At 37.8% G+C, this 143,517-nt stretch overlaps 2 protein-coding genes and 1 long non-coding RNA gene across 5 annotated transcripts; 2 read left to right on the top strand and 1 right to left on the bottom strand.

Moving 5' to 3' along the window:
* Nucleotides 1-48,337: 48,337 nt before the first annotated feature.
* Nucleotides 48,338-51,424, top strand: LOC122842527. Its single transcript, XR_006372575.1, has 2 exons — nucleotides 48,338-48,634; nucleotides 51,169-51,424. It is a non-coding gene; the product is annotated as an uncharacterized LOC122842527 (long non-coding RNA).
* Nucleotides 51,425-58,490: 7,066 nt separating this feature from the next.
* On the bottom strand, nucleotides 58,491-125,632 carry fam204a (family with sequence similarity 204 member A). 2 transcript variants are annotated; one of them, XM_044136004.1, is made up of 9 exons: nucleotides 125,440-125,632; nucleotides 96,775-96,880; nucleotides 77,040-77,137; nucleotides 76,881-76,962; nucleotides 76,781-76,811; nucleotides 75,405-75,507; nucleotides 73,316-73,405; nucleotides 58,708-58,817; nucleotides 58,491-58,573 (listed from the first exon to the last, which is right to left on the bottom strand). In XM_044136004.1, the coding sequence occupies exons 1-9, from the start codon at nucleotides 125,464-125,466 to the stop codon at nucleotides 58,522-58,524; spliced, it is 699 nt and encodes a 232-aa protein (XP_043991939.1). In that variant the 5' UTR covers nucleotides 125,467-125,632; the 3' UTR covers nucleotides 58,491-58,521. The 2 variants fall into 2 exon arrangements, with proteins under 2 accessions (XP_043991939.1, XP_043991938.1); XM_044136003.1 differs by lacking the exons at nucleotides 96,775-96,880; nucleotides 125,440-125,632 and having other exon boundaries at nucleotides 77,040-77,418.
* Nucleotides 114,544-135,470, top strand: pik3ap1 (phosphoinositide-3-kinase adaptor protein 1). 2 transcript variants are annotated; one of them, XM_044136001.1, is made up of 18 exons: nucleotides 114,547-114,824; nucleotides 117,958-118,189; nucleotides 119,429-119,854; nucleotides 120,746-121,002; nucleotides 121,537-121,681; nucleotides 121,771-121,913; nucleotides 122,008-122,140; nucleotides 124,994-125,190; nucleotides 125,889-126,066; nucleotides 126,142-126,204; nucleotides 126,927-127,181; nucleotides 127,919-127,969; nucleotides 129,286-129,479; nucleotides 129,552-129,624; nucleotides 129,746-129,913; nucleotides 131,390-131,460; nucleotides 133,061-133,161; nucleotides 134,709-135,470. In XM_044136001.1, the coding sequence occupies exons 2-18, from the start codon at nucleotides 118,159-118,161 to the stop codon at nucleotides 134,818-134,820; spliced, it is 2,598 nt and encodes an 865-aa protein (XP_043991936.1). In that variant the 5' UTR covers nucleotides 114,547-114,824; nucleotides 117,958-118,158; the 3' UTR covers nucleotides 134,821-135,470. The 2 variants fall into 2 exon arrangements, with proteins under 2 accessions (XP_043991937.1, XP_043991936.1); XM_044136002.1 differs by lacking the exon at nucleotides 127,919-127,969 and having other exon boundaries at nucleotides 114,544-114,824.
* The last annotated feature ends 8,047 nt before the right edge of the window (nucleotides 135,471-143,517 follow it).

The following is a 143,517-nucleotide window of genomic DNA, read 5'->3' as shown; positions in this document are numbered from 1 at the left end:
TTCAATGACAAAGAAAATCAGACAAAATCAATTTCCAGATCAGTTTCTTTCAATGTGAAACTTATGAAACTTTAACAAAAACTGCAGGTGTGTGTCTGTGTCTGGTGAACTTTTGGTTAAAACATGTTTGTTTTTCATTCACTGGGTAGAAAATCCAGAAATTTTACTCAAGTAAAAGTCGAGATACTTCATTATAAAATTACTCAAATTACAGCGTAGTAAAGATACTGCTAACAGTACATTTTTTCAAAAGAAGTTACTCAAGTAATTGTAATTGAGCAAATGTAACTGGTTACTACCCAGCTCTGCCCTGAGGGTCATAAACCGCCCTTCCTGCTTGGCCCCCGCTCCACATGTTGAACCACATTAGCGCTGGCCCCTAACGGCTGCTAGCCACATGGTTCAGGTTTAGATTCTAGTTTCTTTTTCACCCCCAACACTCTTCAGGTTGTTTTACATTTATTAAACACTTAAAACTGCGCAGGCCACAAGGTTGACCATCTGTTGAGGACAGGACAGCGCGTAGGAGAAGGCGAGAGGCGCAGCGGGGCGGATGGAAACAGTTGTGATGTCACTGCGGGTCTTAATGCGCTGCAGGTCTGAGATGACTGATTTAAAAGGTACAGCTTTTAGCTGAGAGAACAGTCAGATCACAGATGAATTTTAATCAAAAAAGGAGGAGAACGGCACACAAATCACCGCTGCTTGGCTCTCAGGAATGTTTTTGTGCGTGGCGCTGATATATGGGTGCAGATGTGCGACTGCAGCATGACGAGCGGAGCTGAAAAGGGCCGCGGAGCCGGGGCAGCATGTCAGTCCGGAGACTCCCTAAAGTTCCTTAATTTCTGCATCATAACCTTAAAAAGGATCAAACACGCACACACACACAACCCTGCAGCAGTTTTCTGCGTGTGTGTTTTGTTTTCTGATTAAAAATATACATATTTTTGGAAATATGAGGATAAGGACTGAAATAGTTGCTTCAGTAAAGTGCACAAGACAAAGTGACAACTGCATTTTTTGACAGGATTGTGAACTCTGCAAAAACACAATCTCACCCAGTATTCCTTTTTTTAATCTAGTTCCTACTGCAAATGTCCTGAAAATAGACAAAACCAATTAACAAGTAACCTTTCTGAAAAAACAGAACATTTTATTGAAATTAGAGAGAAACAGTAAACATTCTATCAGGAGTTAAATGTTTTTAAAAAAAATTATCATGAAATTAATTGATTTATTGGTTATTGAGTCCCGGCCTATATGGAAATGTGTCATGAATTTGGATTTTAAAAGGCACCACGTAATATTTTAAAGCTGACCTTGAATTTGTTATGCTTCCTTGAAGATGTTAGGATAGGTCTATGGCCTATCCAAAACATGTTCATTACATTTTTCTGCACAAAATCGTTCTGCTCAGTTTCAGCATGAGCTGCTTTAGGGCGTCTTGCCACTTTAAATCCAAATAAATGTTGATGGCCACACCCTCAAAACTCAACGTTTACACTGGCACGGAAAAATGGCTGCAAACAGATGCGCAATTATACAACTGCACATCTTTGAAAAGCAGAAGTGGAGCCTCCTGCAAAACCAACAAAATATTTGCAAATAATACTCCTTCCAATTAATCACATCATTAATTAAAAGAAGCTCAATAATTTCCTCTTGCATGATTTATTGTTTCTCTCTTTCAACCAAAATCTGGACGACTAAAGTCTGGTGCTTTGGTCTCAACAAGCCCTTTTTTGTTTACCGAGTCTTCATAATTAATTTCATTTGTTGTTTCTGTTGTTTTGTTTGTTTATTTGGGGTATTTAAAATGTCTTTCAGGTGTCCACCATAACCAGTGTGCATTATGCCTCCCCCAGACCAGAGGAAGCCCCTCCATGTGAATGCCCTGCAGTCATCTCCTTACAGGATGAAATAATTCACCCGAGACGTTCAGGACAGTCATTGTGAGGCAAAGTTCAGAGGCATGCTAATGACAAGAGCATGCTCACAGAGAGGAACAGAAACCTCTCAGGTCTGAATGAAACAGAGGTTAGGCCGCTGCAGGCAAACAGGTTGTTGGATGCGTTAAAACGCTGCAGGAATGTGCTGCATTTGCATTTTCTTAGCTGAAAACATAAAAATATGGGCAAATTGATTTACCAAACCAAGCTGCTATACTGACAAAATAATGAAAAAAATGCAACTGCATTTTACACTTTAGTGTGCAATAAAGTAATGACGAAAAGGTCTTTTGTCTTTTCCTGTGAAGACAGGATATATAACGCGCTCCCATTTGCACAACATCATAAGTGTCACACTGATAAATTTACAGCATCGTAAGGAACACATATTGAACATCGAGGGCATAAAAAAAAGCAGAAAACAGAGGAGTTTTTCCTTAGATATGGAGGAAAAAGAAAGTGTGTGGGTTGCATCGTTGTGTTCAACATTCCTCACTCCTCCCAGCAGAATGCAGTCGTCTTATTACCAGATTCTACAAGCATGATCATCCTACACAGCCGCGCAGTCTGCATATTTTTAAAGGAATCTCCTCTTAAATGGAGATATTTTCCACACATATTTATGTGCCACATTTGTTTTCCATAAATATGGATAAATCTGTGACAAATGTGCTGTCCCGTGTTAAATGGGATCTTAACTGGGCAGAGAGGACGATGCATAAAGAAGAAAACCTACAAAAATGTATTTATTTAGAGAACTTTTCCTGTTTTTGTCATAGAAACTCATTAACTATTGTTTTTTATTACTTCTGTTGTCTAAATCGTTTTACAAAATTAAAATGCTATCAGTTTCATGTGTTATAATAAATAAAAATGTGCTGGATTTCTGTGTGAATTTGCTCTTATTTACAAAGCGATTATGTTGACCACTATGATAATATTTTCTAAATATCTTTGTAGGTTTATATTACTATTCTTCAAACAAAAATGCATAAAAAATGACTTTATTACTTTTCCAATTCATTTAAACATACCAGGTTCAGTTTCAGCATTATTTACTGAAAATATGAGTAAAATGCACAAATATTGTTTAAAAATGAGAGATAAAAACTGCAGCTTCTATTGACTAAATTTAGAATAGATAAAGAAAATATATTTGCAAAAATAAGTTAACAGATGTTTATTTTTGCGATAATAATCCAGATGATGGACAACATCACCAAAAGATGCAAAATTATGCTTAAAATCAAAACGTTTGAACCGTTATGTCAAGAAGGTCGAGAAAGAAAAGATCACATCTCACCATCTTTGGGAAGTAAATGCCTAAATAGATGACCTTTGTGCTCTGCGAGGGAAAGGTCAGGGCGATGGGAGGAGCTGCGACGCGTTTTGCAGATTACACCGCTGATGATTTGTCAGGCGAGGCGACGGCAGCCGTGATCTGCCGTCAAAAGCAGAACATTTTAGTGGAACAGAAAAGGAATCTGCTCCAGAAATAAACTGGTTTCTGCTTCTGCGTTCTGCCTCCCAGCAGGAAACGGGAGTTTGAATCGTCTTCTTCATGGTCTTCCTCAGCACACACCACTGACCCCCTGCGGTCTCCACTCCATTTATCGTACAGATGTTTACATCCACTTGCAAAAACACTTAGGCTTTTATTTTTGTCTATTTCATTCATTTAGAGTTTAAAATGAACATGCCACATGTAGACATTAAAAGTTTGAGTGAAAATGAGAAGCTTGAGTAAAAGAAAATCTTGGTTAAATTTTGCTGGACGATAAATTGTAACAGAAGTTTTTGTGATAAATGATAATATTGTTTTAAGACCATTTTCACCTTTAGAAGTGTGGTGTGCGGTAAGTTTTGGTTAAAGTTATGGTTAGGAATAAACTAGTATTGGTTAAGGTTAGAGGAAATATCTGGTCTAATCAATACAAATCTTAGTATGGGTATAACTTGCTTGTGTGTGTATTTGTTTAGCTTTCCTATTTCAGATCATTTCTGCCATATTGGATCCCCTTGTTTATGGTTAGGAGTCATGGTTAGAGGTAAGGTGTGACTTATATTTTGATTTATTCAGGTTAGAAATAGTCTAATATTGGCCCAAGCTGGGAAAATGTCTGGGTTAGTCAATAGAAGTCCTAATATTGGTAGAAATATTAATTTGAGTGTGTGTACTTGTTTAATTTTCCTATTTTGGATTATTTCTGTCATATTTACTAACATCCTGAAGACGGATCTTGGACTAACTGGGACCAAAGTCCAGTCCTAATACAGAGGACCCTCTTGTTTAGGGTCAGAGGTCAGGTTTAGAGGTAAGGTGTGAGTTATGCTTTGGTTTGTTAAGGTTAGAAATAGACTAGGACTGGTTAGGATTGGCATAAATGTAATTAGTAAATACAGCAATAAACATATTTTTAATAAGAGAAAAGTGGGCTTATAGAAAAGTATGTTTAATACCTGTTTAAAGATATTTCCAAAATGTACTTTAAATCTGAGCGTTCTAATTTATTGACTGTGACTCTATATATTTGGTCGTATTCTTCATCCTTTGGGTGATGGGGTTGTAATGATTGTCACATTGTTACATCAAAGGTCAAGGTCTCTGACAGAGAAATGCTGAAGAGTTCTCATTTTTGTGTCTTTTCAACCACAAAAGGTTACTTTGATGACATTAAGCGCAGCTGGCATTTTTGATTGGCAGTTTGAGGCCCCTGACCTTTCCTGGTACCTTTCCTGGTACATTTACTGTACCGACGCGTTCATGAAGGTGAACAGCACCGGCTGAGAGGTGGGGTTGATTTTAAAGCTCTCTCTTTCAATTCACAAGCTAGCGTCTTAACCCAATGACAGAAATGAAAGAGAAACATCAATGATGCTGTCCGAAACACTGCTACACTCGCACCACAGAGGAAAACTCTTAAACTAACAAGGATTCACTTAAATTTAATCCATTTTTATTGAAGGTACTTTCATCTTATAAACAGAAAGCTGATGTTTTGGACCAACAAACAACTGGTTCTGTCTCATGAGTTTGAAGTAAGAATATGCCGCTCTGCTTGGCGTTCTCATTTGAACTTCACCAAGGTTCAGTGTTTGACTTGGGCTACATTCACACTGCAGCCTGAAGTGACCCAATTTAACTTTTATTTCCTTAATAAAAACTTTCCTTAATGATATCTTTATGACAGTCTGAACAACAAAGATCAGATTTTTTCCAATGCGAACCAGGCCATATCCGATACGCATCAAATCTTTTCAGATGTGACCTGAGTCGCATTCATTCGACCTGAAAGTCATTGATACTCAACAAACGTCACTGAGCTGGAAGAAAAACAGCCACCATGGTGGACGATAACGAGGATTAAGTTGTAAATGTGCTGGCTCCAGTAGGATAGCAACTTAAAAATCGTAAATATGCTCCACCGTTAGCCTCCATGTTTACTGCCACAAACATTAAGCACTTCTTCTTTTATTTGGTGTTGCCAAAACACTGAGCATGCTCTTTATGTGTGACATTATTGTGTCTTCCACCTGCAGGACACTTTCAGGAGATACAAATCTATGTGACTTTCAAGTCACATACATTTGGAAGTGAGAACAACCACAAAAGAAAAATAATAATAATAAAGAAAAATCTGATTTGGGTCACTTCAGCCTGCAGTGTGAACATTAACTCAGTCTTAGGGTGTTTTCACACCTGAAAGTCCGGTAGACTCGGTTCGATTGAGGATCAAAATTGCAACATTTGTTACATTTCTAGGGCTGTAGTTTGCATTCACATTACACTTTGTCAAACGACTCTCAGTGAAAAACCTGTTTCCCCGTCGCCTGTGGTGGCGCTGCTCCAAGAACTACTGAAGGAATCAACACAAAAACCTCTGAAGAAGACATAGAGCGGAGGCTCGTTTTGGTAGGGCTCCACAACGTGTTGCAGCCATGTTGCCAAGAATAGCATCTAGTTCATCATACCAAGGAAATTTGTCCTTCGCGTCGCCTGAACTTTCACTTGTCCTTAGCATGTCACATATTTTGATGTACTGATGGCGAAGTCTTCTTACCTTAGCCTTACCTAACCTCACCTTACCTTGCAACTGTACGAGGTAATCCCAGTGCCTCCATTTTCACGCTAATTAGCTTGAAAACCTCGTTTTTGTGAGTGGTTTCACGTACCTGTGATATATTTTCTTCTGACCATATTTGTATGAAGGCCTTTACCTCCTCTTCACTCCACGAGCCAGTTTTTCCACTAATGGTGGAAACATGCGTTTGTTATGGTTGTATTGACCCAGAATGCCCTGCGCTGTAGTCCACTTCCTGCTTTTGGAATGGTTTCCAGTCAGGTTGCATTCAGATATGTTTTCAACCATGCAAGAGTTCACTTCAACCAGATCAATGCCTACGTTTTTAGGCAAATCAGAGTTCACTTTATTAGTCCGTTTTGGAATTCAAACAAATCGGTCTTTCTAGACAAACAAATTCTGGGCTGGTATGAATCCACCCTTGGACTATGTCCTTGAAAAAATGTAACTTATCTGGTTTTTTCTTCTCCAAGTCACGAGACTTGGACAAGCCCCTCAAAAACAAAAACTTGTGCCTGTTTTGAATTTGACCCACAAAGACTAGAACCTGCTTTCCACTGAAAAATGTGTAATGAGACTTGTGCTTGCTCAAAGATTTCTGACTTGGATTTGACAAGCTCCTTGAGGTTTTAACTTGAAGTGACATGTTAGCATCTTTGTCAAGTGTATTGAGAGCCACCAGTCTTCCATTGAGCTTTGCCTGGAAGCAGCTGAATGCTCCGAAATTAATTGATTTGGATGCGGATGCTGTACATTCTAAGCCTTTCCATCTATTTGCAAATAGTTCCCCATTTTCAATTACAAATGTGTTTAAAACTGCTCTAATGCTTGTGAAAAAGGTCACATTCAAACTCGGCTTTTGCCACAAATATGCCATTTTCCAGCAGAAAGGCCAATTTGCTGCTTGTGTGCTCTGCTGTACCTAAGCGTTGTTTAAAGCACATCAATGCAAAGCAGGATTAAATATTCCTGTATTTTGCTAATCATTTATGAAATGCATAATTATCTGAGCCTGTAGTTGAGTGGATTAGGAGTCATTGATTCTCTCTCTTCCTCTCTGTGTATATATAGTGCCTACCTAACCCTTTCAAACTCCCCAATAGAAATATTCTGGATAATATGTATGCATATAGTTGGCAGAGCTGCACTCCGGTTCATGTTTCATGCAATGTGAATGACTAATCCATGAAATGTGTGGGTGGGATGATTAACACAGACACCAGCACAGAAAATATGTTTGCTTTGAAACTTGAATGTGATACAAACACGAAACTATGAATAATTACGCACAGAAAAGGGAGCCTGTGTAGATTTAGAAACTCAGGAAATTTATGACTAATTGTGTTAAGTGAAAGGAAAAAAGAGAAAAAGCAGAAGTGCAGTTTTGTTCCTGGGATAATTAGCTTTTTTAAATGTTTAGAGGTTGATTGTAGAGGCTCTGTTTTGGAGTGTGCCCTCTAGCTGTCCTTTGGGGAACTACCAGCGCTCATTACATGCAGCCTGCAGGCCAGAGGAGAACAGCGAAGGCCGCCAACCCAGGAAGCAACACTTTCTGTTTGGAAAAAAAAAACAAAAAACGTGTCGCTGAGCCAAAAGGAACAAGGTTACAGAGCCATTTAAAACTAAAGTAAAAGAGGAAATCCTTTTAAATTTATCCTTTAAGCGAATTCCCTTAATGAATGCATGGTTTCCGCTCAACATCATAATGATCATTTGTTTACTACCCAGAAAGTATGTGTAGTTTTATAATTACAGTGGCTGGACGGAGTAATAACCTCACAAAAAGTGGCTTCCTTAAACAAAAACTGTCAAACTCCTTTCTGTCCGTCAGGCTTCGTTTTTTTCATATTTACTCCTCGCATTTTAATAACAGCCATATATAATTTGAGCACATATTTTGATGTTCTGCTTACCAGATGTGTGTAAAAAGCTGAAAGAGACTCATGTACAATCAGTTTTTTTCATGTTCGCTTTTATGAATATCTGAATTTGCTCGTCTTTTAAAAAAAACTCAGACTTGAACTGAGCTTATCTATGATGTTGGATTTTTTTCTTTATTTTTACAGCCACTTACTGGAAGTTAAACATGTGGCGATTATGGCTCTTTGACCTTTTTGGCTCAAACATCCTATCCAACTTTAGCTGAAGCAATGATGTTGAATTTTAGCTTTAGTTTACCACAACCGCCATTAAAGTGCATCAGCAGACATTTTCACCTGGACGTCTTTTCGACTTTTATGTCTTTCCAGCTAATATTAGCTCAGCAGTACAGTTTTTAGATCCTCGTCATATTGATGTGAAGAAGAAAACAAGAAAAGAAAACAAGTCGACTGTTTGGAAATATTTCTCTCTTAGACGTAGATTTAAAAATACAGGTATGAGGTGCCATTTGGAAAGAAGCACAATCAAAAATTAGTCAATGGTTTGGGTTATCTAGGTTATTTTTCAAAGTTATATCTCCATTACATTATTTGTTTATAAGTATTGCAGTTTCAAGCTCAATATTTAGTAAGATATATACTTAACTTACTAATTTAGCTTGAAAATAAATACCAGGTTATCAAGCTAAATATTTAGCTTCCAAATTTAGCTCCAAACTAAATATTTAGTAAGCAAGCTAAATATTCAGCTTGTTCTTTAGTCGCAATCTAAATATTTTGCTCCAAACTAAAACTTAGTAAGCAAGCTAAATGTTTATCTAGCAAACATTTTGCCTCACGCTAAATATTTAACTAATATGCAGATTCTTTAGCTCATTATAGGAAGTGGACTACCAAACGCAACTGACTCACTTTGAAATTTCTATCATTGACTCGACAACATTTCAGATTAAAATGGATTATAATCTACTTCAACGGCAATTTAGATATTTCCCATTGAATCTACACCAAATCACAAGCAGGAGTTTATGAAGGGAGACCTGGCTTTTATTTTGATAGTCTACTTCCGGTTCCTGGCAAGTGAACGTACATTTAGTTCAATTAATAAAATGGTGAAAACATGACTTTGAAAAATGAACCCCTACTTTCTTCTCTTATGATGGGCTAAATTATTGATTGTGTAACTTTATAAACGACTCCTGATATGCAGCTGGTACCTGGAGCCGAAACGACTAATTACACAGTGACATTAATAATAAATAAATAGACAAGCAAATTAAGAATAACATCCTTTCAATCTTGAAAACTACAACTAAATTCAGCATGTGCTTATTGAATAGTTTTGAGTTACACATTTTTGTGTTTCTGTTTAAAATAACCAGATTCTCTTTTATTAATTTTTGTGCTTTTACTCAAAGTCGCCATCGCTGTGAGAATCTTATGTCGGCTGGAAACTTCTTTAAAAGTAACCAAAAAAACTTCTAATCGCTTAGAAGTTCAGAAAGAAGAAAGAGGAGTTTTTGGGGTTTTTTTAGAAAAAGGACGGGACAGAATAGGTGGCGTTGGGGGGAGACGGGGAATGCGGAGGCCACAAATAGATCCCCCGCTGTCGCTGAAAAATCAAATCTGTCAGCAATTAGACGGAGGCCAAGCAGCACTTGTCTGCGGACAATGGGCCGAAAGGAGAGGGGGTTAGCAATTATTAGAGCTGATAGAGTACCTTTATTTATCTAAACAGCAGGTTAGTTGCCCAATCTCCCCCTTTGTCACTTGTTGCTTGCATGAAAGGGGCACCACTTAATCCAAATAGCGTTCCTTGTGGCAAGCAATGGGTATTATAGCCAGGCGAGGGCTGGAGAGCGCTGCTTTTCAGACGGGGGAAGAATAATCCAGGGGTTGATCTCATGCTCTCGCAATGCTTCCTTTTCGCTCAAAGAGCTGATTTGGGATCTCTTATGTTTGAAGCTATTTATTAGGAGTTTAGGAAGGAGCTGGAGGAGGATGGGGGGATGGGGGGCCACTCTTCTAAAACATGTCGTCGTTATCAAAGACTTGTGCTCCTTCAAGGGGCAAAAGCCGGCGGGTCTGGGAGAGGGGATTATTTTCATCTGAAGCGAACTGCAGATACAATCCACAGCGTCAACGCTGCAGCTCCCACTGCAACACAACAGGACCGGTTATCTTTGGTTGGGTCTATTTCGGAAAATTCACTGCAAAAACACAAAATCTTAACAAGTACTTTTGTCTAGTTTCTCCTGCAAATATATTAGTTTTATCGTGTTTTAAGTGAACTAACATACAAATATATTTTTATCAAGACATTGGAGCTTAAGTCAAAACTTTATTAATATTAATGAAACCATTCTAGTTGCATTGGTGAATTATTTTACTTAAAATATGGGGAAACTGTCTGGTTACAAGTAACATAATCTGCCAGTGGAGCTAGTTGTTTTTATCAATATTAAGGAACTAATTAACTAATTAAATAACAAGCTCATATCTTCCTAAAGATATAGCAAGACATATCTTCCTATATCTTGTACTACCAATAATTAGATTGTTTAGTTGTTTTTTTTTAAGTGTAATAAAAGTATTTGCACAAGAAACTAGACAAAAAACACAAAATCTTACCAAGTATTTCAGTTTTGTTTCTAAGGCAAATATCTTAGTTCACTTAAAATATGACAAAACAAACTTATAAGTAACTTTTCAGTAATATATAGGGGCCTGTTTAATGTCAATAATCCCTTAATATTGATCAAAAATAGTTTCACTGGCAGATTATTTAACTTATAGGGAAAAAGTCTTGTTATAAGTTATAACTAATATATTTTCATCAATATTAATGGATTACTGACTTAAAACCAGCGCCTATATCTTGCTGAAAAGTAACTTGTAAGTAAATTTTGTCTTATTTCAACTGTACTATAAAACTTGGTAATATTTTGTGTTTTTGCAGTGTAGACTTGTCATTTGTTGTCAGACAAAGATAAAAGTAAATGATCTAAGGTCACAAATTATTTCCATCAACTCGACTTTCTGTCAGTAAAGGCAAACCTGGGGAAAACACACCTAATGTTTCCTCCTCACGTCTGTTTAAAGGTAACATTTGTTCATGCAGTTAATTGCTTCGGTATCTCTCAGGTGCAGAACGCAGAAGCGGCGTGAACTGTTAGACAAAGTCAGCATCCGCTCGCAGAAGACGCAGGGTTAGCAGGGAATATGAATTATTAGATAAGTTGCTAAGTTCACGGTTCCCTAAAAAGGAATCGCGCTGAAGAACTAAACTGTATAATTTGCTGATGATGTGAATCCATTTCATTAATGAAGTGTGTGTACATTTGTAACGTTTCTGCACAGAGCTGCGCAGCCGAAACGTTCACTGAAACGCACTGTATCTTATAATGTGCTTGATAACTCTTGTGCTGACAAAGACTCATTTTCTCAAACCGCATTGAAAATTAATATCAGCTTCAAAACGCAAATGTTCTGTTGTTCAATTAAAATTTAAATTGGAAATTTTATTACCGTAGTCTCAACAAACTTTTAAAATACGAATTGGCACAGTTATGCGCAGGATAATTTTGATTAAGGATGTTATACAGTCTGGATAAAAGTTTAAATGATTCTAATTTTGAAAAGAAATTAATATAAATATTTTATCCACTTGCCTGTGTTGAGCATCTAAAACTGCCTCAGGAGCTGAGAGTCGTTTCAAGTGTGTTTGGGTAAAGTTAGTGTGAAGTTACTGATTGCAGCCCTCCTGTCTTCTTCTTAGCTTTGCTGGTACAGATGTGTAAAATAAAATCAAAATAAACGCAGCAGCATAATCCTACTGTGAAATATCTAGAAAAATTAAACGTTATTTTAATGGCAGGGAAAATAAACTTGTGTAAAGATTTTAATGGTTTAAACAAAATATTTACCGTAACCTTTCCTTTAAGATAACCCTAATTGAAAATTTTTTTAAATGTATTGTTTACTTTTATTTCACCATCTAGGATTTTTTTCCCGGGGTTTAAACATGGCCAATTTTTCAACGCCATTCTTCAGAATAGGAAAAACAAGAGAACATGTCAACAAAGTAAGGCAGATTTTTGTTGATCTACTTTAATCTGAAAATCGCAACACAAAAATCATGACAGGCTATTTTAGTAATTGAGTAAATTATTGATTATTATCTTAATTAAGTAAGTAATTTAATAAAAATATTCTGTGTTAGCTACCTAAGCTAGTAAAAGGAATATATAAAAGAGGAAATTCAAATAAAAAAACAGAAAACAAAATGCAAAACAATTCTTACTTTTAGTCTGAAATCTAAAGTGTGAAAAACGTTTCTAAAGCACAAAAACTGAGACAAAACATTTCACATTACGTTTTTAAAAATTACAACGCAAACTTGAATTAAAACATTAATTAGCACTGCCTTATATGACACTTCACGTTTAGTCACAAGATAAAAATAGTTAAGTATAGTTTAATTTTTTAATTCTTAAATCGGCAAGTACATGTAATTTTAGCCTAAATATTCTGTGTTAACAATCACAAAAACATTTAATAAGAAAACGTGACCTGTTAGCAGCCATTAAAGAGCTGGAAGCACGCAGTGGGTGTTTCCTGTTGAGGTGTGGCAGCTTCGAGGACGTGTCAACGCGATTTCAGTTTCATAGTCCACACATTGAGCTGTGTTATTTTTCTTTTTAGTTTAAAATATTCCAAAATGTTGACGCTTTTTTGCCTATTTCCTGTCGGCGCTTCTTTCTGTCGATCCACGTCTCGCTCCTTAGCTGCTAACAGCACTGAGCATGCGTCAACGGCTCGTTGGCGGAAATGAGAGCACTGAGCAACATGAAAAGTCGTCCGGGTGCAACATAGCGCGGTACCTTGAGCCTGATGATTTGACTGCGTGAATTTTCGAAAAAAAAATTTAAATTGAGGTCCTTGAGTCATTCAGTAAATCGATTCAGCCCTAAACTTGTCCACATCCACAGTTTGAGCGATTATTAGAACTTTAAAATAACTCAAACTGAATCAAAAGAATAAGAATCCAGGTTTATCTGTTAAATTTAAAAAAGTAAAAAACACTCACTTTTAGAAAACTTCAGTAGAGTTAGCACCTTAAGGTAGCCAAGTCTTAATAACAACTATAAGATACTGTGTACACTGCAAAAACAAAAATCTTACCAAGCATTTTGGTCCAGTTTCTAGTGTAAATATGTTAGTACACTTGCAATAAGACAAAAGTAACTTTTCAGCACAAAATAGGAGTTTGTTTTAAGTAAATCATTTAACATTAATAAAAAACATTACTTATTCCATTAGCAGATTATTTCACTCATAACAAGGCATTTTTCCGACATTATAAGAAATTTTTCAATAGATATTACAAAATTGACTAAAAACATGCTCTTATATCTTGATGAAAAGTTGCTTTTGAGTTAGTTTTGTCTTACTTTAAGTGTAACATATTTATAATAGGAACTAGACAAAAATGCTTAATATAATTTCCTGACTTTGCAGTGTTCCTATAAAATCTGTCCTACCATCACAAATGTAAACATGTGGTGTTTGCTAACTGCTACCTGGACTTCACCTGGAACCATTTGCTTTTGTTAGTTCAATTGTGTTGAAACTTTTTATCACATTAGCCGAAATTAACAGCTTGAAAGTAGACATGGGCCACAAATATGTAATTTATTTTTTTAAATTCATTAGTATTTTTTTTATCCTTCAAGCCAATCATATTTTTATATCCATTAGTAATAAGAGCTACATTTTTCAGGCTTTTTAAATCTTCACCAGAGGTGCCATTAAGCATGGAGAGAATTGATTCTTGGTTCTTGCAGCGGATGCTCTCTGCGGTGAGACGGTCCGATTGTCAGTGAAGTATGTGGAGAGCAGTAAAGTGCTCCTTTAAATATTCCTGTTTATATGGACTCCAGATGTGAAAAATATGAAATGCCGTAAATCACCGCAGGCTGATTAACTCTCTGTGTTTAGCCGTTGAAAAATGCATAAGTGCATCACTCATGGCTTGAAGCAGATTTCTAAAGATTACAGACATGCATATTTTCTAAATAGTGGCAGGTTTTAATGTGGTTTTCTGAGCTCTCAAAGCAAGGCTGTCGATTCTTTAAGTCGACACGTCGGTATTTGCCTATTTCTCACACATACAAACATGTGCTGCTAAGATACATAACTGACAGAGCATATGAAGAACCCATTTATAGCGGGCTAGAACGTCCAGTAATATCAGCCAATTCAAGCTTAGACCTCCTCCAACTGGAAAAACAACCAAACGGTTCATGCGGACTTTGGCTGTGATGGAAAGCTATAAACAGTTTTTATAATAATTTGTAGTAAAAAATGTTTGTGATTATTGTTCAGGACAACCAGTGGTCACAAGAACCTCGTGAAGTCATTACTTCTTGTGTTTATTTTAATACGTTTGCAGTTCAGACAAATTTGCCTGACAGGAAAGCATTTCCCCACAATGTCTTCTTTTTACTCCAGCGTTCCTCGTAAGCAACTGTGTGCCGTTTTCGATGAGGCTACACACACACACACACACGCACACACACACCCACACACACACACACACGCATATCCTATCAAACCAGAACAAGTGAGACTTTGATGCGAGTCTCTGCATGCCTCAATGTGTTACTTATGACACATTTCAGAAGCTGTTTTGCGTTGCTGAGAGTTTAATTCGTTTGGTTAGTGTACTTAAGGAACTATATTACACCACTCGTAATTACTGTTTGGGTTTTTGTACCAAAAACATTGCAGATCTTTAACTCATTCAGACAGTTTTATTTAAATTCACTTGACTTGGCCAGATGCTCTGATATTTAGCAATGCCTTTTTCTATTTTTAGTGATGCTATTTTCAGGCTGCTGGCCAGACTTTTAGTAAAATCCAACACAGATCCATAGAATCAGATTTTCTTCTTGTTTTGCTATTTTGTGATTTAAAATATAAACTGTCTTATCACAACAAGATAAGCTAACAAACATATTTCTGGTCTTGGTGGTTCAGCCAATCAGCAGCAAGGAAAACAAAGAGTGATTCAGGATTGGCTGCTTTGCAAACGTCAGCCAATAGTAAGTGGCATTACTGTGGTATTTCAGCTTCCCAAAATGCTTTTTTTTTTTTTTTTTTTTGAACATTTGAGATATTGTTGGTGAATAAATAAATTCAGGTGAATTTTATGCAAACAATTTGGAGTTACATTCCACTGAGAAATCCACGAATACTGAACTACTCTACATCCATTTTTAATTTTCCTGAATTTTTTCCTCTTTACTTTTATGTTTTTGCTCAAATTTTCTTCAAAACTGTTAATCTGTAATTGTAAATGTTTGTACCAAAAATACAACGACGTGTCAAAGCAGACCTGAAGAACCTGAAGAACATTTCCAGGGTTAAAGGACTAATGTCTCAGTGAGATCTAGAAAAGCTCATGCATGCGTTCATCATTGATTATTGCAACAGCGTCTGCAGGTCAGCCTAACAAATCAATCCTCCAGCTGCAGCTGATCCAGAAAGCTGCTGATTCAGCTTCTGTGCACCACAAATCAGGAACAAACATCCTGAAAACTGAAAAACAGTCAAAACACCGAGCTCCTTTACATCAAGCCTAAACCACTCTTTAGAGATGCTTTAAACAGAAATAAAACATTTAACACTTTATTTGATGCATACATTATGACATGTAATGTTTCGAGCTTGTTTTATAGTTGATAACTGTATAATGTTTTGTGATGTAAAACACCTCAAAATGCTGAAATGTGCTAAACATATAAACTTGACTTATTCCCCTTTCTGTTCTTGGTGCATTTTTTTAAAACTCCACAGGAAATTCTGTGGTTTGCATTTATCATTAAGAAATAAAACAAAAAAATCACCTAGAAAGAATCTTTACGTTTTCCTTCAGGTGCAGCACATTTATTTTCAGTACATTCAGTAAACAGTGAAGCATCATGAGGCAGGAAGAGGAAAGGAAATGTAAGTTCCTGGTTCCTCGTTATGTTTGTTGATCAAATATTCAAAACATCAAAAGGAAAAGCAACATGAAGAGAAGAGTGGTCACTCAGAAAACACAAATGAATAAACAGGTGAGCAAAGTTTAGTATCGAGTAAAAGTCACAGGATATTTGTGTTCCTACTTTCTGTGATGTTAGAATGAAAGAAAAATTACGTGGTTATTAAAATACAGATGTTTTATGTTGTACATAACATTTTGAATTTGTCAAAATCCTGCAATAAGAATAAAAAAATGACAGGAAATTTCAGTTCCAACTTACAAAAAATTAAGTTAATTTGGTGCATGTAATCAAATTTAATTTGTCAAACTTACTTTATGTTTGTCTAACATGACAACTTAATAAATTTAAACTGATGACTTGTTTCAAATTAACTCAGTTTTTTTTAAGTTGAATCATCTGTTCTCCTTTTTCAGTGTTCTTCGATTTGGATCGCAAAAAGTAATTTCAAGGGCCGCAAACGGCCCCTGGGCCACACTTTGGACTCCCCTGGGTCAGACCAAACTAAGACTGAACTTTTAGTATTAAACTTCAACAGCTAAAAAACATTTTTAATCTACACTGCAAAAACACAAAATCTTACCAAGTATTTATGTCTAGTTTCTGGTGGAAATATCTCAGTTAACTTGAAATGAGACAAAAGTAACTTACAAGTAACTTTTCAGCAAGATATAAAAGCTTTTTTTAGGAGAACGATTCCTTAGTGTAGATGAAAAAGTTCTATTGACAGATTTTTTTCCTTATAACATGGGAAAAATGTTTTTTATAAGTTAAATAATTTGCCAATAGAACTAGTTCTTTCATTTTATCAACATTAATGAATCATTGATTAAATATTTTACTTTACTGAAAAGTTACTTGTAAATTAGTTTTGTCTTATTTCAAGTGAACTAAAATATTGGCACTAGAACTAGACCAAAAATATTTGCTAAAAGTTTGTGTTTTTGCACTATTATGCTGCTATTAATAGTCAGATTAAAACCTTATATTTTTCTAAACTGCTCAGCAATAAAGGTCATATTTCTCCAGGTTTTTAAATCTGCAGCCAGGCGGAGGTGAGGATTTGTAACTTTCTGGTTTCTTCGCCTGGTTGCTCATTATGTTTGTCAGGTTTTCCTGACTGAGTCAGAGGCACAGTGGAGGTCTGTGCAGGTGGCACGGCTGTCGAGCCCTGCAGGGGTTTTCCTCCTTCTTCCTCCTCCTCCTCCTCCTCCCTCTCCACAGGTGCTTATTAGCACATATGAGCTGCCACATGTTCCCAGCCTGGCCAGCGCCTGAGGGGGCAAAATCAGTCTTCGCCCGTAATCTCCACAGCCTGACCGGGCCCTCACTCTCACTAACAGGAGCACATGGCGGAGCGTTTATGAAGTATTTACTCTGACGTCCCCCTCCTCCCTCCCTCTGCTGCAAACTCCTGGATAACCTCTAAAAGCATCTCCTCCTTTATTTCCATACTCGGAGTTTGAGGTCAGGCTGGGAAGGGATTTGATGCAGATAATGCATACGTGTGGGAGATATCTGCTTTCAAAGAGCCGTTCGGACTCAAGGTTCGCAGCGTTCTCTCTGCAGATATCAAACAGCCCCACCATCGCTCGAAATGTGTTGCACCTGGTCAGCTTGACAGAAACTCATTGTCATCTTAACGGCCCCCCCACTACGTGAGACCCTTGGATAGTTTGGGTGCATGCGTGCGTGTGTGTGTGTGTGTGTGTGTGTGTGTGTGTGTGTGTGGAGGGGAGCGATGGAAGCTATCGCTTTTGAAGTGGGCATATGGCCGTCGCATTTGCATTTAATGCCCTTCAGATTACTTGTTTTAACTCGTGCTAAACACCTCACTCGGTTGGGGCTAATTTGATGAGGTCATGGTATGACCCCGTGACCCGCTCTCTCCATGTTCTCTAAGTGAAACCAGCTGAGTCACAGAGTGGGAGAAAGGCAGAGGGGGAGTGGGAAACGGACTGAGATTTACGGAGTTGGGGATCCAAGCAAGTGTTTTCCCAAGTCAAACCTCTAGTCGCAATTAAAGCTGTTTTTCCACCTGATGATTCGGCAGATTTGATTTGATTTGAGACTAAAACTGCAACATTTGTTACATTAGTTGAAAAACCTGTTCCCCTCCTCACCTGTGGAGGCGCTGCACCAAGAACTACTGAAGGAAAACACATGAAAACTTCTGAAGAAGACACTGCAAAATTTAAACAAAAATGAAGAAGGGTCAGATTTTAGTGATTGTATAATTTCTCTTTTGTCTTTGGTTATAAAACCACAAGTCATTTCTCTTGCTAGCGCTAGCTTAGCACATTTGTTTTGGTTGTATTTGTCCACTTTCTGTTTTTGGAGCGGTCTCCGGTCCGCTTGGTGTTCACATATGGAATCAAACCCCACCAGAATTCACTTCGACCGAGCCCAGACCGAGGTTTGTATGCGGACAAAGTTCACTTTTTTTTCCTGCGTAAGAGTTCAATTACGCATTCATTCCCCCCAAACAAACCCGACTTATTTGTAGGCAGATTAACCAGAATTTGACTAAACTGGACTAAAGAGCTGGTGGGAAAAACCTTATTTGAAACTCAAAAGCACCAGACCTGATCGTTTTATGCCTTCCAGACCTCTCAGGTCCATACACTTAACATTTCACTCATAACAAGACATTTTTCTCATGCTATAAGTGAAATGATCTGACAGTTGAACTTTTCATACATATTAAGAAACTTTTGACCTAAAACAAGCTTCTGTTTCTTGCTGAACATTTACTTTTAATTTAGTTTTGTCTTATTTCAGGTGTATTACGATATTTGCAGAAACTTGACCAAAACATTTGGTAAAATTTTATGTTTTTGCATATTTTCATTTAAAATAAAACAGCAATATTGATAACCGTGTAATATTTGCACAAGATAACCACAATACAACATTCTTATACATTTAAAATCCCTTTTAACCAGTAATATTAGCATATGAAAACCAGCCTCGTTTGCGTGTTTAGCTGCTGCACATCCACTTTTCAAAGGCCGTCTGTGGGACGAGGAAAAGCCTCTTCTGGAATGTGAGTGGGGCTTGATCCGCAGCGGCAAACCGTCTCTTTTCTCCTCAAGTGCTGTCCGGACTCCAGAGAATAGCCCGTTTGGTGTGGGGGGCGACATTTTGCTAACCTCCAAGGCCACCGCCGCGAAGGCGCCTCAAGAGAGCCTCTTTCGTGTCAAAGGGGGGAAGCCATTCAGCTCCAGAACGGCCTCTTGCTTTTGATCAGTTCACAAGTTACAGTTTTACACAGACCCAGGTTTTTTTTTTTTCTCATGCAAATGGGAAGTCTTCAAACAGCGTGCGGAAATACATCTCTCTCAGATGTACCTTAATAGGTAGTGCTTTTAACATGGGAACGTTCACAGCCAAGGACTTTCCTGAAAGCGTCCTCGGCGCAGTGAAAGGCGGCCTCGTCGCCCAGGTGTAGGCGCTTCCCTCTAAGAGATCCTCTCCGGCTCCGGCTTTGTGCGCTCGCAGGAGACTACATTGACTCCCAATTAAGGGATTAGGGGAGAGATTATCGGAACCATTTTCAAAACACATAACATTTACAGGCTTTCCCACAGCACTCTGGATCGCCCGTCTCATTTTGGCACACTTAAAGTTTGTTGTTGTAGCTGGAGCAGCTGTTTCTGCGAGGAAGGCTGCTACTCCACGGCTGCGTTCACACAGCAGGAAAAATCAAATCAGCTTTTTTTCTGCCCGTATGAGACAAATATCCGACTTCTTTCCTGCAGACTGAACGTCGCAAATCTGATCCTTTCACCCTAAAAAAATCCAACTTGTGCTTCTGAACTAATTTGGATAAAAATCCAATTGTTTTTGATCATCATGTTGCTTTTAATCTGGTTTTAAAGCTGCAAACTTTTATTAACAATGTTTTTTATATATATATTTGTCAAAACTGTTCTTCTGCCATCTGAAGCACTGCAAGAACACAAAATATAACCAAGTATTTTTGTATAGTTTCTAGCACAAATATCTTAGTTCACTTGAATTAAAACAAAACTGAGATAGAAGCTTGTTTTGAGTAAATAATTTCTTAATCTTGATAAAGAAGTTCTGGTTCCACTGGCAGATTAATTAATTTATAACATTGGGAAAATAAATTGTTCTCGGTAAATTTATCTGACAATAGAACTAGAATCTTTTCATTAATTTTAAGGATTTATTCACTTAAAACAAGAACCTATATCTGCCTGGAAAGTTACTTTTAGATTTGTCTTATTCAAGTGTAATAAGATATATGAATTCGAAACTAGACCAAAATTTCTTGGTAGGATTTTGGGTTTTTTCAAAACCAAAAACCAATCAGAGCCAGGAGGGTCTTACTGCTGTCAATCACGCTCATGTGTGAGCTGCTCAGACACTCGTAACAACTTGTTCCCCACAACAGAAGCTGTTCTGAATGCTAATGCTAGTTAGCATAGCCACCAATGGCTGTGGATGACAAACGGTTTTCCTGTGATGATAAGTTGTTTCTCTGCCATCAGCACATTTATCAACAATAACTCTGACGAATTTCCCTTTGGGATCAATAAGGTAATTTTGAATAGGAATTTAGCAGCGTACATGAGGCTGATTGACAGCGCTAAGACCCGCCTCCTGGCTCTGATTGGTTGTGCATTTCTTCAGACGACAATGGCAGAAAATGGATGTTTCTTCACAGATTTTCAGTTTTAATATTAACAGAAATATTTTTATAAAAGTTACTAATGATAGTTGCTGCGCTTCCTTTACAAATATGTGCAAAACTTTGTTGATATTCTGCTAATGTAGAAAAACACAATTTGGGAATGAAATAAGAAACCTGATTAAAATCAGATTAAAAAAGTTTGTTCATGTCACTCCGTCATCCAGCCGCACTTCAGCCAAACAATAACATCACCAACAATTTTCATTCCATTTTGAGACATTTGTGGTTTAACTTGTTTTTAATAAAACGTTGTTTCCTCTTGTTTCAGCTGCATATGCTATCTGGAGTTGGGATGTGTAAATACAGTAGGTGAGGGTCTTTCCCCAAAACGCGGTGAAGGTGTTGGAGGTTTGACTCTCCATGTTTGGCGTGTTTCTCTTGGCCTTGTTGAATCTCCCCATTATGCTGCTATTAAAGTTCAATCTGCTGGAACATATGGAGGAAGAAAGAAGAGAGAGGAACCAAACTCTCGTCAAGGTCATGTTCCAGTGGAAAGAGCCAACAATGCCAGAGCTAATCCCTCCTCCTCTTCCTCCTCCTCCTCTTCCTCCTCCTCTGACCCCGTCCCGCGGCTCGTAGGACTCCGCGGCGGCAGAACCCGGCCCGCCGCTCCTGGATTATCTCCCAATTACCACCAATTGTGCCGGACGGCATTAATGTAATGTTCTATACTTTTTAATACCGTTTTAATTTTTTTTTTCTAGATTAACCAGTGGCTCTCTTTCGCCTTTTTCCCTCATTTAAAATAAAAGAGGCTGGGGTTTAATTTGGCATTAAGGGGCGTAGAATATGCCAGCAGAGCGTCTGTTGGAGGCAGAAAAGGGAGAAAATCATTTTAGGGGAGATACTGTGAAGGACTTGTTTGAACCTCACTGTCCTGCTACATTAGCGGGGAAGTCAGCTTTGTGTTGGAATAACATGTTGCCTCACTATTGTGCCCCCTACGGTGTGAGGGTTTGCTGGGTTTGGATTAGGAGACTCCATTACATTACCCTAATAACTGGATAAAGCCGCCTCATCCAGTGCAACTGATCCCCAAGTATTAGCGCTCACGGCTCGTTACTGCAGCTGATCTGCACTGCAAAAACACAAAATATACCCAACTACTCCTGACCTGGTGCACGTGAAATAAAACAAAACAAAAGTTTCCAGAAACATATAGGAGCTTCTTTAAGTCAATGATTCTGGAATGTTGGTAAAGTACACGAGTTTTTCCACTGATAACGTTTTCCCCTCTTTTTTAATCAGAATTACAAAATAAAACAAGCCAAAACTAACTAAAATGTTACTTGTAAGCTAGTTTTGTCTTATTTTAAATGTACTAAGAGGACAAGTTGCAGAATTTCATCTTTACATCTCACACTGCAAAAACAGAAAATCTAACCAAATATTTTTGGTCCAGTTTGTAGAAGAAATATCTTAGTACACTTAAAATACAACAAAACTAACTTATAAGTAACTTTTCAGGATGATACAGGAGTTTGATTTAAATCAACAATTTCTTAATATTAATGAAAACATTCTAGTTCCACTGGCAGATTATTTCACCTGTAACAAAACATTTTTTCCACTTTTAAATAAAGGCCATATTTTTCCAGGATTTTAAATCTGCAGCCAGGCGGAGGTGAGGATTTGTAACTTTTATATTAAAACGTTTTATTAATACTAAAGAATTGTTGACTTGAAACAAGCTTCTACACCTTGCTAAAAAGTTACTTGTTAGTGTTTTATTAAGTCAAGTTAACTTAGACATTTGCATTACAAACTAGTAAAAATACTTGGTAAGAGTTTGTGTTTTTGCAGTGTAAATTCAAATTGCAGCAACACTTTTTGCATATTTTCATCTTTAAAAAACTGATATTTGCACAAGATAATTACAGCATCCTTAAAATCCCTTCTAACAAATGATATTTTAAAAACATATCTTATTCAAAAGTTATGTTTAAGTTACTTTTGTCTTATTTCAAGTCTACTAAGATATTTGCAACATAAATTAAAGTTAAAAACGTGGTAAGATTTTGTGTTTTTGCAGTGTAGGAAAGGAAGTAAAAAATCTTAACTGAGTGTTAAAATGTGGATTCTGTGTAAACTTTACATATTTTCTTTGGAGCCACTGTAGATAAAATTGTATAGATTTTGTGTTTTTGCAGTGCAGCTGATTTCTCATTAAATCGTGCCGATAGGAGCTGCAAGGCGGCGGCGGTTTCGCACGCCTCGCTGTGCAAAACGTGTTATTTGTTCAGGAATTTCAGCTGAATTTCACTGACTTAGCAATAAAAGTCGCCCAGCCTTCCTTCAATTTAACGGGCTGAATTATAATCTTTAGTCTGCTATGTGGGGATTTCCACGGCGATGCATTTTATTTTACATTACACATAATCGTCTCTATAAAAGTAGCTCCTCATTATAAAGCATCACAGCTTAATTATACATCTGTTGCAGGTGTTGGGGCACGTCAGCAGTAAAAAAAAAGCTTTTAAGTTTTTTTTTTTTGTTCAGGCAAGTTGAGCTGCTGCCACACACTGCGAGGGAAAACTAAAGGAACGAAGGTGAAAAGTGTGCAAGCAAATCGACTGCAGGTAGAGATGAGGAAATTTTATTAAAAATTACAGATCAAAGTGAGTTTATGAAGAATGACCTTCATTACATTATTTTCAGAGAGAGAAAGAGAGCGGAGCCATGAGAATGTTTCAGAACAGATTACATGTGAAGCTTTGATGTTAACTGTCCGGCCCAATTAGGCCCGGGGAAACGCTGACGCTTTCATGTCGACCCACTCAAACTTTAAACCTGAATTTATTCGCAGCTCCCAACATTTCTGGTTATTAAAACACTAATCAGCACGTTTTCCTGCGCGGAACGGAGAGAAAGCAGGTTTTGGTCGGGATCAGGAGCTGAAAACGAGCGACTCACGCCGGGTCCGGGGTTCTGCGGAGCCGCTCAGCCGGGGTCAGAGGTCGGCGCTTATTAGCAGTCCGGCTTCCCTTCGTAGTGCTAATGTGAGGTCAGGAATCCACAGCCGCAGCTGGCACGCATTCGGCGCGTCCGAAAACAATCCGCCCGCTGTTCCCGACCTGACCGGCCGGGCCGGGCCGGGCCGGGCCGACCTTGCCCTTGGGCCACGGCGTCGAACACCGACCCCAGCTGCTGTCAGGACCGGCCGGCCGGCCGGCCCGCCTCTTCCTGCCCCCTTCCTGCAGGTGTGCCGAGCTCCTCCGAGGCCCGAATGCCTTTTGGGTCCCTAATCCTGAACACTTAAGCCTTTCCTGACGGGTTCAGCGCCGGGTCCCAGCGGATCAGCCAATCCAAACACGGCGAGCAGCGAGGGGTCGACCGACCGCTGCCCTCTGCTTCCCTCCGAAACAAAACGCTCCCACAGACCAGCAGCTCTGAGCACCGATCCGATAACCTGCATCGGTACCGATATCTAAAACCAATCCAGATCGGGTAACGATTCAGCGCATCATGGTTTATTATCAACTTCATATCATACTTAGAATGAAAGACGGTTTGATGATGTTGATCGTTTTTACATGTTTGACCAACCAGCTCAGTTTACTACGGTGCAAAAAAAGGAAAAAAATATATTTCCATTAATTAAAAAAAAAAAAAAATTCAAAATAAGGAATTTTTTTTCATTTGAAAAGTAAAAAATTTTCTAGAAAAACTTCTACTTTGAGATTAATTTAAGAAATTTTTTAGAAAAATTTCACATTTCTGAGTTTGAAAAGTATAAAATGTGGCGAGAAAATACTCAGAAATGTTGAGATTAATCTAGATTTTTCTAGAAAAGTTTTGTGATTAATCTGAAAATGTCTCACTTTTTTGGCAGAAATTTACTCCTTGGGTTTATTTTACATTTTTATTTTTTATTGACAATTGTATTTGTTTGTCTTTTCTGATTGAGCTGTGTTGTTGCCTTTGGTTTTTAGAGCCCTAAAACTGAAATTAGTAATTTATAAATTAATAATTAATTTATGAGTAAATTAATTTACAGACTGGCGACCTGTCCAGGGTGACCCCGCCTCTCGCCCGGACCGTTAGCTGGAGATTTGCACCAGCAACCCTCCGGACCCCAGTAGGGACAAGGATGAACAGAAAATGCATGGATGTATAAATTAATTGGTAAAATTTAACATGTTAAGACTGCAGAATTAAAACAAAAATTTACGTTTTTCTGTGTTCATTGTGCAAAACAAAGTGAAGGTATGCATAAAACTCCACATCTACTGTGACTTTTACCCAAAAACAAACTTTGTTGCATCTAAATCTGCTTCCCATTACTTAAAAAAACAACTGGTTGAATATAGGAAGAGTTTCTAACAAAAATTTACCTAAATTTTGTTTTTATCTCTCAAAATTTACCAAATCTTTTTCCTTTTTTTCCAATCGACACTCTAAAACTAGATGCCTTCACTGAGGAAAACCTGCAAAGCCTTTTTCCAAATAAAGGAAAAATGAATTTTTTGATAAGAAGTTAGTACACCCTGCTCCGCCTGGTGTAAACGACGTGGCAGCTGCGTCTTGTTTCCCATTCCTCTCTTGCTGTTTCAGTAAACACAGCGGCTCCGGCCTCCACCTGTTTCGAGGAGCTTGAGAAATGGACTTTTCCTGAAAAGTCTCTGACCTTTGACCTCTTCAGAGTGGAAAGGAGGGTCTGCCAGCAGGCAAATGCCCTCCTGTGTGGCCGACTGCCATTTAACCCCATAATTGTTACAAGGCAGCTCCCGGCCCGTCCAAAAAACTCGGTTTTCCGGAAATCGCTCTTAAACAATCAAATAAACGCACATGCGGGGAATTCGCCGCGCCCCGAGGCATCGTGGGTAGTGGAGCTTCAGAGGCGGTTATTACAAATTCAAACCTCTGAATTCGCAAAGAGGCGTAACTATTAGTTTAGAGGAGAGAAATGCTTTCACACGCAACAGTTTTCTATGTAAAGCTTTTCCTTCCCCCAAACTTTCCCCATTTAATTTCTAAATATATTTTTTAAATATTTATATGTGCTCAAAAAAAGTTGGGGAATTTTCCTTCCAATATTAAATTTTTTTTAACTTTTTTGTACTGGTTTTGGCTTGAATGAAACATTTTGATGGGCTTTTTGATTTAGTTAAAATCAGCAAAGATTAAAGATGCTTTGGAGCATAAATGGGATTATTTTAATCTTTTTTTATGATTTATTGTATTTCAACGGATTAAACCAGGAATGTTGGTTGCCACTCACTGGCAACAATATCATTAATACATGCAAAGATTTGAGATACATATACAAAATACTCACAGCTTTGCAAACATAAAACATTTGACATATACACTTAAAAACAACCAAATATGAGTTGTTGTTTTTTAATTAATAGAAATTGGTCAACTGAAAATCTCCAGTTGTTACAAAGTGATTTGCCCCTGCAGCCAAATACCGATAAGCTTGATACAGTACATCTGTATTTCTAAAATATAACTCTAAAATTGATAAAATGGTGGATAAAATACTAATAACAGTAATAACCAATGAATAAATGAGTGAAATATAAAAACATATTCAGTTCAAACTTAAATAAAAACTCAGCATCGGTTAATGTTTTTCATAAAGTAATCAAAATGTACTTTAGGGTCAAAACTCTCTGGATGAGAGCCTTCTAAACACTCACCTGCCAGGTTAGAAGTCACTGAAAACTGATTTAGCTCATTAGCCTAGCCAAAGCACTTTGAAAAAGGTCAATCAAACTGAAAGAAATCTGTTACTTCTTCTAAAAATGACACTTATGTATAAATACATGCATCATCTGCATAAAGTTAAATAATCTGAAGATTATTTGTGTAGAAAAAGAACAGGGGCGAGGGCCGGGCCCTGAGGAACGCCTGTGTTCACCTCTAACGCAGCAGTTACTTCATGACACGCTTGGTTCTCTCATAGTTTGAAAAATAAAGTCGATATTTCAAACTTTGCAGGTGACAAAGTATTACTTCTGCTGAGAAATATCCAGAAAACTGCAAAACAGCAGAAAAAGTGCAAGTTCCACTGGCAGATTATTTTACTTATCTGCCAAGTGTTACCTAGCAATGCCAGCCAAGTCCGTCGCCTAGCAACCAAGTTCTAGTTCCTCTGGCAGTTCATTTCACTTATAACAGGAAATCTTTCCTATCTTATAAGTCAAATAATCTGCCAGTGGAACTACAAATTTTTCATCATTGTTAGGGAATTGTTTACTTAAAACAAGTAAATAATGAAAAGCTACTCATTTCAAGCATAATAACATATTTACACTAAATTTACAAAAATATTTGGTAAGATTTTGTGTTTTGCAGTGTAGTTAGACTAAACTTTTCCAGGTTTTAGATCAGGTAGAATTCCCAAATCCAACAATTATTAATACAGAGTTTATAAATACATTTTCTTAGTATTTGGTAGAATTACGTATAAAACTGCGTCACTGGCGCTGCTTCCATTAGCTTGTGTGTTTTTAGATTTAATTCCTCAAGTTTTTATCGAGTTCTTTATGATTTTCTATGTATGTTAGCAGGAAATATTAGCTACATTGCAAAAAAAGTATTTATGGTCTAGTTTCTAGTGGAAACATCTTAGTACACTTTAAATAAGACAAAACTAACTTACAAATAACTTTTCAGTGAGATATAAAACCTTGTTTCATGTCAATAATGCCATAATTATTTCACTACTTTTCCATCATATAAGTGAAATAATCTGCCAGTGAAAGTAAAACTTTTTCACCAATATTAATGAATTATTAACTGAAAACAAGCTCCAATATTTTCCTGAGAAGTTACTCGTGTTATTTCAAGTGTACTAAGATATTTGCAAAAACTAGACCAAAAATACTTGGTAAGATTTAGTTTTTGCAGTGCATGATCTGTAATTAGACCTGAAAATAAGTTTTTATTGAAATAAAATGGGTTGGTTTCTGTGTTACTGGGTGATTTGGGGTGAATTTGTGTTGTATAAATAATCAGAATCAGTTAATAAAGCAAATGAGTGAAATTAAAGTGAAATGTTCTGCGTTGGCTCGCTCAGATTGTCCCCATGTTGTTTTTCCTGGGCTCCCTGTCGGCTCCAGGCTGTGTTGTAGATACAGTATCCACTTTACCTTTATCACGCTCCGCTCTGGCCCATCAGCTTTCTGCCTGGTTGGCTGCACTTGGTTATTTTTTCCATCCCTGCACATTTGCTTTTCGCTCGGCGCTCACCTCCACACTCGGGCTTATAGAGTGTTTCTCCTTTTCCTCTGATAGCGGCGCGCTTGGTGATTGCTTCCCAGGATCAGAGCGGAGCGCGGGCGGCTCAGCATACCACACATGCTGCGGGATCAAAGGTCACTCTTGGAAGCCTGGGATTATGGGGAGAGAGGGGAGTTAAAATTATATTTTTATCAGTTTTTTGCTTTGTTTTTGATCCCACGGCACTTCTCAGCACGGCAACCTTCGCGCTCAGGTGTTAGCTTTCACTGAGTGTTGAGGTTTGTTGACGTTTTAGGAACAACAGATTGGCTGCGGCCTTGAGCGGCGGCGCTCTAAAGAGACTCCAAGGTCAGTGGATGTGGGAACAGCCGCCGTCTCCCGGGTCCGACGGAAAAAGCCACCGAATTAAAGCTGGCTCATGAGTGATGCGTTTGCTGAGGTCACGGCTATTTATTACCGTCACATGAGCAGCGGCTGCAGAATACTGTTGACACCTGATGTGTGTCATCAGCAGGTGTGAATGAGTTTTCTCTAAGTGGAAACAGTGTTATAAAGCTGACTGAAACCCTGTGTTTACCTGCTGCATTACTCTATCTGTGTGTTTTAGCATTTCTCACTCTGTACACTGCAAAAACACAAAATCTTACCAAGTAATTTGGTCTAGTTTCTAGTGCAAATATCTTAGTACACTGGAAATAAAACAAAATTAACTTTTAGGCAGGAAATAGTAGCTTGTTTTAGGTAAATAATTCCTTAATTTTGTTGAAACAGTTCTTGTTATAAATGAAATAATCTGTCAGTGGAACTAGGAATTTTTTATCACTGCTGAGGAATGTCTTACTTGGTAAAACGTTGTATTTTTGCAGTGTACACAAGTACTTCTGTAAATATCTTAGAACATTTAAAATGAGACAAAATTAACTTACAATTAAGTGTTCAGAAAGACACAGAAGCTGGATTTAAGTCAATAGCTCCTTAACAAAATGAGAGAAAAACATTCTTACAAATGAAATAATTTGCCAGTGAAACTTTTACATTTTATTAATATTCAAGAATTATTCACTTTAATCACGCTCTTGCTGAAAGTGACGTTAGTGTTGTGTTCTTCCAAGTGTACCAAGATTTTCATAAAAACACTTGGTAAGATGCTGTGTTTTTACAGTGCATACTGTAAAAACACAGCATCTAACATCTTATTAGGTAAAATGTAGGAGCTTGTTTTCAGTCAATAACTAGTTAATTTTGATGAAAACGTTCTTGTTCCATTGGCCGATGATTTAATTTAAAAAACATTTTCCCTTCTTTTCATCAAGATTAAGATATTAAGCTCTTGTATCTTGCTAAAAAGTTACTTATGAATTAGCTTTACCTTTTTTCAAGTTAACTAAGTTTCATTTATGTGTCATAAGATAAGAATGAAGTTGAAGAATCTCATCTCTCACTGCAAAAACACCTGGTTTAGTTTCTGGTGCAAATATCTCAGTACACTTGAAATAAAACAAAATTAACCTAAATGTAACTTTTCACTAAGAAACAAAAGGTTGTTTTAAGTCAATAATTCCTTAATATTGATTAAATCATTTCTTATTTCACTTATAACTAGCACTTTTTCTTCAACATAAAGGAATTATTTCCTTAAAGACGCTTTTATTTAATTTAGTTTATTTTGAACAATTAAAATACGGATCAAAGGTATAAAAAATTTATAGTAGAAAAATATTTAATCCAAGAATAGAATCCACCAGTTCGTCATAAAGTCATGAAATACAATAACAAAATAAAACATAAAAACACATCTACAAAGTATTACATTCAACATTTGTAATATCTCTGGTTAAATATGTTGTAACCAGAGATATTGTTACAACATATGTAACAATATCTTATCTTGCTAAAAGTTACTTCTCAGTTAGTTTTGTCTTATTTACAGTTGATAAGATATTTGCACTAAAAACTAGACTAAAAATACTTGGTAAGATTTTCTGTTTTTGCAGTGCAAAGCCCAGTTTGTTCAATAAGTGTTACATTGTGAGGACCGAATGCTCCTTATGGGGCCCCAAAGAGGAAGAAGAAGAAGAAGAAGAGGAGGAAGAAGAAGAGGAGGAAGAAGAAGAAGTCCTTGTGAAGGTAAAAAAAAACACTCACTGTGTGTGTGTGTGCGTGCGTGCGTGCGTGCGTGTGTGTGTGTGTGTGTGTGTGTGTGTGAGAGAGAGAGAAGATGGTCCTCAAATTTAAACTACAGAGAGCTTCGACTCGCAGTGTGACATCGGAGCAGAAAGGAGTTTATTGTATTAATGTGAAAAATGTTCACATTTAAAAACAAATAAAGAACTCAGAGTGTCGTTCACTCAGTGTTTTAATTTCAAGGTTGTTGTTACAAACATTCACTCTGCTCTCAACATCAAACACACACACACACACACGCACACACCCGCACACACACTGTCAGCTGTGTTAATTATTACATCACTAAAAGTATTAGCCTGAGTGCTTTATTATGACTGCAGGGAATATTTGGTTTTAAACCTGAAAATGTTTTTATTCAAATTCATTTAAAGGTTTCTAAACATGCAGACATTAAATATATTTAGTATTTTATACAAAATGATAGATAGATAGATAGATAGATAGATAGATAGATAGATAGATAGATAGATAGATAGATAGATAGATAGATAGATAGATAGATAGATAGATAGATAGATAGATAGATAGATAGATAGATAGATAGATAGATAGATAGATAGATAGATAGATGAGTTTTTGCATTTAAATATTTTAATCAACAGAAATAAACATGTTCAAACATCAATCTGTGTAATTAATCTGTTTATTGGTGACAAAGTTCCTGAAATAAATTAAATTTTCAAAAATCCTCTAAATGATGGACGTGTTCTGTATAGAAATATGTAAGAATGAACATGTACACAGTGAGAGAGAAACTGTATAAATAAAGGTCAAATAAAAAACAATATTAAAGTATAAATCACTATAAAGAATAGAAATAACCTTTAGTCCAGTCAAAACCTGAATAAAGTTTCACAGAGTTTCTTCAAATAAAACAAAATTAGTGTCAAACGTTTGTGCTGCAAAAATGTACCGTTTGTGCCGCTATCAATCTAAAAATATTAATAAATGTTTCCAGAGGTCATCAAAGGTCAACCAGCTTCCCTACGTTATGTGCTACAACAAATCTTAGCTGTAAAATTGCTAATTTTTTTTTCTTTTATCTTAAAAAGTGTAACGGTACAAACAAAGTTTTTGTGCACAAATATTTGATACCAATTGCATTTAATTTGAAGAAGGTGGAGGAGGAAACTTTCCTCAGAGGCAGTCAAAGCATGTGGATGCAAACTCAGATAAATATGGTGGAGTATTAAGGCCATCCTGAGGAAAATAAAAAATAAAATGAGAACATAATGAGAATACAGTCAGAAAATTACAACAATAAAATCGTACGAGACTAAAGTCATAATAATCCAAGAATAAAGTCACAGTTTCTCAAGAATAAAGTCGTATCAGAATAAAGTCAAAATAGTGCAAGAATGAAGTTGTAATATGAGAATTCAGTAAGTATTTCAAGAATAAAGTCATAATGTTAAATTGTGTTAGAATGATATTTTGGGAATAAGGTCATAGTATCACAAGAATAACAATGTAATCTGAGAATAAAATCCTAAAATGGACTCAGTCTGGTAATACTACCATCTATTCACAACTTTCTTCTTAATTAATTTTTTTATTTTCTTAGTGTGTCCCTAATAAAAGGTGAAATACATTTCTGTTTCCTTCATTTGGCATTACTATGGTAAAAGCTGATATATTTTATCTTATAATCTACTAATTCAGCTGTTTCATCTGTAGTAAAGGGATAAAAGTGCTTAAAGTAGAAAGAATTAAGAGTAAATGATTACATTTCCTGATTTCCCAGCCGCTCCGCTCCGCTCCTGCTGCCTGAGTGAAGCTGGTGGCTGTGATTTCGGCGGCTCTCACAGAGCCGGAGCGCACCATTAAGTGCTGTGTTATTTACACATCATAAGCCAGTCTATTATATTGACATCCAGACGACCCGGTCCGGCTCCGCTCCGCGCGCCGCCCCGCTCTGTTTGCGCTCAACGCCAGCATGCTGATTGGGTGATTTCCACCGATATGACATTCCAATGCTGCGGACCGCGTGCCGCGTCGTTTCAGTCCGAAAGCATTCATTACCCGGCGAGAAATGAGACAAAAGGTCAAGGAAGGGTGGAGCCATGTGAAGTGGAGGTGGGGTTTACAATCCAATTGGGGATTAAGTTATCTCTTATATCTCTTACTTACAATAAATCCACACGTCTCCATCTGAAATGGCTTGTTTAAACTGTAGAGGAGCATGAAGCAAATGTTTGACTTTATTTAAAATTCATTGTTCGGTATTACATTGCCGGCCGGGGTGAGCCCTGGGACTGCAAAAGGTGAGCATGCAGGCAGAATGGGCTTTTTCTTTTTACATTATTATTATTCTGATCCTGGAATTGCAGAATTGCCATCCGGTTGTTGTCCTCCACTCTGTGCTGCCATTTACCAACAGCATCAAAATATTTGACATCCTATAATGGGATTGCATCCAGAGTAATGCCTGTAACTGCTCTTGACATAAGTGCCCCAAGTAAAATAAATCTCTGTGAACCATTTAAAAGCATTAATGCAGATAAAGGAGAATACATTTCCTCTGCCTCAGATTATTAGAATATGAGAGAGTTATCGTCTCTGTAGGCTCTGCTGCACGGCAGCATCACTGAAAATGGACTTTTAAACTGAAAAGAAATAAATAAGATCGCTGTTTGGATTTTTGGCGATCTTTCTTTGTAGAACAAAATTTACATTGTTTATTTAATGCAATCATTTTATCCACAAATTCAAGAACCAAACAAACAAGTTTACACTGAAAATTTGTAATTATAGCAAATATTTCCAATATTTAGCAGCTTAAAACTTTATTACTTATAGTATTTTGTATAAACTATTGTTTTTTTTGTTACTTTATTAAACTGGTAAGTTGTGCAAGTGAAAAACAGGAATGCTGGGGAGTAATTCCCAACATATAAAGTGAAAATATTGGATTTTGTCTCTGGACTGAGACTCCCGTCGGTCCCGTCTGACCTCACCGTAAACTCCAGAGAGTAAATTAAGGGGTTCAGGTGAAACCCTCTGGACTTTATTAGCAGCATTTTGGGGCTTCGCTTACGGAGAACAGAAAGTTTTTTCCATAAACGTCCAGCAGCATTGCAGTAAATTTATAAAATTTAAAAACATTTAACATTATATGCATGTTTTTGAAATGACTTACGAGCAAATTTTGGTCCAGTTATTTAAATACATCACACTTTATTTTTTTAATAATAGGTAAATTGAGTAAAAACTAAATAATTTGAGTTCTTTGTTTTTAATTTTGTTGGTCAAGAAGCAACAATTTATTCCTAAAGATAAATTAACTAAAATACTTTATTGATCCCAAAGGGAAATTTAATGTTGTTGTGACTCATATATTAATTCATATTCTTCAAGCTTAATTTATTGTTTCCACCAAAAAGTCTTTAAGATTTTAATTTGTGTCCTAAATAGGCTAAATTTAAATTACTTGATGTTTTTTATGCATAATTTTGATGTAGAAAGCAAATTAAAGGACAAAATGATAAAAACAGAAGTCTTCATGTTGATAAAAGTCTGTTTACTTTAACTTTTCTGACCTCTTACTCCCAGTGACCTGCACAGAGAAACGACTGGATGTAAAAGAAACAATAAAAACAAACGGGAAGTCGATGGGAATCCATGATAAACCTGGCAGACAATTTCCCGTTCTCACCTCCGCCGGGAGCCGCAGCACACACCGGATCCAGGGCAGGGTCTGGGGTCGGGGTCCCACCGGGAGATCCTCTCTGTGGTTATCATGCTCCATCTAGTGGCTGCACAGGGTTAGACGAGGAAGAGGAGGAAGAGGAAGGCAGCATCAATTAGCTGCTCCTGAAAGAAAACGGCAACACGGTGTAAAGATTTATTTTCTCTGTTTGATTAAAAGTCAACTTTCGCTGCTTATGGCTATAAAATGAAAAGAAAACACACATAATTGGGTTAAATTTGATGATATGTTTGAACATCATCTTTAATATGCTCCATAAAGGAGTGCAAGTCTTGCATGTGTAAATTAAATCCTGTTTAGGGGAACAGTGTTGAGACTGAAGCAATGCGCGGCTCACGTTACACAGATACGAGGCTGCGGGACGTGCGAACGCGTCGCCGCCTCGCTCCTCCGCTCATCACATCCAACAGGAAAGTGATCTTCAGCGAACTCCCATTGTGAGCCTCTCTGGACTAAACGCAACAAAATTGATCTCAGGTCTCTCCCGAGTTTGCAGATGGAACCGTTTTAGTCGCTCTTGGTGGCAATTTCCAAACATGGAAAGCTGGGAGGTCACCACGGCAACCTGTGAGCCAAACGCAGGACTTCCACCTGCCTGCTAACTTTCTCAGGGGCGCCGCTTTCCCTCTTGAAAGAGGAGAAATGAGAGGGTGATGGTCAGACAACGTGTTAACAATTCATCCAGATTCGGTGGTGTGTGTGCGTGTGTGTGTGTGTGTGCGTGTGTGCGTTTGTTTGTAATACCTTGTGAGGACCATTTTCCTGACACAGACTACGTTGTGGGGACCCACTGCTCCCTGTGGGGACTGAAGCCTGGTCCCCACAGCCTTCGGTCAGGGGTTAGACTGAAGTTCTGTTTTTGAGTCAGGGGTTGGATTTAGGACTAAGGTGTGAATTGAGATTTGGTTGAGTTTGGGTTAGGGTAATGGGTAGGGTTAGGATAAGGGTAAGCCAGGCTGTAGAAATGAATGGAAGTCAATGGAAGGTTCCCACAAATATAGCTACGCCAACGTGTGTGTGTGAACCTGGTTTTTATATCTTTGTGGGAACTTATTGCTGTCTAACTGTGAGGTGGTGGGGACACTGCGTCTTCTGGGGACATTTCTTGGTCCACATGAGGGAAAACACCATTTTGGGAGTTGGGGGTAAGTTTAGGATTAAGGTGTGAATTGAGTTTTGACAAGAGTTAGGGGTGAATCATGTGATGGTTAGGGTAAGTGTTAGCCTCTAGAAAATGAATAGAAGTCAATGTAAAGTCCCTGCAAGATACAAAAACATGACTGCGTGCCTGCGTGTGTGTGTGTGTGTGTGTGTGTGTGCCTGTTGGAGGTTCTGCTAATCTATTGTGACTCTTGCTGTCAGCGGTTCGTCTCCGCTCTGTCTTGCTGTAATTTCAGGCCATCGCCACTGCAGAGTGGCCCGCAACAGTTCGCTCTACACCTCCGTGTTTTGAGAGAGTAAAGCACCATGTGGCCCAGCTGGGCTAAACATGCTCCTGCTGAAAAGGACAATCAAACTGTTTTGTGGTGCATTTATGTTCTGGTTGTACTTTACGACTTCCAGACTCTGGATAGCCCTGGATCTTTTTACTCAATAAACCTCAAGAGAATATTTGGTTTATTTTACATCAACGGCACTGAGCTGCTTGATGTGGAGTAACAGTTACAATATGAAAACCAAAATTACTAAGTTTCTATTAAAAACATAATACAACATAATTTCTATTCACAAGCAAAATTTAGTTTAACTTCACTTAAAAAAAAATGTGCAGCAGTAATGATAATCTTTACTATGACAAAAAAAAATCTACCTTTTTCAGAATTTTGACTTTAATTTCAAAATTCTGACTTTAAAGAAGGCAGCACAAGTAAATGAGGCGCATTAACAGAGCTTGGTGTCTCTCCTACCTGCATATTGAGCTGTTAGCATGTTGGGACTGTCATCAGACCGTCTGTAGCTACCTGTCATGCTCAGGCTCATTGCATAGCCACCAATGACGGCAAATAAACAATTTTCCTGTAATAAGTTGTTTCTCCACCATTTGTACATTTAGCAACATGTTCACAGGCTTGATTGACAGCACTAAGGCCATCCTCCTGGCTCCGATTGTTTTTGTGGGGAGAAGATGGAGGAAATCGATCTTTTCACTGATAATTTGTCTCATATTCTGCTGTCACAACATAATAACAATAATAATATGTAATATGTAAAAAACATATTTTTTATAGAAGTTAAAAACCTCAGATTTAAATGTAAGAAAAACTGACCTGAGAGTAAAGTTGCTCTGAAAGGTTAAAGGACATCTTGTTGTTGGTTTCAATCAATTTCTTCTGCATTCTTCTAATCAGCACTAATCACTTCAGTTTCATTTGTCCAAGCGGTGGATGAAGAAATCCCTGAAGCCAAATCTGCTCATTCATTAGATTGTTTTAATGTGCCTGAAAGCAGTTGTGCAAATAAACAAGCCGTTACAGCAAAACGAGAGGAATCCCTTTAACCCAGCAGGGACCGCAGCTCCAACTTGTGCCTTTTATCATATTAATCCCACGCAACGTCATTTCTCAGGTCCAGGAGAAGGACTTATAAATTGCCTCTAATAGGCTTCAAATCAAGCACTAATTAAAACTGCATTAACCTTAATGAATCTGAAAAACTGAGACCCCAATTTACTGGAGTTGTGTTTATACAAGAGCTGCCTTCAATAATACATGACGCAATAAGCGGCTGAGTGGGATGAGCTGCTCTTCCTAATGCGAACCTCCTGTGTGTGTGTGCGTGTGTGTGTGTGTGTGTGTGTGTGTGTGTTTGGCCCCTCGTCATCATTACAGGCCTTGTTAAAGGTTAACTTTAGCAACATTCGGTGCGTCTTTAGCGCCGCGGAAGGAGACGCGGCCGCGCCGTGCCAATCAGCGTCACAGGTGTTCATAATTGTCTGTCTAATTGGTTCATTACCGGCCAGGGCAGCCGGAAAACCACATCTGGATTTTGGGGAAGCCTCTCCCGAGTTTTAACATGTATCTGCTTGTTGCCGTGATTTCCCAGGAGTACGCCATTTATTTGTACGCCGATTCGGCCTCAAACGCCTTTAATGGGAATTCCCCAGGCTGCTGCTGGTGCTGCTGGTGGCGCTGGTGGAGCGCCTATGGTACTTTGTTGACAGGGAGAGCTCATTTGTTTTTAATGAAAGAGGGAAGGAAAAAAAGGAAGTGTTGTCTTTCTTCAGGTTTTTCCTTGCAGAGTGTTTTTCAGTCACTCACACCATTAGAAGACCCCTTGAGATTTCCCTCCAGAGACCCGTTGTCCTAATGAATCAAGCCTCTCCAATGTGGGAAAGACCTGAGGGGGGAAAAACTGGGATTATTTATTACAGAGACTCCAACAAACCTGCCAAACTCACCAAATATCAAAATTTCTTCCAAAATATTATCATGGGCATCAGCAGACGTTAATACTTACAGCGAATCATTCACACCAGCCCCGTTTAGTTCGCTTTAATCGAACTCCAGTCCAACTGCCAAGAAAGTCCAGTTCGTTTGTTTTCACACCTGATAGTCCGTTTGATTCGGGACCAAAATGACCACGTTTGTTTCATTTTCTGCTGCTGTGGTTCGCTTTCACACTGAACTGAATCAAATCAACCAAACTCTTTGAGCAACCTGTTCCCCTCCTTGCCTGTGGGGGCAAGGAGTGGTTGTCCACTGAAGGAAACAACACGAAAACCGCTGAAGAAGACACTGAGCACCACTTCCTGTTGCACAAAATGTGAACTAAAATGGAATGGCATCAATTATTAGGGGTAATAGGATTTCTCTTTTGTCTTTGGCAAAAGAAAATGAGCCATTTCTTCTGGTAGCGCTAAACTAACATGCTTGTTTTGGTTGTATTTACCCAGAATACCTTGCACTCCAGTCCACTTCCTACTTTTGGAGCGGTCTCTGGTCCATATGCAATCAGCTGGTACCAGAGTTCACGTCAACCAGAGACCGAGGTTTGTAGGCGAACCAGAGTTCACTCTTTTGGTCCATTACACATTCACACCTCCCCAAGCGAACCAGAGTTCCTATACAAACGGACTGTAGTTTGATTAAAGTGGATTTGAAAAGCTGCGTTGACTTGGCAGAACAATTACAACTTGGTCAGTGGCAACATATTCCTGAAAACATCTCACCATTTTCCTGAGATGCTAGCTTGATTCATGCTAGTTTTTACCCTCTACTTAATTCTTGCTTCATTCCAAATGGACATACGCCTTTTATTTTTATTTTTTCCAATATTTTAAAACTTCACATAAGAATTTAATGAAACCTTGGGAACAGGTCTCTGGTTCAGGAATTGCTTAATACAAGTGCCACAGTCTACGTCTTATGAATTCACAATCTTCTCACATCCGTCACAATCTTTTCAGAATCTTGCACTTCTTTTTGATTGTGCAAGATTCTATTATAGCTTGTCCTTCCACTCAACTTTCCTTTTACCTGTTTAGTGAGTAAAGCCAGAGTGTTTTTCTGTGTCGTCCCAGTCACTCTCACTATCAGACCCTTTGAGATTTCCCCCCAGAGACGCGCTGTCGTAATGAATCGAGCCTCTCCGATGTGGGAAAAACCTGAGGGGGGAAAAAACTGTGATTGTTTATTACAGAGACTCAAACAAACCTGCCAAACTCACCAAACATCAGCCTTTACTTCTGCTACATCTAATTACATTAGAACCTTAAATTATTCAATATCATTGCCCAAATATACAACCAGCTTCAGGATGAACAAGTCAACTGGAAGCATTTTACATTACAATTCAAATTAAACATAAACCTCAGCTATTAATGACTACTGTTGTACCAAAGTGATTCAACCCCTTCACAACAAACATATTTATTACTTTTAAACGTCACTCACCAGCTTCTGGCAGGAATGTTATCTCCCTTTTGAACAAATTGAAGTCGACTTTCCTTGGGTTGGTCATGAAACATCTTGGACTTCAGACATTTTACTTTCTTACTGTGGAAACTGAAAGTCCTACTGCAGGTGTTTAATGGCAACACATTAAATACCTGTTAATTAAACAATTAAGCTTAGTTAATAAACTTAATTGTGGTCAGTTGAGGTTTTGCAACATATAGTCTCTTCAGGAGTCCAGTAGCAGCCATCAAAACCTTAAATGTATGAGTGATATATAAAAGAAAAACAACACTATGACAACTAAATGAAGTCAGGAATTTCATAAAAGTAAAATTAACAAGTGAGAAGGAAGTCGGTCAGTTATAGTAGCTTGACTTTGCAGAATTTTGTGTGTCAGTTCAGTAAAAAACAAACAAAGTCGACATCACACCAACTCTGACAGATCAGAGCTGATTTCATACGATCATTTATCAATAATCACAAAATAAACATTGATAACTGCAATAGACTGAATGTTCCGTTCTTTGTGTGGGAAATGTTTGGGTGTTTTTTGGTGTAGTGCAGTCAGTCAGTTGCTATGGCGATGGGTCTGTGTGTAGCGTAGCATATGAATGGTTTTAAGCTCAACAGTGTTTCTGCATTATTTTTTCCCTTTGCTATGACACACTGCACTAGATTAGATACTGAAAAGCTGAATTTGCTGCACAAAACAGCTCCTATTTTATTTATAAACTTGGCTAAATATAGAAAACATTTTGAAAGAAATGATGAAAACACATTTGAGCTCAAAATAATTAGAAAACTAAATGTTCTTTTAATATGGAAAACAGAAAAAAATAATTTTTTAAGTTTTGAATGTATGATGAATAACATCATTTTCCTACAAGAGATAAAAAAACTGGACGTTTTTTTGTTTTTAATTTTTTCTATTTTCTTGACCTGCGAATACGTTTGACTCGATGATTTTGGCCCAAAAGGTTTGGACATCGCTGGATTTGGTCACCGGCTTCAATAAGAAGTTTATCTAGTGACACACAAGAAGTGCAGCAGAATAATAAAGTCCTCCCAATGAACTCCTGAACAGCGGTGACCGGTGCGCGACCCCTACCCTCCATCATGGCCGCCACCCACAGGCTGTTATGGATCTGCTCACGTCAAGCCCGGGCCTGCGCGTGCCAATTATCTCCCAGCCATATGGATTTCAACTGTGACTTCTGGCAGATGTTTGTCCAACCCAATGCTCAATTATCGGCACATTAGGGACTCGATGTCACCTTCTGGGCCTTTCGAGGATTCCCGTCAGATTTTGATTATCAGGCCTAATCAGTGAATTTCCCCCCCCCAAAGCTCGCTGATTTGACATTTTTCCTTTACCGATAAAACACAAGCTTTAAATGTGATTAAATGATCTTGTTGTTTGTGAAATGGAAATGCTGAAACCTTTTAGCTGTCAGATGTCGACGGGCATGTCAGAACTTGATTCTCCCTGACAACCGAGCTACAGCGGCGGGATCTCCACTCAGGCGAACGGAAATCCACTGAGAGCGACACACAACGTCAGAACAAAACACAGCATGCAGGCTCTGATTTCTACCTGCTGCTCTGTATTTACTCAGGAATCCCATTACACTGTAATTAGACATGATGTTAGTGAAGTTTAATCATTTTAACTCAAATCAAAACAAAAGTCAATAGGAATTACGCAGAGTGATTTATTTTCAGTGTTTTTTCCTGATAGTTTTAATGATTATGGTGTTTTTATACATTAATATCCACTGTACAGTTATTTTTATTTTTGATATGAGTTTTTTTGTTGTTCTCTTCTTAATTATTTTATTTTTTCTCTGACATTTACTTGCCGGAATAAATAATTTTTTCACTTCATTTCAGTCTATGCTCTCACTCCTTCTGCATGAATCTCCAAGTTTTGCTTCCCTTTCTGCACCTCTTTCAAACGCACTGTAAAAAAAACACACAACAAAAACACCTCATCCAGTGTCAAAACTTTTCACAAAAAAAATAAGTGTTTTTTTCGAAATTGGTGTGTTTCCATTAATCAAATTTATTTTTATAATTTCAAATTGCGTATTTTTCATGGGTAATGAAAACACAGTTATTGAGATGCTTTTGCTAATTTAGAGTTTTTGATTTGCTTTGGAGAGTTTTTTTCTAAAATTGCTTTTCTTGGATCACAGTTTCTTCTTGTTTTGGATGATGTGTAATTGGACAGATTTTTAAGAATATTTTTCATACTTTGCTATGAGGCGTAACCGTAGCAACAGTGTGAACTACATTTTATTTAATTTCCCTTTGGGATCAAGAAAATATTTCTGAGTTGAGTTTGAATTGAAGTTTTGGACTTACATGGTCAACGGAAACGCAGCTAGCGACAAAAAGTCTTTCCCATGATTTTTTAGATCAGAATATTAAATCCATGAATTAAAAATATAGTGTTTATTGGTGTTACAACAAACAAATGTTTTCTTCCTAATATGAGTTATTAAAATAAACTGTCAATGATATTCTGACTTACTGGAATAATCTGTATATTCTGCCTTTCTGTTGGATTTTCTTCTAAAGTTTCAGTCAGAAATACGTCTCCGTTTATTTATTTTTTGCTACATAAACTTCAACCTGAAGTCCCAAGACAGTGGGTGAGTTTTTCCTTTTTCTCTTACAGCTTATGTGCAGCAAACGTGGCAGCAGCAAAGGGAAGTGATTCATTTTCTTAAAGTAATTAAATGCCTACTTGATCTTTTTTTTTTCTGAGAACACGTACAAAATGTGGCAAACAAATTAAAGGAGCGCTCCATGACTAAACCTTTCCCTTGGATTGGTGGAAACCTCAGAAGGGAAGCAAGGAGCCAAACCTCTTCTAATCTACGTTTTGGGAGTTTGTGAGGAAACAATTGGGAAACGCTCATTCTATTTCTGTTTAGGTCCGATTATTAATTTAAATTAATGTAACCCCACTTACTCCCACGGTTTAATTAATGATGCCTGTTATCAGCTGTGTTTAAGAGGTAATGGACAATGCTGAATTTTGAGTGTTTGCAGTGCTGCAGAAGAAAAAAACTGCTTTACTCCTTTGTAATGGACTGCCAACAAACAAGAGATTAACACTGTTTGTCTCTCTCCCCTTCTGCTGCGGTGAAATGTAAAGCAAGGCGGAGAGACGGCCAGCGAGGTATTAAACACATAACTTTGAAAATGATGAGTAGAAACAGAGACGGCGGTCAGAACTGCAAAGGCCCTTCATCACATAATCCATAGCATAACTCCTGATCTGATTAGAGAAAACGGGAAGGACGAACCGGAAAAGAACGGCAGAAAAAGAAAATACTGATGATAAACAAACATGAGAAGAGTGAAAATGTTTTCAGCTTTGGCGAATTTGTTTGAATTTTGCTAACCTTTCCACAGCTGTTGCAGAATACTACATTAAACGTGAACTTACTATTATTATACCTTAAAGGTGTTAGAACGTTTAGTGAACCTCTGACTCGCTACTGTCTACGTCCAGAAATGTTGCACATGTGCACAACGCTGGTCTGTTACGTGCACAACAATCCTGTTACCTAAATGAAACCTGGAGATGTAGAAATTATTAATTTAAATGAATCATCACTAAGGAGTGTCTTAGTGATGTCACTGCTAAATGTGCTAATGGCGGAGCAACAACTTACCGTTACGGGATGCCAAAGCTAACTAGCTTTAGCCTTACAGACTATGTAGTGGTGAACTAGCTGTTGCGTAGCAGAGAGTGAAGAATGAGAGTGATTGACAGCGCTAAGACCCTCCTCTTGGCTCTGATTGGCTGTTTCTGACTGTGTTGTTTTTCTGCACTTTGTATTTAATTTTTTCACATTTTATCTGTGTTATGTTATACTGTCATGACATGAAAATGATTTTAACAAACATGTAAAACAAATATATATTTTTAATAAAAGTTACATACTGCAGCTTTAATGACAAATAGAGTAAAATAAATGAGATTATTGCCTTTTAAAACATGAAGAAGTTACCATGGGTTCCTTTTGTTTACGTTATTGCCAATAACGTCTCAGGAACATTTGTGGAAAACATTACACATCTTCTAATTTGTGTTGTTGGATTTGGGACTCCTTCAGGCTCCGGGCCCCATTACTCACACAGCAAGAAGTGAAAATAAAACCCAAAGTGTTGCGAAGAGCCCCGAAGACGTCACGCACGTTCCTGATCTGTGTTTGTGAAAACCTGACGCTCTCCCCGCTTTCATCTGGACAAGATGGAGTCAGTTCAAGCGCCGGTTCCCGCTCAGCTTCAAAGCGGCCGTTTGAGGTCTCGGACCGGACGCTTGCTGCAGGTGCAGTGTGGGAAACTCTGATGCAACAGCAGAAACGTTCAGCTGCAGAGGGAGGGGCGGCAGAGCGAAGCCGCTTCGTGTTTCAACGTGGAGCGGCGAGGCCTGGCGCAATTAATCTATTAATCAAATAATATTATGATTAGAAACAAACAGTTAGATCTCAGGAGCTTTATTATCCTTTATTTAGTTAGTTAGTTGTTCTTCATTCTGACATATACTTTATTTATTTTTGCTCTCTTCCTCTCTTTGCCACTTCTACCCAAAATATCTGACTCTATGTGTTAGTCAAACAATATTAGAGAAAAGCAAAAATAATAAAGCAAATCAGAAAATAGCTGCCAAGATTGAAGGAAAAAACCGAATATCTTCACCCACATATGTTAAACAATTTCATTATTTTTGTTTTGACGCTGTTTGGTTACATGTTTTGTCCTGAATGTGTTTATTTAATGCATGCCTCCTTGTTTGGTCTTTATTTGATTGTTTATTTCATTTTTGTTGCTGTTATTCGTTCTCTTATGGTGTTATTTATTTTATAGATCAAGATCTCTTTTTGTTAGTCTGTAATGTTTGATTTATATGCACTAAATGGTGAATAAAAAACAAAAATAAAAAATAAACAAACAACAATAATACCAAATAATTATAATAATTGCATGAGAAATTAAAAAGACATCAATAATCTCTATTTGCATAATTTATTGTTTATCTTTCTACTGAAAACTGGATAATAAAAGTTTTCATTCTGGTCTCTTTTTGTTTACAGAGATTTTATAATTTATTTTATGTGTTGTTTCTGTTGTTTTGTTTAAATGAGACTTATTTTTTCTATTTAACATGTCAAATGTTCACTAGAACTTAAAATTTGTTGATTTTTGAGAATCCATTACCATTATATTGCTCAAAAATTGAGACAATATCATCATTTATCGTTATAACTTCAGGGATGATTTATCGACCTGCAAAATTTGTTTTTGTTAAATTCCCAAGATTTGAATTTCTTTTTTTTTTTTTTTATTAATCAGTGAGATAAGATTCCCCCTTTGAGTCGCCATACAAAGTCATAAAATATACAAACGCAGTGGAACTACAATAAGTGAGTGGAGGATTACGTCTTTCATAGCTGCACTGTTGCATGCTGCACAGTCATGCATTCCCAGTAAAGCAGCGAGTTACTCAAAGGGAAGGCGGGTAAACCCCCTGCGATGGATCTCTGTAGGTTAAGAAACGGCGTTCGCTGATCCAGCAGTGAGATAGACGCTTACCAAGGTCAAGGAGGCTCCCCGGCGTAATTACCGCCTCGCAAACACAAAGGGCATTGTTATTGGACAAGTATAATGCGGCACATTAGCAGAGCAACACTAGCTGGGGAAGACACTGGGCGGGCATCAATTCAGCCGACTTATCTAAAGTCTCTAATTACTTGGTTTATTTGATAAACAGAACAAGGAGAATCCTTAAATGATTCTGTGAGATCCAAAGGGGATTAATTTCTGACTCCTTGGAAAGAAAGAGGAAAAAAAAAAACAAATCGCTGGTAGAATCCCATATTTCACTCTTTAATCACGCAGTAATTAGGAGCAATAGGGCAGCAGTTACATTTGGCATCTGGTGAGATTGGAGAGGGAGGGAAAAAAAGACGCCTGTATTAGAGAGGCTAAAACAAAAGACGCAACAATCAGACAGAACAGCAGGAAGCTGAGCTACAACTCCAAATCCACCAGTCTGGATTCAATATTTCACCAGGAACGTCCAAATACGACTGAATCAAAACATAATACATTTTGAATTTAAATTAAAGAAACTGAAATCTTCAAGTGACACAACTTTAGCATCAACTGATTCAAATTCTGTAACAAAAAACAAAAAAACTTAACTTACAATCGCAGTGTTTCTATTAAATAAAACGCACAATTAAAATCACACATAAATAGATTTGTACACATGGTAAGTTAAAAAAATCCTCATTCTCCAACTTCTACCTGTTGTCTTCTTTGTCATTTTTGCCTGTAGTAACGTTCGGTTGTTGATCATGTGATTCGTGTGAGGAGAAAAAAAAAGTGTTTCCATTTGCAATTTTGTCAGGCAAACCAATTTCAATATGGCCAAAAAACAATTCATCTAAAACTTTTTAACAAAAACAAGTTTTTCCTAAATGGGCGTGTTGTCATTGAGCAAATTTACTGTCAAAATGGTAAATTGTGAAATTGTATAGTCAATAGAAATGCAACTAGTGTAAAAAATGCACGTGATGTTTTATATAGTATCTTAAAACTAGTGGACAGAAGCAAAGATCAGAACAATTACAAGCTTCATGCAGCTCTACTCAGTTAGTAAATGTAATAAAATAAGCAGCAATGGGAAAAAACTAACAGACAATCCTGCAAAATGTGTTGAGCAGCAGACTGAGGAAGAAGCTAACTGGAGGCGCCGTTTAGCACTCAGGGAGAAAGGCTTAGAGTGGAGCAGGAACTAAACACCTTGGCTCTCTACATGCATGGACTGACTTAATGAATGTCTAATTAAGGTCTGTTTGAGGCTCTGTGTTTACTACCAGCTAACAAAACAAAGCCAGTATGTACCGTTTTACCAGTGACGGTCCTCAAACAGAACAAAGGTTTTCTCTGATTGAGCCTCTCCTGACAGTAACACGATGCGGCTCCTTCGTATTTTGGCGTAACAGATACAAATGGGAGGGTTTGGGTCAGGGTTGCCAGATCTGACTGAGTTTGAAGGCAAAAAAAAAACAACATAAAAAAACTCCAGTCCAAATTTCAACCTCATACATCATTGACTGTATTTATAGACTTGTGGAAATTCACAATATTTTTGGTCGACTTTAGTTGTTGCAACGTGACGTCACACGTTAGATTCCCCCATCTCCCTGCTGCTCGTTGACAATAACTAGCATTGGTTTTAGCTGTCAAGTTGTCAACATAACTCGCTAAATCTTAGCTGTATGCCTGATTTCAAAGAAAAGGGGATGCAATGATTTGCCATGAATTGTCAACACTACAACTATAACATGGTCAGAAAAACGTTTTTATTAGAAAATAAATAGAGGTAGGTAGGTCAGCTATGCTAGCTTGACTTTGACAATCTTAACATGCAGATGAGCTGCAGAATTTGTTGCTTTGGTTAAAAAATACAAAAAGTTACAAAAAGTCGAGTTTTTCTGCGTTGTTTTTCTGTTTGCTGTGGCGCACAGCACTAAATTGATAATACCTTCATCTCCAGGTTTGCTAACGTAGTTGTTCTACCACGTCAACAAGAATCGGATTTTTGCCATCCAGTGTTGTGCACATGCTCAACCCTTCCAAATGTAACACATGACATCTCTGCAGAGGGTCAATACTGCATCAGCTTATATTAAACAAAAATTGGTTTGTAAATACAATTTTGTAATTTCAATTACCAGTATTAGGTTAGCTTAGCTTTTTCTTAAATAGACTTACAACTTTAACCATTTTTATAGAAATTTTTGAGCATTTTGAACTGATTCCCAGGATTAGGAATTGCGATTCTGTCTGTAATTGATTATTTTCTGAATTATTATCCTGGATATTTAGTCTTTCTCTGGTTTCCCTCATCCTTGTTGAACTTCGTGACGTTTGCGAACCAAACAGGCGGTTTTGAAACCGTTTTGCTCTCAACCTGCTTTCTGATTCCTGCAGCTTAAATAAAGAGGTAGCTTCTCAAGCAATCTTGGTTTTGTTTGTTTAACGTAATTACTACTTGTCCTCCCATCCTGCCGGCCCAGATGATGCATGAAAATTACCAATTCCCCTACTTCAATCAAAGCAGGAAAAAGCAAAAGGGAGGAAGAGGAGGGGAGCAGATGGGAGCGCAGCGCTCCCTCCCCACATAACAAGAAAGGGCGCTGTCTCTGATTAATTAGCTGGAGTTGGTAATCAGTTTAATAAGACTGAAGTTGATGGTGAGCGGTCCCTTTGGCAGGGCCGCACTAAGCTCCGCTCTCTGCTCAGGGCCTTTGCTTTCTCCCATCAAGTAAACATGCACGCTCTTATTTACATAAACACTTGTTTCTTTTTCTTTTTTTTTTCGCCCAACAGAAGCGGCGGACATTAGAGAAAAATGTATGATTAAATTGAGGGTTTTTTTAATTAATATGTCGTGAGGTATCCACTGGCACAAAGAGGGTCTAATTCAAAGATTTAATTCTGCCTTGATAGCATTCAGCCCTTTTACCATGGTGAGCCGTACAGAAGGCTGGGCTCTTTTTCATTCTTTTCTTCCTTAATGGCAAAATCTCATTATGGTGGTTATCACTGAACGGAGAGCAACGCGGGAGCGACAGGCCGCTCAGCGCCGGATCTGGAGCAGGACGCTTACTGTGGGTTCAGGTACATCTGCGTAGGTCTTTTATTAATCACCTGAAAACGTTTTATTCCTCAAAGGAAACATATTTTTATTCTTCAGTTTTGTTATTCTATAGTTTCTTTACTTTGGAAGGATTGTATTAGATGTTAATGGTTTTAAACTGGACTTATTGAACATGCAGATTTCACTGGTATGGGGTTCTGTTTGTAAAGTTACACAGTAAATAATTAGCATCAATATTTTGGGTTTTTATTTAGCCTGTTATAAGAGAAAATAAATGGGTGTTAAGTTTTCATCATCATATTTTCTTCAGGTTGTCCATACATTTATAAATAAAGATTCAAAACTAAATATTGAATTCACAAATTAGATATTTAGCTTAAAAACAAAGTATTTAGCTCCAAATTAAATATTTAGTGTGTAATCTAAATACTTAGTTCCAAAGTAGATATTTAGCTCAGATCTTAATATTTAGCTCGGTATTAAATATTTACTTAGCAAGCTACCCTAACTAGTCATAATCTTTAGGCTAGCAAGATCCTGCTGCTGGAGGGCAAAAAGCTACTAACTTTTAGCTATTGTCAACATAACGCACTAAATCTTAAATGTACATCTGATATCTAAAACAAAAAGTGACGCAGTGCTTCGCTACTAATTGTCATCACTACTACAACAAGAAAAAAAGGTAAGGAAAAAGTTTGATTAAGGAAAAAAATAATAGGAGTAGTTTAGCTATGCTAGCTTGACTTTGACAACCTTAACCTTAACCTTCTGCAGACGTGCTGCAGAATTTGGCGTATTTCGGTTCAGTTAAAAAATAAGAAAAGGCGACCTAAACACCAACTCTTAACAGATCATCAACAAAGCAGGTGTTTAAATTAGCGAATCAGCCGCCGCTGTGCTAGCTTAGCTAATAGCAATGGTAGCTAATCTACTACAGCGATCACATATTAATAACCACAAAATAAACAGCAAGCCTGAAAACTTAAAACTGTAAATGACTGAATGTTCTGTTCTCTGTGTGGGAAATGCTTCCGTGTCTTTCGGCGTTGAATCCTGACACATAAAGTGGCGTTGTTGTCGGTTGCTATGGCAACGTGTTTGGGGAAAAAAGAAGAATAGGATTGGTTTTGAGTTGTTCTTCAACAGTTTTTCTGCGGTATTTTTCGCTTTGCTGCAGCTCACTGCACTACATCAGTAATAGCTTCATCTCCACGTTTTACTTATTTAACTGGATTTTTGTACCGAGGTAGCGCGGCTGTAAGAATCGCCTTTTTTCTGCTCCAGGTTTGTGCGCATGCGTAACATTTCCAGATGTAAACAATAACATGGAACACTTCTGTAGGCTTTAACTTTAATTGGGGCCTGCCCCATAGCAATGCATAAGGAGAGCAGTGACTGACTTGCGAAGCAAGTCAGTCACTGCCTCCATGCATTGCATGGCAGGCACCTATTGTTCTACACCCAATAGAATGCCTCTTTATTCTTAACTTCTTCTTCCGCGGACATTAATGCGGCTCGTACCGCTGCGAGCCCAGCCACAAAAGTGGTATCAAATCGTGCGGCTCGTGCCCGGGAGGGGTGCTATTACTTTTATAAGGAATCGGACTTACGATGGCGAAGTAAAAAGCGAAAAACGAGCAAAATTTCCAACTGCCGAAACGCAGAGCATAACTGACACCAACTGCCGCTTTTTTAGAGTGAGAATTTAAGCAGATTTTTGACCCCAAAGCGATTTTGAAATCGCCGTCACGCCCAAAAATATCGCCCTATCGATATCAAACTCGGTCATGACATTGATACGCATGCCTGCTCCGGTAAAATGTGTTCGGTTTTTCTCTGGCATTTACGGTTTTCTGTCAAGATGCTTCAGAGTGAAATCATGGGACAGGGTAACTGACGCTCTCCCAGATTGACTTCCATGTATTTCTGAAAAGTTTCTGCACAATTTTTTGTCTCATCACTGCAATTACTGTGAATGAGGTAAAAATATGAATTGCGGTACTATCGGAGAAGACAAATAGCCCTCTCATACGCTTCAAACGGTTTTCAAATATGTATTACGGTTCCTGAACGGCAAAGGTTTGTTCGGAGTGCTTTTTCCATATTAATTGGCTGGGTGTCTCACAAAGATAGAATTTTTTTCCCCCCTTTCTGTCTCACACAGACATGACAGTTAGCAGCTGATCCATTACCATAGCAACGGAACACATGAGGCCAGAGCAGCTGATTCATGGGAGGACACTCTGGAATGAGCTGGCCTTTAGAACTACTTGTGTTTTGGGCATTTTATAACTGATTTTAACAAACCATTGTTACACACAGGATTAATGTGTAATTTTTAAATAAAGCTTAATGGAAATTTCCCAATAAAAGCCCCAATATCTCTGTCAGGTGAGTGACAAAAATCTCTGCCTATATTATCTTTTCCTCTCAGGTTATGGCACTGGCTTGCGCAGCAAGCCAGTGCAATGGCATTAACCTTTGACCTAATGATAATAAATAGGACTATCAGAACACCATATCTGTAGTTCTAACTAACACTCAGTTAAAACAGAGCTTCCATTTAGAACTACTGGCTGTTTAGGCCAGTAAATAAGAGATTTAACCCAAACACTGTTAGGCATTGGATTAGTGTGAGCATTTAATATGAAGCTTATGTTTATTTTTCAAAATAAAAGCCTTCATATTGCCCTCAGGTTAATGCATCGCCGTAAGGCGATGCAATAATATTAGAATGCTTTATATTCTTAAGATCATTAAGATAAGACTTTTATCTTAAATAAACTATTAGCTATTTTACTTACTTATTAGTCATTTTAAATATACTGAATGGAGTAAATCAATTACAGAAAACATTCTAATGATACCCCACATGCTATTGGCAACACTTAGGTAAAGATATGTTTGGCCTGCTTTGATCAGAAAAACTAACTGCTTCAAACTATTAGGATTCCATCTCTCCCTGTGTGTTTCATTCTCATGACAGTTGAGCTGCTCTTTAGAACTACAAAGACTGAAGGTTAGAACTACAACATGGTGGAACTGTCAGTTACTACAGAGGAGGACTGAGCTGGCCTTTAGAACTACTTGTGTTTTGAGCATTATAGAAACGATTTAACACATTCACTGTTACACATGGGATTAGTTTGACCATTTCTTATGATGCTTACTGAAAATTTCAAAATAAAAGCCTTGGCAATTTTTACATCATATATTTGCTCATTTTTGCTTGACGTGATTGGTTTATCCAAAGCACTCTTAGACACTGGATTAGTGTGGGCATTTAATATGAAGCTTACTGCAAATTTCAAAATAAAAGCCTCTATATGCCCCTCTGAATAGTGCACCGCCTTGGCGGTGCAATGATATCATTCTGCATTATCTGGTTCTCTCAGGTTAGGGAGCTGCCTTGCGTAGCAAGGCAGTTCATTAGCATTAGCCATTTAGCTTAAATAAGCTATTACCTATTTTTCTTACTTATCTGCCATGTTTAGTATTCTGAAGGAATTAAGTAAATTACAGAGAACATTCTAATAATATCCCACATGCTACAGAGAGCATTCACGCTAACATTAGCATTTTTGCTCATTTTAGCTAATACACTTACTTTATCATACTGAATGGTGCATGTCCAGTTTACTTAACATTCTTGTGATTCTATTGATTCTATTGATTACATTGCAACTTTCTTTAGCATTGATGCAAATTCTTAGCATCAGAACGCTGGGTCCAAACCGACGGGCACACTTTGGCAGGCCCCAGTTAAATTTCTTCAGGAATTTTCTAGTTTTCTTTGTGCTGTACCTAAATCTTACCAGACACGACTCGGATTCATTCGAGAACAGGAGGGGAAGAGAAGTGTCTGCCGCGGCCGTGCAGTTCGTGCCTAAAGTTAACTCTGAGGGCCGAGCCGGAGATAAGGGCGCTCCACATCACCTCGTGGCGTTAATGATCGTCCGCAGTTACATCACAAAGGCAGTCAAGTAGCAGATAGAGCACAGAAATAATTTAAGCTCCGCTAAGTGGTCTATTGTCATTCAAATGCTAAATGAATGAATTATGCTTGGCAGAGATGTTAAAGTCTTTCTATTTTTTTTAACAAAGTGTCACTATTGTTTGTGTGGAGCTGAGGTCTGGAGGAGCTGGAATGGTGGGAATTAGCTGGGAGAGTTCGGAGTTCCTTGGGGTTTGGATACAAATTGGCTCCCTGCTCATCAGGCCTGCCTGAACTTTCAGACAAAACCTCCAACATGGCAGCGTTAACGTTCACAAACATTAACGTTCACAAACATTAACGTTCACAAACATAAACGTTCACAAACATTAACGTTCACAAACATTAACATTCACAAACATTAACATTCACAAACATTAACGTTCACAAACCCAAAAGTCAGAACTCTTTTTTTTTTTCCGGTGGCCCTAATCCTCTTCTGTACAAAGACCAACCAGAGGAATGGGTAAAAGGTTAAAGGTCATGGCAGCAGGGTTATGACGTTTGAAGAACTTTTTGTGTGTTCTCTAGTTTTTATTGAGTTAAATCTTATTTAGGTTGAGTTCAGTTTTTGTTAGTTATTGTAGTAAGTTTAGTTTTTTTCATTTTTTTTCGTTCATTTTTAGGTGCATAACTCAAAAAAGTCAAAGTATTGTTATTATGTTTACAGTGATTGGGCAACAAATACTAAGATACAATTTTCACAAATTTTGTTAGGTTTTTGTTGAACTATAATTTCTTCTGAAAATTTAAATTTTTTCCCTCAAAATTCTGACTTTTTTTTCTCAAAATTATAAATTTAATCCCAAATTCTAAGTTTAATTAAATGAGATCAAAAGTTATAATTCTTATATTTGTTCCACTGGCTCTTCTGCAGCTCATCAAAAATTTAATATGCAATATTTTTGTCTTATTAAAAGGCAATTTTCTAACTTTTTGGAAACATTTTTTCAGTTTATTTGTTCTGAATTTTTTTAATCTGTTCCCAGTGACAACAAACCTTTTATTAACCAAGTTTGATAAAAGAATTGAGTCAGTTTAATTTTATACTTAGCATACAATTAAAATCAAAAGGAAACACTGTTATGAATTTATAAATTAAATTTGTAATTTAAATTCTCAGTGGAGGGCCAAATTTGTACCAATCTTGAATTGCAGTTGAGGGGCCACGGAAAATTGTTCCAAGGGCCAGAAATGGCCCCCAGGCCACACTTTGGACACCTGTGCTGTAGATTATTCTCTGTCTGTTGTTTCAGACAGAAAAATTAATTTGTAGAGATGAAGTTTGATGAAGTCATTGTTTTATCTTTGCACAACCCGATGATTGGTCAACTAAACGACGTTTTCTTCCGATTCTCTCCGTTCTCCTCAGGTTCTCTTAAAGCGCCATTACCTCAGCAGGGACTGTTAAACGGCTCCATAAAGAAAACTGAAATATTCATTAACTCTGTTAATAATTCATCCGGATAAAATGGCCATGTGTGCTTTGTAGAATGAAGATGAATATGAAATGAGTGCATGCTCAGCATATTTATGTGTGGGAATGTTTTCATTCCCTGATAGCAAAGGAAGCCAAAATTAATTGAAAGTTCATTTAAATTATTTTGTTCTTTCGCGTTATTCTGCGTGATAACATTGATGCTTTCCAAGCAGTTTTGAAAACCTACATTAAGTAGTGCGTTATAAAAGTTTTTATTAATTTATAACTGACCTAATTCCCTCTCCTGCGAGTCTCTTGTCCCGAAACGGAGCGACGAGTTTCCTGGTGGTTTTCTGCTCTCGTAAACAACACTGAGCATTCGCTCATCCAAACACTGTCAAACTAATTTCCTCACACCACAGAGGTTCAATTTAGCTTTCAGATGAATCAATTCTTCCTCTAATTATCAATTGTGACACCCATAATGACTGGAAGACTGTAGCGCTGAATAAATGGCATGTCTTTTGTGTTATAATTCTGTGCATCTTGACAAACATGACCCATTAAACAACCCTGTGGCCTTTTTCAAGAGCGACGATTAGGCTAATTAAAACTGCTAAACATCTGAGGGGGCTGCAGACGTGCCAGAATTAAACAGGTCATTAAATCAGCCGAGGAATATGTCAACATCCACTCTGCCTGTCGCTCCCGCAGCGAGATACTCGCAGAGCAAGGAGGCGATAATACGCAGCAGATTGTCTCATATGCGGGAAGAAAGTGGCCTCGAGTTGACAAACAGAACACATAAAGAAAACACATTAAAGCAACTGGAGACGTGACAAGAATTGATGACAAAACACCTCAGATGGATCTGCTCGCTGAAAAGCCCTCTGAACTACGTACGTTTTGCCTCTCAGCCTCTTCAAATCAACGCTTTAAGTATAATCTTCAAATAAAAAGCATAAAACATTCTTTCTTCACATCAAATTTTCTATGTTTGAACTGTCCAGCAATAGTCTTGATGTCTAGAAAAAGGTGAAAAACCTCAATCATATATTCACAGTGTTGTTACCTTACAGTGTTCTTCACAACTATTTACATTCTTGTTAAAAACTTTTAAAAATCCACTTACTTCTGCTTCAGAACATTTAGAGACACATAAAGACAATTACAAAGTCAGCCTTCTGTCACCTGAACAACGTTTTTATACCTTAAAGCGCTTTGAGCCACCTTAGTACTGAAATGTTAAACACAAATAAACTTAACAAAACGGATAGCGACACGTTTCTGCAAACTGCTTCTGTAGACGAGATCGGCACCAGCGCACCTCCAGACCCCCGTAGGGACAAGGCTGTTAGAAAATGGATCGATGGATGAATGAACCTCCTACATCTTGCTACAAAGTTGTTTTAGAGATATTTTCTCCAGACACTAGACCAGGTGTGGGCAATCCTGGTCCCCAAGGGCCAGTGTCCTGCAACTCTTAGATGTCTCCCCGGTCCAACATACTTGAATCCAACAGCTGAATCACCTCCGAAGTGCAGTCAGGTTCTCCAGAGTCCTTCTAATGACCTCATTGTTTGACTCAGGTGTGTTGAAGTAGATACATCTAAAAGTTGCAGGACACCGACCCTCGAGGCCTGGAGTTGCCCACTCCTGCACTAGACCAAAACTACTTGGTAAAATTTTGTGTTCTTGCAGTGCAGTGATTTAATTTTTTATTCTCTCCCCAAGTTGCAAACTGATCTGCGTTTTGTGGGTGAATGTGTCTCCAGAGTGAAGGGCTACGCAAGTTCAGTTCATTTACTATTTTTGTAGGTATTTTGTGAATAATATTTTACATTTATGTAAATCACAAATCAGCAGGCACTGTCCGTTACCTAGCAACGCCAGCAGAGTTCTGCCCGTTACCTAGCAACGTCAGCAGAGTTCCAGCACATTTGGTCAGTTGGTTTTATATCTATAAAATGGCTGCTGGAAAAGACAAGCGTTTTGTAGTTTCTTACCATTCAGAAACTGTTTGCTGCTTTCTTGTTGGTTGTGCAGGAGGCTCCACTTCTGCTTTTCAAAGATGTGCGTTTGTATAATTGCGCATTTGTTTGCAGCCACTTTCACCAAAGTTATGATAGTTAACTAAAACTAACAACATAAAGAAAACTGAAACAGAGAAAACATTTTCATTAACTGAAATAAATATTTTGGGCTTATAAAAGTAACTAAAACGTACTAAAATTAAAGGTATGATATTCTTCGGTTTTGCTTTTTCTGAATCTACTTTTTGGCCTTTTGAACTGATGTGAAATTGATCTTTTTTTTCTACACAAGCAGTTTGTTAGAAAGTTACAACACTCTGCAAACCCCCCAAAGGCAAAAGTTGGGAGAAAACAGCAGTCAGACGGTTGTTCAAGAATAAATGAATACATTTTAAAAATATATATTTTTAAAAAACTAACTATTTTAACCATTTAAAACTGAACGATATTTAACTAATAATAACTACCAAACCCCCAGTAAAATCTAATTAAAAATAAATAAATTAGACAAAAAGTCAAAACAAAATTAAACTATAACCCAGAATTATAATATTGACAGTAACATCCTCACCTCAACATCTCTATTTTATTACATTTACATGACCTGCTGATGCAGTTTTTTCAATAAATCTCGGAGTTGCATGTTTTTAATGTACTGAAGCATTTATTAGTGAGCTTAAAGCCTTCAGCCGCGTATCAATAGCATCTTATTATTAATCTCTTTGAACGCAGCGTAAAGCCGAGGGCAGAGATGATTCTGCTTTCAAGCTGGAAAATCCACTTTTCTCTCCCGTCATGTGAAGGAGCTGCAGTCCGTTCCTGGAGGCCAGTCTTAACCTTTGACCCCAGACGATTTGTTGTGAAATCCTGCGACAAATTCCTTGGGCACAAGTCGAACCACTTCTAGCAAAAGTGTTTGTTGTGTTTGGGAGGTTTATAAGAACAACAGTAACGATCCCATTAGGTGGTTGTGGAAGCTGGAAGGGGAACACATGTTGGCGGTAAGGAGACATCCGGCGTATCGCTCGCTGCCATCGCCGTCCAGCACTGGATTAGCGCAGATGCTGCTGATAGCGCCCAGAGAAACGCCGATGAATGTCGGCTCGTTTAACAAAACGAGACAATAAGCGAAGAAGTCAGGACTGGTGAGTTTTACTCCAGTTTGAGGAAATGTTGAAACGGGAAACAAACGACTAGCATGAAGCAAAACTGTCCAGGTGACCTTTAACAGGTTGGGACAGGATATAGAAAAACATGTTTAGCACAAAATCATTCATAGATAATGACGTTGGTCTGATCAGTTCTGCGTATTTTGAGTTGTTTTACGGTCCTGTCACTTTAAATCCAGATGAGTTGCTGCTGGCCACGCCCCCAAACGTTTAAACTCGCACAAAAATCTGGGTTGAAATAGTTCTGGGTTTTTCATATAATTTAGTTTTATTTCGTTTACTTTTTGTTTGTCTAATTCAGATAACTTTCATTACAGTGTCTGCTCGTTTTTATTAGTTGTTTTCATTTCATTCTCCTATTATTTTGACAATTTTTTTCTCAACAACTTTACTCGTATCATTTTGAAGCTATTCTCGAGAATAGCACTCTGTCATGACGGAAATTAGATTCTAGTAAATACTGTTTGGTACCATCTGCTTAAAGACATTTCAGTTTGATCAGAGGTCAAAGATCAGCTGGTCCAAACAGGCATCAGAACCAAAATCATAATAAAAAACGCATCTTATAATCATTTGTCTCCATAATTTGTAAAAATACTTTGATGAAGGGTTTCAGTTGTTGGGAAAAAAAAAAAGTCTTTCTGACTCCAAGTTTATGGAAATAAAACTTATTACACGTCGGCGCTCGTCTTTCCTCCCCTCATTTGGTTAATTTAATGAAGCATCTCTGATGTTTCTCATCCTAAGTTCAGATATTCTTCACAGCCGCCATCAAAGCGGGGAAATCCCACGCCGCACTTTGATGAGCCTGACGCAGTTTTAACTCGCCTCTCATTACCGAGATAATTAACAGTTTAATTAGCAGCAATTCTCAACAACCGAGAGAGAGAGAGAGAGACAGAAACGTGACGCAGAATTTCCCACAAAGCGGCTCGGTTTCTGGAGATCGGGTCGGTTCAGAACAGGACATTTTCTTTGGGTTTCTCATCTCAATAGAGATGAGAAACGCTTCAGTATGAGCAACGCAACAACTTGGCTCAATTTAATTTTATTCTCGTTACCTTGAAGCAAAGCAATCATCTGTTTTGAAAAAAAAGCCCATCATTACAAATAAAGCAATTATCTCTCTTGCATTTTTTCTCCTTTCCTGCCTGCCGCTTGGTATGACGGCATATTGAGGACAGAGGCGATAGAAAAAAATGTTAATTAATTCTCCGCCAAAAAATCTCAGAATTGATTTTAGTTATTTCTGAAATTTTCTAGAAAAATTCTGAAATTTAGACTTGAAAAGTCAAAAATTTGCAAGAAAAAAATCAAAGACATTTTCTAGAAAAAACAAATTTTTGAAATTAATTTCAGAATTTTTCTCAAAAGGTTTTGAGCTCCCAAAAATGTCCTGGATAGAACGAGAAAATATTTGATTTACAAAAGTAGAAATTTGTTTGACAAACCTCAAAAATTTCAAGGTAAATCTCAGACATTTTCTAGAAAAGAAATTCTGAAATTCTCTTTTTGAAAAGGAAAAAAATTGCAACAAAATAGCTGAAAAATTTTCAATTATCTAAGAAATTTTCTAGACAAAACAATACATTTTCATTTGAAGTTTTCTTTATTTTAAAAGTTAAACATTTTTTTAAAAAAGTTGAAAATTTCAAAACTTTCAACTTTTGAAATGGAGAAAATTTAATGTTTTTTTTCTAAAGAAAATTCTGAGATTAAACTAAAAGTTGTTTTTTTTCTAGAAAATTTGAAAATTTTTTTTCCAGGAAATTTTTTGAGTTTTTTTGCGAAAAATGTACTCTATTTTTTTTCTGTCTGCAATGTCTGTAAAACGTTGTTGTAGTTTGGACTTAAGGCTTCTTGAATGAAGCTTTCAGCGCGTTTCTGCTGCAGATCAAAGCTGCAGAAACTGGAATTTGGGTTTTTAAGCGATGCTGCAGAGGAGCTCAGCGCACAATGAGCAGCAAGTGTAGGCTTGAGGAAAAAAACAGGAACGCGTGTGCCTCTTGTTTTGGGCGCAGAGACAAAGGCTCGTCTCCCAGCTGGGCTCGGGCCAGCAGCAGAGTCTCTGTTTCAAACTTGCAGTTTGCGACCGCTCCAAACTGTTTACAGCAGCCAAATTTCATTTTCTGCTCCCAAATCCGATCGCACATTATCCTGTACATTGCATTAGCGCTCTAATCTTCCCTTTCTCTTCCTGCGCAGAAGAAAGAAGCGCCTTCATGATTAACCCACTTTACAGCAATAAATAAACGCATCATCCAGTAATGTACACCAGATTTAATTTGAAGGGGAGGGAAGGGAAAAAAGGCTGAAATCACTGAAATGTAATGAAAAATAACACAATGCAGACACCAGTGGGCGCCTTGGGAATTAATTTGAATGCTTCTTCATTATTTTCCTCTCTCTGCTTCACTCTGGATTGGTTTTCTCTCAGCCGACTGCCTGACATTTTCCCCTCACATTCAGCAGCTGAAATGCCTTCAAAACATACAAGAATGAAGAGGGAAAGAAACACTTTTTCAATCAAATTAACTCCTCTTCCTCCATTTTCATCACATGAAGCCCATATTGCTTTTGGTTTCCCATCGTTGCTTCGCCTCAAACCTGCAAAACAAAAACAAAAAGCATCAAAAACCCACAGAGAAGTGGCTCCGCCGCACCGTTTTCACCCAGAGCGCCACCCGCGAGAGGGGCGTGACGGCGGACATAAACACAGAGACACGAGGAGGACGTCTTACCCCCAGGCGATCTGCCTCTTCCTCTTCCTCGCTGCTTTCAACGCTTCCTCTTCCTGTTTGCGATGCACAAAGTCACGGCAATCAGCAGCCTGAGCGATTTGCACAGCCATCTATTTACAGACGGACAGAAGAAAACGGAAATTAGTCGGTTTCTGTGAAACGTCTCTCAGAAATCACCAGAAAACGTTCAACAGCCACGTAAACACAAAATTATCCCTCAACAGGACGATATGAGGAGTCAGAGTCACCAAATCAGCTTTGTAAACTTTTCCCAAAGTAAAATTCAAGGACTTTTCAAGTATTTTCAAGGTAGATTTTCAAACTTTTCCAGCACCACGTTTTGAAGTTAAAAACAAAAAATAAATAAAAGAAATAACAGCTTCAATTTAGTAATTCATGACAGTATGCTACAATTTACAGCAAGAACGACAATATTGACTAAAATATAACAAAGTTTAATGTTCTGAAAAAATTTGAAAAATTTTCTCACTTAGAAATAAATTGGTGATTATAAAACAAAAAAAGATTTATCTTCAGACAGAGAAAAAAAATGTATCTGAGTTTTTATTGTACTTAAATTTGCGGCTTTAACTGTAAATAACATTTTCCAAACGTAGGTTTTTAATCAAACATTATATTGTATTTTATTATAAAACTGCACTGAATATCAATACTTTCAAGGACTTTATACAGAAATCAAGAACTCTCCAAACCTTGAAAACACTTACAAACTTCTGCTGACCTCTGAGAACATTTTTTACTAACATCTTTAAAATGACAGCAAACATTTGACACCAGTTTCACTGGATTTGAAGAAGACGGGAGGCCGACTTACGCAGGCGACGTTTTAATCTAATTGTGATAATAAACAGAACCGGATTGGCCGGTTTGATAAACTGGATGGTTTGGAAAAGACGTGTGATTGGTTTGTTGAATTGACGTCTTGTGAATCAGTTTCTGCATAAATAAACAAATAAAATAAAATGAAAGCCATTACACTTCACCATTACTTTGTGTCCGTCTGTCAAAAATAAAACAAACACGTTGGCTGTAATTTGAAATACTTTTGCAAAGCAGTGGATGTTATTTAAATAAAGTTAGTAAAACATGTTAATATACGATAAAGTTCAGTTAAACTAAACTAAATTCAAAGAGCCGTTTACACCGCGCCGCCGCGGTGGAACAAAATGAAACCTGGAGACGAAGCTACTATTTATTAATATAGTGGAGCAAAGCAAAGGGAAAAATAACGTATAAAAACTGCTTAAGAACAACTCAAAACCACGTATTTCTCAGTCTGTATGTCGGCTACGCTACAGACAGATTCGTTGCCATAGCAACCAACAACAACGGCGCTTTATGCTTCAGGATTCAACACCAAAAAACACCCAAACATTTTCCACGTAAAGAGCAGAACATTCAGTCTGTTACAGCTCTTTTCTTTTTGGGATTGATGTTTATTTTACGATTATTAAAAAGTGATCGCTGTGATAGATTAGCTACCACTGCTACTAGCTAAGCTAACACAGCGGTGCTAGATTAGCTAATTTAACCAGCTGCTCTTCTGATGATCTGTCAGAGTTGGTGTTTAGGATGAATTTTTTATTTTTTAACTGAAACGAAACACATTGAATTCTGCAGCACATCTACATGTTACAATTATAAAAGTCAAGCTAGCATAGCTGAACTACTTCCCACGCCCTCGCTACTGTTTTTTTTTAATTAAAACTTTTTTATGACCTTGTTGTCTAGTGTTGACAGTTAGTCCCTTTTCCTTTCACTTATCAGTTGTACATTTAAGATTTAACGCATTAAGTTGATAACTTGACAGCTAAATCCAATGCTAGTCATCATCAGCTAGCAGTTTTTCTGCCCTCCAGCAGGGGGCGGGTCTCAGCCTGCAGTGGGTCCATCAGGGACATTAAGTTTTCCCAGTTATCATTTTTATTTATTGCAGTTAAAATGTTTTCTTAATTACATTTATTTTAGTTAACTATAATAATTTTACTCGTCACCAGAGACTCTTCTAAATTTTTTATTAATTGTTTTTGTTTATGAGCTCTATTGTTACACAAAAACAAAAAGAGCCATTTTTATACCTTCAGATGCAGCTCATGTCCCACTCCAAACCCAATCAATCAAGAATAAATGATGTAATAAAACTACAATCCATAATTAGAGACAATCTCCACCATTCTGCAGATTTTGCACCATAGTCGTAATGGCATTTTCCTTTTTTTTGTCTGCGACTTTGTGTGTTTGGAGTGAAGCAGAAATCAGAAGATGAAGAGAATGACCGTGACTGCAAGAGGCAAACATTGAAATCCCAGGGAAGACATGCGCGCATTGTGAAGCGCAGTAATCCCAGTAACCCCAGACACACAGAAGCCCCGAAACAAAGGGGAAAAATCCTGCCGCTGCTTTCACTCCTGAGATAGGTTTATTATTCGAGCAAAGGCGAACTTTGATAAACAACTTGGAACAATTTCACCAAACCTTCGGGTAATTCTCTGTAATATTCAGAGCACAATCAGCGGGGAGAGCAAGTCTTAAGGTAATGAAGAAATGTGCCACCACTGTGAAAAAAAAGACCTGCTGGAAAAAAAAATGTTTCAATTATAATTAAGTGGGATAAACTTTATTAGAAAGACTGAAACTAAAATATCTCTTAATGCATGCTGGGATTAAGCAGGTCAGAGCGAGCAGGCAGGAAAAATTAAACTCTAAAGGCTTTTTATCACCATATTTCAGGAACCAAGGGTGTAAAATGTTCTAATTTGGGATACATTAAAAGCCATAAAGGTCTTTCAAAAAGATTAATGGTACTTTGCTTGGATTTAAGATAAGGGCTTCGGCTGGCTGCAAGTGCTGGGCTGCGGCTGGGCCCTGCAGGCATTCATCTATACAGTCACTGCTAGATTTCTGAACGCGTCTGAATAACCTGCAGCACACAGGCTGTGACAGTTCTGCACTTCTCTGCCATTTTATACGTTTTAAACTCCCAGAATCGTGTTTTTCTCCTCCGTAAGAGACGAAGGCTCCACTGTATGCAGCAGATTTCCAGATAAACCGTCTTGTTGGGGGAACGTTGGGGTTAAATGGGTTAAATGGGTCAAATCGACTTCATTTAGAAAAAAAATGCTGATAAACTCCAACTACAACTGAGGGATTACTGGATCAAATAAAAACAAACAAATGACCATAAAAAAATGTCATTTTGACTGAAATCCAGACTGACCAACATGTTGCGACCAAATTTGGTCGCCTGGCGTCTCTTCCTGTTTGGCTACATGAATGGAAATATTATCACTTTATGTGGGAAAAAAGAGAACAATTTATAGAAGATATTCAGATCTAAATTTTAAGGAAAATAAAAATAAAATACAAATAAAAAATATAGATAAAAATTTAAATTTGAACCACTATAATTTATAGTGTTCCTGTGAGATTTCCCATAATGATTTAATTCATTAAGATATTCAATGTAATATTAGTTTTTCAACTAGTTTTTATTTTTACTTTCACGTCTTACTGACATTTTAATTTTTTTAATAATTAGATTTTTTTTTATTTGTTCTCACCCTTTTCCAAAAACATTTGGGGTTTTTTTTTCTCATAATTTTGTAATTAATTGATATTCAATATAATATTGCATTTTTATCTTTATATTTTTTAGTATTTCTGTGACGACATGAATGAATTCAGCAGTTATCAGTTGATGCTCCATCAGAATATTATTCTAGTTATAATGTAAAATAAAAACTTTTTAAATGCGTTTCCATCTTGTCCAGTGCGCCTTTGATTATTTACAAGGCAACTTCCTCCTTTTATAACAAACTTTTTTTAATGATTTAAAGATTTTAGGACAGTTGAAGCATTAAAAAAACACAACAAAGACTCAAAATCATTCACTTTTGCTGGAAAAAAATAAGAATAAAGTGAAAAATGAGAAGATATTTGCTCATTTCGGCTGCAAATCAAACAGAAGTGATGCTAAACGGTTTTATTTGCAGATTTGCGCAGAGCGTTTTTACACAGGATTACCCACATTACCCAGCTCTCCTGCAGGTCTGGAAAACGCCTCCTGCTGCATTCCTGCAGCAACGCTAAACCCCCCACTTCCCTTCAAATTCCCAGCATACCCTCTGCTATATTTAAAGCTTAAAGGTCTTTAATTTTATCAGTTTTAGTCTACACTCCCTGATTGTCTTTACTGCGGCTCAACATTAATGTCAACCAAGTTACCTAGGAGACAGAGCAGATCAAAGAGACAAAAAAAAGCCCTCAAATGTCTGATTAATCAAGCCTGCAAACAGCTTATTTCTTTTAGCCTGCATGCAAGTATGAAAATGAGATTCGGAGAGCAGTACATTGTGCAGATTTGTTCATTCTTATCTGAACAAAGCCAGCGGCAGCTTATTTCATGGATCACTGGCACTGTCAGCGCCGCGGCGCCGAGCAGGTGACGGCTCCTCTTTCTGCGCCGAGAACGAAATTAGCAAAAAGTCGGCACAAATTAGCCTCTCATATTTTCAGTAATATGACATTATTTTTCATTTACTTTTTTGATCCACTTTTCAGGATTTTTTTTTCAGTTTTTTTTCATCCTTCCCCCTCTTCTTCCTCCTCTTTCTCCTCCTCCTCCTCCTGCGTGCATCTTAGTGCCAAATCCGAGGCTGGTGAGAAATCGCACTGGAAGTACAAAGCAGGAAGAGACAGGAAACCTCCTGCGCTCTTTGTTTACGTGGCTCCTAAACGCCAATTCTTCCCACTCCATCACATTTAACATACAATTAAATGTCCATCACGGCCGTTTCTCTTTCTCTCCTGTGTGGCCTCTCCTTAAAAAAAAAGATTTATTCAGAGGATTAATTATCTGACCTTTAGAAGATTTGAAGAAAAAAAACAAAACAATGCACAATGGCGGCGCTGCAGCGGCGGCTTAAGGCCACTAGGAGGGTTAAGTCAACACTGTTTTCTGTTCGGGTCGTCATGGAGATCCAAGTGAGGACCCAAACATGGAGCCACAAAGAAATGACGCTGCTTAAATGTAGAAGAGACAGAGTCTAACACTTTATTGCGTCATTATGCGCCAATTAAAAGCACACAAAGACAATGGCTGAACCGGAGGAAAAAATGCGTCTCCGTGTGGATGAAGTGTTAAAGCTCCTATTAACAATATGAAATAAATGATGGCTTTAAGGAAGAAATGGCCTTAAACCCATTCATAAATTTCCTATCCAGGAAGCCTCTTCCAATTAAAACGTGTGAGAGGTGGATTAGCAGAGGCTATATGGCTTTGCCTCGCTAAATCACCTCCCCGAGCTGCTCCGCTGCATTTGACGTGTAAACGATTAATGACCAGCCTAATTCCTTTATCACACCACCTTAATGCCTAAATAATGTGGCCTTAGTCAACTTTGGGAAAGCAGGGCTATATAAGAGAGGAATGAATATCAGATTAGGCAGCCTGGGTGCAATTTCAGGATGATTTCTTTGGAGTGAGGATGAATGGAGGGAAGAAGGAGAAGAAGAAAAAAGTGTTTTTAGCTGAGAAAGCTCAGTGTTTCAGGAACAACGATGGGGGTCAAAAGGCCAAGAGGTCAATCAATACCACCCAGATGGGGTTGCAGAGTAAGGTTGGGATGTTGGAAATCTGTACGTGTTTTCACACCTGATGACTCTGTGGAGACTGGGGACTAAAGCTGCAACATTTGTTACGTTTTCAGCTGCCGCGGTTCACTTCCACACAAACCCTTTGAAAAACCTGTTCCCCTCCTGGCCTGTGGGGGCGCTGCACCAAAAACCACTGGAAAAGACACTGAGTGCAACTTCCTTTTTCATGAAATGTGAACAAAAATAAAGTGGAGTCAGATTTTACCATTTGTAGGATTTTTTTTTTTTGGCTTTGGCAAAAACCACGAGTCATTTCTACTGCTAGCATGTTTGTTAGCGCTTGTGTTAATGCTTACATTTTACAGAATCATCATTATTATTTTATTTTCATCATGTAGATGATTTTATTATTCTTGTATACATTTTCAATTTTATATACTTTTTGTTTTATTTTTTTTATTTGGAATCTAAAAAAAGAGAACAGAAAATACATAAAATAGAAACAATCACCTGTTAGCCTGTCAAAATGAGAGTTAAATCAATTAATTGAATAATAAAAAAACAATATTAATCATTTCTATTTCCATCATTTATTTTTCTCTTTTTACCAAAAACTGGATGATAAAAGTTTTCAGTTTGTTTGGTCTCAATTTTGTTTACAGACGTCATAATTTATCTTATTTGTCGTTTTTGTTGTTTATTTTGGATATTTAAAATCTTTTCCAGTTCCAGTCTTAAATGTTCATTTAAATTTAAAATTTGAGAATGTGATTTTACATTATTACCATTGTATTATTGGTCTCAAACCGTTTATTGCGGTAATTTCTGGGACAATTTATCATCCAGTAGGATTCAATAATGCATATTCATATGCATATTCATCCAGCAAATGCATATTCATACGGCTAATTATTGTGCAGCCTATTAGGAAGGGAGCAATTTTCAAACGGTTCGGCTAATCAGGTTAATCTGGGTGAAAACGGTCCATTCAGAACCCAGTAAAAAGGCCAAACTGGGTTTTTGGGGATGTTGTGGCATTTTGTTGCATTTGAAACGTATTCAGACCTTTTGAACTTTTACAACTAGAGTTTTGTTTAATTGTTTGTTTTTTGGCACTTCCCTGAATTGTTATATCTTGTTTGGCGTGATCCCCATTACCGGGGTTGACAACGACGGATAAAGTTAGCAGGGAATCCATTTTATCTATGCAACAATAAATATCAATAATTAACTTAATTCTGGTTGTTGATTATTGCGCTTTGGCTAATTAAGCCTATAACAATCATCCAGTAGGATTCAATAATAATAACTTACTTTTGATTTGAACTAACTAGTTTCTGCAGCAATAGATAAACTTGAAACAGATTCTCCTGAAAACTTAATGATAATTTCATAATTGCAGCTAAAAATCGCAGCAATTTCAACTTCAGATCCTGAATCAGTCACCTCTGTGTTGCTGTATTCCCACAAAAGTTTATCGTTGCTCTTTGGGGAAGGTTTTTGTAATCTTGCCTTCACTTTAACAAACAGAATTACATGACAAAAAAAGGAAAACGGAGCCACTCTGGGACTGAGAGCATAACTCCACTTCCTTTCTGTTAATCTGATTCCATGTCATGTCATCTTCAGGGAACAGACAACAAAAAAATCTCCAAAAGTTTCCCTGCGTTGAGCCGTTTCATTATCTCTCCCCTTCTGAGGAGGGAGGCTTATTAGCAAGCTTTGAACTCACACTTAGAATAATATGCCATCAACAGTTTTATAAGCTAATTAGAAAAAAAAAACAGTTTAATTAATGAGTGACTGGCAATAAAATGGCAATCATAAAAAAAGAAACCGACGGTGCTAAGCTTCCACTACCACCAATTAAGGCCTAATTACAAACAAATTATATATGTGTTTTGCTGTGGGCTTTAATTTAAAAAAAAAATGCTTTAATTAAAAGAGAAAACATGCTAATTAATTAAACAGCACACAAATCTACATTGAAAAGTACGCTTTGTCTATCAAGTAATTAATGAAATACAATAATCCAAATGAGATTCCCAGGCATTTGATAAAAGCTTAGCACCCGTTTCAAAAATCCATTTCAAAATTAATGGGCGAACATTTAGTGTGAGTCACACTGAGATACAATATAAGTTCATTCAGTGATAAATAAAAGGAGAGTTAGCCTAAACTCTGCGCTGTAGCCTGGAGGAAGCGCGCTGACGCGGGGCGGAGACGCTCAATCTGATAAAAAACACTTCCCACAAAAGCTGCGCTCATTAATTTTTTTTGATTACAAACAGAAGGTGGTGAGAAAAAAAGGTGTTAAATAACATAAATATCATGAAACCCTCTTAGTTCAGCTCTTTGTTTTAACTAAGCCACCATGTCTCCTGACAAAACGCAGCAGCACCTTTGTTCGGCGGCGTTTAGGCGAGGCTTTCCAAAGGGTAGATTTCAAGGACAGCGGGGCTTTTCCTTTCAGCCGCCTATTGAAACATGAGCTCAGACATAATGAGGGACGCTCCATAACCAGCCGCAGAAACCGCTCCAGCAAATGCATATTCATACGGCTAATTATTGTGCAGCCTATTAGGAAGGGAGCAATTTTCAAACGGTTCGGCTAATCAGGTTAATCTGGGTGAAAACGGTCCATTCAGAACCCAGTAAAAAGGCCAAACTGGGTTTTTGGGGATGTTGTGGCATTTTGTTGCATTTGAAACGTATTCAGACCTTTTGAACTTTTACAACTAGAGACGCACCGATCAACTTTTTTCACTTTTGATACCGATATCTGAAGCTTGGCATCGTCCGATCCAATTAAAAAAACCCCAGCTGGATTGATTTAAAACCTCTTTCTTAAACAGAAACATAAATTTACTTAATTAGAAAATTGTTTGGTAGCTCTTCATCTGCTTCGTCAAACATGTAAAACAACTTTCCTTTGTTTAGTCAGTGAAATCAGGAGTAAAACAGCTGATGTAAACTTTAAAACATAAAATCTTACCAAGTATCTTTGGTCCAGTTTCTAGTAACTTTTCAACAAACTATAGGAGCTGGTTTTAAGTGAACAACTCCTTAATAGTGATGAAAAAGTTTTTGTTTTATTGGCAGATTATTTCTCTAAGGAAAAATACATTTTTCCCAAATTATAAGTGAAATAATCTCCAAGTGGAACCAGAACTTTTTCTTCAATATTAAGGAATTATTCACTTAAATCAGCCTCCTATATATATAAATTGCTTAAAAGTTACATATTAGTTAATTTTGTCTTATTTTAACTTTACTAAGATATTTTTTACTAGGGAATGGATAAAAAATACTTGGTAACATTTAGTGTTTTTACAGTGTGAAAGTGACAAAAATGATAGTTTGAATATTTTGGTCAAACATGTAAAAATAAAGTGCAACAAACTTTCTGTCCAACGGCTCAGAAAGTGTAACTAGGGATTCACAATATAAGGTAAAATAGATAAAAATACTTAGAATCAGGCAGAATAGATCTGCCCTTATAGATCAGGAACTCTCAGTATCGGATCAGTTCATCTCTAGTTGTTTTTTTAAAAGGTTTTATTGGCTCTAGTGGCCTTTATTTGATAGATAATTGACAGGAAAGTGGGTAATGAGAGAAGGGGGAAGACATGCGGTAAAGGTCGCCAGGCCGGGAATCGAACCTGCGACGGCCGCGTTGAGGACTAAGGCCTCCTTATGTGGGTTGTGCTAAACCCTGCGCCACCACAGCACATACCAGTTCATCTCTAGTTCTAATTAGAAATGGACCGATCCAATATTAATGTCAGTGAAGATGTTCCCAATCCATAAGGGCGGATCTATTCAGTCTAATTCTGTTTGTGCTCTGAGTGACGCCGTGTTTTATTATTTATACATAAATACGAAGAGAAGGAAACTGCCTGAGCGCTAACGCAGAAGCTAACAGCTACAGTCTTTCTTTTCTCTGCTCTTAGAGATTCAGCCAATCAGCAACAAGCAAAATAAAAGGCAGCTGCTGGATTGGCTGGTTTGCCAACACCAGCCAATCACGTATCAAGTAGCACTACATCCTAATTTTCAGGAAAATCCGTGACTAACAATCCATGAATATTTGGAGGACCAATGTAATGACAAATGGTGGTAAAATAGTCTTTACATTTTGAAACAGGCTTATTTAAGACACCTATCACTTACAGGCAATTTATTTTATCACTAACCTACACACAGTAACTGAGTTTAGTTTTATTTTTATTTATTGATGTTCTTTGTTGAATAAAAAGTGAAGAAATTAGCAAACTGAACAGAGATTCCTTCAAACAGTCAGTAAAATCTCACCTGTAGTCGATGTTAAACGTTTCCGTTTCATACCTGAAAATGTTTGGCAAAAATGACTAAAACTGATTTAATAAAAGTACTAAATTTAGCTTAAAATGGAAAAAGAAGTATTTCTCTAAAACCAGTAAGTAGAAAAAGAAAAAATAGATTTACAGATTGTAAAGAAACGCCATAAATAGCTTAGCTAAAGCTTTGTTTAAAATGTTTTTATTATTATTTATTTACCTTAAAAATGGAGGTTGTTGCATCTTTGTAGCTGTTAATACTTTCACTTTCAACAAGCAGGAATTAATCCAAAAACAAAGAGGCTTTAAAAGCTGAAACGACAATAAAAAACACCTTGAGTCCCAATAATGATGCATCAAAGACGGACGGAGAAGCACATATCTCAGAATTAGTTTGGAGCATTCACAACAGGTTTTAATTTTCTCCCAATCAAATTATTTTCATGCTAAGATAGAAAAACAGAAAAGTGGAGCAAATGGAAGTGATTATTCGAATTGCGGGAGCTCTAAACAACAGAGACAAACAGTTTTCTTTCTGTAAACGCGCGATTCTGACAGCCGGCTCTCCCTTTGCTGTGAGGAGATAAGAGCGAATCCGTTAGATTGAGGATGTAAATACGCTGCAACATTGTCGCCCAGAGTTTCCCTTACAAAGCGATGCCTGAAAGGGACAAACGGGCCTCTCTGCTTCTTCACAGCTGTCGGAAAGATTTTACATTTTTTTATTGTTAAGAAAACCTTTTCTTGTTCTCAGAGTAGAAAACCTGACAGAATAACGCTGCAAATTAAACATCATCTAAGCCTTTGGATTAAATGAAGGCCTCAGTTTGAACCTTGAAGTCGAGATCTTTGATCCGGTGAACGAAACAAACCAGCGGTGTTCAAAATGCGGCGCGAGGGCCATTTGTAGCACTGCCGCTGATTTTATGCGGCCCTCAACTACAATTCAAAAATGATCCAAATGTAATCCCAAGATGCAGATGAAAACTTTAAATTTTTAAAATTATTTCAATAAAATGTAGAGACTTTTACTTTATTGAAGTTGATTAACTTCAAAATTTATTACTGAAAATAATTTTGTTCAAACAAGCCCAAAAAGAACGGAAAACTAGACGCTTTTCTTTAAAAACAGCAAACATGCTAAATCTACGATTAATTTTGAGATTAATCAGGAAAATTTCTACATAAACCGAGAAAATTTAGTTTCAATAGTCATAAATGTGAAAATCAAAAATTTTATAATTTCACAAGATTTCTAGAAATTAGCTTTGAAATTTCTGAAAAATTTGTGAATGAAACTGAAATTTTGAGATTAATCTAAAACATTTTCTTGAAACAAACTTTGAAATTTTAGAGCTCCAAAAGTCTTTCAAGAAACTTTCAAGAAAACAAATCAGAAATTTTGAGAGCAATCTCAGAATTTTTCTAGAAAATAACTTGAAAAATTTAGTTTCAAAAGTTAAAAATGTTTAACATTTAAAAACTTCTAAAAGTCAAATATTTGAAAATTTCAGAGATAAATTTCTGAAATTAATCTTAAAATTTCTGCCAGAAATTTACAGTTTTTATTTATTTTATCTACGACAGCCCTAAGATACAGCTGTAAAATCCCCTTCAACATTAGGATCTACAGTAATTATCAATTTCTAAAATATTTTAATTGTGATACTTTATTTGTGTGATTTATGTTGCTTTTTTTTACTTTTGACTCGACAGTTTTGGCCCATTTGACAAGAACTTCTGACATTCCTGTAATGACTGTAAAAGTAAACATGCAAAACTTTGCATGACTTTTGGTTTTGGTGACTCCAATACAGTCAATTTCCCCTGAAATGAAGTTATCACTGCTCAGCAAAGGGTGTCTGCTGCCAAACTGCTGTCAGGCCCCATCACGGTTCTGGCGCCGGGCGGCGTGGAGCGGAGAACCTCAGCTCAGGCTAAAACCAACCCGGCGGCACCGTAAGAGGCTTTCAGGAGGGAAGAGCGCAGGTGCCACTCAGCAGAGCTTTCCTTTAAACTCCAGCAATCTGCTGCTGGTTAAAAACGGGGAATGAACGGAGCGATGTCCGTTAGAACTGGAGCGTGTTGGTAACACCGGTCCGAACGATGGAAGAGCTGCTGCTTAAAGCTCCGAGTCCGATTAGAACAGGAAAAAGAAAGTGGATGTTTTGGATCCCCCCCCAGGATCCAAAACATCCAAAATGGTTTCATGTTTTTTGCTTTTTTTCAGTCACATGTTAATGTTTGAGATCATTAAATGGATTTTATTATCTGATAAAGATAACTTGCAACACAAGTTTGAATTTTAATCAGATTTAAGTCCAGGTTTTGACTAGGCCTCTTCAAAGCTTTATTTGGTCTTCAATGCGACTGGAGTAAACGTTGGGGCAGAAATCAGAGATTAATGTGTTTCCATTATCTGTAAAATTACACAAATTGAAATTACAAAAATTAATTTGCTTAATGGCAACACGGCCATTTAGAAAAAACTCGTTTTTGATAAAAAACGTTTTGTGCCTGGTGTTATTTTTTTTAAATCAAAATAGATCTCTTTCACTAAAGTGCATTGGAAACATCTTTTATCACCTCACGAGTCACATGATCAACAACTGGATGTTACTACTGGCAGAAACGACAAAGAAGACAACAGGAAGTAGTTGGAGGACGATGGTTTGTTGTTTTTCTGGCTCCACCAGAACTCTCACAGCATCACAGTTCATTAAAAGCTGCTTGTCGTCCTAAAGTGTTGAAGCCATGGCTCCTCTGTAAAACTACAACTTCCCCAAACCACCCCATATGTAGCCGCTTCCAGGTAAAACTGGCTTGTCACGTAACACCACAGTTTAAAACGGTGTTTTTACGACATTAGTCAAATATAGACCAAGAAATTGAGTTGCAAGTAATTAGTGAAAGTTTTCCAGGTCCTGAAACAGCAAAACAGCCCCAGCATATTACCAACCTGACAACACAAAGTAGGCTAAGAGATCTCTGAAAACAACACATCAGACCCTAATCTACAGAAACAAAACTGAAGATTCTTCCCCACCAGCCATGCTTAACCAGCTTTAATCAGTTTGACTGGAAAGTCCATTTTTGGGGGGAGGTGTGAATGCTAATCAAACTCTGGTCCGCCTACAAACCTCAGTCTGGGTTTGGTCAGACGTCACAATTCAGCAAAGAGAAAAATATATTGGGCAAAATGGCCTCCATGGCGAAAACGTCTGCTGACCAAATTTAGGTTCGTCTTTTCACGTTTCCCACAAAACGTCTCTATGATCACCAATACAAAAAAATTGACTATTTCCAAGATGTTTGCCTACTTAGTTGTTGCATTTGGTTGTTTAAGTGATGTTTATGTCTAAATTCAATAAACTTTAAGGTTGATAAACCCAAAAATAATACAAATACAGTTTACTTGTAAGTTGAATTCTCCAATTTAAGCAATGAGTGAAACAGAAACTGACTGTTACTGTTTCATCATATTTAACGCTGAATACTCCGTCAATAACGCCATGTCTACAGTGGTTGATGTATTCATATATTTCATAGTTTACTCTAAAGTGTATTTCAATTTATTTTGTGGCTTGCAATAAATACATTTGTTTACAATTTATTGTAAAAGAAAACAAGGGGAAAACAACGGGTAGCGGCCTTACCTCATTCGTTCTGGAACTGGTGACTATCATATAAACAAACACTGTAAAAACACAAAATCTTACCAAGGATTTTGGTCTAGTTGAAGACTGAAATACTTGTTTTAAATAAATAATATCTTAATATTGATAGGGTTATTATTTTACTTGTAACAAGACATTTTTCCCATCTTATAAGTTAATTTATCTGCCAACCTTTTAATCAATATTAAGAAAATATCTATTTAAAACAAGCTATTATATCTTGCTAAAAAGTTAATTTTAAGTTATTTTGCCTTATTTCAAGTGTACCAATATATTTTCTCTAGAAACTAAACCAAAATTAATTAGTAAGATTTTGTATTTTGCAATAAACAGGATGAAAACAAGAAGTATATTCTTACATTTTCATGAAGGCAAAATTTTGAGCATTATTTAAATGATTTAGCTGAAATTCTGGCCCAACAATAAAACCAGAGCCAACATTTTGTTTTTTTATTGATTGAAGCTCATTTGATGCTGCAAGCGACACAAAACATAAAACAAAGACGTTGAAGTTTGTTGCAGCTCAACACTGTATAGCTTTGTGTCTTTAAAACCAAAATTACATGCATGTGTGTGTGTGTGTGTGTGCGTGTGTGTGTGTGTGTGTGTGTGTTACATTTTATGCTAAATTACTTCCAAGCCACTCGATCTCCGACGCCGGCCTCAGTAAAACTTCAGGCAGTGCATTTAGGGACACGAACACTTCAAAGGTATGAAACTCTTACCTGCAGAATGATTTAACAGTTGGCTTGAAAGCAATGCAGCCGTTCATTAAAAAGCAGAGCCAAAAGTCCTATAGACACTGCAGCACTTCAAAACTAAGGGGAGGGCTTTCCATTAACTCAATAGGAAAAGGGCTGCGGGACTGAGCGGCGGATGTCTGCGTGTGTTTTTGTTCCTCTCTGTCTTTGCAGCAGAAAATGGCCACGGATCCATTAGCTTGATTTGTCACAGCGGGCGCAGCCCAAAGATGGCTTATCTATCTGCTGAACGTACCTCTCGACTGGCGAGTCTGTCGCTCATCTCCTCCGCCTTTGCAATGTCCCCTTCAGCGACGGCCTCCTCCATGCTCTTTTCCAGGCCGGACTGCGGATAAAAATTCAGTTTTTTTTCTCTCTTTTTTATTTGAAATGCGAGCAGAAAGCGAGCGAGAGAGAAGAAGAAAAAAAAATCAAAGTAACTTGAAAATCTCCCCCCAGGCTGTATTTTTAATATGATCGCCATTACTACAAATATGTAGATTTTGCCTCACAAATGAAAACCTCTTTGATTGGATATTAGTGAGGAAATCTTGGAAATGCTACAGGAGATTACCAATCATAAATGTGATTCTTTAATTACATATTTCCATCACAGAGCCACCGATAAGCCCCAGGAGCCCAAATCTTCATCAGAGTACCGTAAATAAAATACACCAGAACACAGTCGTAAATACGAATATTTCCACATTAAAGATGCTCAAAACCAGTTGGTAGTAATATTTCATTTACTAATAATTACTATTTCACTTTGCAGTAAAGATAGTTTAGTTAAACATGAAGATGCTTTGCACCACATTTAGCTCAAGCTACTCAATTTTATTCTCGCATTATCATCAAGACTATTCTTGTGTTATTTCAATTTTTTCTCATACTTTGACTATTCTTGTATTTTTATGAGTGTATTACTATGTCTTTATTCTCATATTTTTAGAGCTAAGTGCTCAAAATGCGTTTGAGATTAGCTATTGGATGAAAATATTAGGGGTAAACTATTAAACTGTTTCCTTCATTTTGGTTGATCATGATCGGTTGATATTTATTAGAAACTAGGGCTGGATAATGCACCTGGAAAACCTAACTCCATATGAACGTTTCACATCAATACGTATCAATAATTATTAACTAGTTTTTTTGTTTTAAATACTTCCAAACTATTTATGTGACTCTCCTCTTTTATTCATGGTTTCCTCTCATGTTGTCATTTATTTTGAAGCAGTCATAAGACAGCAGTGAAACATTAAACTGCTGCTGTGCCAGTTACTCAACAAGTTGTTGCTAGGTAACCAAAGTTGGGAGGAAACTTGAAACTGGTTCTAATCCAGCAGCTTGTTGCTAGGCAACCAAAGAGTGAGTTCACTTTTCAGATTTTTGTTTGTAAAGAGTTTTCTAAATCCTGAATCAACTCCCATTTCACAATGAGGCAACACTTTGACCGGGTTAATACAAAATTCAAAGTGCTTGGTAAAGCGCATAATTTTTTTTATTTTGTTCATACGAACATTAGTTTTGTTTTATTCCTAAACTTTCAATACTTTATATTGTGCTGTTTTTTTCCCATTAAAACTTATCTTTGTCTGGGTCAGTATTAGGGCTAAGAAACAAAATTTTATTAAATTACGAGAATAGAGTCGCAACATTATGAGAAAATGTAGTGATGTTACGAGAACAAAGTCAAAATAATATGGGAAGTCGTAATAATACGAGGAAAAAGATCAACATAATTTGAGAATAGTCATAAAAATACCAGAATAAAATTATGTGACAAAAAGTCTGAATATTTTGAGAATAAAGTTGCAATATGACAAAAAATATGTAACGATACCAAAATAAACTTGTATTAGAAGAATAAAAATGTAAAGAGAGTAAAGTTATACAACAAAAAGTCATAATTAGAGAGTAAAGTCGTAGTAAAAAAGTTGTAATGATATGTGAATAAATAAATACTGCACTCCAATATTACCAGATAATAATATTAGAAAAATGAAGTAACCAGAGGTAACCAGGGGTTGAATAAATTATTTTCAGTTACAGCTATTCCTTTTGTCTGCTAACATTCAGACTTCTTCTTCTCTAGAAAAAAAAAAATCACACTTTCATCTCAAGCGCAACAGAAAGGCTAATCTTATCACTAAACGTCACAGAACATAATCCCTAATATTCTTCTCTGTGTCAGGTTGAGTCATTACAAAGGATCCACACGTCAAATCGCATGAGACAATCAGAAGACACAGCGGCACAGAGACACAAAGGATGTAAAGGTGTTACTAACAGCGGCTATAGAGACAGAATTAAAGCTCAGAGGACAGGTTGGGAGGCTTCGTTACCTTCAGAGGCGGCTTGGAGCAGGCAGGGGGTTGAAATCGATCGTTCACACCAAAATACTGCTTCAGCTCCTTCCAGTGCTTCTCCCGGCCGTCCTGTCGCTCCCTGACAACAACAGAGCATTCAGTTAGTTTTAAATTTATATGGACAAACAGCAGTGCAAGGCAAACTGGAGGTTGGATAATTTAAAATAAACCTTCCTGGTTCGGTTGCAGTGAATGAGAACAACATTTTGTCATGAAAGAATTACTGGAACATTACTTGATCCAGAAAACAAAACATATTTGGCACTTCTGGCATCTCAAATGAATTACCAACAAGGGCATAAAAATATATCACAAGCTAGATTTTATAAATACAAAATGTCAAACTAAGACCTGACAACAAATCAAAAATATATATTGCAAAAGACACACGATCAATATCAATAGGTAATATATTCAATATATAGAATATTAACAGAACCACTGAACCTCATAGTGGTTGGAATCAACCAACTCACTCACTCTTTGGTTACCTAGCAACAACCTGTTGAGTAACTTTCACAGCAGCAGTTTCAAGTTTCCCCACCGTGCCACAAAACTGCTTAAAAACAAAAAACAACGCCGTGGAATGAAAACTGGATAAAACAGCAAAGGTCACGCCTCCAGTTGGGAAGAATTTCAGATGTTTAAAACATAAAACTAATCAGTAATTATCAATATCGACTGATATGAAACACTTATGATACATTCTTAACCATCTTGTAAGTAGCAGTCTGTCTCACTGAAAAAGCCTCTGACTGAAGACACACTGTAGTTGTATAACAGATAGCAGGGATTTTAGTTAAAGTGATGCCATAAACAGCTGTTAATATCAGTAAGTTTTGCCACAAACCTTTCATTTATCTGCTAGAAAACTGATTCCAGTCAGACATCCAGATCAACCAATGAGAGACCCCAAAGAAAAATGTAGGTTTTGGTTTGGCCCAGCAAGCGCTGACAACTAAATCTACCTCGAAATCTCTGTGGGAATATTCTCAAAACGGTTTAGGACAAGAGCAGACTCACAATCTGCACAATCTGATAGATTTGGAGAACTTTTGCAAGATTAAGTGAAAGAAAAGTTAAGATGCTGAACAATGAAACTGAAGCTAAATATGCTTCAATTAAGTATTTCCTTCTTACAAACTTCTCTGTTTCAGTTCAAACTTCAGAATGAAGTAAATATTTTGTCAATATCTAATGATTTTATATCACAAAACTCTGACATTTTAACGAAAAAGGAGATAAAATATTCTGTATCCACTATGTTCGAAAATTAAAGCAGAATTTATTAAAAAGTACTCATTTGCAGCGTACATAACATTGTGTGTACATTTACGGTGCACAATGTTTACCTGTCCTCTGTAGATTCCTCGCTTTTTCTTTCTGTTAATTACAAAATAAGATAATTAATAAAGTCGTTTTTAAATTTGCTGAGGTAATCATGGATTTTACCTTTTTTGCGTCTTCTTTTTCTTCTTTCGTGGATCTTTGTTGTCTTAATTTCATCTTTCTTTTTCCGCAGCTCCTGAAATTTCTGCAGCACACACACAAATAAAATTAATTCACAGCAGCTTTAATAAAACAGGAATACAGCTCATCATAGGGACCTACCTGCCACATTTCCTCGGATATTCCAGGCATGCTGCATGTCCTGGAATCATCGTCGACATCGTTCCCAGTCTGAGTGGATTCACCATCATCCGGAAAGCCTGTGTTTTCAGCAACATGGCTTAAATTTCCAGCAGAAAGATTCTCGACTACATCATTTTCTGGTTCATCCTTCTCCTCCTCGTCTGGACTGAGGTCGTCTTCCGTTAAATCTTTGGGTAACAGCCCGCTATACATATCGAGTCACTCATTTAAACTAAAATTATTCAAAATATTAAGCTTTACTCAGTGAAAAACTCCGGGAAATCCTTAAACTACATAACAGTTTAACACGGGCACTCGTTTCCGGGTAAACACTGTGACGTTTTTGCTGTGAACGCCCTCATTGGCTGATAGCGAATGACGTTGAGGAAACTCACCAATGACTGAACGAGGATGAAACTAAAAATGTATTTGGATGTTTCGATTATACAAATTAAGTCCTTTTTACTATGTTTAGATTTTTATTGATATTCAAAAGTGGAATACATTAAAACACTATAATTTTTCAGCTGTTCCATTAAAAATAGTGCTAAATTGCAAATAGATTGCTGGCTAGATACTTAGCTAGCAAGCTAGGTAAATCGATTCCTCTGAAAGTTTTTTTTAGAACTCATTCATATCCTGTCAGTAAAAATAAATGTATTGCCACTACCGGATAATGGCTCTAACCCACATTCTACATTATATGATAATATAAAAATAAAACTCATTGTTTCTACTGTTGCAAAAATATTATTGTAGTAGTAGTAATTTTATCAATAATCTTTATTTATTGTGATTTAATAACAATTAGAACCTGCTATATTGACTTTGTAAGTGCATGTTCCATGGAATATTACTATCCTTTATTTCCCTGTACTTTTTAGAATAACACCAAATGGATATTAGCTGGTAATTAGTTGAGCTATCTGCTCAGGTAGCCATCCCACAGTTGGCAGCTTGTCGTTTTGAAACATTAGGAGTTATTGTGGCACTCTTTTAGCTTACACACCATAATTTTGTGTTTTTGTGAGGAGAAAAATGTATAAACTGACATTTTTTTTCTTTTTATTAAGTGAAGTAAAAGTAGTATCCTTTAGTAGTAATAGCCCAGAAGAACCCTCCAAATAAAAATCTGAAAACGTCTTTTAAGAGTTAAGGCAGTAGTTGTAAAAACTTGAATAAACGTGAGTGAAAGCCACTTCTAATTGAGGTGAGCCAGGCGACTAACAGGTTTGTGAATTACCAGGAGTCATTCAGATGTTAACCTATATTTGTGTCATGTTCTGGCTCAGATAAGCTTCCTTCTATGACCAGTGGTTCGCAATTTGCTTAAAGTGCTCTGGGCATGACATTATTATTAGAATGATTAGCATGCAAATCTTGTATAGCCCCTGGCACTGGCACAGGCATCTACCCTTAAATTGCTCTTTCACATTCATTCACATTAGGCCCCCTTTTGGTTGCATCTTAATGCGGGACCGTAATATACATAAATTATAGCCCGTATTTTGTGTGTCACATAAATGCAGGATAAAGGGTAAAAGACCCATAACTTCAGACTATATATAAAAAGGTCGATTGAAAAAGTAGTGCTTTATTTCTAATGCTAAAGCTAGCTCATCTACATATAAAAAAATATTCTTAAAAACAGTTTTTGATGGACAAGCGGTAATAGTGTCTGAATATAAATATTGTTATTGTTTTGTTTTTGCTTATTTGACATAATGTTGAGTTTATGGCAATAATAATATACTTACTTTTTAAAAAACAAATCTATTTCAGGAGATATTTATTAGTAATTATTATTTTTCTTTATTTCTGAAATAACGAGAATTAAGTCACAATATTACCAGAACAAAGTTGTAAAATTACAAGAAAAAAGTATTTTTTAAAAAGAAATTAAACAGTTTAAGAACCATTTCAAAGTCCTGCTACTGATAATAACTTGACTTTGATATGTTAAATGATGAAATATTTTCTTATTTGTAAAACCAAAGTATAACTTTATATGCTGCGCAACATTCCTCATTTTAAGTTTTTACTATGTTTTGTGTTAGTTATTATAATATTGCTACTTTATTCTCCTAAAATTCTGCCTTTATTCTGGCAACGAGGTTTTTTATGTGTTTTATTACTTGTGACTCGTATTATTCCGACTTTATTCTTGTGGCTTTTCCATGTATTATTACAACTTTATTCTGGTAATATGACTTTATTCTTGTGTCATTAATCCTTTTTCTTGCAATCTTCTGAGTTTTTTCACTTATTTCAACTTTATTAAGATGTTATTCTCATGTCTTTACGACTAAAATGACTTTAGTTTAGCACGGCGTTTCTCTTGCAATATTATGACTTTTTTCTTGTAATTTTTTCTCTTAGCCTAATAGTCTCATAACACCAACTGGAGTTTTTGCCTAAATATAAATAAATAATGTAAAAGTCCTTGACCTTGCTATGATCTTAGAGATTTATCCAGTTTATTTCTGCTGCGTATATTAAAGTTGAGTGATAAAGCTTCTGTCATCCTGAACATGTAAAAAACATTTCATCCTCTGAAATAGGCCGCCATTAACTGGTATCACTCACTCTGCATTATCGCCACTTTAATTACATTCATGACAACACATCAGAGACTGAAGGTAAACGAAATGCACAAAGTCAACGCTAAAACTAAAGAAATTTGATTTCCAGGTTTAAATCATTTTTTTATTGATTAACAGGCTTTGTGTTCTATTTCACAGTTGAATTAATGTCTCCTCCATCCATCTTCCTCTCTCTCCCTGGCAATGTGCTGCAGTTCATTATTTCTGTCATTTCTTGGTAATTTGGAGTTGGCTGTTTAAAACTTAGAGCCTCTTATTAAGTTTTTGGCCACGGTGGATAAGAGGCAGGACTGTAAGAGCACAGAGATAAACTAATCATCTTAAAACCCTAATTATTAGTATCTTACTGTGACAGACTGTTTTTGCGAGCCAGCCAAATTGAGCCTCAAATGAGGAAAGGCATATCTGTGGAAGTGGTAATAATTTTAAGTCATCTCGATCTGGCTTGGTGTGGCAGAATTCATTAGTGGAGATTAGCGCTGTGTGTACAAAGTAAATGAGATATCTAATAGCAAACGTGGAGGTCTGGGGACTCTTAATTTCCTCGCCAGTATGAGGGATGATGTTAAGAGGTGATTTTATATATTTATATATATTTTTTAATGTGGTGGCTTTGGTTATGTGGATTTGTCTGCACTTAAACCAAGTAGTTAAACCAAACGGTGTCGCTAAACTGCTCACCTCTCACCTTCCTCTGAGTTTTTGCAACAAAAACGAAACCCGAATCAGATTAAAAGCCGGCATTTTTCTGCCAGAAGTTAATTATGTGTGTAAGGAGAAGGTTAGGGGGAAAAATAATAAGATTACAAAGAATAATTTGCTGATATAATTACACCAAAATTGGGTACACACAATCGTAAAATACATGTATTGCTTGACCCGGGTTAGCCGGTGAAATAAATCCTCCTTCTATAGCCTTTGTTAATTTGTTTTTATCATCTCCAAGTGGTGTTTGTGCAGGCAGTTCAATTTGCATGTGTAATTCCACTGTGCAAATTGACAACAAGTAGATAATTCGAGGAAATGGGCTGGTTGCAGGCCCCTGCTATCTTCCAGAGCCTATTCATTTTGAGGAACCACTGAGGCATGAAACTCATACATCAACTATTTCCTGACAACGCTTTGGCTTATTGTCCCCTAAAATGTCATTACAGCCATTATTTATGAAGCTAATTCATTTATTAAACCATATTTACTCTGACAGAATTTGTTACATTCTATCCATGTTGTGAGCGTCTGAAAATTGTCTCTCTGTGTGGGAATCTGCACAGCTCACAAAGTCTCAAATTAAAGGATTGTGTCTCCTGAAATAGTTGGAATATTGTAGAAAACTTGTCAAGAAAATCCGAGATCATCCCACTTCCCCATGCTGGAGATTTTAGTTTAACAGTAAAAATAAATAAAGTTATCTTTAAAATTAATTACTCAAGTAAAATCTAGACCCAACATTAGACTTAAATGTCAATAAAATCAATTTGGTTGTGTGTGTTGTTTCTGTCTCCTGCAAACTTTGCTTTAATTCTACTTTTTTCTATTTAATCATAAGAAATCATAGTCAAGACAGAGAGAGTCATGAAACAGGAAAAGCAGTTTCCTGGAAAAAGAGGAAGTAAGTTTCCAGCCTGCAGATTTATAAAAATAGTTCAGACTATTACTTAGCATGAAAGTTTTAAAGAAAGAAATCTAAAGATTGTGAGTAATTGGATAAGATTCAAAGTAAAATACTTATATTAATATTGGTTTACTTGTAATAATACTTACACTTACACTTACATTAGTGGGAACTCTTACAAGTAAAACAAGTAACTGTAACTTTGATATCAAATAATAAGAATCATGGATTATTCTTGGTTTCTTTACAGAAAACATTTGTAATAACTCACATTAAGATTATAATAAGAGTAACTGATAAATTATGGTTATCATAACATTATAAAAGAATGATAAATCAGAGAAGTAAAAGAAGTTATAAATGTGATTTTTACTCTGAACTTGAAATGTTATAAATGTGATTTTTACTCTGAACTTGAAATGTTATAAATGTGATTTTTACTCTGAACTTGAAATGGTGTCAAAGGTGTAACTGCAATTAAAGATCACTGATGTGTTGGAGGTAGATTGTAGGTGAAAGGTTAAGGGAGAAAGAGGAACTAACAGGAGAGCAGAGATGGTCAACACCTTATTTGGAAACAGGTTGTTGAGCAAAAGTGGGTGCGACTTTAGCAACTCTCGGTGCGAAGATGTGAGTTTGGAGGATGCAGTTGCTCCTTTTCTCGGAAAAGGAGTCGTGTCCTACGTGCCTGGGTCAAAGTGACCCAGGTCACAAGTGTCACAGGTGCATTATTTCGCAACCTTCAACAGTAACCAGGGCGAAGGCCTGAGCTAAGAGTTGGGGCCTGGTTGCGCAGTCATGAGGATGTGCTTACAGATGTTCTTTTTCTATAAAAATGCCTAGGAGACTGCTACAGCTTTGTGTGTTGATTAATAGTGATTGCTTAATGTGTAATCTCTGTATTTTAGTATGTTTTCTGTAACGATGAACCAAAATCAAATAATCTAATGTAATGAATTGATGTTTTATATAAAACAAACTTTATTGATTAAAGTTAATTATATGGATAAGAGTATAGAATCAAAGAAAGAGAAGGAAGGCTGAGGTGGGTGCAAACTGCAAATGTCAGAACATGAGAGTGGGTTTAGTTGTGCAACTGCCAGGTCACAAGTATGCCTGCCACTTGAGAAAGTTTCCAATAGTCGCAGGTGTCAAAAGCACGTTATCTCGCAACAGGGTCAATATGACCCAAGTCACGAATGTCACCAGAGTGGTGTGCAATCTCCCACAACGGTTGGGGCCTGAGTGTAGAGGCGGGCAAACGCAAGCAGCACCCCTGCTCTCTCTCTCTATCTGGGGTACATGCCCACAAGTGCAGAAACGTATAAAAATGTGAGACCGAGGTGATACGGTGTTCTTCGTCGCCGGCGCTGAGACTCTACACAAGTGTGGTAAGAAGACCAGCAGAGGACTACACCCTGGAACCAAGAAAAGCGCCTCACAAGGAGGACAACGGAGCTCCTCACGCCGGACCAAAGGGCGAGATCCACCGACCCAATCTCTTGGTTCCTCATTGGATTTCCACACTCTGCACTCAACTCCACGATCTCAAAATACATCGCAACAGACTTGGGGAACTGATCAAAAGTCAAAGTATCGACTAAGGGCTGTTCGGCTGGATGAAGCAGACAGTTCATTTTGTTTCGGTTCCAAAGAGGATTTATGATTCAAAGTCAAAGACTCTGACCAAGGACTACAAGGACTCCTGTTGCCAAGATCCGATACCATCGATGGGTATGAGTTGTGCCACACCCCAAAGCCTTATTTGATAGATAGATGACAGTGTAGGGAGGTTGTTAGGTAAAGGTTGAATTGATCTAAACTATATTGATTTTCTTTGTATGGTAATCACAAGTAAATTCTGTATGCCTGTCATTTTCCCTGCTAAAGCTTGCTTAATAAATTCATATATTTTAAAAATTCTGATTAGGTTGTGGACATTGAAATTAATTGAGTCATTTGAATTAAAGTGCTTCTATTTATAGTAAAATCAGTATTCATGATTCTAGTAATGTGGTGGCTTCAGACTTTCCTTTGGTGAGAGAAAAATAATGACCCTGTGATTATCTTAGTCTTAGTCACTAAAAATTATCTAGCCGTTACCAAGTGCACGTTACAATTTTAGAAAGGGAACTACCGTTAACAGAAGTGGTTATTGGAACTATGCGGCTGTGAGGGCTACTCGGTTGATTGTTCCTTAACTGGGAAGGGTCATAACTTCTGGAAGAAGGTGGTCAGAGCTAGACGAATCCCTTTCGCCACCAGTTTAAATAGATTATCTCTTATAGATCTTGTTCAGGGTAAGACCCAGGTCTTAGAGATTCTCCGGACCTGTTAGACAGAGAACTGGTTCAGTAGTCAGCCCGAGGAGTTGTGAGGAGAGGGCGGGGCTGGCTATTGCGCAGTAACAAACATGGCGTCCCTGGGTGGGCCCAAGTCCAACGGAGTAGGAGGGCCCCAGGTACTAAGTCAGTAAAAACAGATGTGTGATTCTGAATAGCTCACTTAGTGGCTAGCTCTTAGGGAGAGGAGCTAGTGGTGACTGGCAGGGCCAGTCACAACCCTTGCAGTAACTGTATAGCATACAGGTGAGGGAAAGCTTCTACTGAGGATACCTGACCAGATCCAGACAGTGAAGCCAGTAGCCAACCCGGTCTAGACCCATCCCTGCTCGATAACGTTAAGAGAGGCTTTGGGGGATAGACAACTCGAAGACAAAGAACAAGAATGGATAATAAAGAAGATTGATACGGCCACGAAGAAGAGGAACAAAGTGGAGGAGGGGAGCAGTCTGAGCTCTCCAAGTCCCAACTACAGAGAACTCCAATGAAGTTGCTGCTCAGTGATGGATTCGCACCAGGACAGAGCCAAATCAGCGCATGTTCTTCAATCATCACTACTTCTACAAGAAGGAGAAGAAGGAGCGGGAACCAGCATCAGCCCCAGCTGCGAGAGAGGATTCTGACGTCGCTGAGGCTCCATCCCGTTTCCCGAGCAGGACAGGGACCCCCGGCGGAGAGCTGGGATCGGCGGACCTCATCGACTTGGCTTCGGATGAGGACGAAGGACCATCTCGACCGGCTCCGTCACCAGCCCAGGAAAGTCCTCGACCGACACGTCTGGAGGAAGCGGAAGGAGCACCCCAGCGGAAGGTTGAGGAGGAGGAGATGGAGACGGCTGCGATCGACTGGTTGTCGCAGAGAGCCCAGCTGTCCGAGTTTCGCCCGACGCTTCACAGCACGGAGAGGAAACCATCGGCACCGCCACGACATCGGGATGAGAGCAGCTCCGGCACGAGGGGACAACGGACGAGGAGCATCAGCGAGCAGCGCATGAGGGAGCTCATTGGCGTGGGAATGAAGAAGTGGGACAGAACTCCCAAAGGTCGGGAGGTCCCAGAAGAGTGGACTGTTATGTCCACGAGCGGAAGATTGTCTTTGTCGATACCGAGAAGAGGGACAGTACTCCCAAAGGTTGGGAGGTCCCAGAAGAGTACGTGGACGAGGTTGTGCGCAGTGTGCATGAGGCCCTAGGACATGCAGGCGTGCGATCTACCCGTAGGGAGCTGGAGGAGCAAGAGCTTTGGATCCCAGTGAAAAAGGTCCAACGCTGCGTGCTGAGGGACTCATAAGTGTGGTCAATACAACGCAGGTCGCCGAGGGCAGCGGTTGGAGGGATTGACCATCAAGAGCACAGTCCCCTGGGGCTCAGTCTGCATGGATGTTATGGGCCCCATGGGGAAAACAGGAAAGAGGTGAGAAATACCTCTTGGTTCTGATGGACTCAGTAACAGTGACAGCTGCTAGAAGAGCAGGTCTTCCCTGCAGAGGAACTCCGCTTCACGTCACAGAAAGCAGGGAGGCGAAGACACTTCTCCTTTTGCCCAGAGAAGGAAAAGGGAAGTTGCAGCTCAAAGTGTCATTGGAAACAGGGCAGAGAGTCAAGATCGGCCTACAGCCACAGTGATGAAGCTGAGGTTCAACGCCCAAGATTTTGTAAAGTAAGTACTGAACTGCAACACAGTACTACAGATGAAGAAAGGGATCCAAGGAGTCGAGCAGCTCACTCCAGTTCCTAACTAAAGAGAAACAGAAGCCGTGAAATGGCCAGTGAATCATGTAATACTCCACCCTATCTCGGACTGGCCACCGTGGGGGGGGTGGTTGTAATTAGAAGAACAACTTCAAGGCTTTGGACTGGGAGGGCCGTGAAGAAATTGGACTATGCTAAAGAAGAACTCCTGTCACAAACTGATGGATTAAACTGGAAAAGGGGCTGAAGTCGTGAGGAAGAAGTGGCGTCATAGGAAATCACTAAGATCAACCCTGTAACAAAGCATTGAAGTCAGACCCAACACCTAGAAGGATCTGGCAACTGTTTCGTCCTGATATCTAGAGCACCTGTCCTGGATATTCAGCACTGTAAGTTTTGCAGTTTTTTTTTTTTTTTAAATTGGACAATTCCTGATGCCTCCGACAACTCCAGTACCCCTTAAAGACCACAGCTACGGAAAAGGATCACGATTACGAGGAAAGCGTCATGCTGCTTATTTTTTTGCTTTGCTCTGCTGAATGTTCGAGATTTTTTTTTTTTTTTTTGAGGCCTTCTTCCTTCCCACATCCTGAAGAAACGACAGTTCATCCAGCGAAGGTTCCTGTGGAAGAATCAGAGCGATCCAAGTTCTCTTCAACATTCATCACCTAATGGGGGAAATTAAAACTCCAAGGAGGGGGTGTCAAGAGAGGTGGAGTTTTGATGACTACACTGAGCCCTTTGTGACAACCGAGGATGAAGAATCTGCAACTTCACATCCCAGAAGAACCTCTTCTCTTTCCAGACGATGACGACGCAGAACTGCAGGAGGGTGATGGATTCCCAGCATGGGAAAGGTCTGACCTCGTGGAGGGGGTGTCAAGAAAATCCGAGATCATCCCACTTCCCCATGCTGGAGATTTTAGTTTAACAGTAAAAATAAATAAAGTTATCTTTAAAATTAATTACTCAAGTAAAATCTAGACCCAACATTAGACTTAAATGTCAATAAAATCAATTTGGTTGTGTGTGTTTCTGTCTCCTGCAAACTTTGCTTTAATTCTACTATTTTCTATTTAATCATAAGAAATCATAGTCAAGACAGAGAGAGTCATGAAACAGGAAAAGCAGTTTCCTGGAAAAAGAGGAAGTAAGTTTCCAGCCTGCAGATTTATAAAAATAGTTCAGACTATTACTTAGCATGAGAGTTTTAAAGAAAGAAATCTAAAGATTGTGAGTAATTGGATAAGATTCAAAGTAAAATACTTATATTAATATTGGTTTACTTGTAATAATACTTACACTTACACTTACATTAGTGGGAACTCTTACAAGTAAAACAAGTAACTGTAACTTTGATATCAAATAATAAGAATCATGGATTATTCTTGGTTTCTTTACAGAAAACATTTGTAATAACTCACATTAAGATTATAATAAGAGTAACTGATAAATTATGGTTATCATAACATTATAAAAGAAAGATAAAACAATAAGTTATAAAAGTGAATTTTACTATGAACTAGAAATGTTAAAAATGTGATTTTTACTCTGAACTTGAAATGTTATAAATGTGATTTTTACTCTGAACTTGAAATGGTGTCAAAGGTGTAACTGCAATTAAAGATCACTGATGTGTTGGAGGTAGATTGTAGGTGAAAGGTTAAGGGAGAAAGAGGAACTAACAGGAGAGCAGAGATGGTCAACACCTTATTTGGAAACAGGTTGTTGAGCAAAAGTGGGTGCGACTTTAGCAACTCTCGGTGCAAGATGTGAGTTTGAGGATGCAGTTGCTCCTTTTCTCGGAAAAGGAGTCGTGTCACGTGCCTGGGTCAAAGTGACCCAGGTCACAAGTGTCACAGGTGCATTATTTCGCAACCTTCAACAGTAACCAGGGCGAAGGCTTGAGCTAAGAGTTGGGGCCTGGTTGCAGTCATGAGGATGTGCTTACAGATGTTCTTTTTCTATAAAATGCCTAGGAGACTGCTACAGCTTTGTGTGTTGATTAATAGTGATTGCTTAATGTGTAATCTCTGTATTTTAGTATGTTTTCTGTAACGATGAACCAAAATCAAATAATCTAATGTAATGAATTGATGTTTTATATAAAACAAACTTTATTGATTAAAGTTAATTATATGGATAAGAGTATAGAATCAAAGAAAGAGAAGGAAGGCTGAGGTGGGTGCAAACTGCAAATGTCAGAACATGAGAGTGGGTTTAGTTGTGCAACTGCCAGGTCACAAGTATGCCTGCCACTTGAGAAAGTTTCCAATAGTCGAGGTGTCAAAGCACGTTATCTCGCAACAGGGTCAATATGACCCAAGTCACGAATGTCACCAGAGTGGTGTGCAATCTCCCACAACGGTTGGGGCCTGAGTGTAGAGGCGGGCAAACGCAAGCAGCACCCCTGCTCTCTCTCTCTCTATCTGGGGTACATGCCCACAAGTGCAGAAACGTATAAAAATGTGAGACCGAGGTGATACGGTGTTCTTCGTCGCCGGCGCTGAGACTCTACACAAGTGTGGTAAGAAGACCAGCAGAGGACTACACCCTGGAACCAAGAAAAGCGCCTCACAAGGAGGACAACGGAGCTCCTCACGCCGGACCAAAGGGCGAGATCCACCGACCCAATCTCTTGGTTCCTCATTGGATTTCCACACTCTGCACTCAACTCTACGATCTCAAAATACATCGCAACAGACTTGGGGAACTGATCAAAAGTCAAAGTATCGACTAAGGGCTGTTCGGCTGGATGAAGCAGACAGTTCATTTTGTTTCGGTTCCAAAGAGGATTTATGATTCAAAGTCAAAGACTCTGACCAAGGACTACAAGGACTCCTGTTGCCAAGATCCGATACCATCGATGGGTATGAGTTGTGCCACACCCCAAAGCCTTATTTGATAGATAGATGACAGTGTAGGGAGGTTGTTAGGTAAAGGTTGAATTGATCTAAACTATATTGATTTTCTTTGTATGGTAATCACAAGTAAATTCTGTATGCCTGTCATTTTCCCTGCTAAAGCTTGCTTAATAAATTCATATATTTTAAAAATTCTGATTAGGTTGTGGACATTGAAATTAATTGAGTCATTTGAATTAAAGTTCTTCTATTTATAGTAAAATCAGTATTCATGATTCTAGTAATGTGGTGGCTTCAGACTTTCCTTTGGTGAGAGAAAAATAATGACCCTGTGATTATCTTAGTCTTAGTCACTAAAAATTATCTAGCCGTTACCAAGTGCACGTTACAATTTTAGAAAGGGAACTACCGTTAACAGAAGTGGTTATTGGAACTATGCGGCTGTGAGGGCTACTCGGTTGATTGTTCCTTAACTGGGAAGGGTCATAACTTCTGGAAGAAGGTGGTCAGAGCTAGACGAATCCCTTTCGCCACCAGTTTAAATAGATTATCTCTTATAGATCTTGTTCAGGGTAAGACCCAGGTCTTAGAGATTCTCCGGACCTGTTAGACAGAGAACTGGTTCAGTAGTCAGCCCGAGGAGTTGTGAGGAGAGGGCGGGGCTGGCTATTGCGCAGTAACAAACAAACTGTAAAGCTTAAAATAAATTTATTGAAGCAACATAATCTCCATGTGAAAACTTAAGAAAAGTCCAGCCTTTAACTTCAGCACTTTTATTTAATGGAGGAAAATACTACTTTAAGAAGTAATTATTTTTAAAAAATCATCACACTGTTGATTTTGTACACATAAGACCATAGAGTAAAAAAAAAAAAAAAAAAAAAAAGCAAGGAGCGAATTTGCTAGAAAAAAACTGAAAAACGTGGAGATTAATCTAAAAATTTATCTAGAAAATTTCTAGAAATTCTTGCGTTTTAAAAGTTGAAAATATGCTACACAAATAAAGGAATTTTCTACAAAAGTCAAAATCTTCAGAATTTGAAAAGTTTAAAAACTTGCTACAAAAGGCTCAGAATCTCAAAAATCTTCTGGAAATTTTTGAGCATCAAAAGTTGAAAGTTTGCCAGAAAAAAACTGAAATTTTCTACAAAAACATTTAACATTTCTTAATTTGAAAAGTTAAATATTTTCTAGGAAAATCTCAGAAATTTTCTGGAGAAAACATGAAAACTTCTGCGCTTGAAAAGTCAGAGAATTTGTTATAAAAAACTCAGAAATTTTGTAGAAATCTTTTGGGGAAATTTCTGAGTTTGAAAATGTACAAATTTCAGGGTTTTCTTCTAGTAAATTATTCACTTTGAAACTCAAGAATATCTGAGATTAATCTAAAGATTTCCAGATTTTGTCAAACAAATGTTTGACTTTTCAAACTCAGAAATTTCCAGTTTTTTCATGAATATATCTCAGATTATCCCCAAAATCTATTGCAATTTCAACTTTTCTAGCTCAGAAAAGTCCATGTTTTTTGTAGGTTGTTTCTGAGATTGTTTGCAAATTTTCATCCATCCATCCATTTTCTGTTCACCCTTGTCCCTAATGGGGTCAGGAGGGTCGCTGGTTCCTCTCCAGCTACGCTCCGGGCGAGAGGCGGGGTCACCCTGGACAGGTCGCCAGTCTGTCGCCGGGCAACACAGAGACACACAGAACACACAACCATTCACACACTCACACCTAGGGAGAATTTAGAGAGAACAATTAACCTGACAGTCATGTTTTTGGACTGTGGGAGGAAGCCGGAGAACCCGGAGAGAACCCACCATGCCTAAAACACCGTCATAGTTTGGTAACCAGGATGAATCTTCACTTTGCTTCCACACTGGAAACTGGAATTACAAGCAGCACTGCAGTCAAAGTTTTGAAATCAGGGAATATTTCTCCAGTTGGACTGATCAGAGTCTCCTGCCTTATTTATTGTTGGACTCTGTGAAATGGGGCAGATGTTGCTCCTCTAGAATTTCCTTAGGGTTTAGATCACTCTCCTCTTTGACTGGCAGATTTTACAACATGGAAGGAAAGTGAAATCTAGACATGGACATTTTTTACACACAGTGACAGATTTCATGACTGGCCAGGCACTGCACGCCACCATCCTCCTACCACTTCCTGTCGTCTCATTTGTCGTTTCAACCAGTAGTAACATCCAGTCGTTGACTCGTATGATTCCAAAATGTGTTTCCATTGCAGTTTTTGTAAAATACATACAAATTGGTGCATCTCCATTAAGCATAGTTATTTTTGTAATTCCAATTTATCTAATTTTAAGGTGAATGGAAGTGCAGCTAGTGAAACCGGACGTTAAGTTTGTAGACATGTTGCATTGTGACGTCACATACATGTAAGATCCCAACCCCAACAGAGTCGTGTCTTTTTCAGAGTTGTGCGCTTGCGTTAGTAGAAGAGAAAAGCCTGTAGTTTTGTAATAAACGCTGCGTTTCCCCCGCTGCTTCCTAAACGAGCATTAGTCAGTTTCAGCGCGTCTCAGGCGGAGACTTTCTGCATCGAGCCTCCTGGCCTGTTGCTGCTGACTTGTGGATCTGTCAGTTTAGTGCAGCACACTTCATGACAGTGTGGATAATTTTCAATTGTGAGCAGTGAAGGAACACATGGTGAACCAGGAGGTGTGTGTGTGTGTGTGTGTGTGTGTGTGTGTGTGTGGGTGAGTGTGTGTGAGGGTCATAAATTTTAATGTTACATGTTCTCTCTGGATAAATCCGTCACACCATTCTCTTGCATCTCTTTCTCTGGACTTACCTGTCACCCAAAAGCACTTATCACAGCAGTGGCGACGAGTTGTGTTTGAACTGTTTTACAATATTGATTTGGAGGCATGACATTTTAATTAATACTGGGTGTTAGCTGTCATATAAGGCAGCCGTAGAAGGTGCGACAGGCGAGGTGGGGGCGCCGCAGATAAGACTGAAGCACTTACTGGGGAAGAGAGGGATCAGACAGTCATGGGGTGAATTTAAGGTGGAAAAACAGAAATATCAGCGCGTACTGTGGTCCTGTCAAAGCCCATTCTGCAACCTATAACACAAATCAGCGAGACGCGGCGTGTCCTGCGTGTTTTCCACAAGATCCACATCCAAAACCAGAGAGAGGGAGAGCGGGAGCGCAGGGCGACCAGGGGGAAATTAGGTAACTTTTTAGCACTCCATTGAACAGCAATAAGCTTCTAAGGATTAGTAAGCATAAACACATTAAACTGATGAGATTCATCAGCACTCTAGTGTCAAATCTATTGAGCCCACAGGCGGAGCTCAGCTGCTGCGAGCTGCACACTGCAAAAACACAAAAGTATTTTTGGTCTGTACTCCAAATATCTAATTACACTTTAAAACTAATCTACAAGTAACTTTTCAGCAAAACATGGGAGCTTATTTTAAGTCAATAATTCCTCAAGAATAATAAAATAGTTTTAGTTCCACTTAAGGGAAAAATGTCAATAAAAGTGAAATAATCTACCAGGGGAAATCTTGAACATCAATTACTGACTTAAAACAAGCTCCCATGTCCTGAAAAATTACTTATAAGTAAGTTTTGTCTCATTTCAAGTGTATGAATATATCTTAGGAACTAGACTAAAATTACTTGGTAAGATTTTGTGTTTTTACAGTGCAGACAAGGAAGCTAGCACTTTCAGGTATTTTGCAGACATCCATTTTATCCAAATTGCATTTTAGATTTTAACAAAATAATTCACAAAAACTCCTGACAGTCAGAGGTTTGTTGATATAACAAATTTAAATATGAAAAGTATCGCTGTCAGTATCGGTATCGATAATATTTTCTTGGTATCGGATCGATACCAATCTCTCAGCTTCAGGAAAAACCCTGAAAATGTGGTTCAGGTAGCAGAAGTTTAAATTTCAGATGGCTTTTATCTCAATAAACTGATCGCACTATAAAACATCTGTTTGCTAAGATGTTGTTTTTAGTGTTTGAATGCATAAAATTAAAATGAGAAACAGATTTTATTGGCTTGTTCCAACTGAAATGGGAAGCAGCAGCAGAGTTTCAGGGATAATATTCACATATTGACGTCAGTGATACGACCTGTCACACCATAAATATACAAATTATCCTGTTTTATATACTATATTTATCACTGTAGCTCTCTTCCAAACAAGAAATGTCTAAATAAGTGTAAATAATGGTTATAAAAATCCGTTATGCTTAAATGTACCTTAATTTACAGTTTGTTCATCATATTTGGTAAAGCTGCAGGATCTTCAACCCGATAAAATAAAACATTTAAGTTTAAATATTTCTTCTCAAAGCTAAGATTTGACTCAATTTGATCATCTATCTGTTGTCTGTTTCCTTTCCAAACCATCGTAGCCTCTCGCCTTTCACTGGCATTTCACTGGCGGCGACCAGATCGGCATGAAATTATCCCAGTTTGAAACTACGGTCCAATCAGATGAGCCCAGACCACAGTCAGACCAGAATCCGATCAGAATCCAACCAGAATCTGACCAGAATCTGACCAGAATCCGACCAGAATCTGACCAGAATCCGACCAGAATCTGACCAGAATCTGACCAGAATCCGACCAGAGTCGGACCAGAATCCAACCAGAATCCGACCAGAATCTGACCAGAGTCGGACCAGAATCTGACCAGAATCCGACCAGAATCTGACCAGAGTCGGACCAGAATCTGACCAGAATCCGACCAGAATCTGACCAGAGTCGGACCAGAATCTGACCAGAATCCGACCAGAATCTGACCAGAATCTGACCAGAATCCGACCAGAATCCAACCGGAATCTGACCAGAGTCGGACCAGAATCTGACCAGAATCCAACCAGAATCTGACCAGAATCTGACCAGAATCCGACCAGAGTCGGACCAGAATCTGACCAGAATCCGACCAGAATCTGACCAGAATCTGACCAGAGTCAGACCAGAGTCGGACCAGAATCTGACCAGAATCCGACCAGAATCCAACCAGAGTCGGACCCCCAGATGAAATGGACTACACGTTCATGGCTTCTCCTGCATTACATCAGTTTACGCCAAACACTTCTTGTTTTCTTATTCTCATGCGGTTTGTAGCATGAAAGTGAAACATGAAACATTAAATATGAAGTGATCCCAAATAGATGCAACTGAAACTGTAAACAAACCAGGTTTGGTTTTGAGAAAACAATAGAAATGTTGAATCTAAATACCAAACATTTCTTTGTGACCGTTTGAGATTAGGGCTGTAACAGCTTTGGGGTTTTCATGGTAGTTTAGTTTTATTTTGTTTTGATCTAATTCAGTTAGTTTTTCAAGTTATTAGTTAAATATTGTTTATTTTTTATTAGCTATAGTATGAGTTGAAGTCTTTCACACGTTGGTAAGTATTGTAATTATCGGTTGGTTAATGAATACCAATTAGAAGCTCTCTGTGACGGCTGGGCAATTAATCAATTTTATTGATTACTAAAATTTTTGATTTCGAAAGCTTAATTTTTGGAAACTGTCCTTTTTTCCATTTTTACCATGTCAGCACTCCCAAGGCAGCCATCTTGTTTGACGAGCACGTTTTACAGCTTCTGTTTATCTGGACTTTCAATTCTATGAAGGAATATTAGGGTGAGGTTATAAAAAGCAAAATAAAGTCTAAATATCACAAGAATGTAGCTATAATATAAAGCAAATACCAGAATAAAGTTGCAATATTAGGAGAATGAAGTAATAACTTCATGTGAACTCCATGGTGAATTCATACCAGTTTAATCCGGTTTAATCCAACTCCAGTCTGTTTGTCTGGAAAGTTTGGTTCACTTGGGAAGTGAGAATGTGTAATCGACCAGCAACAACCTGTCGTGATCTGTGTTTTTTGGGTTTATTTTGAAGTTTCCTGTGTGTCTGAGTCTCTGTGTTGTCCTGTCTCCCCGTGATTAGTCCCCAGGTGTGTCTCGTTCCCTGATTACCCTCTTGTGTATTTAGTGTCACCTGTGTGTGTCTGTCTTCGTCGGGTCCTACGTCAGTGAACGTCTTGTAACGTCTCAGTTCCGTCTCCGTCAGTCTGTGTACGTCGAGTCCTCGTTATATCCTGTTGCTACCTGTTGGGAGCATTAGCCTTCCGCTCCGTCAGTGCTGCCAGGTCTGTGGACTGTTTTTGTTTTGTTTTCCATTCATCATTAAACTCCTCATCTACACCACATCTGGGTCTGCTGCGTTTGCCTCACCACCACCACCCACACCTCCTTATGACAGAAGGACCCGACCACATAGAACGGTGAGGCACGCTGTACCATCGTGGACCCAGAAGAGATGCAGGAGTTAATGGACACCATACGCGAGTATGAGGAGGCCATGGCCAAGCCGTACATGGCCTGGCGAAGGCTCGGATTTGCCATCCGTTGGGTCTGCTGCTGGACTACTGGGTTCCACGCTTTTCCGCTTCCGGAGCTGGTGGAATTGCAGAGGGAGGCAGAGTGGAGCGTGAGGCAGCGCTAGCAGTCATGGCTGGAGAACCGCTGCCTCCCAGACCAATCTCTGTCCTCCTGCTTCCACCACACCAGCTCCGTCATCCCCCGTGCCTCCCGAGCCAGCAGCAGACCCTCCGCGGCCGGATCCGCCAGCACCGCTTCCGCGGCCGGATCCGCCAGCACCGCTTCCGCGGCCGGATCCGCCAGCACCGCTTCCGCGGCCGGATCCGCCAGCACCGCTTCCGCTGCCGGAGCTGCTCCTGCCGGGCGCACTCCGAGCCTGCCTCCTGCCGCCGCCCAGCCGGGCGCACTCCGAGCCTGCTCCTGCCGCCGCCTCCAGCCGGGCGCACTGAGCCCGCTCCTGCCGCCTCCCAGCCGGGCGCACCCGAGCCTCTGCTCCTGCCGCCCAGCCGGGCGCTACAGAGAGTGCTCCCCCCGAGACTCCTTGTGCTCCCCCCGAGACTCCTTGTGCTCCCCCCGAGACTCCTTGTGCTCCCCCCGAGACTCCTTGTGCTCCCCCCGAGACTCCTTGTGCCAGTCCCGAGCTCCTTCCCTGTGCCAGTCCCGAGCTCCTTCCCTGTGCCAGTCCCGAGCTCCTTCCCTGTGCCAGTCCCGAGCTCCTTCCCTGTGCCAGTCCCGAGCTCCTTCCCTGTGCCAGTCCCGAGCTCCTTCCCTGTGCCAGTCCCGAGCTCCTTCCCTGTGCCAGTCCCGAGCTCCTTCCCTGTGCCAGTCCCGAGCCTCCCTGTGCTCCTCGTCGCCGCCCCCGTGCGGCCCCAGAGACTCCCTGTGCTCCTCGTCGCCGCCCCCGTGCGGCCCCAGAGACTCCCTGTGCTCCTCGTCGCCGCCCCCGTGCGGCCCCAGAGACTCCCTGTGCTCCTCGTCGCCGCCCCCGTGCGGCCCCAGAGACTCCTTGTGCTCCTCGTCGCCGCCCCCGTGCGGCCCGCCTCCTGCGCCGCGGACGGCCGCCGGACAGCCTCCGTGGTTCCCGCCTCCTGCGCCGACGGCCGCCGGACCGCCTCCGTGGTTTCCGCCTCCGGCGCCGCGGACGGCCGCCGGACCGCCTCCGTGGTTTCCGCCTCCGGCGCCGCGGACGGCCGCCGGACCGCCTCCGTGGTTCCCGCCTCCTGCGCCGCGGACGGCCGCCGGACCTCCTCTGTGGTTCCCGCCTTCCGGTGCTTCCGCCCACCCAGTTGGGTTTGTTTTGTTTGTTTTTGGACTCTTGGCCTTCGTGTGCCTCCGCCCACCCGGTTGGGTTTGTGTTTTGTTTGTGTTGGACTCTGGCCCCCCGTCCAGCTCCCCTCCACCCACCCTTGTTGTGTTTTTCTGTTTTGGGCGTCTGGGAGCCGCCCTTTGAGGGGGGGGTACTGTCGTGATCTGTGTTTTTTGGGTTTATTTTGAAGTTTCCTGTGTGTCTGAGTCTCTGTGTTGTCCTGTCTCCCCGTGATTAGTCCCCAGGTGTGTCTCGTTCCCTGATTACCCTCTTGTGTATTTAGTGTCACCTGTGTGTGTCTGTCTTCGTCGGGTCCTACGTCAGTGAACGCCTTTGTAACGCCTCAGTTCCGCTCTCCGCCAGTCTGTGTAATCGCCGAGTCCTCATATATCCTGTTGCTACCTGTTGGGAGCATTAGCCTTCCGCTCCGTCAGTGCTGCCAGGTCTGTGGACTGTTTTTGTTTTGTTTTCCATTCATCATTAAACTCCTCATCTACACCACATCTGGGTCTGCTGCGTTTGCCTCACCACCACCACCCACACCTCCTTATGACACAACCTCAGTCTGGGTTTGGTTAAAGTGAACTGGTGCGGTTTGAACGTATATGTGAACTGGAAACTGCTACAACGCAAGGCATTCTGGGTAAATATAACCAAAACAAACACGAGAGTTTAGCACTGAAGGGAGAAATGGCTTGTGAAATTTTACCAAAGACAAATAACTGTTAAATTTGCTAAAACCAAATAATAGTTTGGTTTGTTTCACTTAGTAATTACAAATAAAACCAAAATAAAATTGCTAGTGCTATCGCTAATGCTAGCGGTAGAAATGACTCATGGCTTTTGCCAAAGACAGAAGATAAATCCTTTAACTGGTAAAATCTCTCACCTCTTCATTTCTGTTTACCTTTCATGAAGAAGGAAGTTGAGCTGAGTGTCTTCAGAGGTTTTCCTGTTTCCTTCAATGATTCTTGGTCCAGTGCCCCCACAGGCGAGGAGGGGAACCACAGCAACTGAAATTGTAACAAATGTTATCTTTGTCCCCAATCGAACCAAATCTACTGGATTATCAGATGTGAAAACACCCTGAAACACAAAAACAGGCGTTTTAAGCAGACCAGAGTTCGATGGCGCGTTCTCACCTCCAGTCAAACCAACTGGAGTTCGATTAAAGCGGACCAAACATGGCTGGTGTGAATTCACCCCTTATTTTACTGTGTAATTGCGGCATACCCCAATAAACTCTGTCCTCTTCCTCTGCTAATTAGACTCATCCAGTAAGTTCACAGGTATAAGCTCTCCATCCTGACACCTTGGTGAGAGAAGGAGGGAATGAAGCCCACATATTGTGGAAATCATCTTCCCCTCAGAGGCAGAGGCGGGTGGGGGGGGAGTCGGCTCTGCGATGCCTTCTCTTCCTCATTACACTGCTGTCATTTACTCTTCATCCCCCGTACTCTTTAGTGGCATTAAGACGGGATGTAAATTTGACAGTTAACGCTGTTAGAAAATGGCTAGTTCAAGAAGGGCAGGAATTAGAGATGGGCATTAGGCGCTGATAAGCTCCTTTCCTCTGCTGCGGCGGCTGCTTAACATTCATGGGAAAGTCATCATCAAACAACGTTATCACAGCTCTGTTGACGGCTGAGGAACATCATCACTATGATAATTTTTTTTATAGCTGTGAGCCAAAAAAGCACTCTTTTATTTCAGTGGTTTGTTAATGAGATAGGAGCTTGTTGGTATGGGCGAATGCAAACTTGCCACTCTCCAGCATTTGTTTGAGCGCCCCCCCCTCCGCCGCCGCCGTCCTCCATGATGGCTCCCTGCTACCCTCCACACTGTTTAATGTTGCAGGAGGTGTTTAAACGCACTCCTCCCGAAGTGCGGTGTGTACACTGCTGAACGAGGGCCTTTATGTGCAGCTCTGCAGATCAGTCGCTCAAAGAGGAAAACACGCTTATATCAACAAACGCTGCCTGCTGAGGGCCGGCGGCGGCGGGCGGCACCTGCCACTCACCTGGCTTCAACCGCATCCAGACAATTAGAACTAGAGATGCTTCTGAACTGGAGATGAACCGATCTAATATTAATATTTGTATCGGTCTAGATTATGTATTGGTGGCGATGTTCCCGATCTATAAAATCAGATCCACTCAGTTTATCACCTCACAGGGACCCAAAGCCGCTTTTTCACCTTAATGTGACCTGCGTCTGACAGTCTGAGCAACACAGATCAGATTTCTTTAAATTCAACCCAAGTTCTAAATCTGATACAGGTCTGATCTTTTGAAATGGGCACTGCAAAAGCAAAAACATATTACCAAGTATTTTTAGTTTAAATTTTAGAGAAAATGTCTTAGTACACTTGAAATAAGACAAACTAATTGACAAGTAACTTTTCAGCAAGATACAGAGTCTTGTTTTAAGTAGTCAAGACTCTGTATTATTCTTATTCTCCTAATTACGCTGATTGAATACATTAAAGTTGTTTTTAAGAATATATCAGCGCCAACATTGGTATCAGCTGATAGTAACTTATTTATATTTTTTAACATATGTATCAGTCCGATGTGAACAACTGATATTTATTTTTTTATTTGTTTCTGTTTGGGTTTTTTTCCCCCAAAGTTGTTGAAAAGGTACTGAAATATATTTAATATTGGTAAATATCGGGTATCAGTCGTGACACCGTTATTTATATCGCATATCGTATCGGACAAAATTTTCATGTCAGTAGTTTTTAGATGTTTGACCAAACTTTGTGAAGCTGTTGGTGTAATTAAAGTTGTTGAACTGATGCAGAGTTACAACAAATTTGTAATTCAATACATTTATGTCTGCTTAAAAAGAAGAAACATTTTAAATTAATTCAGATGTTTTTCTGTATCGGATCGATATCAGCCAGTGCTAAACCTGAGATATCGTATCGGAAGTAAAAAGAGTAAATCTGTGCATTCCTGTCTTGAGTCATAATAAGAGGAACATTGATCAACATGTCTGATGCGTATCAATGATTTTGATGACAAACTGTGACGTCTGTTATTGGTTTTCACTAACTGTTGACTATGATGAGTTTGTGACAATTTTTATGTTTTTATGATGTAAAACACTTTGAACTGATAAAACTAACAAATTAACAACAAAGGGAGAAAACATTTTTAACTGGAACAAATAACAGCAATTAAACTAAAACATACTAAAATTATAGATTTAATGTTTATTTTAGTGTTTATGCATCTATTTATTAGCCTTTCGAACTGATGTGAATTTTTTTTTTAAATCTAGATTGTTCAAAAATTAAATCTTCAAACTAAAGATTGGATAAACCGATAAAACGATTTATCGCCCAGGCTGAATCCTGCATCATGTTTATTCACAATTCTAGTCTGAATTTTGGTCCAAACATAAAACCACATTTCATGACGAGCTCTGTGTCTTTTATGCAAATATAAGGCAACCTGACCCCAGATAAGGTCACGACCTGAAACTGGTCAGGTGATGCTTCCTGTTAGCTGCAGACTTTATTTCATTTAAAGCAGCCAGTTGTGTCAGTTTACTCAGAGTTTTACTGAGTAAACTGACACAAACAGTAACAACAGATCTGCACTATTAAAGACGGAGGGAAAGTTAAACTGATTTTCTCAGTATTCAGTGAGTTCGCTCTGCTGGATTCACACGTCCGCCTGCTGCCAATAAGCTGCTTTTCCCCTGGAGATCAGAGACTAACTGGACCGCAGATATCAAAATCTGATTTTGGCTTTGCTGCCGTTCGTTTTTGAGAGATTCAAGTCTTTAAAAATCCTCATCAACAGGGGAGAACAAATTATATCTAATGACTTCTAGAACTTTTTGTTTGTACAGTTTGTGGACAAAAGCAAATACAGTCAGATGTCTGGTATAGAAAACAATTTAAAGCACATTTAAACGTTTAGCAACAAAATGGATGATTTACAGTGAGATATTCTACAACTTCAACTCAGATTGTCATGTTTTGAAGTTATTGGGGACTGAAATAAAATAAATCAGAATAAAAATAAGACAAACTGAATAAAAAGTAACTTTTCAGAAAGAATTAGAGGCTTATTAAGTAAATATTTCCTTAATATTTATTAAAAAGTATTAGTTTTTTTGACAAATAAGTTAACTTATGGAAAAAATGACTTGTTAAAAGTGAAACAATCTGCCAATAAAATAGGAATTTTTTCATCAATATTAAGGAATTATTTACCTAAAAGAAACCTCTTTATTAATCAATCAATCAATCAAATCTTATTTTTATACATTTCAGCAGCAAGGCATTTCAAAGTGCTTTACATCAAATCAAACACAGAAACACAATGCAACATAGAATCAACAATCAAAACACGACATTAAATCAGGTTCCATCAATAAATTTGTAATTGATTAAGTTTCAAATACAATCCTAAACAGATGGTTTTAGTGGAGATTTAAAGGAAGTCAGTGTTTCATCTGTTTTACAGACCAGAAGAACTTTGTGTTTTGTGTGTTTGCAGTGTGACAGGAAGTGTTGACATCGTGATTACAGAAAGTTTCAGAGGAAGACTTCGCTGCCACGTTCCTCCGCCTGGTTTTCAGATGCTGTTGCGCTGAAAAGCTCCACCAGACTCAGCGTAGATTACGGCTCTTTGCAGCACAAGGTCTCATCACTTAGCTAGAACTAAAACACCCTGACAGAGTGACACATCACAGGTAGGAGCTCTGACGCCGAGCCACCGTCTGAGGTACACACTCACGTCCAGAGACGTCCTTCACACACCTGGCAGATCACAGCGTTTCTTAGCTTAAAATACAGAAACATTTCCAACTGGAAACGTTCAGAAAACTCTTAATTTGAATACAGATAATCACCGTGGAAACAAATCCCATACCAACAAAGATCAGTGTTCAATAAAATCAGATAAAGCGTTAAAGGTGGGACGTTTTACCATGACAATAATTTATTTTCTATTAATAATATGTTCAAATCTGGGCCTTGGCTGTTTATTAAGTTTGCATATTCTTCCCTCACTAAAAAAAAAAAGGCTGCTGCGTTAATTGACTATTCTGAATAATTTGGCAGTAGTGTATGTAGTTAAGCTAAGAGTTATTGCAGCTGCAAACTTGTAATCAGAACTGAAATCTGGAGGTATGTTTGGACATGGACATTCAGAATCACATAAAGACAGTTACAAAGTCGGCCTTCTGTCACCTGAAGAACATTCCCAGGATTAAAGGTCAAAACTCATCCACACGTTTATCTTTAGTCGCACTGAAAACAGTTGGCTTCCAGATCCAGCTCCTCTAATCTGGAACAAACTTCCAGAAAACTGCAAAACTGCTGAAACACTGGTGCTGCGTTTGAGTTGCTGTCCAAACTGGGAAATTCCACCTTCCCAGTTGGAAAAATCAAGTGGAACGCCCTCCGTGGCTGGATTTCTGTTTACGAATGAGGCGCTATAAATAAACTCGTCTTAGGTTCTGTAAAGTTTCAGGGATATAATTAAACAGTTAATTTTATTAAATCTAATTAATTGAATCAGTTTCTACAGTGCACAGATTTACAACACATGTGATATGTGGACAAAGCAATCATGCTTATATCCAATTTTATAGGAATATGAGTAGAATTTAGTCCTTGACAGTCCAGTTAACCTTAATAAAAGCCACTCAAACAGATTCAGAGGAAGTTAGAAATTGTAAAAATATGTCGATCCAGCCGAATGAAGCGATTTGTAAACTGAGGAAGAACAGAATATTGATATTTGGCTTTGCATCAACCCCTCATGCTGAGCAGGCTCGAATGAGAAATAAAATGTGTTGCTCCTTTTGAACACATTTAAATGTGATTAAACGAGTGTTATTGTCAAAATCTCTGTTCTACGTCAGGAAAAGTAAAATATATTATGATTTTATTTAGAAATCGTAACCAGGCTGCAGCCGTTTTCTCCGTTTATGATAATGAAATGTAATTCCACCCGTCACTGACACCCAGCACTTTTTATACCCGCTAAATTATTCCTCTTTTTACCCTTACTTTCCATATTTTGAAGCCATTACTTAATCACATTGTCCAAATCCCCATTCCCTCTCATCAATCCCACACTGAGCTTTATTTGTGATCCTCTCTGTCTTTTTTGCCCTCACTCCATTTCTCTCATTCAGTTTTGCTCTGCATTGATGTTTGTTTATTCTGAGGATGATGGATTACTCCTACTGAAATAGCTGTTACTGAGATTTTAGGCCATCTTCTAAATCCATTAGGAGGAACGCACAAATAACCCTTCACCTCTCTGCCAGCCGTAACGCGTCAGTCTTTCTCGTCTTCTTTTGTGACTTTTATTTGTTGACAAAGTAGTTTATTTCATCATTAACTCTTCATTTAACCAGGAAAGACTTTTAAGATCTTACTCAGAAGAGTGCACTGAAGCAAAGGTTGGGGTAACTAAAGAGTTTCATAAAATTAAAAACATCTACATCGTTAAGTATTTGAAATTTGGTGAGACAAGCTAATTCTGAAGTTTAAATTATATTTTCTCAAATTCTGTATAAAACTTTAAAAGTGTCAACAGCTTGATGTAGGATTAGTTAGAAAAGAACAATCCGTCAATCACCAAAACCAGATCGAAGCTTCAAAAATTTGAATTTTGCTTAATTTATGGTTTTGAAAACCAGTTTCTAATGGCTACACTGTAAAAACTGACGACTCCCTCGGGTTAAATGCTCTCAATTTATCTCCATTGTTATAATGTTGTTTTTTTAAAAACACAGAATGCAAGTTTATGTTTTTCCCAATGTTTAAAGTGTAACTGAAATAATAACTCCAAATTCTGGAAAGTTCCACCAAAGTGGGCGGAGCCAGGAGGCGCTGAGGGGCGTGGCCTAATGTTGGGACGAGTGGAGAAGTTTTAGCAAAGAGATGAAGCACTCTTGCCAAATATTTTATATATTTATGGACTTTCTGACCCTCTGGTGACTATTTTGTAAAAAAAAGAAAAAAAAAGAAAAAAGCGACTAGCAACATTTTTTTTCTGGAGACATTTATGACGACAATACTTGAATCACCAATTACTCCACAGAAACCGAGTGAGAAACCGAACCAATGTGATGTAGACATCAAACAAACTGTTCTGCTGTAACCAATAGAAAAATTAAACTCCAGCAATTCAACCCACAGAGGGCAGCACTGAGCTCTGCTCAGAAACATAAAGATATCGCCCTTCAGAATCAATTTAGACAATTTATCTTCAAAAATAGTTAATTTGGGGTTTTGTTTCTCTTTCACCTACAGTTTAAATTGTTTTCTTAGGGTGTCAGCATTGATCTATCTCATGTTAGTGCCTCACAACAGAGTACCTTACATCATTAAATGCAAAAAAAGAAAAGAAACTGAAAGAAAATCTGTGTTCTCCTTTGGAGGCAGATTGTTAGTTTTTAAAGTGAACAGCAGTCCCAGAACTGATCCCTGGGGAACGCCTTCGAATACATGAAGGAAGCTAGAAGAGTTACGTTCAGCTGTTTTATACATCAGGATAATTTTTGTAGTCAGATATTCCTTCAGTTGTTCACTCACTAATGGATCTAAAGATTTTTAGAACAATTTTGATGAACACATGCAGATTTTCTGATGTGGAAAGTGTCGCTGCGATGGCCGTTTTGTCCTAAACAAACATTTCTGATCCATTCCAGCAGTTCAGCGTGGACTCTAATGCCGAACACTGAAAGGTTTTATGAGTGCAAACTGCTGCATTTGTCATAATTTGTAATTTATTAATTTGCAATTAGCAGGTTTAATGAAAGCGATACGGCGGCATTAGTTTTTAGCTGCACAGTTTCAGCAGAAACAAATCTGCTCATTCGGTTCCATAAACGTGGCCACATGAAAGAAATAAAGTGGAGAAGCAAAGCGCATTGAAGCTAACGAAGTGCATTACACACTTATTAAAGTCATTTTCACTTTGCCTTCCAGACCTGGCCAAAAACACTTTCAAATTCTCATTGTACTCAGAGGTAGAGCAATTTTTACCCCCCGTCCCCTCCGTCTTCCTCTTGTTAACTTTGAAGTAAGCTCAAAAACGTAAAGGTAGACAGGGGTGGCATCAAATAATCAGCAACTTCAAAAAGCATGCTGCCACTTAGCACTCCTAAAGCTAATGTCCCCGAGACATTCAGGATGGAAATTATTCAAACTCATTTAGTGGCTGCAAATTGGTCGGAGTTCAATCAGAAAACAGACTGACACCGAACAAGAAGTGCAGCCTAATTATACTTGTTTGTCAAATGAAAATTTCATTTGGGCCGAAATGAAACCTTCCAGCAACTTCTTTTAAGGTGAGCTGCTAGTTGTATTATCAGCTAAATGCAGTAAAATCCATAATCATGTGATGATAATGAAAATGGAGCCAATGTTAACATTCAGGCTTCCAACGCCTCGGGCGTTTGGAGATAAAAATTAAGTACCATAGTCCTCTGCCAGGCACGCTGACACTTGGGCTGGTCTTTAGCCTCTTAGATGCGTTTTTGCATTTTAAAAACTTTATCAAAGCACTGTTGCAATGTGGAAAATGTCAACGTGAAATGCACTGAAGGCAAATTGGAATTTCATTAATGGTAAAATTATTGCTTTTGACTGATGTATTACTATGGTTGTTAGAAGCCGGGGAGTGGAACGCCCGTCTGTCTGGTCGGCAGGCTGCGCCTCTTCCTGGCCCGCGCCATTTGCTGAAAGTTAAGAGATCCCGACTTTCTGGATGGCAAATTGAAACAAGAAGTTGCTAAAGTTGCACATCGTTTTGTTTATCAAATGATACGAGGCAGAAGAGATTTTTCTCTTTCTTTGTCCTGATTGTGTTTTGCTTTAACTCATAAATACTGAAAAAGCTCATAATATGTATCATTTTATTTTAAATTATTTAATTAAATCCTCCTGCACACCTGGGATCACTATCACAGGTAAATCAGGCTGAGCAGATGAAAAGAAATCAGTTCTGATGTTTTAAATTCAGTAAAGGCAAAACAGGAAAACTGTTAGTTTTAATAGAAAACGTAATAAATTACAAAATGAATCACTTTAATCTGACTGAATAATAAAAAACACAATGTATTTTTATTACATTTCAACTACTTGTCTAAAAAATGCTACCTGGGACTCTTGATGTTATAAAATTATAGTTTTTGCACAAGAATTGGCATTTTATTATAATTTTATTCTCACACTTGAATCCATTATATGTTTAAATCTGATTCTTTCTTCAAATCAAATCAATTTACAGCTTTGTGCTGAACACAAAAACAGCAAATAACAGTAATTCTAACATAAAGGAAAATAAAAACACAGCATAAGGTAAAAAATCCCATAAAACAAATGTTTTTTTAGGAATTGACTTCGAAACACCAAAAGTTTGTCATTTTAATTAAAAATTAATCATTTTAAACAAAAATAAAATGTTGGAACAATGTAGTTTTTAATGTTTTTTGAGGTTGAGACCGCTCTTCCTATTTTTAAACATGAATCTGGTCAAATATATTAAAAATATCCTGGTTTGTATTCACCTAATTTACAGAAATATATCAATTCTAAATTTACTTGTCATGTAAAAGTATAAAAAGGAAAGATAAAGTAATTTATTTGAACTCAGCCTATTAAACAGTGGCAGGTGGAAGCAGCCCACAGCACTACCTTTCATGATAGCATCTCCTTACCATCAGTCACAAATTACACTGCAACCTTGTTCCAACCGAGCTTTCAGGAATTTAAAAGATTTTCCCTCCACACAATGTTGTCTCGCCTTTCATCTCGTCTAATGACAGTATTAATTGGATTTGTAATGATGTTTTAGGCAAACTTATTTCAGCAGGCATCTTTCAGGCGCCGGCCGCCGTGATAACGGCGAGCAGAGCAGAGAAACGGCAGGATTTGTAGGAGAACTCTGCCCTCTTGTGTCTGACCGAGGAACTGCAGGCATTTTCTGTTAGCTGAACTTTTTCTGTTTTTCTTTGTTTCTATTATAAGAAATCAAACTTAAGAGAACATGCAGAACAGCTGGACATACCACACTTATCTCTAGTCATTATACAATCAGTTTCACAATGACTTTTGTATCTTAATCAATTTTCTGATGATTAATCGATTAATCGTATAAAAACATTTCCATTTTCTATAATAAAATTTTACCAGTAAGCCGTTTTTATACAACATTAGAAATACATTAAAATATACAAAAAAAACCTCCCAAATAATTAACTTTAAAATAAGAAAATAAACATTTTATTCCCTAAAATGCAACAGCAGCATTCCTTTAGTGAACGCTTCCTCATTTGTAGCAAAGGAAGCATCTGCAGCTAAAATCAATACTTATATCATGAAAAGCTCAGCCCTTCCACACTAATACAGTGTAGGGCTGATCTGTTGATTATTTTTCTATTAAACTATCAATAATTGTATAGAAAAAGGTGATTAACATGAGAATTTCTCAGAATTTGAACCAGGCGAAGCTAAAAATGAATAGAAAATATTTGCATCTTAAATGCAACATGTTTATAATATTATTTGGCTTAATTATTGCTCCAAGTATCTTCTTTCAAGCGTTTTTCTTTAAACTATATAGCCCAGTTAATGATTAATCAAAATCGATTAATCGTGACCAATCTGATTAATCGTTTCAGCTGCAGTCTCATTGAGCCCTGTCTCACTCAGTCACAGCAGAAACATAACATTTTCACATCTTTGTCACATTACTGCAGTCGGGTGAAGTCATTAAAAGTAGCTCTACTCTGATACATTAATAAAATAGTAATTGTTCAAACAGTAAGAGCAAAAAAAATACTTAATAAAATGACTGTAGCTGATAATCTGATTTAAAAAATTCAGTTGAAATCTTTGTGTAAATTGTACTATTTAAGAGAATAGAATTTAAAAAGTAACTTATAAGTAGCATCTAAACAAAGAGTTTGATTCTTATATTCGGTCATTTCTGTTAGAAATGTGCAAAATACAACATATAAACTTTTCAATGTATAATCACTCAACCCCCAAAGACTCTGCAGATTATCGAAACCTTTTTTTACTTTTGAAACTCAGAAAATTTTAAACTTTATGAGGTCAGAAAAACATTTTTTTACTTTGGGAGTTCAAAGATTTCCACATTTTTTCCAGAAAATTTCTGAGATTAATCACAAAATTTCTGAGGTCTTTATCTTGCATATTTTCAACTTTTCAAACTTAGAAATTTCTATCTACAGCTGAGATTCATCTCAAAAGTTATTTTCTGGCGAATTTTAGAGCTCAGAAATTTCCATAATTTTTCTGAAAAATTTCTAAGATTTATCACAAAAATCCTGACTTTCCTTTATTTGCAAATATTAAACTTTTGGAGCTCAGAAATTTATTTATCTTTTAAATCTGAGATTAATCTTGAGATTTCTGAGTTTTTTCTTTTTTGCAACTTTTCGACTAATCACAATATTTCTGAACCTTTCCTTCCCCGAAATTTAAACTTTTGGAGCTCAGAAATGTCCCAGTTTTTAAATTAATATCAAACTTTAAGTTCATTTTTTGTTATTTTTCCTTCTCATCTTCCCTCTGTCCTTCGGAGGGCCTCCTAACAACAAACAAACTTTAAAAACAGCCTGTAAAGAGGACATGTAATCATCAGCCTTACTTTAAATTTGTACTGAAGCTCATCAGGAGACTCATAAAGAGGCAGCTCATTCACCAGGCGTCGCCTTTGCTATTATTCATTGCGTGTTCATCTCTGTCAGCCTGATGAATTCAAATGAAGCAGAAATCTGTCACATTTACTCCACAATGAGGGCGGCCGGCAAACTTTCTCTGCAAAAATGAAACTATTATCTCCCACTAGACACGCACGGGACTCATTATAAATAAATAAAGTCACAGTTATCTGCTGGCCGGGTGATTACTGCAGTCCAAATTGACTGTCTTATCGTGCTGAAGTGGCGCCTGCAGATGAAGGCACCGCCATCTTTAAACCGTCGTTAATGATGGCCGCTCGATAAATTGCGCCACAACAGTTTTGATCAACGAAGCATGCGTTCCCCACGTTGCCTATTTAGATGTGCAGGATAAAACTTGAGTGGTGTTCCACAAATTATAGTCAAAGGTAATGACTTCAGGAGGACGTTTTTAGTATTTTGTAACGTAAATAATCAAATATGAAGGTTTAAAACAGATCTGGTAATGAATTAAGACAAAGCTTTCCCTACTTCTGTTATAAAAGTCTATAAATGGTATTTGGTTTCCTGTCCTGTATGTGGGAAATATCAAAGCTGTTTCCCTCTTTACTAGTCAAAGCAATGCTTGTTTAATGGTAATTGGAATCTTATCCTGCTGTTTGCTCATCATTTCCTGCACCTAGTTATTCCACGCCTAAACTCCATTTAAGTTTTTAATAACATTTTAGAATAGTTCCTGTTGGGGTAAACAGAATCTGATTATCCTGATGGATTGAAAATGTATGTCCGACAGTGGTTTATTTGATTTATTTATTCAGGGGACCTCAAATGGAGGCGGCTTAAACGTAGGCAAACAAACACTTCCCATATGTTTTCCACCAGAAGCCCAAATACTGATTTGTTTTATTTCCTTCTCTTCTCTTTTCAGCATCCAGACTTGGTTTGTTTGTTAAAAAAAAACAACAACAGTTTTTTGGTCAACACACCTACATTTACAGCCACGAACAAATTTGTTGGTGTCATTGAAACCGATAATGAAAAAAATCTAAATTGTTTTTGCGTTTAACCCTTTGCGGTTTGTCGCATTTTCAGGATATCAAACCGATTTAAATGTTTGTCAAAGACAACACAAACGCAAAATGCAGTTTTTAAATGAAGGTGATTATTATTATGTAACTTTTATAAAGAATGTTTTTTACATATTTGTTAAAACTGACATCATATCGTGACAGATAATCGGTGAAAGGCTCGAACTCCTCCACCTCTTCTGTATTACTGCCTGAAGAAATGCACCGCTCCGACCAAAAGCAACCAATCAGAGCGTGGAGGAGGGTCTTAACGCTGTCAATCATCTCCTGGCTCTTATTGGCTGTTTCTAGTTCTCACTGGGAGAAGGCAAAGATGTTTATACTTTTGCTGCGACATTATGGCGGCTGTCAGAGGAGACATTGAGATTTCCTTTGACCTTAAAATTGGGCAAATTGGAGCTACAAAAGTAAATTTGCTTTATAGAAACGCACCAATTTTGACTCTATTAAACTGCGGTCACGCAGCGATACAGACGAGTAAAGTTGTGCATCATCAGCATATGCATGATAAGGGGCCTTAGAACTGAGCCTTGATGAACTCCCAACCACTGTTCCAGTCTATTAGCCAGAGCAGCACAAAAAAAAACGTAGCACAATGTTTGACACCAATTTTGTTAGATTTGAAGTAGTTCAGAGATGGTCAACCTGTAAAGTTTCATTAATATCTTCGTTCAAAAGCAGCACAAACAAAACATTTGGCTGCGCAAACTTAGCCGAGTTGATTGACACCGACTTTGAAGAAAGTTGGGAATTTTGTTGACCTTCCATGACCCCTGGAAACATTTATTAATATTGTTAAAATGATAGCAGCACAAACAAAAATTGTTGCTGCACAAACGTTTGACACCAATTCTGTTTGATTGGAGTAATGTGAGGCTGGTTGACCTTTTCACCTTTAAACTTTCATTAATATATTCAAGCAAAAAAGCAGCACTTTTTTTGCTGCAGTGACCAGCACAAACGCAGCCGAGGTGACTGACACCAGTTTTGTCTGATTTGAAGAAGGTGGGGAGATGGTTGACCTTTCATGACCTCTGGATATATTGATATCTTTAAAATGATAGCTGCACAAACAAAAATTGCTGCTGCACAAACGTAGCACAAATATTTGACACCAACTATGTTTGATTATGTGTAAAGTTGGAAGGGAGGCGAATGGTTGACCTTTAAACTGTCATTAATATCCTTAAAGCAAAAGCAGCACAAACAAAAGATTTTGCAGCACAAACGTAGCCAAGTTGATAGACACGAGTTTTGTCTGATTTGAAGAAGGTGGGGGAGACGGCTGACCTTTCATGACCTCTCGACATATCTTTAAATCGATAGCGGCACAAACAAAACTTTTTGCTGCACAGACGTAGCACAAACATTTGACGCCAGTTCTGTTAGAGTTGAAGGAAGTGGAGATTTTGATTGACCTTTCCTGACCTTCTTGACAAATTTATTAATCTCTTAAAAATAATAGCGGCACAAACAAAAATTGGTGCTGCACAAACATTTGATACCAGTTTTGTTAGAAGGCGGAGGGCCGACTCCTCTCAGGTCTGGGAGGAAGCGCTGTGGGCTGGAGGAGATCGTTGGATCCATCTGAAAGCTGCAGACGTTTTCCCTCCCAGTCAGGCCCAAACCCGACGGGTCTGAAACCATCCTCTGATAGTTTTGGATTTCTCTCTCTCCATAAGCCTCTCATTGTGCTGCAAGGAGCTGCTTTGTACAAGCACTTGCCAGCTGCTTGCCAAATGAGGTTATAGTGTTTCCCTATCAACTGTAAATTTCAATAATTTGTTGGAGGGGCCTCTCACTGTCAGTTTTTATCATATTATCAATGACGACTCAATTTTCCTGTGCCACTCCATCTCAAGCGCTGACCCCCGGCCCTATTACGGCCCTGTAATGAAGTGCAATGGAGTGGTAATTGGTCCACATTATACCAGATCAGGTAACAGTAGACTTATTTTCTTATCACAATGAGCCCCTGCTGGTGACTCTCAATGAGAAACCAAACACAGCGCCTTTCTTATGCGGGCTATCGTCCAAATAACATTTCAGCTCCAGAGGCTTTCCCCATTTTAGTTTTCCGTTTCAAGATTGCCCTCCGTGTCCTCGGACCGCGCTTTGTTTCCGACTTTTAAAGTCTCCCGAACGAGCGGCGAGGCGGGTCAGATATGAGGGTAGAGGTTTTCCAGCGAGGGGAAGTACAGTAAGCGAGACGGTAACTCGACCGCGATGCAGGGAATATTAGACGCCTCTTCCCTCCATCACCGCTTCCTCTTGATAACTTCACTTTGGATCATTTTTTAATGTCTTTTTTTTTTACAGCGGCACGTTTTCAGAGTTTCCGAGGGTAAAGCTGCATCCTCGTCGATGCGTTTTCTTAAAAATTACCTTTTGCAGCCAGGAGGCTCGGAGATGTAGCTAAAATGAAATGCAGTTTGTAAAATTGGCACAAATCAATTTGCTCAAACCAGCTGCAGTAATTATGTCTCAGTCAGCTACAAAAGAGATTATATAACTCTGGGTAACAATGAGATAATGTAAGGTGCAAAAACATTTCCGCTCCGAAATTAAATGAGCAAAATAAGATGTTATGTGGAGGAAATTACTGAGTTGTCCGAAGGCTGTGAGCCGAGCAGATTGAAATGAAAACGAATCGTTGGCTCAGTATGTGATTCGTATGTATGATGGAGTATTATGAGATACTAAGAAAACATGCTAAAAAATTACAGGAATAAAGTCGTAATATGAGAATAAAGTTACAGCAGTAGTCAGAATATTTAAACATTGTCATAAAATTGCAAGAATAAAGTTTATAATACAAAAAGAAAGTCAAAATAATACAAGAAGTTGTAATAATATGACAATAAAGTTATGATATTACCAGAAAAGTCAAAATAATACAAGACTAGCCGTAACAATAAGAGAATAAAGTCACAATAGTTCAACAATGTCATAAAATTATGAGAATAAAAGAAGATCAAAGCCATAAAATTACAAGAATTAAGGTAACTTTACAAGAATGAAATAAAATAAATATATATATATGAGAATGAAGTCAAAATATTGAGAAGTTGTGATAACATGGTTACTCATATTTTGTGTTCATAAATATTTTCATATTTATGAAAATAAAGTTGTAATATCATGGCCTTATTCTCGTGCTTTAATTATTTTCGTAGCGTGGCGCTAACTGTCGTTAGCAGCCACCGCAGCTCTCCCGGGCTGGGCCTGATTCTGAGGAGCGGCCGGTCGAGTCGCTCCGCCTTCAAAACACTCAAAACGACTAAAGACACAGGATATTGGATAACAAGGTCAAATTATAGGAGCCAAAATATGCTCTTATTAAAGCCAGGCAGCAGGGATTTGAAGTGAGCCACCTAATAGACAGAGGTTTAAGGGAGCCCAAACTAAAGGTAACAGGCCGGTCATGCTTATGGTGGCTAATGGCAGCTTTAGAAGAAATTAGGGGATTCTTTTTTCTGCAGGAAATTGTGCCTAAAGGCAGGTCATGAATCACCGTGTTCTTCACAGGCGGCTTCAGAAGTTAAAAAATGAACGTTTGCTGCCGATGGGATGACGTCCGTGTTGTAGAAATGAGCCGAAATCAACCGTTTTATCGACAGAACTCAGATTGAGAAGAGTTCAAATGGTAGCCAAACGGATTTTTACCAACTTTTACCAAACAAATTCCATCAAATATTTAAATAAGAAAGAAGATTCCTTTATATTCCTATTAGTGGATTAAAAATAGAACATTTATCAAGTATAGTTTATTGGTAAAGCACATTCCAGTCCAAAATGGTTAAGATAATAAAAATAAAACAAGCAATAAACATCACATTTGGCCAAGGATCAATAAGAATCAGATATATTGATCAATGCTCCAGTTGTTATTAATCAAACCAGCTGGGATTTTATCTTTGATTTAAAGGAACTCAGTGTTTCAGCTGTTTTACAGTTTTCTGAAAGTTTATTCTAGATTTGTGGTGCATAGAAGCTGAATGCTGCTTCTGCATGTTTGGTTCTGGATGCGGAGCAGAACCAGAACCAGAACCAGAACCAGAACCAGAACCAGAACCAGAAGACCTGGGTGGTCTGGAAGGTTGACCAGCAGCAGCAGGTCTTTCAGCCGCTCAGTGATTTATAAACTAACAGCCGTGTTTTATTCTCTCAGTGAAGGACTTTAGATCTGGGTGATTTGCTCTGCCTTCCTGGTTTTAGTCAGAACTCCAGCAGCAGGGTTTGGATCAGCTGTAAATACACTGTTGCAGTAATCAATATGACTAAATATAAAGGCATGGATGAGCTTCTCAAACTCAAGGCCTTGGGGGCCAAATCTGGCCCACCATAGGTTTTTATGTGGTCCTCTAGACTCCAAATTACATCAGTAAGTTCCTCTAGTTTTTTTCACAAATCTACAAAATTCACACAAACCAACAATAAAATCCTCCTCTGATTTCATTGCATATTTTCTCAAATGTGGTCAAAAACATTGGGTTTAAGCGACTGCTGCCTCAGGCTACTTGGTGTTAAGTTATAGTCCGTGATCGATACGGCGAGTAATAAAATGTCAAATTTAACATCAAACATTAGCACAAAAACCATAAAAATTTCTTACAAACATTTCTAAATTAGCACAAAATCTGTGATTTTGAGTGCAAATAAACACAAAAACAATCACGAAACCCTGGAGGGTGATCAGTGTGGAAAATTGTCCATTAATATTTAATTTTAAGAAACTTACTGAGAACTGATACAAACAGCTGTTTATTAATGTTTTAACACTTCGGTTGTTTTAATCAATGCATTCTGGCACAACTGGTCCTTTAAAAACATTCAGACTCTTGATAATCCAAAATGAAAATGAGTTTATGCTTCTGCTTTGGATCCTGCTGGGACATCAGTCCTTTAATTCTGGAAATATTCTTCAGGCGATGGAAGGCCGACTTTGTAACTGTCTTTATGTGGCTCTGAATGTTCACGTCTTTCACCACTCGGGTCTGAGCCTGATTTCTAGTTTCCAGCTGAAATAACTGAAGCCGTTCATTGACCGCTGGCATCATCTGCTTATCTGGTAGCTAATCTCATTACTTGCTATAATCTGAGCTAGTGGGAGAATGTAAAAAATGTATAGATCTCTAAAGAGTTTAAATAAAGTTTACTCCAGAATTTGATACAAAATATTAATTTGAGGGAGAAATATAAACTTTGTGAGATAAAGAAAAGATTGTTTTCTTTTTTTATCTCTTAGCTCAGTGGTGGTTTTTCCCATTTTTGTTCTTTGTGTTTGTGGATCAATGAAACGTTGATTGGAAAGTATATTTCCTTGGTACCTGGTGCTTTTAGCGTGTGGATAATTCTGAGTTTGTTACCAAATATTCCTTACCATAGATAAATTCACTGAAATTAACACTTGGATTTTTCTGATTTTATTTTCAGTGGGAGTTTATCCCATTGCAAAAGATGTTTTATCTTAGTTGCATTTTCATTAATTTGTGTTATTGTATCATTACCAGAGATGTCAGTACATTTGGAGAAAAAGAATAATCCAAAACTTAATTCAACCACATGAGAACAAATTACAGAAAAACTGCTAGATTTCCTAAATAATCAGTTATTAAAATAAAGTCAAAGTGTCTTTATGGTTATATCTGTGTAGTGAGCTGCTGATGAAACTGAGAGTCTCCTGACCTCTAGTGGTTGCTATGATGTGGTGCAAATTAACCTTTAATTCTTTTTCCTTTATTTTTTTTGCATTACACTAAAACCTATCTACTTTAATGCATTGTTTATTTTTGCTAGAATTTAATTTACTTCAGCAGCTCAGTTAATTTAATAAATTCAAAAGAAATAAAGGAATGTCTGTTCTTTTCCAGATGCATTCAGCTGCCGGTTGGGGCTCATTTGCATAAATTATTGCATAAATCATTAACGGCTCAGAAGCGGCCGTTCATGACGTAAAGCAGATATTTGGACTTTTGTCACTCCTGCTGGGAAACAAAATCAGCATTTCCATAAAGCTTGTCAGCAGCAGGAAGCAGGAAGTGGTGTGAAATTTCCAGGTAGACGTCTGGTCTCGTTTAGATTTGATCAAACTCATCTGGACCGGAACCAGGAGACGACATGGACCGCCAAATCCGTGGAAACGTCCCACTGGACCTGAAGCAGCGTGGATTCTGTGAGTCTCCGCTCTTCCTCCTGATTCTGGGACCTTCAGGCTTTTCTTTCTCATCTCCAATGAGGACTGAGTACCGCTGATTATCCATTACGCTAAAGCAAAAATCCATAACGTTTTTATTTCACACGGAACTTTTTCAAGCCTTTCCACAACATAAAGGGTTACATTTTTCAGAATGTTCTGAATTTAGCAAAGACATAATAAAATTTAACATTATTTTGTCAGTGGTATTAAAATTCGAGGGTGTATTACAACACTGTAGATAGAAAAAAAGAAGCGTAAATTACTACCAAAAATTTCAGAAATTTAGATTTAATCTGATATTTTCTAAAAAAAAGTTTGAAAAATAAAAAATTTGCACAAAAAAAAGAAAAAAATATATTTTGAGATTAATCAAAAAATTTTCCAGAAAAAGAACAAGGACGTTTCTGAGTTTCAAATGTTGGGTATTTCCAAAAGTAAAACAATTCTGACTTTTCAAATTAGTAAAATGTCCCAAAAAAAAATTTCTGGAAAATTTCTGATATTGTCAAATTTTCAGATTTTTTCTAGTAAATTTTTGACTTTTCAAACTATAATATCACCAAGTATTTTTATACAAAATTTCTGAGATTTATCTAAATATTTCTTAGTTTTTTTCCAATAAATTTTAGACTTCAAAAATTTTAAATGCTCAAGTTTTATTTAGAAAATTTCCAAATAGACGTTTGAGTTTTTTGGTGGAAATGTATTTATTTATTTTTTTCAATGTACAATCTGTGCCGTTTTAATTAACTGACTGAACAGACAAAAAAATAGGTTTCCTCACGTTGCTAAACTTTGTAGCACATCAGTGACTTTTTGTTGAGAAGTTGTTGCTGCTCCTGCTTGCAGCTCAGATAAATAAAACTAACGCTGAAAACTTAAGGACTTTATCGAGTGTTAATATTTCAAAACAGAATCACATAAAGTAAACTTTCCTCCCAAACCGAACTCTGTTTAGACGTTTCTCTTGTCCATTCTGGGATCTCTCTGCCATATATGTTTCTATATCAACCGACTCCACTTCAGAATGACCATCATCGCCCTCTGCTGGGTGGAGGCCAAACTACATCATCAGAAGAAGGTTACAAGCTAACGGTTAGCCCTTAACCCATTGGACCCAATTTTAATAGTCATTAATCGTAAGTCAATTCCATCCCCAGTTGTTACCTACTGGTATGATGCTTTTAATACCTTGTCAGAGCCTTTATTACTCATCATACCGGCCAGATTTTATACCATCTGTGTTTTTATAAAGAATATTTCTGGACCATATTATTTCACTTCTATATCTGCAGTGTTTATACCTCTTTACTTGTTTGTTGTCTGTTTTTTCTGTAAAACAAAATCTCAACTTTGTCTTGGTAAATCAATATATGTAAAAGTAAAAGTGCTAAATAAAAACATTATGACTAGATGTGTCTGTGTGTGGTGGCCTTTAAAGCTCTGACTCATTGCATCATGACACTTCCTAAAAAAACTGAAATGAGACAATCCTTTACAAAACTTTTTCCTTCCACCCAATTTTCTATTAATATGCTTGAACACAGAACTGTTTTAGTAATAACTTTTTGCTATGATTGTGAAGACCAGAAATTGGACACAAAATCACATTTTTGTGATAAAAATTAGTCTATTAGGTTTTATAAAACACCCTAATTCTCCAAACAAATACATTTTGGATTTCATTTGATCTAAAGCTAAAATCATAAATATCAGCTGAAGTTATTCTCTAATGTACTGAGAAGTTGACGAGTGGGCATTTATTGTTTATCTTTTATTGGAAAAAATTTCTTGCCATTCAAAGAATTTTCAATTAATGATGCTAAACTAAAAAAACTAAAGTGACATTATGATTGGAAATGTTACTTTTACTATTTTTTTCACTAGTCGTTCAACAAAAACATAAAAAACATAAAAAATATAATTAAATGCAGTTACTGCACTGGAAAAATATAAAATCTTATCAAGTATTTTTAATCTAGTTTCTAGTCTAAATATCTTAAAACACTTGAAATTAGACAAAACTAAAATACAAGTAAATGTTTCAGCTGCTTGTTTCAAGTCAATAATTTGTTAATATTGATAAAGTTCTAGTTCTACTGGCAGATTATTTCACAATCAACTGGCTCTGAGCCGTTACCTAGCAACGCCAGCCAAGTCCAGTCCGTTGCTTAGCAACCCAGGTCTAGTTCTGCTGGCAGATTATTTCACTTATAACAAAACATTTTTCCCATGTTATAATAATAATAATCTGCCATTGAAACTAGTACTTTTGATCAATATTAACAACTTAAACTCCTGTATCTAGGTAAAAGGTTACTTTTAAGTTAATTTTGCTTGTATTAAGATATTTGCAATAGAAAACTGGACCAAAAGTAATAATTAGATATTAATAACTTGAACCAGGTGAAGCTAAAATTGCCACTTGAGTTCTGGGTTGAACATATTTACAGACAGAAACTGGTTTCTTTTACCTTAAATGAAAAATATGTACATTTTCTGACATTTTTGTCTTAATGTCTGCTCTTCTTGTGTTTGTTTTTTTAATCAAATGGCTGTTTTGAGTTTAGAATATATATGCAGTGTGTATATAAATGTGTATATTAAAAGGCCGTCAGAGCAACTCTTCGCAGTTTCTCCCACGTGTTTTCCTTTGTCACGCAGCACAGAAACAACATGGCTGCATGTTTAAAGCAGCTTTTACTGCCTAGTTTGACATTAACTGTTGTATCTGTGAACACTTGATTTTTTCTGTTTTCTGATGATTATCAGTATGAATTTGAACTCTGATCTCATTGGTGTGTAAAAGTCTCCTGCCAGACTGCACCTTGTTAAGGAAGTGAAAATAGGAAGATGTTCTGAATCGATACGTTTGTTTGTTAGTGGAGCTTTTTTTATAAATGGAGAACAAACAAAGACTGAGCCCTAAAATGTTGCCTGTTATAAAGATGTAGGACGTGTCTTCTGAATTTAACGTGTCGTCTCTGTTTCTGCTGTTTGAAATAAAGATGTAAGTAACATGAAAGCGCACAAGGCTGTAGTGACGGCAAACTTGTTGCAGTTTCTGATGAGACAAGAGTGCTTTTTCTCACTTCTTCAACTGTTTCAGGAAGTGGGGCTGAGCTACCAAAATCAGGAAACTAAAGTGTTGCTATTTATACGCCTGAGCAAAGGGCCAGAGCTGGTAGTCGCCGGGTTAGTGTGAGCCAACGAGCGAAAGAGAGAGCAGCGGTGGAGCCGGAAAAAAGGAAAATATCTGGAGGAATGGCACCGCTTTTGGGATGATTTTGTGCAGATTTGAGCCCAAACCATGGAAGGACTCCCATCCATTACTGAGTCAGGTGAGTGTTACCCGTTTCCTAAGACCTTTATACCCAAATATCACAACAAGTCCTCTCACTTCCTGCTTGCTTCTCTGGGAAATTACCAGAATTTACTCGTTTTTTGACTATTTTAGCCATCGTTTTTGCTGACTTGCATTTGGTCGGCCCTTCATTGAGAATTAACATCTTAGCTGAAAAAGAGGAACCAAACATGTCTGCATTCTGTGTGGTTAAATGCATGCAGCAGCTAATTAATAAAGACCACCACACACACTCACACACACATTTAGCGTTGATTCGGTTAGTTTTGGGCCGTCTCAGCAGCAGATGCCGGCGCTCGGCCGCTGATGAAGGTGAGCGCTCCGTTCGGTTTCTGAGTACAGAGCTGAACTTGGCCCGATTAGCGACTGTAATGAGTCAAACAGAATTACTCAGCGCTGTGTTGACACACACCGGTGTTTGCTCAACTCGCCGTTGACTCACACGGTTCACACATTCATCCCTCAGCCAGTCACCTTGACTTTCAGCAGCTGGAATGTTTTACACAACCTGCTGCAGCGAATAACGTCGCCAATTTACCGTTACACTGCAAAAACACCAAATGTTACGCAGTATTTTTGTCTACTTTCTGGTGCAAATATCTTAACACTCGAAATGCGAAAAAACTAACTTACCATCAACAAAATATTAATATTTATTTATTCTAAATATTTAGATAGTAAATAAAATATTTTGAATATTTAGCTCCAAACTAAATACGTGGATAACATGCTAAACATTTATTTTATCTCAAAACTAAATATTTACTTAGTAAAATAAATATTGAGTTCACCAACTAAATATTTACCTTGAAACTAAATATTTGGTTAGCACAATAAATATTCAACTAGTAAGTTAAAAATTGATCTAGCATGCTATATATTTAGCTGTAAATAACGGTGATTGTTAACTATTTCACTCCTAAATACATTATTAGCCCTCAAGAAACTAAATATAAATATTTAACAAGCACTTTTTCATCAATTTTAAGAAAGTGTTGCCTTAAAACATGAGTCTATTTATTGCTGAAAATTTAATTAGAAGTTAGTAAACTTGAAATTAGACCAAACTAAGACATTTGCATTAGAAACCGAACCACAAATATTTGGTGACATTTTGTGTTTTTGCAGGAGAGGTTGAGGCTAAACCAACTGATGAAAGTTTTCTTTTTCCACTTTGTTGCATTTTAAAAACGCGCTTCAACGCTTTGTTTTGCAGCCATCTCTGAGTTTTCCTCTGCGTTTGAGCTGCTGATTCTGCACACGGAGGAGGCCCAGGAGTGGGCCGCGTACCTGCAGCAGATCCTAAAATCCTCCAAACATTTCCGCCGGGGCTCCGTGTTGCTCTACGCCGTGAGCTCGGCCGATCAGCTCCACGGATATAACTTTGAGGATTTCCAGCGCTGCAAATGCATCGTGGTGCTGCTGACGGGATTCTTCCTGGAGGTCCTGTACGACCCGGATCTGCACGGCGCGCTGCAGAGACTGCTCTATCCTCCACACAGGGTGGTGGCGCTGCTGTGCGGTGTGACGGAGGCCGACCTGAACGTGGAGTACTTCGAGGACTGGCCGAGCTGGAGGAAACTCTACGCCGACGACGAGCCGGGCGTTTATGTTTCTACCGTTTTGGAGTCAATAGCTGACAGTATGCAGACTTTCATCACCAAAACAAACGACAAATCATTCACCGGAATTAAATATTTATCCACATTTTGATTTGAAACACCTGCAGAGATTTGATTTTTAACGTGGAAATTTCAAATTTAGGACGGACAGATGGATAAAACCAACGTTTTTAAAAAATGTATTTCATAAATTGTTTTTCAATTCATTTAACTTAGTTATTTCAGACAGTTTTTTAGAAACAAGAAAAGACGTAGGTCGAGAGAAAACGTGAAAATGAGTAAAAAGAAGTGAATGTTATTTAATCCTATTTGATCCCAATTTCATTTATGTTTTGGTACCAGGTAAATATTGGGCCCATATCTGTGATACTGATACTTTTTATTACTTAAGTTTGATTTATCAACAAACTTCTGACCTCTAGGTGTTTCTGTGATTTTTCCTTTAAATTGTTTTGTCCAAACAAAGAAAGAATTTGGGCAAATTTTATAGCTGTCTATGAAATACTTTAAAAACAAATTCATCTGGAAAAAATAGAAAAACAAAGAAAATTTGTGTTTTTCCACACAAAGTACAAAAAAACATTTGAGATCAAATAAAAACAAAATGTTGACTCAACAAAGTGCAGAAAATTATAATTTTAAAGTAAATCTAAACAAAATATTTAAACCGAAAAACAGTTCAAGAGGAAAAATCGATCTTATCGTATCTGATGCCAACTTATTAGCCATATTATCAATATTTTGGATCGATCAGCCCTAATCTCAAACTTTCTTTGCCTATAAAAATGTTTTCATTCCTCCTTAAACCCTAAAAGAAGAAGGATATTAACGTGTAAACATGTTTCCAGTTGTGCACAATAAATTGGAAAAATTCGACCATTTTGAAGATCATTTTTCTGTTTTGTTCGAAGGCAGGCGGGCAGAGGCCGAGCTTCTGAGCGAATATCCTGCAGCGGAGTCGCTCATCTCCGCCGCCGCCGCGGCTTCTCCTCTCTCCTCTGAAAATCTCACGGCGGGTGAAAACGAAGAGGCGGAGTCAGAGGAGCAAAGCGAAACGTTCCTGAAGGAGGAAGAGCGAGCGAGAGGCGAAGATTCAGCAAGAGAGCGCATCAGCTCACCGACACAACCGACATGTCTGACCGTTCAGCCCAGCAGAGTTCAGTGTGGGGTGAGGATGAAGAAATAAAAACTAGAGCTGGGCGATACTGGCTCAAAATAAATATCAGATTTTTGATTTCAATGGAGTTTATGTTTGCTTTCTTTTCTAAAAAGATAAAAAATACAGAAAATGTTTTTTAAAAGTGGTGTATTGGAGCCAAACTACGAGAATTTTTGTTCAATTACAAGAATATTCATCTATTGAACTAATCTGTAAGGTTAATTAATCAAATAGCAATAATATTTGATTAACCGATAAAAATGATTAATCAAATACAGATTTGATTAATCAATAAGTTGAATATATTTGGCTAATATATAAAATTGATTAATTAAATAGAGATAATTTGATTAATAATGAGACTGGTTCATCAAATAGAGATCGATAAAAGTGATCAATCAAATAGGTATATTTGATTTGTTAATAAGTTAGATATTTGATTGAGAAACCTGACGAATCGAACAGAGATATTTGATTAATCGATAAGAATGATTAATCAATCAAATTTTATAGGTAATATTTATTCTGATTTATTCTGTTCAGGATCAAGAGACGATTTTCATCGTATTCAGAAGCAGAGTGGGTTTCGGGTCGCCGGTGGAGGTGGAGTTCTCCCCTGAAGGCGCAGCGTCCAAACGGGTTCTGGCCTCGGTGGAGAACGAGTTCACCATCAGCGTCTCCGCACCAGGCGAGCATCAGCAGGAAGACGGTTTCTCTGCTGCATTTACTAAACATTATCTCATTATCTTTGTGTTTTTTACGATCATTTCTACACAGAAATGCCTGCAGGAGTGACTTCGCTCGCTCTGCACGCCGACGGCTCGCGTGTCGATCTGAGTCCGGTCACATTTTACACCAACATGGGAGAAGTTAGCCGGTATCTAAAACAAGCTACTGACCCCGTGAACTTCATCTGCCAGGTGAAACCCTTCTGCTTCCTCTTGTCTGTCCTGGTTTTTCTGTCTGTTTGTTTTTTTTATTCTTAGACGTTTTTGAACCGATTTTTGCTTCCAGGCCTTTAACTTGACCTCCAATGCAACAGAATCAGTGGACACATTGCTAACGGACTCGTTAAAGTCCAGGATGCCTCCATCCGGTCTGCAGCTGTTTGGAGTCAAACAGATTGAAGAAGACAATATGTCAGCATGTGAGTGAAGTTTTCTGATTTCATGCAGAATTAAAGGTTTTGAGATGATTCCTTTTTTTTATAAATAAAACTGCAATCCTGCAAAAACACAAAATCTCACCAAACATTTTTCTATTTTCCAGAGCAAATATCTTAGCACACTTAAAATAAGAAAATTAATTTACAAGTAACTTTTCTGCAAGATATAGGAGCTTGTTTAGGTCAATACTTGTTTAAGATTTATAAAATAGTACTAGTTTCACTGACAATATGAGAAAAAATTTTTGTTATAAGTGAAATAATATGGGAGAGAAACTAGAACATTTTCATCAATATTAAGAAATTATGAATTATCTTGCAGAAAAGTTACTTGTGAGTTAGCTTTGTCTTATTACAAGTGTGATAATTTATTTGCACTAGAAACTAGACAAAAAAAATACTTAGTAAGGTTTTGTATTTTTGCAGTGTTCCTATGTGATTCAGCTTGATTTTAATCGTCCTTCACTGCTGGGTCTGGGCTTTCTCCCATTGAAGTGGATTTCTCTGAAAGAATTTCGACAACCAGGAGAAGTCGTTGCTGTGCTGTTTTATAATTGTATTCGGTTTTTAGTTTTAGCAATGGCAACGAAGGACGTGAATGAAACCGTTCAGTATGATGAAGTATTAGAGTCATTGTACATAAAAAGGAGCAAAATTCTAGAAAAAAACTTGCACATTTCTGAGCACTAAAAGTCAAATGTTTGCAAGAAAAAAACTCTGAAATTTTTCAAATTAATCTCAGAAATAAAAAAATAAAAGTAAAAAAAATTCAACTTTTGAAACAGAAATCTTCAATTTTTATTTTTTTTTAGGAAATTTCTAAAGTTAATCTCAAAATTTAATTTTTTTTTACTTTTCAAGCCAAGAGATTTCTAAGTGTTTTGTCTAAAGAATTTCTGAGTAGTCAAAATTTTTGTAGTTTTTTTCTTGCAAACTTTTGCCCTTTCAAACTCAGAAGTTTCTACTTTTTTAAGTTAATTTCTGAGAATAATCTCAACATTTCTGAATATTTTTGGTGGAAATTCAGTCCTTCTTTCTCCATCTACTATGACTTTAATACATCATCACAGTTCTGAGCTAACATTGGCAGCCATCTTGCTCGGATCAGCAATTCTCATTTTGCAGTGGCAGATGGTTGTTAACAGTTCAACCAATTTGTGGTAAACTTAAGCGTCAAACTGACGCATTACAAGCGATTGGGTGAAGCTTAAAACGCCTCCAGTTTTTCTACACAGATGTTTTACCTTTTGTCTTCCTATTTTCTGAACTGCAAATCAAGAAGCGCAACATTCAAACTTTATGCAAATGCAGAATCAAACCAAGCGCCTGCAGCAATTCGCAGCTACTTTACTCCACAGCTGCATTTACAGCCGGTGGAGAAGTGACAGAAATCATGCGGACATTATCTTTTAGAGAGGAATCACGTTCAGGCTGAGAGGATTTTATTGCGGCAGACGATAAAGAGATTGGGAAGATTATAAAACAGTGACTGAGATAAGGCTGTATTAGATCGTAGAATCATTACACGTACGACACACAGCTGTCCTTGAATACATCCTGTTATTTTTGGTTAATAAATGAGAACTGGTGTTGAGTTTCTATCATGAAGATCTGGCTGTGAACTTCCTCCTCGCACCACTCCCAGGGTTGATTCTCAGCCTGAATGTAGCAGCAGAAATGATCGGCGACCGGAATCGCAGCATTTAAACTCAGTTTGAATCATTGTTGGCTTAAAGAAATCATTTTAAAACCTCGTTTTGTGAAAGCTAGCTTTCCCATTTTAGCTCCTGCAACAAAATCGATGTTTAGCTAATTATATTTATATATGCATGTGAGTGGTTGTTGGTCTAAATGCATGCATGATGCATCTGTCCATTGTCTGCCTGTTTATCCTTACAGACAAAATAAACAAAGATACATAAGGTCAGTTTAGAGAATCAGTCGTGTTTTTGGACGGTGAGAGGAAGTTGGAGGAGTAGCCAGATAGAAACTGCACATGCACAGGGAGAACATGCAAAGTTCATGCAGGTTGGGATTGGAACCCAGGACCTTTTTGATGCAAGGCAACAAAATAACCAGGCAGCCTCATGCAATGTTTTTAAGTGTGAGCGACTGGCCTGGTGCAGTTAGAAACAATTTGATCTATTTTAGGAACAAATCTGTAAACAGTTTCACAACTCTCACCAAGAGTGAGATCTGGTTTCTACAAGCAGCTCAGTAAACATGAAATAAGACAAAACTAGGTTACATAGAACTTTTCAGCAAGACGCGAAATTATTCTGCAGCCAGATAACTAATTATTTTTTAAGCTAGATATTTTGTTGGTTATCTACATATTTAGCTTGCTAACTCAATATTTAGCATGCTAATCAAATAGTTGGCTTTGTTAAGCACATATTAATATTTAGTTGGTAACCACAATATTTATCTTACTAATTAAATATTTAGATTGGAGCTAAATATTTCATTCCAAACTGAATATTTAGCTGCTAAACTAAATATTTAGAATTAATAACATGGTAAATTTCTGACTTTGTATAATGAACCTGTATTTGTTTCTATCATTCCTTGCTGTGAAGTTATTTGTCAGTTAGTTTTGTCTTATTTCCAGTGTACTAACGTGTTTGTAGAAACTAGACCAAAAGTAGTTTTTAGGATTTTGTGTTTTTGCAGTGAATTGAGAACAAAACTGATGTGCAGACTCTCTTTTTGAACACAATCAGACATGCAAGTAGCTTTTTACATTTACCCCTGAGTAAACTCTTCCCTGCTTCTGCTTTCCAAATGATGCTCACTTAGTTCAGGATTAAGATTTACAATCTGCTTGTGTTTCAGATCAGCGCACGGAAGAGCTGCCCACGTTGCTCCACTTTGCTGCTAAATATGGCTTGAAGAAGCTCATGAGCGCCCTCATGCGGTGCCCCGGGGCTATGCAGGCTTACAGTGTGATGAACAAACATGGCGACTACCCAAACACACTGGCAGAGAAGAGCGGCTTTCAGGACCTCAGACGTTTTATGGACGAATTTGTGGTTAGTTCACTCATGAATCGATTAATGAGCTCATCTGAAGGTGATTGCGCTTATCGACCGATTAGCGATCAAGTTATAAGCAGCCATTTTCTTAAAAACTTGAGTTTTCCTTCTTATCAAGAGGGTTGACCGTATTTACATAACATAAAGGGCTATTTTTTATAATATGCTGAATTTAACCAAAAACATAACTCAATTTTAACTTTATTAAATACTGACTAAATAAACAGAAAATTGTGGTTTACTCACGTCCTCGCGTTCGTAGCACATCGTCATTTTTAGTTGAGAAGTTGAGCTGCTCCGTCTTGCAGTTCGGCTGAATCAGCGCTATTAAAAGGTAATATATTGTTTATATATTAAGAATATAAACAAATCAAGTGTTTATATTAAAAAACAGATCCGCATGGAATCCATTTAGCATTCCGCACCAGACTCTCTTCGGACCGTTTTTATAAGGGATACCGCCGCCATCTTATATTCTGTATTAACGGCTCCGCTGTTTAAGGCGGCCCAGTGTCGCCCTCTGCTGGGTGGCGGCCAAACTACAACAATAAAAGAAGGTTTTAGCGGGCGATTGGAATTCATTTTAATCTAATAAGCAATTAAGTCGATGAATCGTTTTCATCCCCAGATAGAAAACATTTTTAAATGAAACCTTTATAATTAGAGTTTAAAAGTCTTGTTTTGAACCCTCTCAGGAAACAGCAGACCTGCTCCAGTTGTCTTCTCAGCTGGAAGACAACTTGGACAATGAGGCGGAGATCTACGAGCCGATGTCAAATTCTTCTCAGGACATCATGATGAACTACTCCAGCTGCACTGAGGATATTTACGAGTCGATGCTCGGCCTCGACCCTGAGTGTGCAGAAGACTTATGTAAGATCATCTCTGTGATAAAAATACTCCAAGCTCTTACAAAATGATGCTGATGGTGTGACACGATTGTTACAGATGAAGTTATGACTGCAGTAGATGGGAATCCAGAAGAAGTTATGCTCAGGAAGTTCTTCCAGGGTATTTATATCTATTTAATTTACATCGTATAGTCATACTAATGATTTCTTCTGATAATAGTTTTGGTGTTTTCATTGTAGTTTATCTTTATTTTGTTGTTTCTTTTTGTTTGTCCAATTCAGTTAGTTTTAATTTGTAATTAGAGTGTGTTTGATAGTTTTTCTTAGTCATTAATAGTTAAATATTGTCTAGTTTTTAATAGTTACAATAATAGTCTCAGTTTGTTTGTATTTTGGGTCATTTTTAGGTACAAATTAAAAAAGTTTAAGTATTGTGAGTGTTCTGCGACTATCTTTTTTATTGTGTATACAGAAGATGCCATTTCCAGAAATGTATTTAATTATTGTTCAGTTATTTAATTAATGTCGGTTCTGGAATTTTTGTTGTTGTTTCTTTGTTTAACAGAAGAGCAAGACTTAACATAAAAACATTTCACATTTGACATTCTTTACAGATAATATATTTTAAACAATCCTCCTAAAAGTAGTCTGAACAAAGTATAATAAAAGTATAACTACTCTTAACAACAGAAAAAATACGATAAGCAAAATATCAGGACAGGAAAAAAACAATAAAATCAAGACTTAAAAGCTCAAATTTGAAAAACAGTATAATAATATTAGTGATCAAAAATTCAACTTTCAGTTCCGTATGTTCAGTTTTTATTACTTTGTTAGTTTTTGTTCACTATAATAACCTTATTTGATTTTCCCGTCTGGCAGCGAAGCCTCAAACCGCCGAGGAGCAAGTGAACGCCCCGCCGCCTAGAGCTGAGAACAATGACAGGAACGAACACAACAGTTTTGATGAAATAGAGGAGGAGGAGGATCCCTACGACATCTGTCCAGAGGATATTTATGACACTGTGGATGCAAACAGCACCTACAACTCAGGAGTCCAGAACCGCCCTCCGGCCCCCATCCCCAGACCCGAGGCTGAGCTCGAACCTGAACGACCCGCAACCTACATTTCCAGAGGTCTGCTGTCCACTGTTAAGTTTTTACACACAGGGCCGGCCCAAGGCATATGCAAGTTAAGTAGCTGCTTAGGGCCTCCACACCACCAGGGGGCCCCTAAGAGCAGAAAGCTAGCACGATAAAACATACATATATAAAATAAAATTGAATAATATAAATTAAATGCTACTACATGTGGAGAAAGCATTTCTTTCTACATTGTTTTTCTAGTTGTTACATAAATAATCACGTCCTGTGGAGAGACAACAACTCCAGTTAGAGTGGCACTTCTGGCTGCCGGAAACTGCCACAGCCTCCTAGTGGTTGTTCCTGCTTTGGTGTCCGATGCCACGGCTTCTGAGGCCGGATGAATATTGAACATGAATATAAATACGTTTATTCCCAAAGGAAAAAGCAGGAATCGTGGCAGCTGACACCAGAAGTGCCACTACAGCTGCTACTGACACAATTAGAGATTTCAAATTCAAAATATTTTTTTAGTTTGTTACTCCGGTAAGGTTAGAATCAATAACCATAATAACATTGGTATTATGGAAGCTAATTGCAAATGATGCTAATGATAGCAGGTATGTTACACACATAGTGATGAACCATCAGGTGTTGGTTTGGGGGCCACAAATAGAAATCTGCCTCGGGCCTCAGAAGGGTTTTGGCCAGCCCTGTTTAAACCCTTTAGGTTAATTTCTTCTGATTTAAATGTGTTAGTTTAAATAAATATTTGTGTTTTTTATTTACAGTTTTTTCAGATAGAGACAAACGTAACTCAGTGGACAGTGGATGTCCTGCAGGTAAGACGGTTTCTGTTGGAGATTTTCAGTCTCGTGAGAAGCAGCAACACGCTTTTAAACCCTTTAAAAAAGTTTAAAGAACTTTTTTATTAACTCCTCCTGTCTGATGCCTGCTTGCTTTTGAATTTGCATGAAGTTACTCTTGAGCGTAGAAAGGTCCAGTCTGTCTCTGGTGGTTTTTTTATATATATCTAAACATAACCTGATTATCTTTTACCAAGAGTTGTTGGTTTTTTTGTTTGTTTGTTTTGGTTTTTTTAGCTAAGAGTCTCCATTTTACAGAAAGCAGTGTGAATAAAACACACTTTATGTTTCACCGTGTAGAATGTAATTTACCAACAATAATTTGTAATTTTTGCAAACTCATGGCATTTCTTTATGAAAAATGCTCTTTAATCATAAACATGTCTGGACTTTGACATCTTGAATTCAGATTTTCAGATATTTTGCAGCTGGTACGACGCGTGGTTCTGTTTGTTTTGTGTTTTGCTGATGTGTTGCACAATGGCCACCAATCTCAGCTTTCTCAGGCTTTGCTGAGTCCTGTCGTGAACTTTGACACTGAACATGTTTATTTAAGACAATAGAAAATGAAATGCAGCTTTTATGGCTTTTCTCAGAGTTGCATGATTTAACATTGAGGAAAAATGCAGAGATGTCCCCTTTTGTAGCTTTGAAATATTGTTTTATGTGTTTTTATTGTATTGTTGTCTTTCATTGTAAATCATTATATGTCCCAAGACTACAGTGGTAGTAATTCAGATTTAATTCTAGCACTTTTTGCAATATTTAAATGGATTTGATTAGAATCTGTTGTTACAAAGCAGAGAAAACTTATTTAGTTGAAAGACAGAAAACCAAAAAAACAATAGACATGCAGATGGAAATTATTGAGTGCATTTTAATTTATCGTACAATGAGTTAATTTATTCATTTCATAATTTAGTCTAATCCTTCCTGCAGTAAATGATCAGATCTTGAAAAGAGGCTCATATTTTAGCAGCATTTCCTGACATTTATTAGGAAAATGAAAGACGTGTTGGTTTATTTTATGCGGGTGCGAACCCAACCTGATCCTGCTGAGCCGAGGAAACGTATCTAAACCTTTGTGGTGTTTCTGCTGTGAGACATGCGAGTGTCTGACACCAGCTTGGTCAAAGAAAACCAGCAGTCATTGCTGATAGCTCTGTGGTCAGTAAAAAGTTTACAACCGTGTCTCCGCCCAACGAAACGACTTCCTTCAGACGTCAACACGGCTGAGAGCAGCTCTTCTCTAAACTTCAATAAAATATTCATCCCACTTTTCTTTTTGTCAGCTCGCCCTGTGAGCGAGGTTCCCTGCTCGACCTATGACCCCTACGGAGGGATGAAGACCCCGGGGCAGCGGCAGCTCATCTGCCTGCAGGAACGGGTCAAAGTTGGGGAGATAACGGTGGATGAGGCCGTCCAGGAGTTCAAAGCGTGGCAGTTCGACCACGAGCGGCGCGCTAACTCTCTGCGCTATCAGCAGGTAGATGATCAACAAACATCCTCGTCTGATAGCAGCGCCATAAACCTCACATTTAATTCTTCTTCCTTAAAGGACAACCTGAAGAAACTACGAGATAGCATCACGAGACGTCACAAAGAGAGGGAGAAGACGGGGCAGGAAATCGGTGAGCTGTTTGGAGTTGACATGTCGACATCTTGTTGTGTTTCTTCCTGTTGATGCGCCGCGCTCACAAGACTTCCTGTTGAGCTCATGGCGTCTGATGTGGTCTGCTTCGTCTCTGCCAGATTATGAAATAAGTGCGCCGCTGCAGAGGAGCCTCTTCTGGGGATCCAACGTGACATTAGAGTGCGGCGTGTACGAACCCACACCCAGAGTGGTGGCTCCGCCCCCTCCAGCGGCTCAGCCAATCAAAAGAGGGAGCTGGAAGACTGGCAGTACGTCCAGCACATCGAGTGAGTCTCTGGTTATTTTATTTTTAGGGATGAGTATTATTGAATACGCAATAATCCGTTCAGAAAAGAGCTGCACCTGTGATGAGCAAGCGATGTGTTCATGGCGCCTCCATGTGGATGGGAGAAAAGGTTGCCAGGATACACATACAAAATAGTTTCCACAAAAAGAAATGAGGAATAATTTCTATATTTATTGGTTTAGTCTTTCCAAAAGAGGAAATTTTGATTGCAAAATACTAGCAGTATTTGTTTTTATCTAGTAAAGATGTGGAAACGCCATAAAGTAAATACATCTTTTATTGCAGAAGCATAATATCAAACAAAAAAAAGATAAAATCTATATTTTGGTTGCATGGAGTGGGGAAAAGATCTAGTGTTAAAATCACATTTTGCATGTTTTTATACTTCCATTTGGCTCATTTTATAAATTTTGTATTAAAAAAATAATACAATAAAAATACAAAATATAATTTTAATGCAGGAGGAAAAAATATCTGGTGTTAAAATTCACATTTTACATTTTTTTTATTCTTCCATTGGATTTTTACTGCTTTAAAAAAGCCTAACTGTCTAAAAAAGATATTCTGCTGTTTTTTTGGTAATAATGTGTTTTGGTGTCTGGGAAATTTCTGCGGCGTTACCTAGCAACCCCAGCAGAGTTCCTTCCATTACCTAGCAACCGCAGCAGAGTTCCTTCCATTACCTAGCAACCCCAGCGGAGTTCCTTCCGTTACCTAGCAACCCCAGTGGAGTTCCTTCCGTTACCTAGCAACCCCAGTGGAGTTCCTCCCGTTACCTAGCAACCCCAGCAGAGTTCCTTCCGTTACCTAGCAACCCCAGTGGAGTTCCTCCCGTTACCTAGCAACCCCAGCTGAGCCTCAGGACGTTTGGTCGGCTGGTTTTACTGCTGTATTTGCTGTGAACATAATAGAGTTTTTGGAGGCTTTTTGTTGTTATCGCTGCTCTCCGTTTAAACTTTCAGTATCTGGTCATCAGGAAAAGGAGAACATGGTTCTATTTTTACACGTTTAGTTCATGAAATAGCTCTAAAAGGTTAAAAAAAAACTGACCTGTTTTTCCTGTTTCTAAAAACGTTTTGACCGATTTGCACTGTAACATGTTCCGTCAGTGAATCAAAAAGCTTCAAATAACAGCCTCAACCTTAGTTTTAAAGAGAAAATAACAATTTTTGATAAATATGTACTTCAGGAAACATTTTATTGGTACGTTTTGGGTCTTGAAACACAGTGAAATGAGATTTCTTTGCAGAAGCTACATCTGGTGTTGCTTATTTAGGTGTCAGAGTTAAAATCATTCAGAAATTTGCTCCTAACAACATTTAGTCTGTTGATTTTAATGCACAGCAGCAGCCGAACAGAGTGGCCTTAAACCGTCACTCACCACAGCTTCTCACCTCAGACTGACTACAAACCACGTGTTTTCTTTTTACTGCTACTTGTTTTCTTTTCACTTCAGGCACAGAGAGCAACAGACTCAGCACTCACAGCAACTTTAGCCTCAGCAGCGGGACGGAACCGGACTTTGAGGTGAGCTCAGAACCTCAGGTTGGTGTTGATGCACTGCAAAAACACAAAATCTCATCAAGTGTTTTTGGTCGAGTTTCTAGTGGGATATTTTAGTTCACTGGAAATAAGACAAAACTAACTTATACTTAACTTTTCAGCAAGAAATATTCAGTTATTCCTCAATATTGATGAAAAGCTTCAGTGGCAGATTGAACATGGAAAAAAATTATTTTGAAATGTCATCAATATTAAGGATTTATTGCCTTAAAACAACCTCTTCTATCTTGCATATCTTGTACTTGTAAATTAAGTTTGTTTTATTTCATGTAAGCTGATATATTTGCACTATAAAGTAAACCAAAAAGAGAAATTTATTTTTGCAGTGCAGAGTGACGTTAGTATTAATATATGCAATAAAAAAATGTTTCACAAACCTCTTTCCAGCAACAACCGTCTCCTTTCACAGATTATGTCTGTTTTTAAGTAAAGTTTTGTGTGTAGAAACTAGACCAGAAATAACAGATTTTGTGTTTTTGCAGTGTAAATCGTGCAGTGAGAACAAGTTCTGCTTCAGACCAACTGATTCTTCCTGCTTTTAACTCAGAACTGTGACTGAGAAATCTTTGTTTCACATTTGACCTTCGCTGCAGCTCAAACATCTCGCTCATATTTTGTATCTGCCGATGCATAAAGCTGCAGCTGTCTGTTAACCGAGGGAGTTTTGTTTTCTCATCCTTTGTTCTGTTTTGTGTTTTGGGAACTTTGACTCTCAGCTTGGGGAAGTTTGAGCTCTGCATTAAAGTTCAGTTAATCCGGTTATCAGCTAAAACCATCTGTGGAATTTAAAGTGTGATTTTTTAAAGCGGCGCCATCTAGTCATGACAAAAAGAAAGTACACCCTGTTTAATTGTTTCTGTTTATACTCATAAGGGAACAATAAAAGTGATCCGAACCTTTGACAGTTGTGCAAATATTTAAAGCCGTCCTCAAATAGAAGAGGAACTATTACGCAAAACTTTTGTTTTTGTTCTTCCATTTCCGTTTCTACTGCTTCTAAAAACAATGCAGCCAGATTTCTGGCAATAAGTTTGTGTTTTTTGATCGGTTTCAAAAACCTCCAGAATGTAATGTCCCAGCCCGTTACCTAGCAACCCCATCAGAGTTCCGCCCGTTACCGAGCAACGCAAGCTGAGTTCTGTTGTTGACTCACCATCCAGAAACCACTTTCTGCATTCCTGTACAGGAGGCCCTACTAATGCTTTTCAAAGATGTATGGATGTATGCACATTTGTTTGCAGCCATTTTGAGGTGAGAGTGTAAACGTTGAGTTTTGGGGGCGTGGCCAGTAGCAGCTTATTTTGATTTAAAGTGACAGAGGCCCAACTGAAATCTTCTGAACCTGTTCAAGGAAGAATTAGGTCACCTTTAAAATACATTCAGGTTTTATTTTTCTTCCTCTTTGCAGATTTATTCTTTGATGCTTATGCAAATTGATTAAAAATAATTATGGAATCTGGTAACTCTTAGTTTTCGTCCTTCCTGATACGTTAAACGTTACTCTGACCGATTTTATTTTCCCCGTATGGTTCATATATTTAATGTTTCCCCTTCGTCTTTAAAGGACGCAGTGGAAATTCTTTCTCCTCCTCCTCGGCCTCCGCGACCCTCCGACCCGATGCCCGACATTCCTCCACCCAGACTTCCTCCGCGGATCCCAGAAAGGTAAGGAGGCGTAATTAGGGGCAGAAAGCGCCGCTGAAGAACAACCAGAGAGTGATAAAGAGGAAGCGTTCACCCTTCAGTGAGTCTGCAGCTGTGGGTTTGAGGGGAAGACTGAGAAAGTGATACAAAACAAAAATACAAACTTATAAATATCTACAGGGCAGAGTCACGTTCTCAGTAAAGTTTAGGTGACAGCTTTAGACCGAGGTCCAGAAGACGTCGTCCTTCCACCAAATTTAAAGGCTGAATTCAACATTTTCAAACATTTTCCAGAAGGAAAACGTAAATTATTCATGTCATTTACAGAATAAAAACGTCTGTGAAGTAAATATCTACAGATTAAATATCTTGTGATCTTTATTATTAGCGTGATGCTAAATTTCCCAACACTCAGAATGACGAGAATTAAGAAGGGCGGACATTAAATGTCACATCTCTGCTGCTTCAACGCGAAAGCCTGATATGGAGGTGCGATTCATCTGGGTGGGTTTATTCATCCGAGCTTCGTGGAACTGCAAGATCTTATCAGCAGCGCTGTTTTTAGTTCGATGAGGCGGCGCGTTTACATTTTCTTTTCTAATCTGAGAAGACTAAATGTTAGAAAGTAGGCCGTGTGGTTTGATCGATGTGTAACCGTTACATGGGAAAGTGCAGCGCTCGGTGAATCGTTTGATTTATGTCCAGCCTCTGTTCAACAGAGAAGCTTTCAGAGAAGAAAACGACGATGCAGCTCAGAAAATTCTTATTCTGTCGCAGCAATAACCAATAAATCAATTAAAACGTGATCAATTAAAACAAATCAATCATCTCCATTTGTGTGATTTATCTTTTCTCTCTTTCTACCAAAAACTGGAAGGTAAAAATCTTCGGTTTGGTGTTTTGGTCTCAACAAGCCGTTTGTTTCGAGGGTAATTTTGTTTACAGTCTTCATAATTCATTTTATTTGTTGTTTTCTTTATTTATTTTGGATATTTAAAATGTCTTCCAGTGTTAAATGTGCATTAGAATTTAAATTTTGTAACTTTTAAGAATATGTTTAATATAATTAATATGAGTTAAAACAATATTTAATTTCCCTTTGGGATCAATAAAGTGATTTTGAGTTTAATTTACTGTTAATAATTAAACAAATAAACCAAGATTTCTCAAACAAACTCTAAAAGCCGTGTCAAATTTAAATTGTTTAGTTTCTGAGTTTAGTTTGTTCTCAGCAACAAAAATGAGAACTTTCTTTGAAAAGCGTTTATTTAATTTAAGTTCAGTGAAAGAGTGTGATTCAGTTTGTTTATAAAAAATGTCAATGGACGGGTAAAAAAAGGAAAAACAAAATTCTGTGGCCACAAAGGAGAAACTTTCAAACAAAAAACATTCTGACCTAAAAATTTCAAAAATGATCAAGAAAAAGAAACTCTGAAATCTTTTAGATTATTCTCAGAAACTTTAGAAAATGTTCAACTTTTCAAACTCTGAAATGTCCAAATTTTTTTCTAGAAATTTTCTGTGATTAATTCCAGGATTTTGGTGACGCCGTGTTTTCTGTGCTGCAGGGTGCCGGAGACGGTGCACGAGCGCTACATTTCCTGCCCGACGCGCGCTCCTCCTCAGCGACCTGCACCCAGACAGACGCAGCCGGCGCCGCCGGTTCCCCGCCGCCGGTGATGGCCAGTCGGACTGAACCCACCGGTACCAAGGGAGAACCGGGGGAGAACCGGGGGAGAACCAGGGGCTCCCTGCAGCTGAGCGTGATGCTCTGGAGAATTTCTTTTATGATCTAAATAAAATAGTGCAAATTGTTTCTATTATTATGTTTTTTGTGTATTTGACATTATAATTAATGTAAATAAGATTTTTTTGTAAAAGTTCCATTTAGAGTCACACTAGATGTTTAAGCCCCCAAATAAGTCTAATTAAAGTTCCCACATAAATCTATTGTCCATGTTTTGGCATCACAGGAAGGATGTTTAGTTTACTGAGTCCAGCAGGAGCTCAGGAGGTTTTCTTCTGTCCCTTTAAGACACTTTTCATGTGTTTTATTGCACATAAAGGCATCAGAGTCCATAAAAACTCCAACATGGAGTCCAGGCAGATGATTTGGTGTGAATGTTGCAGGTTTTAGTCTTCAGCTGCGTCGGGTCGAACCCCTGGAACCGTCTGTCTCCAACAGAAAGGCCTGTAAATGATGTCTGAAGACTGGATGGATATTCTGCATTAATGTTGCTTACTTTATCTGACCTGCTCTCGTTTGCACAGTCGAGTTTAAATGGTGTAACTTTGCATTGTTGTGCTTGATAAAAGGTTTCCCAAAGTAACTGTCGGCTGTTTGTTGCTGCTGGAAGAAATGAGTTTTACGACGGCGTGTTGTTGTTACTTACGGAACTGCAGAAGGAAAAAAGGAGCACATTTCTGCCAAAACACTTTTTAGAAAAAATGTATGAGCTTGAAAAGTCGAAGATGTTTGGCTTGACATTTCTTTCATAAGTTTTTTCTAAAGAATTTCTGAGATTAATTTCAAAATTTCTCCTTTTCTTTCAAGTGTTTGAAATTTGACAGAAATCTTTAAAATTGTCCAAATTTGAAAGAAATTTCCCTCTTTGGTAGTTTCTGAGCTTGAAAATTTGCTTAAAAAACATTACGTTTTTGCATTAATCTCAGAAATTTTCTAGAGAAACCAGGAAACTAAGTTTCAAAGTCGACATTTTTTTACTTTTGAAAACAAGAAATGTTTTTTCTGGAAGATTTTTGGAAATAATGTCAACATTTCTGATTTTTTTTTCTTGCAAATTTTTGATTTTCAGAGGTCAGAAATATAACTTTTCTATGGAATTTCTGTAATTAATACCAGAATTTTCACTTTTTTTTGTGCAAATATTCAATTTTGGAGATTCCAAAATTTGCTATTTTTTTTTCTAGAAAAATTCTGAGATTTTTTTTCTTGCAAATTTTTTACTTTTCAAACTGAGAAATTTCCAGCTTTTTTCTAGCAAAATGTTGAGCTTTTAAAGCTTTGAATTTACCAAACAAGGAAGTTTCTTGCAAATTAAAACAATTTTTGAGAATAAACTCAACTCTTTGGGATTAAAATAAGAAATTTTCTTGAAAAGCTCAAAAATTTTATATTTTTTTATCTCAAAATTTCTGAGTTCTTTTGTAAAATATTTTCTATCTAAATTGGTCCTAATTTGTTGGACCAGTTTTGACGTGACTGCTTTAATTTTGGCTCATCTGTCCAACAGCGCCCTCTATCATATTTCAACCCTCAAGGTAAATTCATCTCGTATCGCAGAAGTGAGATATTTTTACTCCTTTATCCAGAGGAAAGCAGAGTAACTAAAAAAGTATTCACATAAGAGTAGCATTATTTCAAAATAAAATCACAAAAGTAAAAGTTGTAATAAAAAATACCATTAAAAGAACTTTTTCCCAAAAAACTACTCAGGTAAATAGAACTGGTTTCTACCAAATTCTGCTTCCATTGTTCTTCAAAGTTGAAGACACCTGCAAGTTACTTTTTTTCAGTTAAATACAAAAAATACATATAACAAATAAAACTCGTGCAATATTTACTACAGTCTGGATTTTGTGAAAAGGAATTTTGTAAATCACTGACGATGATTTTGAGTCTTGATGCACTCAGACTTGTCAGAGGGTTTGTTTGAGTTTTGAATTGCTGGAGCCTGCAGTGTGCCATGCTGAACAGACGTGGGCAATTACATCCAACCTGGTTGTAATTTGCTTGAATTTTTTTGTTGCCATGTCTGTCATTTTTTTTCTCTTTTTTTCTTTGTTTTTCATTTCTCTGATATGAAAGAGAATAATTACTTAATAACTACAAAGAAATTACATGATTGTATTTCCAAAGGGGAAAATCTCAATATAAATATTTTGGTTTAAAAAGAAAAAGTTTCTTGGTGTTTGTGAGTCTGTTAACGGCAAAATTAAGAGGAATGCTGAATGTTAAAATGAAAATATTTTTGTTGTACCAAATACTGGAGCATGAAATAAGAAACGGAACACAAAATAACACAAAACTGAGAAAATCAGACAGTAACAAAATTCAACACCTTGATTTTAGGGAATAATTTATAATAAAGTAAACAAGTATAAATATTCCCAATGTTTTGCTCTGAGCTGCAGTGTTATAGTTTGTCCACTTGATGGCGCTCTAAACTTCCGTATTTGGCAGGTGGGATCCATCTGATGTTCTCATCTACAAACTCAGCTGTCTGCTGAATCAAAGTTTATATTATACTTTATCTTGCTAGTTTATATAAATTCAGGCTTCCAAGAGGAACTTCCTGTTGAATCCTTCAAAATAAAACTGATTTAGTTCGTTTAAAATTTCAGTTTTAATTTTTTTTTAAATGCTCTACAGTTTATGTACTTTCAAAACATATTACAGTGAGGGCTTTAAATTAATCCAATTTCCTATTTATTGTTTTAAATAATAATATTATTCCTACAATCTCAATCTAACCTTTGACCCCAAACTTGAAAAATAGGAGATCAACTTTTAATTAAATCCAATAATTTCTCGCCATCCATATCAGTTAGTTATATATATATATATATATATATATATATATATAGTATATTTTTAATGATAAAAAATTTTTGAAACATAAATATTAAATATTGTCGTCAAAAATATAATTGTAGACATTAAATCCCTAAAAACCGATGTTTGAGTTTGTTTAATCGACCAACTAATAACATCTTTAATAATATTTATTATTAATGTTATTTATTTTACTTTTATTAACATTACTCATATTATTAATTGTTTTTTATTTTATTATCTTTATTTTTACAAACTTTATTTTTATGTGATCAACTGTAAGGCAAGCCGTAAATAGACATTATAGGCTGCGTCCCCCTGGCTGGGCCTTTATTTTGAAGGGCCATGCCCCCCGGGGCCGGCCGGGACGGACTCTTCGTGATGCGCCGCGGTGGTCACGCAGGACGGTGGGGCGCTGACAGCCGGGACGCTGCCTGCGGAGCTCGGTAAAGTGTGTGTGCCACCCCGAGCCTAAAGCTGGATAACCAACACGCCGAGGTAAGCTGTCCTGATGCGGGTTTTCTATTATTATTTTTATTTCATTATTAATAGGATTATTTTTATCCTTTCTTCCCCTCTATTAGCGGAATTTAAGTCATAATGGCGTCTTTTAAAGTGAGTCCTTCTCATCATTTCAGTGGTTTTGTTCCAGTTTGTGTACTTTAGGAGGTCGGTGCGTGTTTTATTCAGCCGCTGTGGCAGTGGGACAGCAGCCGCCGCTGCTGCAGTGTACACACACAAACCCACGCCGTGGAAATGCGACCCACTCTGCCGCACTCCGGTGCTCAGTGTCCAGCTCAAATGATTAACCTTGGAGGTGAAGTCTTCCTGAGTCTATCAGGGTTGGACAGTATTGATTATGGTTTCCAGTGCGGGTGTTAGTTGATGTAATGGTTCGGCTGGGACAGCTGCTCCTAATGGGATGCATACTATGCGGCACGGAAGTGTCAGGAGCAGCAGGGGCGCAGCCACTTTATAGGCACCCCCCGGGGGTTTCAATGAATAAAAACAGAAATATAGAAATATGTTTTCCGCCATAATGTGGCGCCCCCGTTAGCATAGCGCCCGCATATACATACCCAGTTTTTTGCGCCACTCATGAGTTGCTGTATGAAGAACCAAGATTGACATAATCAAAAATAAAACCAGGAATACATATATATTGAAATACCTTTTCCTTATGTGACCGGTGGATGTCTGCCATGTGGTGATGGAACAAACCACAAGACATCAATTCTGGGTTCAGAGGCGGTTTATTTAACCTGACAAGCAGCGATATTAGCATTAGCACATAGCATGTGCTTCAGTTCTCCAGCCTTCTATACAAGAGAATAGTGTTAGCATGTAGTGCACATAATGCTTATTACAAAAACAAGCAATTAGTATTATCAAATGTTATAAAGGCGTAATAACAATTCCAATGAAAGTATTCAAACACCCATTATTAATACCGAAGGAAAAATAAACATTTAAACAATATAAATAAAAGGAAGAAGAAAGAGAGGCGGAGCTGGAGGACCAAACCTTCTTAACAGAGGAACAGTCGGGTATAAACAGACAATTACATTAAAGAACACATTTTGTATAAATATACAACTATTAATATACAGCCAGTCACAACTATCCATACGTTTTTGTCAACAATTAGTTTTTTGTGTTTTCCTTTTACAAGAGTTTGTTCTTTAGCCATTTTCTCTTCTCATCTTTTTTACTTTTACATTTCTTTATGCATTTCTTCCTCAATATGCAAATGAGGAGGGCGGTGTCTTAAGGCTTCATCTTCTGCTTATTGGTTGGTTAGCATTACGCTCTGCTTGGCTCCAACAAAGATGGCCACCATCTTATCAGTGAGCTGAAGGTTAGCTTTAGTTGAGGAGTACTTCTTATAACAATAACAGGCTTAAAGGACCAATATTGGATCAAGACATAGTCCCTACATTTCCACGTTTAATTTTGCTAACGGGATTTTTTTACCGCGGCAGCGTGGCTGTGGATGGTAAATTAAACAAATTGTCTTTTTTTCCCTCCTGCGTTGTGCACATGCGTGAAATTTCTGGGTGTAAACAGTAGCAACATGTCTGTAGAGGTACCACCCTGAACGATAAAGTTCCCCGTATGAAAGTTAATTTAATCCAGTAAAGATGAAGTCCAATCTGACATAACTGTAAATTTGCATTTCATTCAGGACATATGTGTAAATTTTGCTGATGATATATTAAACTGTGCAGCCTGACTAGGTCCTGGTAGGCAGCGCCTGGCCTTGTGCTGCTGCTGGACAGTTGTAATCGCTCCTCCTTTCTCTGCTCTTATTGACACAGCAACATGAATGTTTAACTCGGCTCTGCGGTCCGACCAAAAGGTCTCATCCTGAACAACAACTGCTGCGCCACGCCAGTGTAAACCCACACAGGCAACGAAGCGCTTCACTGCTTAACCAGCTATTTATAGCTTCAACAAGTGTTTCCTGCTTTAAACTTGGTGCTGTCAAATATGTAAAGAAAATTTACTCAAGTAAAGGGATTTTTTATAAAGGTTTATAGTTTGACTCATAGAGTCATCATCTGCATCAATAAATCTGAGATTTTATGGAAAGTTTGGAGGAATAACTTCAAGTTGAAATGATTAAACAACACAACTTGTGAAATTTCTCAGATGTACACAGATATATATTCACACCCTGACTGATATTGGTGAAATATATTTTTAAAAGTTGCAAATAAACCACGAACAAGCTTTTGGTGTTTGTTTACTTTCTTCAGTCAAACTGGTTGGTTCCTTACTGCAAACCGGCTTTTCAGAACCTGACAGGGGCGGTACTTTGTTTTCCAGTATCATTTTACAGCACAATAAAGTAGCAATGTTACCTTCAGTTGTTATAAACATGCTGCATGTTTATGTATCAAACAAATCTTAACAGAAATTTGATTTCACAATTTGATGCCTTGAATTTGGCCTCTGTCTCTTTAAGAAGCTGTTAGTCTTTCTGAAACTCCGCCTCCAGTAAGTCATCAAAACAGTGCTTCTCCATTATGCTGATTAAAACTGTTCTTACCAACTGAGAAGTAATTTTCATGATGACCTCAGCAGACACACGTGTTTGCCAATTGCTGCTGCCGCTAGTCTGAAGGAGTTGAATGGAGTTGAATGAAAGTTGAATCTAGTTATTCTAAAAGCAGTGATAATGTGTTCAGGTTTCCACCAGGTTTGTGAAGTTATTGGTGTATTTTAATGTGCTGTTCTGGTCCAGACTTATCAAATAACTGTCTGTGTTATTTAAAAAAACATTTTGCGTCAATTCAGAGCCGTTTCTCTGTATTGGATCGGTTTCGGAAGTGAAAAAAGTGGATTGGTGAGTCCAACACGTGTTGCATGTCTCGTCCCGTGTTTTCATTCATGATTTTACTCCCCAGGCTCGACGCAACATGACACTAAACGGGCTTGCTGAAATATTAACCAGCGCACAAATATTTAATCACAGAGGCGGAGCAGTCAGATTGATTTTCGTTTGCTCCGTTTGTCCCGTCACATGCACGGTTCCTAACAGAGCTGAAGATTTATGTTTTCATGATAAAAAAGCACGTTAGTTTTCTGGTCCTGGATGTTTTTCAGGTTTCAGCCATTCTGGGGAAGCTGCAGTTTAATGGCGACTGAAGGGATCAGACATGATCCGCTGTGTTTGTTCAGCCGAGTCCCATGATCCTTTATTTAATATCATTAATGTGCATCAAACTGGAACATTATTAGATTTACTCAGGTTGAAAAAACTTTACATGCAACACATTCTGGCACTAATAAATGTTTTGTAGTTTTTTTAGACATGCAGTAACACAATCTAAAGAAAATAGACAAATCTAACTTTTAATTTGGGTGCATTTATTCAGTGTAGAAAATAGAAATAAAAAGGTTTGCCATAGAAAATGCCATGATCCTTTGACTTTAGTTTAAGAGTGTTTAAGAGAAATGGAGCATATTTATACACAAATACTCACCAATCTGATAATAATAATAAAAAATTGTATAAATCACATTTATTCTTTAATAAGTTGGATATTTTAACGTGGATATGTTACTCAGATTAAATGTTTTTAAATCCTAGATTATTGAAGAAATGCGAAACCAACCAATCAAAGCCAGGAGGAGGGTCTTAGCGCTGTCAATCAACTTCATGTATTTACTGCTAAATGTGATAATGGTGGAGAAGCAACTTTTCCAGAAAACTGTTTATTGTCTGTTAGTGGTGGCAATGCTAAGTAGCCTTAGCATCCAGCCAGGCTATGCTATCAGGAATACACTGTGGCAGCAGAGAGAAATGGGGGGAGGTGATTGACAGCGCTAGGACCCGCCCCCTGGCTCTGATTGGTTGTTCCTAATTAGCACTGGGAGACGGTAGACTTTCACAGATTATCTGTCTCATCTCCTACTGCCATGACTTGGTGACGGTTTCAAAAAATGTGTAAAATAATAATTTTTATGCAGGTTACGTACCGCAGCTTTAAGACTTTGCATACACAAGCTACTTGTGGTAGCTTCTTACTCAGCTACCACAAGTAAACACTGTAAAGAAAGATTTTTGCTGACTTTTCTCAAAGTAAGTGAAGTTTTCAGCCACAGTTTGTTTTCCTTCTTCTTTGGGGATCTGAGTAAATCAAGGGGAGCGTGTTGCATTCAAGTGTTTACGGTGTGTAGAGCCGACAGCGTCAACCAGCTCCCGTTAATATTTCATGAAGCTTCTTCGGAGTCACATTTCCCTCTTTTCTTAGACTTTAGAGCAGCCGCTGCTCTCAGCAGGGATGAATTTGAAAGATTTGTTGAGGAGGGATGAGCTGGGGTCAGCCATTTTAAACAGTTTCAAGCTTGTTGGTCATGTGTTTCATTCCAGTTAGAGTAGTAGAGTAATTGTTTGTTCTACTATTCGGCTGAAGTTTGTTCTGTGAATTTCTGTTTCTTTGACCTTGCCAGGGCTTGAAGTTGACATTTGAAAGTGAAAGTTTGCTATTCTTTGTCAGTTGATGTTCTTGTGACTGTTGACTTGACTTAAAGAATGTTATGTTTAAGGTTTCTGGTGTAAAATGAAGAAGATAAAATTACTTCTGACCTACTTAATTTCTGTGGAACAAAAAATTAGTTAACATTACTAGAAAAAAAATTGTTGAGTTAAACATATCAGTTAATGGAAAGCAAATTATTAAGTTATTAATGTACAAAGGTGGACAGAGTACCAAAAACTGTACTCAAGTAAGAGTAAAAAGTAGCCGCCCAAGAGTAAAAAAAGTCTTAATAAAGTAGAGAGTAACTGAAGTGGAAATTTTAGTATTTTAAGGAGATAAATGATAATTATTCATATAAGTAGCAAGCAGTAACAAAATCAGGCAAAATAACTTCCTTTTTTTTAAATCAATAAAAAAATCTTATGAAACTTTAACAGAAACTGCAGGTTTGTGTCTGTCTGGTGAATGTTTGGTTAAAACATGATTGTTTTTTATTCAGTGGGTAGAGAATACAGAAGTTGTACTAAACTAAGAGACTTCATAATAAAATTACTCAAGTAAAAGTAAATGTAACCAGGTGAAAAATGGGTACATGTAAAAAAATGTATTTTTGTAAACCATGTTTTGATTTATTTCACCCAAATGGTTGTAATTCTTGTTTTTGCCAGCATGTGGTGCTGTTATTACAATGAGGTCTAGAATTACCGGAAGTGGAAAAAACCTCTTGTTTATGTATTGTGGCACTCTGACTGGTGGAACGGAAGAGAAGGACATTTTTGGAGCCAAGACCTGTTGAAAAGGATGACTACGGCC

The sequence above is a fragment of the Gambusia affinis genome, linkage group LG13 (genome assembly GCF_019740435.1).
Source record: "Gambusia affinis linkage group LG13, SWU_Gaff_1.0, whole genome shotgun sequence".
NCBI classification, from domain to species: Eukaryota; Metazoa; Chordata; class Actinopteri; order Cyprinodontiformes; family Poeciliidae; genus Gambusia; species Gambusia affinis.
Note: the sequence above shows the minus strand (reverse complement) of the source record. Positions and strands in the feature narration are given on the sequence as shown.

Bases quoted from the DNA above. Each gene is read 5' to 3' on its own strand.
- fam204a (XM_044136003.1), bottom strand. From the start codon at position 77,273: ATGTATAGCGGGCTGTTACCCAAAGATTTAACGGAAGACGACCTCAGT. The intron at 73,406-75,404 runs GTAACGAAGCCT...TTTTATCCGCAG, and splicing joins GCTCCAAGCCGCCTCTGAAG to TCCGGCCTGGAAAAGAGCAT. The intron at 58,574-58,707 runs GTAAGACGTCCT...TTTGTTTTGCAG, and splicing joins AAGAGGCAGATCGCCTGGGG to GTTTGAGGCGAAGCAACGAT.
- pik3ap1 (XM_044136001.1), top strand. From the start codon at position 118,159: ATGGAAGGACTCCCATCCATTACTGAGTCAG. The intron at 129,625-129,745 runs GTGAGCTGTTTG...CGTCTCTGCCAG, and splicing joins GAAGACGGGGCAGGAAATCG to ATTATGAAATAAGTGCGCCG. The intron at 133,162-134,708 runs GTAAGGAGGCGT...TCTGTGCTGCAG, and splicing joins CCTCCGCGGATCCCAGAAAG to GGTGCCGGAGACGGTGCACG.